Source organism: Odocoileus virginianus, chromosome 17 (assembly GCF_023699985.2).
Source record: "Odocoileus virginianus isolate 20LAN1187 ecotype Illinois chromosome 17, Ovbor_1.2, whole genome shotgun sequence".
Taxonomy (NCBI): domain Eukaryota; kingdom Metazoa; phylum Chordata; class Mammalia; order Artiodactyla; family Cervidae; genus Odocoileus; species Odocoileus virginianus.
The window spans coordinates 27,982,805-28,125,569 of NC_069690.1; the positions used below are offsets into that span (position 1 = coordinate 27,982,805).

Here is a 142,765-nt window from a genome sequence, read left to right on the forward strand (position 1 = left end):
GCAGGTGTGAGAGGTCCAGTTCCTCCACCTCTTGGTTAACACTTGGATTTTTTAGCCATTGTAATAGGGGTATCGGTGATATCTCATTATGTTTTAATTATTATTTTCCTGATGACTGATGATGTTGGGCATTTTTCATGTGCCTGTCTGCTGTCTGTATATTTTCTTTAGTGAAATGTTTGTCTCATTTTGGTTCCTTAAAAATTGGGTCATTTGTTTTCTTTTTAGTGAAGATAGATTTCTGTATGTATCCTGGACACAAGTCCTTTATCAGGAATCTGATTTTCAGATACTTTTTCTCAGTTGGTGGCTTTCTTTTCATTCTCCTTGATAGTTTTTCAAGGTGCAGAAACTTTGGTGAAGTCCAGTTTACCATTTTTTTCTTTCATGGCTTGTGTTTTTGTGTTGGCATCTAAGAAATCTTTGTGTAAACCAAGGTCGCAAAGATTTACTCTTACGTTTACTTTTCAAAGTTTTTATGATTCTACTTTTGGTTCCTTCTTTGATCCAAAATTTTATTTAGGAGAATATTTAGAAACGTTTCTTGTTTTAAACTGTTGTATTAATTTTAGGCATTTACGAAATTGTGGCCTGTTCATTTTGTACTGTAAAGGAGTGGGCTGATAGGGTTGGGAGGCAGGGGAGAGTGGATGGTAGAAGATGGAGAGGGACAGGCATACATAGGTACAATTTTTGTCTAGATTGCATTTTTGTTTGATTTCCTCCTTATTTTCTAGAGACTAAACACCTCATGTTTATCCTGGACTAAATCTTGTCTTCAGTTCAGTTCAGTAGCTCAGTCGTGTCCGACTCTTTGCAACCCCATGGACTGCAGCATGCCAGGCTTCCCTGTCCATCACTAACTCCCAGAGCTTACTCAAACTCATGTCCATCGAGTCAGTGATGCCATCCAACCATCTCATCCTCTGTTGTCCCCTTCTCCTGCTGCCTTCAATCTTTCCCAGCATCAGGGTCTTTTCTAAGGAGTCAGTTCTTCGCATCAGGTGGCCAAAGTATTGGAGTTTCTGCTTTCTTTCCAATGAATATTCAGGACTGATTTCCTTTAGGATGGACTGGTTGGATCTCCTTGCAGTCCAAGGGACTCTCAAGAGTCTTCTCCAACACCACAGTTCAAAAGCATCAATTCTTTGGTGCTCAGCTTTCTTTATATAGTCTAACTCTCACATCCATACATGACTGCTGGAAAAACCATAGCCTTGACTACACGGACCTTTGTTGGCAAAGTAATGAATATTCTTCCTTTATTCAGAAGTTCTCTTTCGTTCTCTCTGACCCACTCATCTATCCAATCTGTCAGAAAATCCTATGTACACTACACAGTACATCTAGAATCCATGTGCTTCACATCATCTCCTGGTGCTATCTTTCTAGTCTGAGCCACTGTCATTTTTCAATGTTTTATTTTGCAGTGGACTCCTAATTAGCCTCCAGAGTTTCTACCTCTGCCCGCTTCAGTCTACTCTCAACACAGCAGTCAGAGCGATTCTTTCACAGGCATGTTAATGCCTCTGCTCAAAACACTCCAAAAATTTCCCATCTCGCTCTGAGTAAAGACACACGTCCCCGGGGGGCCCTCAGGCCCTGCGTGATCTCTGGGCTCCCAGGTTTCCTCTCTTACGCGGTACCCGTCTTGCTGGTTCTCCTCTAGCCCTGCTGGCCACCTTCCTGTCCCAGGGACCTGCCAAACCGCCTCTGCTTCATACCTTCGCATATTCTTCTGTTCCTCTGCCTGGAATGCTCTTGATTCCTTAGGTCTCTGCTCAAATGTGTTCTCATTAAAGAGGCCTTCCCTCACCTCCTCTTTACAAAACACTGACTGCCTCCCTCTTATTTTTTTTATTTCTCATCAGCACTTCTCTGACACATTACGTAGCTTCCTGTTTGTTCACCGCCTTTCTCTCCCTATAGAATATAAGCTCCTAGAGGGCGAGAACTATGCTCTGTGCATGGCAGTTACCATAGAACTGAGAGCAGTGCCCCGCACACAGTAGATGTGTGGAGTGGGTGCACGATTGGGTCTTGTCTGAAGGGGTAACCTCAGGGAGTGTTTTACATAGCGATTTGTAACAATCTTGAGAGATTTAATAGAACCAAGTCCTGCAAAAGATAAGTGTGTGTGTGTGTGTGTGTGTGTGTGTGGTGGAGGTGGAGATGGGAAAGGGGATATGCTGGGTCGTGAGAAAGGTACAAACACTGAATGTTCTGCAAAGCCATATATACTGTTTAAAAGATAACAGCTAGGTGAGAACTGTGTTTGAGAATAAGTAGTTCTGGAAATAAAAAAAATGACAGTCTGGTTCAATGCATCAGTTCACTATGGCTTTTATTTATTCAACATTAAGAGAATAAACGTCACAAAGCAAGTGACCCAAAGTAGCACATTTTGTGCATTTCTTCAGGCCCTTGGCAGCAGCGGGCAGGTGTGTTCACTCTGCACTGACTTTTGTGTGAATCTCCCGGCTCTTCACCCGCAGCTTGTTGACCTGAGACTCGGCAATGTCAGCCCGTTCCTCGGCCTCCTCCAGCTCGTGTTGGAGTTTGCGGAGTTTGGCGAGATTAGTGTTGGATTGTTCCTCCTAAGAATGAAGTTGTGAGAATTAGACTTCATGGTTCTTACTGCACTTGTCACGAAACAGGATTATTTCCTCAACTCAGATACTTCTTTCCTATGGTCTGTTTGTCATATTTGACTTCAAATCCAGACCAAACTTGTAGCTTCAATTACTTTTTTTTCTCTAAAGAATGAAACAAGGAAAGGTTTTGAAATGGAAGAGACAGGCTCATTACACCCAACCCATGTATATGTGAAATCAGTTTACCATGTATGGGTTGTGTGGAAAGGAGGAAGAGACCTGTCTATGGTCACAGAGGTTAGAAAGTAAATGTCAGATCAAACTATAACTTTGGGAAAATTCCACTTAAATTTTTTTTTTTTTTGCCATATGTTTTGACTCTGGTATACAGAGATGGGAGAAAAATTGGGCTAGGAAGAAAGTAATGCCCTCTGTTGGTTGGACTTACTTCCGTTCTGTCACTCCCTTTTGTGTTCACTTTTCTTATCTCCTACCTACTACGTTGTGTCTGGAAGAATGGGGAACAACCAGGAAAGATGAAGCTGGAGAACCTTCCAACACAGCCCAATTTGCTATAGCAAGTGTGCAGGGATAAGCCTCTGCTGATGACACTGGTTAGTGAATGAAGGAGTCAGTTGGGGTAAAAGATTTCTATTTGGCTTTTGGGAATACTTGATTTTGCCCATTTCTAGAGGGAGAGGAATATTTATCATGGTGTTAGATTTTCTACTGGAGATTCTTTGCAGCTATCAAGAAAGGTGGGTTATTTGGAATTTTCTTTTTTTCCCCCAACCTCTACAAATTGCTTAATAATAAAAATATCTCCTCTTGAAATCTTATTCCATAATTAGTATTTGGGAGTAAATTCAAATTTATATCATCTCTTAAGAATGATATATTCTTACTTGTCTCTTTTTTTTGTCATAATCCTGTTTTTTTTAAAAAAAATTAATTTATTTTAATTGGAGACTAATTACTTTACAATATTGTGGTGGTTTTGCCATACATTCACATGAATCAGCCATGGGTGTACATGTGCTCCCCATCCTGAACCCCCTTCCCACCTCCCTCCCCATCCCATCCCTCTGGCTCGTCCCAGTGCTCCAGCCCTGAGCACCCTGTCTCATGCATTGAACCTGGATTGGCGATCTATTTCACATATGATTATATACATGTTTCAATGCTATTCTCTCAAATCATCCCACCCTCTTCTCCCACAGAGTCCAAAAGTCTGTTCTTTACATCAGTGTCTCTTTCTAATTAACACATTATCTTAATACGTTTTCTGTTCCCAGAGAAGTTTTATTCTTCCCTCAAGGGCTTAAAGATACTTACAGCCTCCTCAGCTTGTCTCTTGTATGATTTCACTTTCGCTTGTAATTTATCTACCAGGTCCTGCAACCTGAGTACATTCTTGCGGTCTTCCTCAGTCTGGAAGTTTAAAAAAAAAAAAGGTCTGCATTCAATCCAATAAAATAAACATACTATAGGTGGTGACATAAATCACTTTGATATGATGGCAGGTGGGCCTGGGGTAAATGTGGTTGACTCTGAGGCTTCCTTCATAGTATTAACAGTAGCCACTCTTGATAAGTGTCTACTATGCACAGGCACTATGTTAGAGAGTTATACAATTCTTTAATCCTTACCTCCCTGCTCTGGTGAGTAGAATTTACAGGTGATTAGTGTTAGGTAACCTATCAGAGTTTAAAAGGTAAGAGAGGCCAATACCAGTTGACCTGGAGTTAAAACCTATATTCTTTCCTCACGCTATTTTTAAATGTATTCCTGATTTTTGTGGCTTAGGAGAGTGCCTGTGATAGGTGATTGTGTGATTTGTCCCTTATATATATATATATATCAAGCTAATGTGTAGCTATTTTTGAGTATCACACAGTCAGTAGGTTTTCTTTGGGCAGGAAGTCTGGATATTCCCCTTACCTGGTAGGTAAGCTCCTTTACTCTTCTCTCATGTTTCCGTAAACCTTTAATAGCCTCAGCATTACGTTTCTGCTCACTTTCAACCTCTCCTTCAAGTTCACGTACCTACAATCAAGAAAGATACTTATATAGTCAGTCTTGGGGGATATTAATTGACTCATGACCTACTGATGATATTGGGTGGATGTCCTCAGCCCCAGGGTAAGGACTGGAATCAATATACAAGAAGAGAGAAGGGTAGGGGAGAGACTTTTTCCCTTCCCAGATTCAGAGATTGAGAGACCCACCCTGGCCTCCAGCTTCTGGATCTGCTTCTTCCCGCCCTTCAGGGCCAGCTGCTCAGCCTCGTCCAGGCGGTGCTGCAGGTCCTTCACCGTCTGCTCCAGGTTCTTCTTCATCCGCTCCAGGTGGGCACTGGTGTCCTGCTCCTTCTTCAGCTCCTCGGCCATCATGGCTGCCTGATTAGTAAATAAACCAATACAATAGTCCTGGTAATAGCAGGTAACACACAGCATCATTAAATAAATGCTCATTTGCTCACATCAGTGATGGCCTTCTTGGCCTTCTCTTCTGCATTGCGTGATTCTTGAATTACTTCTTCCATTTCACTCTGGAGTTGTGAAACATCATTCTCCAGTTTCTTCTTTGTGTTGATCAGGCTGGTGTTCTGTTAAAAGTAGTGGAAATTTGTAAGACTAGTAGTTTGAACACTTGGGGTTTTATTAATCTTACTTGTTGGCGCAAGCAGGGGACCTAATAGCAAGATTTCACTAAACTAAATATTTGTTCCGTGCAAAATGTTAATCCTTTGCAACGTTTGCCCTGTCTCCCTGATTGCCCATCTGATTTGTGTGTGAGGATATGTGAGGTTCAAAAATGCCTATATTAATTAATTGCTCTTTCAATTATATGTCAAACAGACATCACTAGTATTCTATCCTTGAAACATTCAAAAAGAATTGCTTCTTTTTGTGAGAACCTGGCACTGAGAGTTCTTCTATTAGAAGGAACCTATTTTCTGTTAACTTGAATGTTTTGCTCCCTTTGGGAATATTGAATAGTAATTCAGAAGAGTACTTCTGAAAACATTTTCTTAAAATTTTGCCTGGTGGTTCTCTAAGGGAAGTAATACCACCTCAGTGGGTATTTAGAAACTTTTAGGGGTGGATATTTTTGGTTGTCAAAATGACTAGGGTATTTAATGCTCGGGCAGGTCAGCGATGCTGAATGTTGTGCAAGGCAAAGGGACTGTAAGCACCACAGTGCTGAATGCTGATGTGCTTCTGATGAGAAACATTAAATGGAGCATTTTCAGATTGTGTAGTCAGTGGATCAGAGAAGGCAATGGCAACCCACTCCAGTACTCTTGCCTGGAAAATCCCATGGACAGAGGAACCTGGTAGGCTACAGTCCATGGGGTCACAAAGAGTTGGACATGGCTTAGTGACTAAACGGAAGCAACAGCATCACAGTATATAGTATTTGTTTGATATGAGGGTGTCACCTGGGTGTGCAGGAGCTGGACACGCTCACTGGCATCCAGGAGCTCCTGCTCTGCGATCTTCCTGCTCCTCTCCGTCTGCTCCAGGGTGGCCCGCAGCTCCTCGATCTCAGCCTGCAGCAGGTTGGCTCTGCGCTCCACGATCGCCAGCTGTTCCTTTAGGTCCTCCTGGCCCCTCAGAGCATCATCCAGGTGGAGCTGGGTATCCTTTTAGGTTAATAAAAAGGCCTTAGACACTCTAAAGAAGGTGTGAACATCCTAGGAGATGAACTGGAAGAATGGGCTGGTACCAGGAACAGGAAATGACAGGCCTGTCATTTGAATGAGCATGAAAGTGGTGATGTCACCAGCTAGGGGTTCTTGTTGTTTGTTATGCCATCAACTGGTTATTTTTCACATGCTAGGGTCATTTATGGCACATTTTCTATTTGCTCTACCCATCACTTGACATCTCTTCTCACTTGATCCTCAAAAGTAACCCTACGAGGTGGTAGTTTCATTCTTATTTTGTGGAAGAAACAGAAGTTCTGAAAGGTTAAATAACAACTTGCCTAAAATCAGGCAGTTAGTAAGTGACAAAACTAAGACTCAACCCCAGACCTATTGGTGACAAACTCTTCTAATTTCTCTCATATCATATCTCTGGGCTTCTGGGTTTTTTTCTTTTTTACATAGTATTTCTTTAAAAATATATTTTACATGTACTTAATTTAGCTCCCTCATACTATGAATTGCTATAATTTGTTAAAGGGAAAAAAATGGATGGTTTAACAAGCTGTTGTGATGAATGGGAGACAGGTCACATCCCTCACTCATCTGGGCTGTACAGTGGGCCCACCTACCTTCAGGATCCCTTGGGTGTTCCTATAGTTCCTCAAGCTCTCTGCAGCCAAGCGATTGGCATGGTTCAGCTGGATCTCCATTTCATTGAGGTCTCCCTCCATCTTCTTCTTGACTCTCAGGGCATCATTCCTGCTCCTAATCTCAGCATCCAGTGTGCTCTGCATGGTCTCCACAACTCTAATGTGGTTCCTCTTGAGCTGTTCTATTTCCTCATCTTTTTCAGCAATTTTCCTGTCCACTTCAGACTTGACCTGGTTCAACTCCAGCTGGATACGCAGGATCTTTCCCTCTTCATGTTCAAGAGATGCCTTAGCGAAACAATGATCAATTAATAATGGAAAATGACTATTCAGAGGATATTCCGTTGTGAGCCAAACCCTTACTAATATCAGTTTGTCTAATTTTACAAAGTACAATACAACAGCTCTAGGACTCTGCTAGGTAAATCATCCTTTTGTTTACTTAGTCGTGGATTTTAGAGGGAAGCTCTGTAATAAGGGTGCTTTGTAAAGTATAAAGTGCTATACTAATTCCTATTGTAGAAATTCTCAGTTTTAAAACATATATATATATGTATTTCTGATTATAAAATATATGTTCACTGCATCATGTGGGTGTAATTTATAAAAAAAGAGAGAACCTTCCTATTGTACCTCCACTCAGAGGCACAATTTTAATGTGGTGCATTTTCTTCTAGTTTTTTTTTTCCTGTATATATACATATTTCAGTTCATTTCAGTCACTCAGTTGTGTCCAACTCTTTGAGACCCCATGAACCGTAGCACGCCAGGCCTCCCTGTCCATCACCAACTCCCAGAGTCCACCCAAACCCATGTCCATTTATACATGATAAAATTGTATATGCTGATATATGTCTTGCTTTAAAAATTATCCTCTACCATAAATATTTCCCTATATTAATTACATTTGAAGGTTGTAGAAAATTTCATCATATGAATGTTCCATAGCTTGCATCACTTTATTTTTGGATTGAATATCTTGTGTTGAAACTTTGCCTCCATTTAGGATAGTCTTAGGGGATAGATTCTTCGAGATAGAACTGACAGGTCATAGTATTCAATTTTTAAGACTTTTGATAACTGTCATCAAATTGCTCTTCATCAATGTTATATGAGTTCAAATTTTCACCAGCCCTGTAATAATGGATCCCTTTCATAGTACCATTGCCCAACATCATAATATGTACCTCTGCTTCCTCTAAAGCAGCCTGGATCTCACATTTCTCTTGTTCCACTTGCTTCTTTATTTTTTCCAGTTCATGGATTTGCTTCCCTCCCTCAGCAATCTGCTCAGTGAGGTCAGAAATCTCCTCTGTGGGTGAACAGAAGGGAGAAGGGGTCAGAAGATGGAGAGGTCCTGCCAAGGCCACATCGGATAGAGAATTTCAAGTACACTCACGCTGCAAGTTCTTGTTTTCTCTCTTTAGGGTTTCAAGTTGGTCCAGGGACTCTTCATAGGCATTCTTGACTTTGAACAGCTCAGTGCTGAGAGAGCGGGACTCCTTCTGGGAGGCCTCAAGTTCAGCCTGAGTTTCCTCATACTTCTGTTTCCATTCTGATAGGACCTGAAAAGCAGTAAATTGTCAGCTGATGGAGAAAGGGAGACTAAGTATTAACAGAACATGGGTGGAGTTTGTATAGGCTGAGCCACCTTGTCAAAGTTCCTCTGCTTCTTATCGAGAGCCGCGCAGGCAGCATTGGACCTCTCCACGTCGAGCATGAGGTCCTCAACCTCATTCTGGAGCCGCTGCTTGGTCTTCTCAAGGGAGGCACATTTGGCATTCACCGCTTCTACGTGTTCCTCGGCTTCCTGCAGACGCTGGGCCAGCTTCTTCCTAAGAAGTTAGCCAGGCGGTAAAGGGGAGAGGTCAGGAACAGGGGCAAGTGCTGCTCAGTCCCCTTTCATAATCCTAATTCTGAATTATGAAATAGACGTCAAGTAGCATGGCTTTCAAAACTGTGGTAGCCAGAACTGCTTTCTAGATGGATAAGCTATGAAAAGGTCCAAAGTGGTGAACACTTGAACTCAAGTGTTTTGTTTTTGAATTCTTAGAGGCCATTGTTGGAGCTGGTGTTGTATGTATCTCACGGCATACGGTTTGAGGACTTGCAGGCTTCTGATTGAGTGTGGAAGGGAGAATGATTAGCCAGGGTGATACTATTGATTGATGTATATCTCACCTCATTCCAAAAAGGATTTGAGACTAACTGTTGGGCACAGATATACTGAGCATATTCTTTTGCTTCTCAGACTTTCCATTTTATTTTATGTACTTTTTTCCTAGAAAAATAGCCAGTTTCTTTTAATCATGTATATTTGGAGAGTCTCACCAGGAAAAGAAATGAATAAATCAGGACAATTCATGCAGTCTAAGCAAAGGCAGGGTTTTACCCCTGCCCCCACTTCTGAACTGTCTACATTCTTGCTTTATTCCCAATTGTTTGCCAAATATACATGCCTAATGTATGCAAAAACCCTTATCCCTGATTCTCTAGATTTACTGAAGGTCTCCTTTAGTCTGTGCACAGACTAAGGCTTTACTTTATTCAGACTAACCCTGGACATTATGCACAGTTTGGGTGGCCCCCATTGTGAGTTTTAAGAGATCTGTCTTTGTGCCTCAGTACTTAAGAAGGTGGTCTCTGGCATCAGAATGTCTGATTCTAATCCCAGCTGTACTATTTATTAATCATATGCTCTTGTGTTAGTTGGTTAACTCTCACAGTCTCAATTTCCTCATCTGTAAAATAGGGATACAGATAACAATGTGATGTAATACTGCTATCAAAGCATTTAAATGTTAATGTGTAATATATGTTAGTATTGGAGACATGGTATACACTCAGTAAATGTTAGCCTGTGCTATTATGTTATTATCATCATCACAGATCTTTCTGGGAGTTGCTCAGCCAGGAAACCAGTCATTTTCCTCTTGCAGAGTTCACAGTACACACTTGGCCTCCTCCAGCTCCTCCGTGCGCTGGATGGCGTCCGTCTCGTACTTGGTCCTCCACTGGGCCACCTCGCTGTTGGCCTTGGACAGCGCCCTCTGCAGCTCGGCCTTGCCCTCCTGCTCCTCCTCGTACTGTTCCCGCAGCAGGTCACAGTCGTGGCGGGAGGACTGCAGGGCGTGGGCCAGGGCGTTCTTGGCCTGCGGAAATATGAGTTCACTGACTTGAATTCATTTCTTCAGTGATATTTAATTTATACACTTAAAGTAGAACCTAACTGAACATGTTTAGATTTGATTAGCCAAGATCTTTGGTGAAACTTACTTTAGTTTCTTCCTCTAGCTGACGTTTCAGTTCCTCAATCTGCTGAGTAGATGCTTGCTTGGTCCTTGAAAGCTGAGAGACCAAAGCATCTTTCTCATCCAGTTGTCGGGAATATTCACCTAAGAATTATAGAAGTAAAGGAATTTGCTAATGGCATAAAAAATAAGCCTAAAGGTTTGTATATATATTATACATATAATTGACAGGTATATACTTTAAATATTGTTACAGAATTGGCTAGAAGTAGAGATTAAAAAGCAGCATTGCTACTGGAGTGTAACAAATAAACTAGTCTGCTGATTATTTCTTGCTTTTTTTTCCCCCTGACATTGTTGGCAAATTCTGGTAGTTTGTTTACCCCACTGTAATATGGGAGTATTGCTATTAATTCAGAAGCCCTAGAACTGCTTTTGTCTAGGACAGAGTTGTGGGACTGAGGGAAATCTCTACCGGCTTCCGTCTGCAGACGCGCTCTCTGAGCTGTCAGGTCGTTGATCAGCCGCTGCTGCTCCTCCTCTTTTGTCTTAAGTTCACTCACTTGATCTTCTAGAGTGCGGCACATCTTTTCAAGGTTTCCCTACAGGACACGTAGCCACGAAAGATGAGATACTGAATGCAGTAAAAAAGGCAAGGGTGGGATGTTTCAAAACAGCATCGAAACATGTATATTATCTAGGGTGAAACAGATCACCAGCCCAGGTTGGATGCATGAGACAAGTGCTCGGACCTGGTGCACTGGGAAGACCCAGAGGGATCGGGTGGAGAGGGAGGTGGGAGGGGGCATCAGGATGGGGAATACATGTAAATCCATGGCTAATTCATGTCAATGTATGACAAAAACCACTGCAATGTTGTAAAGTAATTAGCCTCCAACTAATAAAAATAAATGGAGAAAAAAAAAAAAACGAGATAGAATGGAACGTATCAGAATAGAAAATTTTAGATCAGTGCCATAAACAATGTTTAATGCTAGAGAACAGTGAGGGTTCTTACTGATTATCATTAATAATCACCCTCATTTAAAGATAGTTTTGGGAAAATAAAAATGAAGGGACTATCAGGTACCTTGGCTTTGGCAACGGTCTCTGCGTTACTGCTGAGGTCGTCGATCTCCATCTTCATCTCGCTCTTCTCCTTCTCCAGCTTCTGCTTGACCCTCTGCAGGTTGTCGATCTGCTCCCCCAGCTCGGCCACACTGTCCGCGTGCTTCTTGCGAAGAGCGGCCGCCGTGGCCTCATGCTGCAGCGTGGCCTCCTCCAGGTCCCGGCGCATCTTCTGGAACTCAGCCTCCCGCTTCTTGTTCATCTCAATCTGGGCGGAAGTGGCCCCGCCGGCTTCTTCCAGCCGCTCGCTGATCTCCTCCAGTTCCCGGGAGAGGTCTGAGCGCTGCTTCTCTGCTTTGGCGCGGGAGGCGCGCTCGGCCTCGATCTCCTCCTCCAGCTCCTCGATGCGGGCCTGGCGGTGACACAGCACATTAACGTGATCTCATCTCAATTTCAGGTTTTTTGGGTGAAGAAACAAACGGAGGTGAGATGACTCACCTGCAACTCTTTGATCTTCTTCTGTAGTTGAATTTCTACTGCCTGCTCATCTTCAATTTTGCTTAGCAGATTGCTGATTTCAAATTCTTTCCTTTAGACAGAAGAACAAGACATATTAGTACTCCTATGAATTGAAAGATGGTGTCACATAGAATTTTTTTCGGGAGTTCCTACTTTTTAAGTTTCTCATCAAGTTGCTGTTTGTCGTTTTCTATATCTACTATGGATTCTTGGGCCAATTTCAGGTCACCCTCCAGTTTCCTCTTGGCTCTTTCTAGATCCATTCGAAGTTTCTTTTCTTGTTCCAGAGACCCTTCAAGCTAATGTGAAAGTAAATTTCATTAACAATTAAAGGAAATTTAAAAAACTTCCAAATGGATATTAAAAACACACTTACATCGTCCACTTGCTGCTCTAGCTTGGCTTTAGCTTTGTTCAGGGTGTTGACTTTGTCCTCTTCTGCTTGCAGGTCATCCAGGGTCTGCTGATGGGCCTCCTGGAGGGCCTTCTTCTCCTTGGTCAGCTTAGCTATGACTTCGTCCAGGCCGGCCATCTCTTCTGTGAGGTTTTTAACCTAGAAGAGTTAAAAGAGAAGTGACCTATGCAGTGGAGCAGCTTAGATGGATGGCAGTCTCTGCATGGTATAGGGCAATGTGATTCATACCTTGTTCTCTGTGGCGTGTTTCTCCTTCTCAACCTTGGCCAGTGTCAGCTCAAGGTCATCTATGTCTTTCTTTAGTTCTGAACATTCATCCTCCAGTTTCCTCTTCTTGGCCGTCAGCTCAGCATTCATCTCTTCCTCATCCTCGGCTCTCTCAGTCACCTCCTTGATCTTAGCCTCCAGCTGGATTTTGTTCTTAATCAGTTGCTCACACCTTTCCTCTGCATCAGCCAAGGCATCAGCTTCCTGAGGAGAGATTCATTGAACTAATTAGAGAATTTGTTACTTATTTTGAACTTGTTCTTTGCATGAAATAGAAGTGTTTACTGAATGCTAATGAATTTTTCAGTATAAGTTAATTGAACATTATTCCATTGTTTGGAGAAATGTAGCCAATTAGATCTGGGACTATAGATTTAGAAACAAATTAGTCTGAAAAATGGCTGAATTGAAGCAATTGACTGTTTTAAAAAGTAGTGTATAGAAGAGTGGGAGGACCAAAGCCTGAGTTCTTGTCTCAAATTTGCCTTATTCCTCTTATACTCAGTTATCTCATGTAATTAAGAGGGTTGGAATAGATGATTGTTAAGAGCATTTCAGCTATAAGATTCAAAGATTTCAACTTAGTCAAATTGGTTCATTTTGGCTTTGGTCATTCCCTAGTTACTAGATTGAATTTAAAAAAGAAAAAGAACATAATTTTTATGCCTATGAATATATTTCCACGAAGCATTTTTATACACTTAAAACCTCCCTGATAGGCCATAACAGTTCTATAATTGTCCAAGGTTTCCTTTTCCATTTTAAGCATTAGTCTCAGAAGGAATTTTAGAGTATATAAGAACTTGTAATTTTGAGAAACTATATAACTCAATAAGGTTTTTATAAATGACTAAAGGACTCATAAAAATCAGTTCAGCCACCAACTTATTAGATTACCCTGATCTGGGGAATTTCTTTAACTTCTCAGTGTTTGTTTATATCTTAAGTTTTTAAAATGCTTGAATGAATGATAATGGGGACTTTTCAGGGTTCCTTTGCTTTTAAGTGATACACTCAGTAAATATGATAATACCTATGAAGAGAAGTTAAGATGAAGAGGCTGTGATACTGTGGTTTAAGGAAAATGTAACTCTCATATAAGTTAATTTGTCAATAGGAAAAGTTGAAAATAGCTTAAAACTTTTAAGAAAGCTATCCTTTTTATGGATTTTTTCATGACATTGTTGGGCTTGCTTGACTTGGACTAAGGAAATGGGAGATTGGAATTGGCTAGAGTGTTGATGCCAAGCCTGTCCCACTTTGATTTCAGCTTCTTCTTGAATCAATAAACAGAGGAGAGACCTTAAGAACTCAGGATCTGTATCAAAGAAAGAAGCACAGGGTTCACTAGCTCTGCCTTTTACCCTGGTAGTTCAGTTCAAATAACTGCAAGTCAATTTGTTGGGCTAAATCCTGGGGGTTGGGAAAAAGAGATACAGAGAGAAATAAGAATGACTGTCTCTTGTGAGTTTAAATGCAATCTTATACATGTGTATTCAGAAAATAGGGCTCCACATTTAAGGCTGGGTTGAAGCAGTTAAAGCAGTCATTTTCTCAGAAAAATGACTGAGATTTGAGGGCTTGCCTTTAAGCCGCTTCCTTCATGGCTGTTAAATTTGTGACATTGTTAAATAAATTCAATTTCCCATTTGCAGTTTGGAAGAAGTTTGTGCCTTCTTCATAGGAATGTTGAAAGTTAAGTGAAATACTGAAAAAAGCAATTGGAAATATTCTTTTTCAAGAAAAGGCCATTTGTAAATCCAAAGTGTTTGTGAAGTCAAGAAAATGGTACAATTGAAGTCAATGACGTGGTGCATTCAGCACAGGGGTACTCACAGATTGAACCTGGAGCTGTAGGTCATTTTTCTCTTTCAACAGAGTCACCATTTTTTCCTCCAGTTCCTTCCTTTTGGCCTCTGATTTGGCCAGTTCATCCTTAGTTTTCTGAAACTCTTCCTTCATAGTGGCCATCTCCTTTTCTGTCTCTGCACTCTTGAGGAGGGGCTTGATCTTAAAAAAGAGTTTCATCCAAGGCCAGTGCTTGACGTTCATGAAAGCTCGTACATTATACTGGATGCAGAAAAGGGCTTCTCTGAAATGACAGGAAAGGATCTGTGTAGGTTATTCCATTAGAGACAACATTGTTGTTATTTTTTTTAACATATAAACTCCCCTTTTAATGACCGCCCCACATATAAATGATATGCCAAATTCTGTATATTTTATATGCAGGGGACATAAACACACACTCCCACCGATTCCCACTCAGAGTGGTCCTCAGTATGACCACTTGGCTAATGTGCACTGCTCATACTTAACAATTCTGTGTTCCCAAGACCCTGTCACACTAGCAAAGAAGCTGACTTTAGAGGAGAGATACTTTGGAGATATGAGCAGCATGCACCATTTTAAGAACATCCGAGAAATCACAATGTTAGTGATTTGGGAGTGGGCATGGCAGCTGTAAGCTGATCATGCAGCTTGGCTGTGGGCACACTGATAAGAAATGTGAAAGGGCATGGTTGCTTTTTGAATTGCTCCACCTACATTGAGCTTATGATTTATCATGTATTCCATGAAGCCTTTCCTCTTATTTAATCACCCCTGAATTATCTGCTCTGTGAACTTCTTTTGTTAGCTTTTTCACTTGATATACTGGCTTTTCTCAAATCCTTTCAAATGCCTCATTCTTACCTGCTCAACTGGATTGTTAATGTCTACAGGGCATTTAGCTTGTATTGAGCTCCAAAATTTGTTTTATTTAAATAACATTTTAAAAATAGTAATAAAAGATATCCTTTCTGCATACTGGAGCAGTAGACTGGCAAAATTTGATTGCCTTTGAACAGTATGTTTGCCTCTTCAAGCTTGTTAAAATGGAAATTCTATTTCTACAGGTCCAATTTATAAGAACCATAACCAAGAAGGCATAAACCATAATGTTGACATATGGAAAGACTTGGAAAAACTTATAATACAGAAATAAATAAGTGTGCATGAGCAGACTGAATGCAAAACGTGTGTGTAAGGACAGGGAACACAGTATGCTAGGTCAGTGGAGTTGGATGAGGTTAATTAGGGGAAGAGGAAACGGAAGTTGTGAGCTAGTAAATGAATAAATTAGGTCAAGAGGAGAGGGCTTGTGCAAACATGAGAATATAAACGACAAGCTAACTGTTTAGGCTTGCTGGAAAAGACAATTCAGTTGGAGAGATAGATGAGGTGGGGAATAGAAAGGGCCTTGACAGACACAGAGGCAACTTGGATTTGACAGGGGAGACCATGGGGAACTGCAACTGAGATATGGCTTGATGAGAACAGTGCTTACCGCACACGATTCCTGCAGTTGTGTGTGAGAGGAATAGAAGGGAGAAAATGAGGGAGGAGAGAGTTTTGATGGGAGTCCAAATGTGAGGGCTTGGGCAAAGTCTGATGTGTTGTAGGAGTAGGTTCTGAACTGGGTGAGAAGTGCATGTGAACTGAAAATTGGAAGAGTTAATGAATGAGCAAGACTGATGTAATAAAGTCCCTGGGGGACCTTACAGTCCAGATACTCTGTATAGTTGTTACCTCCTTTGCAGCATTTTCTGATATTCTACCCTCATTAGGAATCCCCTACAGACAGCTTGAGTTCTTGTTATAATCTGGGCCAACTTCTCATCTCTCATTTCTTCCAGAAGACCCAGCAGGCCAGCTTTGAAGAAAACCTGGAGAGAGGGAAAGTCACAGATCATGCCCAGACTACAGGAGAGACAGACACAGCAGATGGTGCTTGGATCAGCTGTAAGTAAATAGTGGCTGTACCTTTGTGTGTCCAAACTTGTACTGGGTGTGATCAATATCAATGGAGGCAAGAAGTTTCTCAGAAGCCTTCTTGCTGTCAATGAACTGTCCATCTGGAATAGCACTTGCATTTAAAACTTTGTATCTGTTCCATTGAAGAAAGAATGAATCATTAGGAAGGTGTGAACATATATGAAAATCAAATGACGCCAAAAAGAAACATCAGTAAAAAGAGAGAAAGCAAAATAGGAAATCCAATTGTCCATATTGGTGAATCCAATATGATTTTTCCACAAGCTAATGCGTGCTTCCTTCCTATTTGTAAGAAATGCCACCTCCTCTAGCCTGTATTCTGTTCTACCACCACAAGACTGTATTATTTGACTTACTTCATAATATCCACTAAACAGCGTACATAGAACTCAGTGAACAGACGACAACAGTAAAAATGATTCAACAAGCACAGCATTTAGTGAAATACAACAAAGAGTGACTGGCCTTTGTTTAAAGTCCCCATAGAGGATTCTGCTGGGGAAGCCCTTCCTGCAGATGCGAATGCCCTCCAGCACCCCGTTACAGCGCAGCTGGTGCAGGACCAGCTCATGCTCCATGGCACCTAGAAAGAGATCAGAGTGCATACTGCCGGGCAGTTCAGCTGTCACCCTTGCGTCTATTTGATTATTTTGTGCTCTTAGATCTTACCAGGAGTTTTGGTTTCATTGGGAATGATACACCGTACGAAGTGGGGGTGTGTGCTCCTCAGATTGGTCATCAGTTTATTTAAATTTTCCTAGAAAACCAGGGAGAAGGGACTTGATGAGAAAGTTCTATTTCAGGTTGCTTTTTTTGGCAATTAAATGAACCTAGGCACTCTCTTAACTATTAAGTCTATGGGGCTTCAGTTGCTCTGTGTTTTAAGGGTCTCAAGAGTTGTAGCCTGCCAAATAACTGAAAGGCCAGAGTGCTAGGGAGAAATATAGTTCTCTGTGGTATTCATTTATAACACCTAGGATCTTTCCTGTAAACAAATTGCCAATTCAAGTAGCACTGAGGCACATGAAGTGTTCTTGAGCGAGAATCAGAAAATAAAAGACTACCGTCTTGCCTTGTCACTAACGAGCTGCTTAAAATCCCTTTTGTCTCTCTGGGTCTCATCTGAAAGTGGTTGAGATTACCTCTAAGGTCTCTTTTGCCTCTCTCAGTGCTAATAATTTTCACAGTACTAGTTTACAGTGGTAACCTCAGTCACTGTCCCAATGCTTGACATTCCTTTCTTGAGTTTATTATTCCCTGGGACCTGTAACCTTTTGGGTTTTTTGAAGAGTCTAAAACCATGAGACTATATGACCTTCTGTAGGTGGATCTAGGATACCTGAGGATGATCCACAGTCTGAAGTATATGGGGTAGTTATTCCAGAAACAGAATAACTGATTATGATAGACAGTGGTGATTTACTCAACTGTAGAAAACCAGCATGTAGATATTTTTCAGTATTTCTTAGGTATATTCTTTGAGAAGGCAGAGTTGCTTTATTTTTTATATATCAGTTAACTATTAGAATATAAAATAAGTAATGTGACTTTCTAATCCTAAAAATATGTGTAAGAGTGTGCTTGGTGAGATAGTGCAAATTGGTAGTGAGAAAAGAACACGGCCATTTTCTTGTTTAGGTTATATGTTGTATTTGCATTTTAGTTTTAAAAGGAATAAGACTTAGCTATAGAAATTTATAGAAATCCTGACAAAGCAGCCATTAGATCAGATGCTCCATATGTCCCCTTTTAGATGAGCCAGTTTTTAAGCCATCCAAGAGAATCACATTATTTGAGGTAATGTTGTTATTACTGTTATTTAATTCTTAACAGGTATTTTTCTATCTTAATCATCCATCTAAATCACTAGGTTTGGCTTTAGGTAATTTTCAGCTATCACAAAAAATTAAATCCACCTCAAAAGACAAAGATGCATTTTGGTGGAAGGATGTCCTAAAGGATGTGTCTCAGGCTTATTCTCAAAGAGGAACTCAGGAACGTTCTCAAAGGGCAATATTAGTGGAATAAAGATACAGCTTTCCGCAGGGAGACCTTTGAAGTTCAGCTGTGCTTCCTCAAAATTCAGCCTTATTATAGAACTGGAAAACTTATAAAGGCATTTGTGGAATTCCTGAATACATGAGATGAGCATAATAAGGAGTAGTGGGTAAAACATTTGGCCCTACAGAAATATTGCTTTTGCTGTACCTTGAACAAGAGGAAATATTTGAAGTAATTCCTATTAACATTCCATTCCCTCCTAATTTATTCTAAATCCTATAATTATGATAAGCCATAGAGCCTGCATAGAATTTTTGAATTAAATTTGTACTTTACCCTGAAAAGGGCTGACACAGTCTGGAAAGAAGAGCCCTTCTTCTTAGCACCTTTCTTTGCACCGCTGTCTAAGATAAAAAGAAAACCCATTAATGAACGTATCCCAGAGGTTGGAATGGTATGTGAACTTTCTGTGGGGATAGGTTAAATTAGGGGCACAGAAAGTACCAGCTTCAGCACTAGCATATGTGGAAAAGAGACTGGCCAGAGTCTTCATTGAGGACTTCTGGTACAGCCCAACCACTGTATCATTCAGGGGGTCCTTGTTCTTGTCCAGCCAGCCGGCAATGTTGTAGTCCACGGTGCCTGCATAGTGGATCAGGGAGAAGTGGGCCTCGGCTTTGCCCTTGACCACCTTGGGCTTCTGGAAGTTGGCAGACTTGCCCAGGTGCTGGTCATACAGCTTGTTCTTGAAGGAGGTGTCTGTGGCCTTGGGGAACATGCATTCCTCTTCCAGGATGGAGAAGATGCCCAGTGGCTGGATTCAGAAAAGCAGATGTTGGTGTCAGTCTATCTTGTCTCAGAAAGTATAGTGGCTGTCATTTGATTGAATTATGAGCACTCTTAATTAAATATAAAGTAAACCAGGATCAAGTTCACAGTCCTTTTGTTATCACTAGAATGACTTTCCACCATTCCTTCTCACATTCGATCCATAGCATTATTTCCAAGTAAAAGAAGAACTAGCTACAAACTCCAGATGTCAGCACAGCATGTGGGGTGACATTAAAATATCTGTATTTATCACAATTATCACATTAACTCACCTACTTGGTGAATTAATGTATTGTCAAAGTTTTATTTTCCTATGAAAAGGACTTAGTGACTTAGAATGATGTTTACTTTATATGCAATAGTATAAATAACCCAAACTTTTATAGGACAGTTTGTGTACTTAATCTCCTTAAAGATAGATTATGAACAAACATAAGCAATTTGACTTCTTGACTTCCAAACAGATTATCTTTCAAATAAGCTCTAGCTATGTTACCTCTGCTTTAATTTTGACTTAGAAAATAGTTATTTCTATTGCTGACGTCTTGGATCATAATGGAGATTTAAAACAAATGAGGTAGTTTCTCTGGTGAAGTAGACCATCTCAATAGAGATGCTGCTTTCAAATTGGATTTGAGTCACTGTTAGAACAAAACTGCTCAGGACAAAATGAAACTAAACTCTTTGGTCCTTATGTAAAAGCTGAAAAGTGGAAGTAATTTCTAAAGTAATTCTCTAACTTGTTCTGATATCAGTCTATTTAAGATTACTGTAATACTTTCTGAAGTGGCTTAAGACACTTGGGAAAGTTATCCTTCAGTTCAGATTTCCTTCAGAAGTCAAACAGACCTTCTCGATGAGCTCGATGCAGGCGGCCAGGTCCATCCCGAAGTCAATGAACTCCCACTCGATGCCTTCCTTCTTGTACTCCTCCTGCTCCAGCACAAACATGTGGTGGTTGAAAAACTGTTGCAGTTTCTCATTGGTGAAGTTGATGCACAGCTGCTCCAGGCTGTTGAACTGCACAAAAGCAAATTTCCAACATTAAATGGATTTTTAAAATGGTAGAATTCATTACTGAAAAATCTTTTATTGAAAATATGTGGAATACAGTAATGAAATAAAATTTGAACTAATTATTGTTTATTCAGAAATCCCAGGAAAGAAAGGATCATTTTTGACATGAACCCTTTCTGTGATTTCTGGGCATTGTTTAAAGCTGTCAGCCACACAGCAAGAGTTCTGGTAGAATCAACCTCCTTCCCCTTTTAAGATTGTCTGGGCAATAATGTGCATTGAAAGTACGACAAAAGTACAATCCAGTGAGTAATGGTTCAGTTTAAGGGTGAAAGTAATTTATTGTGAAGCCTCACCTTTTTACCACCCCCACTCTCTAATTCAAGATGAAGTTCACATTTTCACTTTGGCTGTCACTTTATTAAGGAAAGCTTTTCTTAAGACCTTTAGTTGATGTACAAAGTGAAATAATAGGTTAATTTCTCTTCATATCAAACATTTGGTAAATTCTCATTGTCAGATCTGTGAAAGTAGGGACCTCGTGTGGTCTAGCATTGAAGATCTGATTAAGTCTTTATAGTAATCTTCATTACTTTATAGACACCTTCATTTTTATAGATGATGAAGCTAATGACCCAGAGGGGAAATGGTGGGTGTCAGATGAACCTGGAAGAGGAAAGACTGTCACTGTGCTTCTCCTTTGAGCTCCTTTTTCCTCCATGGAAAGGAAGGAGCCTTGTGTGTGGACCAAACACTGCAGATCCAGGTTCCTATCTTGGCTTTGCCTTACATGACTGGAGGATCTTTAGCGAGTGTGCTGATTTTTTTTGCATCTGTTCCTCCACATTTAATTAGAAGTATGTTAGTTACTCCTTCTTGGGTTATTGTGAAGATTAAATGAGGTAGCAATTTGAAGTACTTAGTAGAGTGCCAGGAATACAGACTTCTCGATAAAGTTTGGCCATTGTTACTACTACTGTTATCCTGTTACCTCCTAGATATTTTGTCCTAGGTACCATATTGGAGAAAGCAATGTAGACACTAAAAATGTAAGTGAATACCCAGCATGCTGCTGCTGCTCAGTCACTTCACTCATGTCCAGCTCTTTGTGACCTCATGGACCATAACCCGCCAGACTCCTATCTGCATGGGATTTTCCAATCAAGAATACTGGAGTGGGTTGCCATGCCCTCCTCCAGGGGATCTTCCTGACCCATGGACTGAACCCACATCTCCTGCATTTCAGGTGAATTCTTTGTCGCTGAGCCACTGGGGAATACCCAATATATCAAAACCCAGATTGTCTTTCTCCCACTTTTTATTAATCTGAAGATGACTCACATCAAAGATCTCAAAGCCAGCGATGTCCAAGACCCCGATGAAGTACTGCCTGGGCTGTTTGGTGTCTAGCTGCTGGTTGATGCGGGTGACCATCCACAGGAACATCTTCTCATAGACGGCTTTGGCCAGAGCACCCACTGCATTATACACCTTCATGGACAAAGGAATGTTCGTTGGCACTATTAAAGGCCTGGGAAGTGTGTGACTCATTCAGGTTGTGCACTTACCTGCTGCACAGTCTGGCCTTTGGTGACATACTCATTGCCGACCTTGACTCTGGGGTAGCAGAGAGCTTTAAGCAGGTCAGCAGAGTTCAGACTCTGGAGGTAGGCGGCCTTGTCAGCCACTGCAGAGACACGATTCAAAAAATGTGGTTTAATGGCAGATGTTTCTTTAAGATAGTCTTTCCATTTTCCTCCAATCCATTTTCATTATTATTTCAATAAAAAACTTTAAATAATTCTATAGAAGGTCAGGCAAGGCTTTCTGTACATTAGAGCATGTATTGGCTAATAAATGATCAATCAGTTACACTGGCCTTTGGTGATTGGTTGCAAGCAGCTTTTGAGTCATTTAGCAACATCAAACTTAAGTCCGATATTTATGGAAATACAAAAGCCAGAGTCCCTGCTCTTAGGTATGATTGAAAGGTGACATGAATACATCTTATCTCAATTTTGCTTTTCCCAACTTACCATCATTGACCAGTTTCTTTATCTGAAAATGTGGGAACTAAATTTCAGTGCATCATTCCTACCTTGTCCCCTTCTGAAATGTTGCCAGTGACTATGATGTAAATGAGAGAGAGAGAATGTCAAACTGGGATGGTCAGGAAAGGCTTCAAAGGAGCAGATAACTGTAGCTTCCATGGTGGTTTCTGTAATTTCCGTATTCCTTCCATAGAATATGTGACTTTTCTTTCTCAGTTTCTTTTTATCTTACTTGATGCCTAGATTGTCTGCAGGTTTACATGTAGACAACATACACACACACACACACACACACACACACACACACACACACACACAGATGTCTAGGGATATCCTCCACACCCAGTTCTGTGTTTGTGCAGACATTGGATCCCCTTGCTCGGTTTACCTAGTTGGTGTTGAAACACAGTGATATGCCAAGTTATCCTGTATACCTTCTTGTCATTTCTAAGGCAAAGTAAACATATGGTTCTGTCTTATTCTCTCTCTGATCTGGCCCCAGGTTGTGCTTTTTAAATACATACTTATAAGTGGCTGTTAGGGTTCATTTTAACTTTTTGATGTGTGTAGAAATGATGGAGACATGGAGATGCTAAGAGGAAAGGGGGTGAGGACAGAGTGCAATATGTGTAATGTGTGTATGCCCTTCAGAAATTCAGTTGCAAAGGAGATGTGAGTTTAGAAGAGCTTTTTATTTTTTCCTGTCATAGTTTCTGTCTTAAACCCAGTTGGGGGTTCATTTGGTACCTTCAGTGCCATCTGGCTCTGCTTGCTCCTCACGCTGCTTCTGCTTGAATTTCATGTTCCCATAATGCATTACTGCCCCCGTGAGCTTGTAGATGGACACTTTCTCCTCAGAAGTAAAGCCCAGGATGTCTATGGCGCTCTGTCAGAAGAAATGACAAGACAAAGGGCAGGGCAGAAGATATTAACATATTTTGGTGAACTTACACTATATTCTAAGGTAACCACCCTTACAGTATGGTTGCTATTATCATTCCCATGCATAATAGATTTTTTAAAAGTGAGTATATATCTTACATCAGTGGCCATCAGCTCTTCTTGGTCATCAATGCTAGGGACTGTGATCTCCCCTTGACTGACAAAGGCATAATCATATGGGTTGGTGGTGATCAGGAGCATTTCTAGGTACATAGAGTTCAGGGTGTATGTTTCACATTGAAAGTTGTTAACAAAAATATTACCTTTTGTCTGTGAATTTAGATTCATTCTTACCAATCAGATCTGGCTTCTTATTGGAAGTGATCTGATAAAAAATATGGTAGCTTCTTTCTGCCTTCAACTGGAAAGTAACTCTAGACTTTTCTAGAAGATCTGGAAAGAGGGGGAAATAGACATCAAATTAGAAAAAAAAAATCAATGCTCCTGAGATATTAAATGAACCACAATGTCTTTGGCTAAAATTGGGGGTATTACAATAGGCTTCATTGAGAGTTCAGCTTAATGGTTGATCCTGTTGGTACTGTATGTAAGAATTCCAAATACATATGGCAATTACCCAAGGTTCTCCCCATTTAAAAGGAAAGAGTGAAGTATGCATGCTCGAGTAACAAATCGACTTTTCATATGGATGACTTGTGACCTTTGTCTTATAATTGATCTTTAATATCCCCTCCATCCTCAGCTCACCTTAGATTCTTTGGTGAGGGATTACCTTGGAAACATCTGCCAAAGCTCAGATCAAGAGCAAATCACAGAATGCCTGTCAAGCTGGCTCCATCAGTCCTGCATGACCAAGTGATAGCTGACAGGCTCTGATACCCTGGCTCTCTGCTACCTCTCACCCTCCATCTGCCAAGCGATGGGCCCTTTTCTGAGAATTTGACTACCTGTGCAAATGTGACCAGGTAGTGTGAAATGCATGTTTAGCAAATGTTAGATACTCGATTTGAACCAATAAATGTGAATCATTCTGCAAAAAAAAAAAAGCAAATCACAGAAATGTACCGTAAACCTGTAGATAACATACAGGAACCCATGAATAGTCCTACTGTTTGTCCTGGAAAAAATGCCGTAGTTGCTTCTGAGACTGGAATTCCAGAATGTGCTGCAGAGCCGTCAGTCTGAAACTGCGGTAAGCAGAGCACACAGAGATTGTGGAGAATTACGGCATTAGCTCCCGAGCAGCACTGGCGGCAGGCTCCGTGCTCACCACGTGTTGAAAATATCCCTGCAAATGACATCCCTGGTTTATCTGTTTGAGTTTCAATGCTTGTGTTACTCACATGTTTCAATATCAGCAGAAGCCAGTTTCCCTGTGGTCCCAAAATGGATCCTGATGAATTTACCCTTGCAAGTGAAAAAGACGATGTTACATACAAAATAGCACATGAGTAAGAAGAGACTGAAATAACGACTGAGACGTGCCTTTGTGGGCCTTTAAGGCCTGAGAAAACCCTTCTGTGACCCAGAGACTCACAAAGCGAGAGGAATTGTCATTCCTCACGGTCTTGGCGTTGCCAAAGGCCTCCAGCAGGGGATTGGCACTGATGATCTGATCCTCCAGAGTCCCCTGCAGAGAAACACAAGAGCAGAAACAGAAGGAAGTCCCGAGCTTCCTGAGAGCCCTGCCCATCATGATTCTCACATGCCCATCAGACCCACCTGCATTTTGCCAGGTTCCTCCTTCTTCTTCTCCCCAGTGACTGCAATTGTTGCAAAGTACTGGATGACACGCTTCGTGTTCACAGTCTTTCCTGCCCCGGATTCTCCGCTGTCAAATAAAAACCGAGAAGAGATCAGAACTACAGCTCACATTGTCAACGTCTAAGACAATCACTACCAATCAGAGAAGAAGGAAAAATCACATACGTGATCAGGATGGACTGGTTCTCACGATCTGTGAAAGAGAAATCAAGACCATTGTTTTTAAAAATAGTGCACATTCACTATGAAGATTATTGACTCTGTTCAGATTAAATACAGTTTATTCTTTTTAACATTTTGAAGATATTGCCTGTGATTTGGGCTTTGTGTGTAGCTCCCAGACAGTACTTGCCTCTTGGAGTAAAATTTGTGAAAATGAGAGGCAAAGAATCATCTGTTTCTTCTGGTATTTTATTAATTTAAAAACTCATGGGAAATTTCAAACCTATACAAAGGTAGAGACAATACTGTTAAAAGCTCCTATGTAGCTATGTATACAGTGTTTCAATAGTTACTATGTGGCCAATTTTATATAATTTATATTCCCATCCCAAGCTTGGTTATTTTAAAGAAAATTCCAGGCATCACATACTTTCATCTGTAGCTATTTCAGTAAGAATCAGAATTCTGAAGTTTCATTTAGCAGATAAAGAAAAGAGCCCAGGGAGGAATGAGTGATTTTTCTGATAGTTACATTGCTTGTTAAGATATTTTGGTCTTCTTGACTTCTGGTTTATATATTTTTCTGCTGTCTGGCCTCCTCCCAGGTCTTGATATTAACTTGACTGCTGGTAATACTAAAAAGGGAAGAGATCTGGAATTGTATTAATAACTGTTGGTGTTCATTTCCTTTTATTTCTCTCTTTTATACACATTTCTAAGTAATGCAAAAGTTGTCACTCTGTATGCCTGATATGTTGGATTTATACCAATTTTCTGATTTGTTAAATTTTTAATTCTGTACGGATAGATTATAGAGCATTCTCAAATCTAAAAAATCCTATTCAGAGAAATAGATACAAGACGGATGCTATTTAGATGTGCATATAGACTTCAGAGAACTTTAAAACTCTGTTTAGGGAAGTAGAGACAGATTTTGAAACATATTCAGATTGATTTCTTTTTCCAATAGAAGAAAAATCATGAAAGATCATGTCACAGCTAGTGGGAACATAGATAAGAAAACAATGTTTTAGTCTCTGACCTGGTCAGATGCTGCAGTTTTGCATGGTTTTATATCAGAATCCTATTTGGAGATAAGTAATCTTGAATTTGGAGCAGCCCCCAAACCTGGGGGAGTGGGGACCTTGGTAGAGGTGGTGGTATACATACCAGTGTAAATGCAACTGCTGCGTGTTAAAACCTCTGGAATGAGTCTGAATTTAGATAATTTCTGGAAGGTAGCTAGGTTCTGTTGACAACCAAAGAACCGTTTACTAGCATGAAATCCTTGTAGAATTGCTGGCCAGTTTGTAATGCAAGATTCATATTTTATCCCTTTCTCTTCTCCTTTAAAAGACAATTTAAAAACAGTGCAACAAAACAAACATAAAAGAAACCAAAATGGAACAAAATCTTCTCCAGTTTCTAATATCTCATGGAACAACAGGAAACTCAGGAATTTAGAATATTTCCAAAGGCAATACATTTGGTGTACGCTGATAAAAAGTTTTAATGCTATATTTGGGCCTGCAATTTGATCAAAGCTGTTTGTTTATGTTTTGATAAGACAGGAGCAACAGATTTTGATATAAATTTTTAAAAAATGTTTTCAAAGAAAGATGGATTTCTATATTCTAGTAGGAAAATGCTTCAAAATCTTTGGGAGGGAAATCACAGTTCTTTCTTTACTCATGTCCTATCTCAAACGCTGCAGTGTTAGCTGTATCTATTAAAGATAAAGGAATTCACAACGCTTTCTAGCTATGGCTGGTAAGTATTTTCTTTGATTGTTGTGGATGTGAATATTCTAAAAATATATTTGAACTTTTCCCCTCTCCAAATCAGAAAGTAAAAAATATGGAAAAGCAACATATATGTTTATAGAGGTCTGCTAATTGTTTCAACTAGGCTTCCAGTTACTAGCTGGGTTAGCTTGGGCAGGTCAGTGAACTCAGTAAGTAGCTTCATTTTGCTCATCTGTAAAGTGGCTGTGGGGAAGATTATGTGACGTTACAGCACTGAAAGTTTCTTGAAAACAGTGAAGCCCTGTGTGGCTGCAATGTATTATTGTAATCAAAGCCCAAAGTCTACTTGTTCATTCAAGATTCTGTTTCCACATTTCTGTAAATAGATGTATCACTCACTCACCAGTCAGCATGAACTGATAGGCGTTGTCAGAGATAGAGAAGATGTGGGGCGGGGCCTCCTGGCGCTTTTTGCCTCGGTAAGCCGTCACCACCTCGGGGTTGTACACCGGCAGCCACTTGTAGGGGTTGACGGTGACACAGAAGAGGCCTGAGTAGGTCTGAGAAAATCAGAACACTCAACATGTGGGATTTGATTCTACTTGGAGAGATAGATGGAAAAAAGAGAGGTTGAAGGGTGCTCACGTAGATCATCCAGGCTGCATAACGCTCTTTGAGGTTGTACAGCACTCCAGGCTCATGCAGGTGGGTCATCATGGCCATGTCCTCGATCTTGTCATATTTGGGAGGGTTCATGGGGTAGACTTGGTCTTCTCTGACAGTGAGAGTCTGGCAAGTAAAGTGAGAGTCAAGTTTGTATTAATGGTTGGAGGTAGGATTTATGTGTATCTGCTTTGATTATAAGACTATGATTGTGGGCACTTTCCATTATATTATTCAGTGTCCTTTAAATAAAAGCACAAAAATGTATTCATCTTAGAGTTTGATGGTAAAAAAAAAAATCTGTTTCCTGTGATGAGCTAGAATACATCCTACTCTTTAAAATATACTTCTTTCCTCCCACATTTTCATGTCCCAGGTTTATTTATCAGTTTGTATCATTTTACTTCAATGGGTTTAATTTTTTATTTCTCCTTAACATTTATTATAAGAAACTTCAATTTGGGAGGAAGTAATGGGAAGATTAATACATTATTTACCTAAGTAGATAATAATTCTTTTGATAGAAACTAGTTTTATTTCTCCCAAGTTTGGAGATTTAGACTGGGAAGTGAGTAATTGAAGGGAAATGCTGGAGGCTGACTAGTGGCTTAAAGTTCTTTTGGTGGTTGGGAAAGGGAGAAGTGAGAATTTCTTTTACCCTCTAAATCTGATGTCTGTTAATGGACTGGAAGGGTGTCTGGATTGGCAATAGACTTGTAAATTGTGAGCAAGGAAGCCTTCAACTTCAAGTGAGGAGATGAGGAAATAAAATGGGAAGGATTTTCTCCTTATGTTGCTACTTACTGCTCCACGTTCTGTCTTTACAGTTACTTTCCCCCCTTCCTTGCTTTGTATGATGCTCTTCACATAGGATTCCTTGGGCTCTGCCACAAAGACTGATGTTTTAGCATCAAAGGGCTTGTTTTGGGCTTCAATCCGCTCCTTTTCTGATTTTCGAAGGTAGGGAGCGGCTTCACCAAAAACAGCCATCTCAGCGTCTGAGCTTGCACTCATGGTTGCAATTTATTTAGAGAGAATTCTGCCTTGGGGAAAGAATGGGAGAGAGGAAAAAGGGAAACCAGAAGTTACATACATGTGAGAAAAACATTTGAAATGAGAGAAATATTGAGGTTCCATCCCCAGTCTGGACTGTAATTGTTCTTCCGACCTGTGTTGACCAGCGTTCTGTTAAGTATTAATAACACTAGCACAGGGCTGGTTTGGAATGAGACTGCAATTTGAAGCTTCGTTTTTAGGGCTTTGAAAATTTCCTTCCCAGATGGCATGTCTTGATCCTCAGGGCTAGGGCACCTACAGCTGAGTGAGAATGGAATCCTTGCCTGTTTTAATCTCTAAACTCTAATAATATCTATAGCTAAGACAGTTGTTGATGGATTGTTTTATAGCAACTGTCATTCTTTAGTCCTCAGATGCATAATATTTGCATCTGCCATTTGCTGGGACGATTACAGAGTTAAGAGGGAAAGTTTGTCTTGTGCAAATGAAAGTTGATATCTTCCAAGCTACCCAAAACATTTTTGCCTTTTAGATGGCCTTTTTTTTTTCCTCTTGTAAGCCAAATAATTCTTTTTAATATCCACTTTATGTTAAACATCTCTTGGTGGGTCATTAACCTCATAAGAAATCGTTATCACTCTAGGGTGTTTTTTTTTTAATATATCGTTTGGCTTGTTACCAAGAGACTTAGCATTGCCTTAATTTCAAAATCTCTTTTAACATTCTCCTTTTGGCATGAAGGATTTGAACTGTCAGTTAACAGATCTAAGCTCAGGGGAATGAATGAGAGCTTCAGCATGAAGAAGGTGTTTCATCCTGCATAAATTCCACAGGCTTCTTTTCTCTTCATCCAGAAAAAGAAAAGACAAAAATGTAAAAATGTAAGAGTTTATCACATGCATATAAGCCATTGTCCTCTGTTGATAGATATGTGTCTCAGCATTGGCTCATTACTTTGGGTCTTGTCTTTACTCCCAGACAGTGATTACTTGGGGGAAGGGCCAGAATCTCTCCTTCTAATTTAGAGTGTGATAGATAGCACCCTGTGGGTGTAATTCTTGTAATTTTTTTAAAACAAACAGTAACAAATCTTTCTAAAAACTACAGTGAATCATGAAAAAGTAGCTAAAATACTATGGTTTTAAGAAGATGTTCATTTCTGTTTATATGTTTTAGATTAAGAATTTTTGCAGATATTTAAAAAATACTAGTAAAACACCCAAGTATTCAACACTTGTCAGTAGAAGGAGGTTGGCATGGAGTAGTCCATTGCCCCTGACAGTTGTTAAGTGCAGCTGAGAACTCACTGTCAAAATTCTTATTCTTTCCCAAATGATCCTTTAATCCTGGAACTCAGATGAGGGTGGTCTCTGAGAATAAGACATTTGGAAGAAGTGATTTCCCAGCATTTATAAGCAAACATTTGGAAGCACAACATATTTGCATAACTGCAAAATATAAGGAAATGGTGTACAATGAAGAGCTGTCCCCAGTTTTGTTAGGCTACATCCCTTCTGTCTTCAATAAATGAATAAAGCGGAGTCTTACCTCTGGATTCCAGATGAAGATGCAGGTTCAGGAGCATCTAAAACTGTAAAGCAATGAGTTTCTTTTTAGTGAAGCTCTGAAGTTCCAGTAAGATAGTTACAGAATTAAAACTTGTCTGGTCTAAAGCATGGCTTTATGAAACTAGAAGTCAGAGCTGGGAAGGACGATTTCATGCTCAGAGATGGGCTGTGAGGTATGCTGTTTCTGTCCCCCGGAGCCCTGCAGGTCCCCAGGCCCCCATTCACTTACCTCTGGGTCCTTGGTGGAGATGTAGCAGGAGGGCTCATCATGCTTATATAGGAGCTGGTGTGCTGATCCTGCAGCTTGCTCCTCTTTGTTAGGGCAAGACATTTGGCAGCGTGAACCCTCAGAATAATTTGTTCTGACATTTGTCATGTTTGGATATAATTAGAAGTATTCATATCATTTTGAGTATGTGAACCAATCTCCTATAAATAATGTGACAGGGACCAATCTGCCGGCAGAGAATGCTTTCTAGTGTGCTGGGAAGGTAATCTTTGACAGTGCCTGGTGGGGCCTCAAAGTAAGTTCCTAAGAGCTATATTTGATTTGGCAAACTCTCACACATGCCTGTGGTAACCCAATGATCACAGCATCAGTGAACATTGCTTTCAGGGCCCTAACCACGTTTTCCTTCTTTGTTACCATAGGAACCCCCACCTCCTTCACTACCTTGGGTCACTGCCAAGGCTCACCCTTGGAGTCTGGGCTTGGATAGCAAGGCCAAGGTGAGAGAAGATTCTATACTGAGTCCCTACCATTAAGTCAGTGCTCATCCACCCAACATTGAAAAAAATGTTATTTATTAGAAAATAATATGTATTCTTTGTAGTAAAAACACAGATAAGCAAAGAGAAAAAAATGTCTGTAATCTCATTATGCAGTGGTAAGATAAGATATAGACATATAAATCTGATCATACTGTATACACAAATATAGCACATATTTGCTTTACAACCTACTTAAAAAATTATAGATAATTTTCATACACCAATGAAATTTACACTCTTATTCTTTAAACAAATTATATTATCATTCTTTTAAAATTAGAATCTTATTTTTTTAATGGTTAGGGATATTGAAGTATACTTTATATACAGAAAATTTACTCTTTCTAAGTGACAGTTATGGGGTTTTTTTGCTACTATTTTTAAAAAATTTTAAACTTTACAATAAAATTCACTTCTTTTGTTCTATGAGTTTTTCATGTGCACTGTTTCTTATAACCACTACCATAGACAGGATGCAGTTTCTACTTCTTTTTTCCCAGTTGGAAGATTTATACTTTCCTAGAAAATTGCCCATTCCATGTGAGTTTTTATAGATTTTTTTGGACATATTTTTTGTGCATGTATTTTTATAGTTAAAAAAACTCTTGTGCAGTCATCGATTCCTTTTTATTTTTTAACATATTTTGATTTTGTTCTTTTTATTTTAAATCATATTTGCCAAAGTTTTGTCTTTGTGTTTGCCCTTTTTAATTTAGATTTACCAAAAAAGTTTTCTTCTATTTTATTATTTTCTGCTTTTAATCTTCTTCATTCTTTTAGTTATTATAGGTTTATTTTATTGGTGTGTATCTAGCATCTTGAACTGAAAGCTTACTTCATTTATTTTCATTCTTTCTTATGATCTTGCATGTTATTTATGGTTATAAAATTTTCTTTGGTTACTACTTTAGCTGAATCCCAGGGGTTGATATGAATTATAGTACCCTTGTATGATTGTCATTTTAAAGTTTCTATTTCCATTTCAGCTCTCAATTTATCTTAAGTGTGATTTTCTTTTTTTAAATTTCCAGATGTATAAATTTGGGCTTTGTGGGGGAGGATTCTCTTTTAGCTGCTGGTTCTTTCTCTTGTGTGTGTGTACGCATGCAGTTGACTTCTTAGCAGGTCCAGTAGGAATGAGGGACCTCGTGTGTCTGTATTTGTGTTTGTGTGTATACATAATAAAACAGTTCAGGTAGCATCCAGATCAGAACTCCTAGGCAAAAACTGATATGCTTTCTGTCTCTATAGTCTTGCCTTTTCTAGAAACCTCATACAAATGGAATCCTCTAGTGTGTAGCCTTTCATGTCTAGCTTCTTTTCCTTAGCATGCTTTTTGAGTTCCTCCATGCTGTTGCATATATCAACAGTTTATTCATTTTTGTTGCTAAGTAGCAGTCTATGATATAATGCCACATTTTGTTTATTCATTCAAACTGATGGATATTTGAATTGTTTCTAGTTTTGGCTGTTATGCAAAGTGCTGTTGATAATATTCCATACAAGTCATCATGTGGGCATTTGTTTTAATTTCTCTTGGGTAAATAACTAGGAGTTGAGTTGCTAGATTGTATAGGGCTAACTTCTTAAGAAATTGCCAAATTCTTTCTGGCAGTGGCTATGCCATTTTACATTTCCACCAATAAGATGAGGCTTCCAGTTTTTTACACTCTTACCTACACTTGTATTGTCCTTTTTTGTTAAAGCTATACTAGCGAATAAAGAATCTGCCTGCAATGTGGGAAACCGGGATTCGATCCCTGAGTCGGGAAGGTCCCTTGGAGAAGGGAATGTTTACCTATTCTAGTATTTTTGCATGGAGGATTCCATGGACAGAGGAGCCTGACAGGTTATAGTCCTGGGGTTGCAAAGAGTCGGACATGACTGAGCAACCAGCCCTTGCTCTATATCCTAGTTAAGTGTAGAGTGGTATCTTAATGTGGTTTTAATTTGTATTTCCTTAATGAATTAATGATTTTGGTTACTTTTCATGTGCTTATTTGCCATTTATATGTTTTATCTAGGTGAAGAGTCTATCCAATTGTTTAGTTCATTTAAAAAATTGGATAATTTTTGTATAATTTGTTAGAGGTCTTTATACCCACATACATAGATATAGATACATGTTTTGATATAAGTCCTTTATCAGATATACGATCAACAAATATTTTCTTGCAGTCTTTGGCTTGTCTTTTCATTTTCTTCATGGTGCCTATTGAAAAGCAAACGTTTTAAATTTTGATGCAGTCAAGTTTATCAGTATTTTATAGATCATGTTTTTACGATTTCTCTTGTTTTAAAATTGAGACTATAATAGTGTGAGAAAGTAATTGAGTTTCCCTCCATTACAGAGTCAACAACAGTTATCAGATTCCCGTGTGTCCTTAAGAGGTATTTTATGTATGTATAAGCAAATTTAGATATATTCTTTTCCCCCCATATGACTCAGTTTTTAAGAAGTTTTTAGAACAGTGTTTAACTTTTTCAATAATTTGCCCACTGAAGAAAGACATTAATCAAATTAAATTAATTAAGTTTAATTTCTCTTTAAGAAATGAATACTCAGCATAAGATTTTAATTAAATGGATTTAAATTTAAACTTAAGTTAATTTCTCCATAACAAAAGAGATTAAGCAATACGGTTCTTTCAGATAGGGCTGAGCTTTTTTTTTTTTTTCTGGGGAACATAGGGAGGCACAAACTATTATAATGCCTAAGATCTCCTAAGAACTAATTTTTACTTCTTAAGGACTGATATCACTTCCATTGAAAATGTATGTGTTAGATGTTTGAAAAGCATTTATGTTCTCTCATTGTTGGCTACAAAATTTTTTAAAATTTTATCATTCAGCTTGTTATTTGTGTTTTTCAAATCATCTGTTTTTAGTTTTGTCTACTTGATATGTGATTTTTCTAATAGGTGTAAGTTAAAAGAGTCCACTCGGGTTATTCTCAGATTGTTCAGATTTTTGTTTGTGTAATTCAAAGATAGTTGCAAAAAAACCAAAAACAAAGATAGTTGCTCACTCTATAGAAATTTATGATAGTTTTATCTTTCTGGTAGATTGTATCTTTTTAAAATGAAATATGAACTATCCCTGCTGCTTTTAGTAGTTTTGCTTTGAGTTCTGTTTTTGCTAATATTTTGCTATTCTGTGTTGCTTTTACTTTTGGGTAGCATGTATATGGACTATCTTTTTCCCATATCTTTATTTTCATACTTTCTGAGTATTTTATTTTATATCTAGCTTAAAAAATCAAGTAGCTACTTTAAAAATTCATTATATGGACTTCTTTTAATAGGTAAGTTTTAGAGGCAGCAAACTGTCTGGCGTGTATTTTATGGTGTACACAGTGTGAGGGCTTCCCTTGTGGCTCAGCTGGTAAAGAATCTACCTTCAATGTGGGAGAACTGGGTTTAATCCCTGGGTTGGGAAGGTCCTCTGGAGAAGGAACAGCTACCCACTCCAGTATTCTGGCCTGGAGAACTCCATAGATTGTAATGTCCATGGGGTCACAAAGAGTCGGACATGACTGAGCAACTTTCACTCATACACTCACTCAGTGTCTTAAATATCCATGTAACTAGCCAGATGTTATTTCGTACTTTAGGCAAGTCACCTAACATCTGTAGGCTTCAGTTTGTTCATCTGTTAAAGGACAATTATAATAATTTTCCACCACCTCACAGGATTAATGAGAAATATAATTAATCCTCACAGGATCAGTGAGAAATATGTGTAAAGCAGCTACCATAGTAACTGGCAGTGTAGAAAATATTTGATAAATACTGGCTATTATCACTCTGTTGAAAACCATGTTAAAGATAGAACTTTATTACCATAGGTCACAGGATATCACTGGAGTCTTTTAAACAAGTAACTGATGTTTTAAGATTTGCATTTTAAACACAATTATGGTAGCATCATGGAAGATGGATTGGAGAAGTGTAACAGAGATAACCTACTTAAGCAGTTGTTGTGCTATTTTAGGGAAGAGTTGAGAACCTAAACTAAGCCAGTAGCTCTTGGAAAAGAAAAGAGGCGGGGGTGTGGGTGTGGGGAGGAGGGGATTGTAGACTTGACTGTGCTTGCTGCTGGTGAAATATAAATAACTGTAGATGTTTCAGTTCAGTTCAGTTCAGTTGCTCAGTCGTGTCCGACTCTTTGCGACCCCATGAACCACAGCATGCCAGGCCTCCCTGTCCATCACCAACTCCTGGAGTTTACCCAAACTCATGTCCCTTGAGTCCGTGATGCCGTCTAACCATCTCATCCTCTGTCGTCCCCTTCTCCTCCTGCCTTCAATCTTTCTCAACATCAGAGTCTTTTCAAATGAGTCAGCTCTTCACATCAGGTGGCCAAAATATTGGAGTTTCAGCTTCAACATCAGTCCTTCCAATGAACACCCAGAACTGATTTCCTTTAGGATGGACTGGTTGGATCTCCTTGCAGTCCAAGGGACTCTCAAGAGTCTTCTCCAACACCACAGTTCAAGAGCATCAATTCTTCTGCGCTCTGCTTTCTTTATAGTCCAACTCTCACATCCATACATGACTACTGGAAAAACCATATCCTTGACTAGACAGACCTTTGTTGACAAAGTAATGTCTCTGCTTTTTAATATGCTGTCTAGGTTAGTCATAACTTTCCTTCCAAGGAGCAAGCGTCTTTTAATTTCATGGCTGCAATCACCATCTGCAGTGATTTTGGAGCCCAGAAAAATAAAGTCAGCCATTGTTTCCACCATTTCCCCATCTATTTGCCATGAAGTGATGGGACCGGATGCCATGATCTTAGTTTTCTGAATGTTGAGCTTTAAACCAACTTTTCACTCTCCTCTTTCACTTTCATCAAGAGGCTCTATAGTTCTTCTTCACTTTCTGCCATATGAAACTAAGCCATGCTGTATGGGGCCACCCAAGATGGAGGGGTCATGGTGGAGAGGTCTGACAGAATGTGGTCCACTGGAGAAGGGAATGGCAAACCACTTCATTATTCTTGCCTTGAGAACCCATGAACAGTAGATGTTTAGGAATCACTTAATTTATTCTACCCCAAGACAATGAAAATGAAATTTCCTGAGATTACAGTGATGTTTCTCCATGGAAAGGGAACAGATTTGGAAGTAACAGACAAAGGATAGAGCTGTAATTCAACAGCAAATTGCAATATTAGTTTGTAGTAAAAGAATGCAAGTTTCCAGGAATAATAAACTTTTACTGACAGCAAAGTAACAAGCCCACTCTTGAGTTCAGTTCAGTCACTCAGTTGTGTCCAACTCTTTGCGACCCCGTGGACTGCAGCATGCCAGGCTTCCCTGTCCATCACCAACTCCTGGAGCTTGCTCAAACTCATGTCCATTGAGCCAGTGATGTCATTCAACCATCTCATCCTCTGTTGTCCCCTTCTCTTCCTGCCTTCAACCTTTCCCAGTGTTGGAGTCTTTTCTAATAAGTCAGTTCTTTGCATCAGGTGGCCAAAGTATTGGAGCTTCATCATCTGTCCTTCCAATGAATATTCAGGGCTGATTTCCTTTAGGACTAACAGGTTTGATCTTGCTGTCCAAGGGACTCTCAAGAGTCTTCTCCAACACCACAGTTCAAAAGCATCAATTCTTCAGCATTCAGCTTTCTTTATGGTCCAGTTCTCACATCCTACATGACTACTGAGAAAACCATAACTTTGAATATACCAACCTTTGTCAGCAAAGTGATGTCTCTGCTTTTTAATATGCTATGTGTAGGTCAAACCCACCCTACCTGACATCAAACATATTTTAGAAATGTAGTGATGGAAATAGTGTGAAGTTAGTGTAGGTGAAGATGAGTAGATTGGTAGAACTACTATTAGTAGTCCAGAAATGAGTTCTGGCATGTTCAGAAATTTAGTGTATCGAAAGATAGCACTTCAGATCACTTGGAGGAGGGGAGAGAAAGGACAATTAGGTCCTTGCCTGACACCATTTATAAAAATAAATGCTAGATGAATTGAAATCTTAAGCATTAAAGCAAAACTGTAAAAAAAAAAAAACAAGAAATGGAGATACGAGTAAATAGAAAAAGTAGCCAAAAGATACAGACAGACAGTTAATGGAAGAGGCAATACAAGTGGCCAATAAACTTGAAAATACTCAAAGTTCAGAATATTCAAAACCAAATAACAACTGGTATATTTCACCCATCAGGTTGAACAAAACCAAATCCAAAAACTGAACTAAAATTTCAAAAATGGAGACTCGATTGGAATAAAGAGGCATTTATTTGGGCTTTATTCTTTATTAGGACAAGAAGCACTTGACTTGTGTTCCACTAGGCTACAAAATGGGAAAGATTTATATAGGCAAAACCCCACAAGTTTGCATAAACTGGCAGGAAGTAGGATAGGAACAGGTAAAAAGTGAAGGTGCTTGTTAAGCAAGGATTTGTTGGGTCTGTAATGATTATATGGGGGGGAGAGTACTTTAAAACTAAGTTTGTAGAGTTATAATGTTTTGAAAATGGTTGTTGGTGTCCTTGAGTTTGATACATTTCAGAGAAAATTCAAGTTTTGATGTAGGAACATGTCTTGAACCACATGTAAAATGTCCATCTGGCTCCATTTTGGATGCCAGAACCATAGTTACTCCATTTTGATTTTTTAAATGATCATAAATATGTCATCAAAATTGATAGTAGCAAATGATGATGTGGAGGAGTGTATGCTGTCATATGCTGTGGGTAAGGGTGTAAAATTCCATCTTTTGACATTTAAAATTGCAATAATTGCCATCTTACTCTTTTCCTATAGAATGGGGTGGGGGTGGGAGGGACAAGAGGTATGCCAAGGCTGTGCATCTAATGTTTCTTCTAATAGCAAAACTTTGGAAACAAATGTCCCTTCAGTTACTTTGTCTGTGATTAATTAAGTGGCCACCTGTTAAGCAGTGATGCTCTGATTATGTGGTGAGTGGTTGAAACCTTATACTCACTTTAATCTGAGATAGGGATCAACATAATGCATTTTCCACTTGTTTTCTTTGAGATGCAACCCTGGAAATGGAAAACATTATTTAAAATGACAGTAAACAAGCATGTCAAGAGTTTTGATGGCAATGCATAATAAAACTAGGCTGTGAGCTGAATTTTGCTAAAACTTATTTATTGTTGTATTCCAACCCTTCTCCAATGCAGATATCTCTTACACAATTCTTGTGTGACAACTCATTTCTTTTAACTTGGAGCAAAAGTTCTTCCAAGGTCTGGCTTATATCCATTGTCCTTGCTCTTCTCACTGGTATCTGCTTATAATTAAGCCTGGAGCCAGCATTAAGTTACTGTATCTAATGGTCCTTTTACTCTGATCCTTTCCAAGAATTAGCTTACAATTCCTAAGGTTCTCTTTGCCCTAAGGATTTTTCTACTTTTTCTCTTGATTGAAGAGAAGCAGAGGAATTACAGCCACTTGAGGCACTTTTATCTTTTCTAGTTATCTTATCTTCAAGAAAACGAAGTAACTACTGTCTTTTCATGACTCGTGCCAAAGAGGAATGTTGTTTAGATTCATCTATGCTCTTTCATTTCTTTTTATTGGTGAATAGTAGTCTGTTGTGAGGATATACCATGTTTTTTTAATCCATTCTCTTGCCAAACCATATTCTTTCCTTTTTTGGGCATATCTTTTATTTCTTTTGTAAAATCTAAGGAGTAGAATAGCTATATCAAAAGGTGTAAAGGTATGTACTTAATTTATAAGAAATGGCCAGACAGTTAAAAAAGAATTGAACCATTTTACATCCTTACTGGTATACATGAAAAATGTAGTTGTCCAGCATCCTTGTCAATACTTGTCATTGTCAGTCTTTATAATTTTAGCCATTCTTATGGATGTACAGTAGAAGCTTCTTGTGATTTTAATCAGTATCCTCTACACCAGTGGTATTGAACATCTTTAAATCTGATTATTGGACCTTTACATATCTTCGTTTTGGAAGTGTATGGTAAGTTTTATGTGTACATTTCATGTTTGCATTTCAGTTCCTGTATGCACTGCAATGTGCTCATCACCAGAAGTTTAGTTTCTACCCAGTCACCATATAGTTGACCCCCCCTTTACCCATTTTTCCTTTCCCCAGTCCCCTTCTCCTCTGGTAACCACTGTTCTGTTTTGTTCTCTATCTATGTGTTTTCTTTTGTTTGTTTGTTTATCCCACATATGAGTGAAATCATACAGAATTTGTCTTTTTCCATCTGATTTATTTCATTTAGCATAATACCCTCAAGGTCTATCCATGTTGTTGTTTATGACAAGAATTCACCTTTTTATGGTGAAGTAGTATTCTTTTCTGTATACATCTTCTTTATCCATTCATCCATCAGTGGGTACTTAGGTTGTTTTTTTATCTTTACTGTTGTAATAATGCTGAGAATGAACATAGGAGCGCATATATCTTTTTAATGTTTTCGTACTCTCTGAATAAATATCCAGAAGTGGGACAGTTGGATCAAATGGGAGTTCTAGTCTTAATTTTCTGAGGAATCTCTGTACTGTTTTCCACAGAGGCTATAACCAATTTACATGCCCATTAGCAGTTCATGATGGGTCTCTTTTCTTCACATCTTTGTCAACACTCGTTATTTCTTTTTCTTTTTGATAAAGCCATTCTAACAGGCTTGAGGTGATGTCTCATTGTGGTTTTGATTTGCATTTTCCTGTAATCAGTGATATTGAACATCTTTTCATGTGCCTCTTGGCCATCTATATATCTTCTTTGGAAAAATGTCTAATTAACTCCTCTGCCTATTTTTTAATCAGGTTGTTGTTTTTTGTTTTGTTTTTGGTTATTGATTAAATGGTATGTCTGACTGCTTCCAAGATATTTTTCTTTGCCTTTAGGATTCAGACATTTATGATAGAACCTGCTGTGGATTTGAGTTTATCCTACTTGAATAAACTCCTTATTGAATCTGTTGGTTATGTCTCTTGACAAATTTAGAACTTTTCAGCTGTTATTTCTTTGAGTACTTTTTCACTCTGTTCCTTCTCTTCATTCAGGACTCTGATAACATACATGTTAGGTGTGTTTGTTATGGAGCCATGGAACCCTTAGGCTCTGTACATTTTCCTGTTCATTTTCTTTCACTTGTTCAGGTTGGGTCATTTCTGTTCCATATTCCAGTTCACTGAGTCTCTCCTCTGTCCCCTCCATTTTTCCATCGAGCCTGCTCATTGCATTTTTAAAATTTGTTATTGTATTTTTCACTTCTAAAATTTCCATTTTAGATTTTTAGATCTTCCGTTTCTTTGCGGAGGCTTTATATTTTTACATTTGTTTCAAGCATGTTCATAATTGCTCTTTGAGGCATTTTTATTGTAGATGCTTTAAAATCTTTGTCAGTCTAGGGTGAAACAGATCACCGGCCCAGGTTGGGTGCATGAGACAAGTGCTCGGGCCTGGTGGACTGGGAAGACCCAGAGGGATCGGGTGGAGAGGGAGGTGGGAGGGGGGACTGGGATGGGGAATACATGTAAATCCATGGCTAATTCATTTCAATGTATGACAAAAACTACTGTAATGATGTAATTAGCCTCCAACTAATAAAAATAAATGGAAAAAAAAAATCTTTGTCAGGTAATTGTAACATCTCATATCATCTTGATTTTGACTTTTTCTAGTCATTTATCCTTTTTTTTTATTCAGTATGAGATCTTCTTGAATGATGAGTGATTTTCAGCTGAAGCCTAGACATTTTTGTATTATGTTCTGTAATTCTGGATCTTATTTAAAGCTTTCACCTAACTTTCTGGGACATTGTTCTGTTAAGTTAAGGGGGTGGTACTACTTTGTTACTGCCAGGTGGAGGTACGAATCCAGGTTTCTTTCTGTTAACACTTGAGAGGGAAGTCTCCTTATTAATCCTGGGTGCAGATGGATGTCTTCCAAGTGGTTGTCTCTGCCTCCACAGTTAGGGGCCAGTAGCCCCATTACCACTGTGCAGTTGTGAAAATGCTGACTTCCCATTAGCCCTCCTTTGACAGTGAGAAGGACAGGAGTTACTTGGTGGCTGAGAGTCAAGGATCCCATCTATTGACCACATTTGTGGGGTCCCATTACTGGCTAGCAAGCATGAAAGTCTTATCTTCCTATTTGGACTCTCCTGACACCACCCTAGTGGTGGTGGTGGGGCACCTCATTATGGCCTCATGGGGGTGGAAGAATAGATTTTCTCCTTGACTTTTGCTGGTGGTGGGATAGAGCCATAGTTTTTTGTTTGTTTGTTTTGTTTTTTGGTTGGATTGGATCAGTTACCTAAAAGTTTTTCTGTTGCTAGGCTGCCCATTACTTTGTACTTGGGTTAGAGAGAAAATATTCTTGTTGGGGCTTTCTTGGTCTGCACCAATTTGTGTTTCTGTGTTGTCTGCTTCTTCAATTTCAAGTCTGGGGCATATTAGGCAAAAAGAAAACCTGGAGAACTTACCTAGCTGGTCTATCTTCTTCTCTCCACTTTCAGAATTTCTTAGGTTAGTTTTATGTCAAATGTCCAGGGAGTTTTAGCTGTTATTAGTGGGAGGAACAGGGGGAAGCAAGTCTTACCTCATCTTCTGGAGACAGAAGTATCCTTACTGATTTTTTTGTTTAAGTTCTATTGAATACTGAGAAAGTGGAATTAAAATATCATCTGGTTTGAGATTTATTTTGGGATAATGCATGTAAAATCCCTAACACTGTGCATGGCACACATTAAATTATTACTGGATTATTATTCATCCCACAAATATTTCTTGAGTACTTGTTACATGCCAGGCAGTGTTCAAGTCATCAGACATTCAACAGTGAACAAAACAAAGTCCTGCCCTGTGGAGCTTTTATTTTAGCTGAGGGAGAGAGATATTAACAAGTAAGTTAAAAATCAAGGGGTGATTTATTCCGAAGTATTTTATTATTTTCATTGCAATGGTGAATGGAATCATTTCCTTAATTTCTCTTTCCGTTTCCTCATTGTTAGTGTATAGGAATGCAAGGGATTTCTGTGTATTAATTTTATATGCTGCAACTTTACTATATTCATTGATTAACTCTAGTAATTTTCTGGTGCTGTCTTTAGGGTTTTCTTTGTAGAGAATCATGTCAACTGCAAACAGTGAGAGTTTTACTTCTGCTTTTCCAGTCTGGATTTCTTTTATTTCTTTTTCTTCTCTGATTGGTGTAGCCAAAACTTCCAAAACTATGTTGAATAGTAGTGGTGAGAGTGGGCACCCTTGTCTTGTTCCTGACTTTAGGGGAAGTGCTTTCAATATTTTACCATTGAGGATGATGTTTGCTATGGGTTTATCATATATGGCTTTTATTATGTTGAGGTATGTTCCTTCTATGCCTGCTTTCTGGAGGGTTTTTATTATAAATGGATGTTGAATTTTGTCAAAGGCTATCTCTGCATCTATTGAGATAATCATATGGTTTTTATCTTTCAATTTGTTAATGTGGTGTATCACTTTGATTGATTTGTGAATATTGAAGAATCCTTGCATCCCTGGGATAAAGCCCACTTGATCATGATGTATGATCTTTTTAATATGTTGTTAGATTCTGTTTGCTAAAATTTTGTTAAGGATTTTTGCATCTATGTTCATCAGTGATATTGACCTGTAGTTTTATTTTTTTGTGGCATCTTTGTCTGGTTCTGGTATTAGGGTGATGTTGGCCTCATAGAATGAGTTTGGCAGTTTACCTCCCTCTGCAATTTTCTGGAAGAGTTTGAGTAGGATAGGTGTTAGCTCTTCTCTAAATTTTTTGTAGAATTCACCTGTAAAGAAACAAAAGACCTATATATAGAAAACTATAAAACACTGATGAAGGAAATCAAAGATGACACAAATAGATGGAGAAATATACCATGTTCATGGATCAGAAGAATCAATATAGTGAAAATGAGTATACTACATAAAGCAATCTATAGATTCAATGCAATCCTTATTAAGCTACCAACAGTATTTTTCACAGAACTAGAACAAATAATTTCACAATTTATATGGAAATACAAAAAACCTAGAATAGCCAAGGAAATCTTGAGAAAGAAGAATGGAACTGGAGGAATCAACCTGTCTGATTTCAGACTATACTACAAAGCTGTAGTCATCAAGACAGTATGGTACTGGTGCAAAGACAGAATTATAGATCAATGGAACAAAATAGAAAGTGCAGAGATAAATCCACACACCTATGGACACCTTATCTTTGACAAAGGAGGCAAGGATATACAATGGAGAAAAAACAATCTCTTTAACAAGTGGTGCTGGGAAAACTGGTCAATTACCTGTAAAAGAATGAAACTAGAACACTTTCTAACATCATACACAAAAAACTCAAAATGGATTAAAGATCTAAATGTAAGACCAGAAACTATAAAACTCCTAGAGGAGAACATAGGCAAAACACTCTCCAACATAAATCACAGCAAGATCCTCTATGACCCACCTCCCAGAGTAATGGAAATAAAAACAAAAATAAACAAATGGGACCTAATTAAACTTAAAAGCTTTTGTACAATGAAGGAAACTAAGCAAGGTGAAAAGACAGCCTTCAGAATGGGAGAAAATAATAGCAATTGAAGCAACTGACAAAGAATTAATGTCAAAAATATACAAGCAGCTCATGCAGTTCAATACCAGAAAAATAAATGACCCAGTAAAAAAATGGGCCAAAAAACTAAACAGACATTTCTCCAAAGAACACATACAGATGGCTAACAAACACATGAAAAGATAAAACATCACTCACTATCAGAGAAATGCAAATTAAAACCACAATGAGGTACCATCTCATGCTGGTCAGAATGGCTGCTATCAAAAAGTCTACAAACAATCAATGCTGGAGAGGGTGTGGAGAAAAGGGAACTCTCTTACATTGTTGGTGGGAATGCAAACTAGCATAGCCACTATGGAGAACATTGTGGAGATTCCTTTAAAAACTGGAAATAGAACTGCTATACAACCCAGCAATCCCACTGCTGGGCATATACACTGAGGAAACCAGAATTGAAAGAGACACATGTACCCCAATGTTCATCGCAGCACTGTTTACAATAGCTAGGACATGGAAGCAACCTAGATGTCCACCAGCAGATGAATGGATAAGAAAGCTGTGGTACATATATACATTGAAATATTACTCAGCTATTAAAAAAGATTCATTTGAATCAGTTCTAATAAGGTGGGTGAAACTGGAGCCTATTATACAGATTGAAGTAAGTCAGAAAGAAAAACACCAATATAGTATATTAACGCATATATATGGAATTTGGAAAGATAGTAACATGGCCCTATATGTGAGACAACGAAGGAGACACAGATATAAAGATCAGACTTTTGGACTCTGTGGGAGAAGGCGAGGGAGAGATGATTTGAGAGAATAGCATTGAAACATGTATATTAACACATGTGAAATAGATCACCAGTCCAAGTTTGATGTGTGAAACAGGGCACTCAAAGACAGTGCACTGGGACAATCCTGAAGGATGGGATGGGGAGGGAGGTGGGAGAGGGTTCAGGACGGGAGGGCACACGTACACCCGTGGCTGGTTCATGTCAATGTATGGCAAAAACCACTACAATGTTGTAAAGAAATTAGCCTCCATTTAAATTAAGTAAATAAATTTAAAAAAATTAAGGGGTGATTCGGTGCATGGAGACATTTGAAGCGAATCCAAGGAGTTAGAAGTATAATTGGTAGGACAGAGAGCAGGGGTTGTCTTTTGATACTGAGTGGCTGGGGAAGGCCTCTCTAAGAAGGTGTAATAGACTTGAATCCTGCAGCTATGAAGGTGTGAGCTATATGAATGTCCAGGTGAAGAGCACTCACCCTTCCTTTCCTCTTATGAAATGCAGATTACTGACCTTGTTTCTAGGGGAAGGTTGTCATCAGCACCTCTCACTGGTCAGGCTAGGCTGGGTTCCTCAGTTCTTCCAGGATTGTTATTAAGATACAGGTCTAGGTCTCACTCTATTATCTGTTAATTATGCAAATATGGCAAATCATTGTCCTCTTTGTATCTCAGTTTCCAAAAGGATTCTGTCTGTCTCATATCATTGTGAATGTTTAGTGACTGATAAATTGTAAGTGAAAATGTTTTGCAGATAAGAGTCTACAGATGTAAGATATTATAATTATTTCATATAATTATAATGACAGTGCTTTCCAACATGAACTCAAAGGCATTTACATGGTATTTTAGTGATTATTTTAGCTCAGCCTTTTCATTTCATAGATGAAGAAACTGAGGCCCAGAGAGGTTGGGCTGAATTGATAGGTATATGTGGAGCAGTAGTACATCGTATGTAATTTCTTTGTGAAATATTTGGTCATAATTTAGAGCCATGGTTTTCAGAATGTAATCACTGAACTAGCAGCAGCATTAACATCACTTGGGGCATTGTTAAAAATACAAATTCTTGGGTCCCAACATAGACCCACTGAATTAGGAACTCTGGAAGCGAGACCCAAAAACCTGCATTTTAACAAGACCTCTAGATGACTCTGATGCATGCTACATTTGAGCAGCACTAAAAAAGAGGTTCAAGTAATCTCTTGGCTCTTGAGGAAGGATGCTGGCAGTCTTAATGCTCCGAGGCAGCCTTCAGCAAAATCGTTAGTAAATGGCCTCTGTGGATACATTTTCTTATCTCTGTCTTTCCCTGTCTCCAGCTTGCCTTCCTTCAGGCACATCTCAAGAGACCTCTTTCTATGCTTTTTTAGTTGGTTAGCCAATAATTCTAGCTAGAGTATTAGTTGAGATTAGTATATTCTCAATTTAATTAGAGATTATAGTGAACATTGTCAAAGAAGCCAAGGGTTCAACCTCTAAGAGTAGGATATGTAGAGAGAAGATTGAGAGAAGGGAAAGTACTGTTTTGGAGTAGAGGGATCTTGAGACTTCTTCTGATTTTGGTGTCTGTTGCTTATGTGAAGACTTAAGAATTGAGGGGAAAACATTCAGGATATTTTCAAGTATCAGTATGTTAATGGTCCCAGATTTCGCCTTCAGTTGTCATGGTCCTAAGAACATAGAGAGGTAAAGAAACTGGCCTTTGTACAAATTTTTAGGAGATGTTTTAGTATAATGGCGCCTGGCTAGATACAAAAGCACTTCCCATTTATTTTTATTAGTTGGAGGCTAATTACTTTACAATATTGTAGTGGTTTTTGCCATACATTGACATGAATAAGCCATGGATTTACATGTGTTCCCCATCCTGATCCCCACTCCCACCTCCCTCTCCATCCCATCCCTCTGGGTCTTCCCAGTGCACCAGCCCTGAGCACTTGTCTCATGCATCCAACCTGGGCTGATCTGTCTCACCCTTGGTAGTATACTTGTTTCAATGCTGTTCTCTCAGAACATCCCATCCTCGCCTTCTCCCACAGAGTCTAAAAGCCTGTTCTGTACATCTGTGTCTTTTTCTGTTTTGCATATAGGGTTATCATTACCATCTTTTAAAATTCTATATTTATGCATTAGTATACTGTATTGGTATTTATCTTTCTGGCTTACTTCACTCTGTATAATGGGCTCCAGTTTCATCCATCTCATTAGAACTGATTCAAATGAATTCTTTTTAATGGCTGAGTAATATTCCATAGTGTATATGTACCACAGCTTCCTCATCCATTCGTCTGCTGATGGGCATCTAGGTTGCTTCCATGTCCTGGCTATTATAAACAGTGCTACGATGAACATTGGGGTACATGTGTCTCTTTCATATCTGGTTTCCTCGGTGTGTATGCCCAGGAGTGGGATTGTTGGGTCATATGACAGTTCTATTTCCAGTTTTTTAAGGAATCTCCACACTGTTCTCCATAGTGGCTGTATTAGTTTGCATTCCTACCAACAGTTTAAAAGAGTTCCCTTTTCTCCACGCCCTCTCCAGCATTTATTGCTTGTAGACTTTTGGATAGCAGCCATTCTGACTGGTGTGTAATGGTACCTCATTGAGGTTTTGATTTGCATTTCTCTGATAATGAGTGATGTTGAGCATCTTTTCATGTGTTTGTTAGCCATCTGTATGTCTTCTCTGGAGAAATGTCTGTTTAGATCTTTGGCCCATTTTTTTATTGGGTCATTTATTTTTCTGGAATTGAGCTGCAGGAGTTGCTTGTATATTTTTGAAATTAATCCTTTGTCTGTTTCTTCATTTGCTATTATTTTCTCCCATTCTGAAGGCTGTCTTTTCACCTTGCTTATAGTTTCCTTTGTTGTGCAAAAGCTTTTAAGTTTCATTAGGTCCCATTTGTTTATTTTTGCTTTTATTTCTAATATTCTGGGAGGTGGGTCATAGAGGATCTTGCTGTGATTTATGTCAGAGAGTGTTTTGCCTATGTTCTCCTCTAGGAGTTTTATAGTTTCTGGTCTTACATTTAGATCTTTAATCCATTTTGAGTTTATTTTTGTGTATGGTGTTAGAAAGTGTTCTAGTTTCATTCTTTTACAAGTGGTTGACCAGTTTTTCCAGCACCACTTGTTAAAAGGGTTATCTTTTTTCCATTGTATATCCTTGCCTCCTTTGTCGAAGATAAGGTGTCCATATGTTCGTGGATTTATCTCTGGGCTTTCTATTCTGTTCCATTGATCTATATTTCTGTCTTTGTGCCAGTACCATACTGTCTTGATGACTGTGGCTTTGAAGTATAGTCTGATGTCAGGCAGGTTGATTCCTCCAGTTCCATTCTTCTTTCTCAAGATTGCTTTGGCTATTCGAGGTTCTTTGTATTTCCATATAAATTGTGAAATTATTTGTTCCCATGAAGAATATCATTGGTAGCTTGATAGGGATTGCATTGAATCTATAGATTGCTTTGAGTAGTATACTCATTTTCACAATATTGATTCTTCCAATCCTTGAACATGGTATATTTCTCCATCTATTTTTGTACTCTTTGATTTCTTTCATCAGTGTTTTATAGTTTTCTATGTATAGGTCTTTTGTTTCTTTAGGTAGATATCCTCCTAAGCATTTTATTCTTTTTGTTGCAATGATGAATGATATTGTTTCCCTAATTTCTCTTTCTGTTTTCTCGTTGTTAGTGTATAGGAATGCAAGGGATTTCTGTGTGTTAATTTTATATCCTGAAACTTTACTATATTTCATTGATTAGCTCTAGTAATTTTCTGGTAGAGTCTTTAGGATTTTCTATGTAGAGGGTTGTGTCATCTGCAAAAAGTGAGAGTTTCACTTCTTCTTTTCCTATCTGGATTCCTTTTATTTCTTTTTCTGCTCTGATTGCTGTGGCCGAAACTTCCAAAATTATGTTGAATAGTAGTGGTGACAGTGAGTACCCTTGTCTTGTTCCTGATTTTAGGGGAAATGCTTTCAATTTTTCACCATTGAGGATAATGTTTGCTGTGGGTTTGTCATATATAGCTTTTATTATGTTGAGGTATGTTCCTTCTATGCCTGTTTTCTGGAGAGTTTTTATCATAAATGGATGTTGAATTTTGTCAAAGGATTTTTCTGCATCTATTGAGATAATCATATGGTTTTTAATCTTTCAATTTGTTAATGTGGTATATTACATTGATTGATTTGTGGATATTAAAGAATCCTTGCATTCCTGGGATAAAGCCCACTTGGTCATGATTTATGATCTTTTTAATATGTTGTTGGATTCTGTTTGCTGGAATTTTGTTAAGGATTTTTCATCTATGTTCATCAGTGATATTGACCTGTAGTTTTATTTTTTTGTGGCATCTTTGTCTGGTTTTGGTATTAGGGTGATGGTGGCCTCATAGAATGAGTTTGGAAATTCACCTTCTTCTGCAATTTTCTGGAAGAGTTTGAGTAAGATAGGTGTTAGCTCTTCTCTAAATTTTTGGTAGAATTCAGCTGTGAAGCCATCTGGTCCTGGACTTTTGTTTGCTGGAAGATTTCTGATTACAGTTTCAATTTCCGTGCTTGTGATGGGTCTGTTAAGATCTTCTATTTCTTCCTGGTTCAGTTTTGTAAAGTTATGCTTTTCTAAGAATTTGTCCATTTCTTCCAAATTGTCCATTTTATTGGCATAGAGCTGCTGGTAGTAATCTCTTATGATCCTTTGTATTTCAGTGTTGATTCATCTGTAAGTTAGAGAAAAAGGTCCCTTGCCCTTTGTAACATTTCACAGTCTTCTTCTGGTCTCAGATTCTTCCCATCCTAGTAAGTCTAAGCAATACTTATCAGGAAGGAATTAGACTTAAACTGCCTCCATTTTTCCTGATTTAACATTAATCATGGAGACAGCCTTGTGCTTTCTCCTTGCTAGCATCCTGTTTAGATTCTTGTATCTGGTATCAGTAATTTAGAAACAGTTCCCAAATCTCCATGATCCCTCATATCAGTTAAAGAAAATACAAAGAGCATTGTAAGCATTTATATATGATCATGTGTGGTTTTATTGTAAGACAAAAGGATATAATCTATAAATCACTTAATCTATGAAGAAGATGAAGAAGAATATTAACTAGCATAGCTGTGACTCTAAATCCTTGCTGCTTTATTTAATCAAGGACCCCAGAGTAATTGACCACTAGATAATGAAATCCACTCTCAACTCTCTACATAAGCAATTATTTAAATAGTTAGGAGACAGGATAATAAAGTAATTGCCCAGTGCTTTTGAGGTCAATAGGTTAACTCTACAGAGTTTAATTAAAATTTGATAATAAATGCCTACTCCAGGCAGAATATTTCATTAGTCTTCATCATGACCTAGGTAAAATATTCCTTATAATTATGTTCTACTGCTTTTAAATTCTCTTCTCATGAAGCAGGTTCCTTATTGCTAATTAGGATTCCCACACTGGGAAAAGGAGGCTTCCCACAGTAGCTTCCTCATGAGAGAGAGATGCACTGTAAAAGAGTAAATTGGGGTTCTACTAGCTTGTTTTTAAATGTCTACAGAGTGAAACCAAATTGTAAGCTTTAAAAAGTATTTTATAAAAGCACTCTGGCAATGGCTGTGATAAAATTTCAGTCACATTCTTTTGATATTAAGAAATTATTTTTTCTAGTTCCTGTTTGAAATATGTATGGTACTGAGAAAATTTAGGTTTCTTGGTAAGCAGAAGTGTGTGTAGAAATTAGGTCAAAAGGAAGATTTATCTTAAAAGTTCTGTCCTTTTTCTTGGAGAGATAGGTGGTTCCGAGGAAAAGCTTTTCCCTCTGAAGGAAATAAAATCTGTAACTACAAAGTAACTGTGAGGTTTGAGTGGTATGAAACTGTCTAACTTTCTCATGCTCTCCCAGGCCTTTCTTTATAGCAGTGTTGGAATCCTGCTTTCATTCTGCATTCGTGTTCATTTCTGTCACTGTCATCTGCAGTCTGTCTCATGTAAACAGCTCCACAGTCTTTCCAGGCACTGTTCTTTTCTATCCTCCTCCATCCTCCATGCTACTACCAGAATTACATCAACTCTCCTCCACATGAAATGTGACTAGGTAGATGCTTGTCCTAATTCCTCAGGCCTGTGTGTGGGACCGTGCCCCTCACATCAGGTCTCAGCATCTGTCTCTGGCCTTCTCAGATGCCCTTTGTTCATGGAGCCTCTACTTAAACTATTCTGAAATCTCATGCTGTTTTCTCTTCTTAGAATGCTCATTTCCTTTTCTCTTTCACATGATAGCTATCTACTCATCTGTTAGGAGCTAACTCCATCTCCTCTGAGATGCCTTCCTGGATTCCCCAGGTTTGCATCTCATTCTCTGTTGTTACCACACTTTATTTTCATGCTTCCCTTAGAGTATGCATACTGTACCAGAATCTGATACAGATTCTGTATCAGCAAGCCAGATTGCTGGCTTGAGGTCTTCAAGAGCAGGGACACAGTGGTCATATCCATGGTGCCCATTTCTGTACAGACACGTTCTTGGTACTCAGTAAAAATGGTTGAATGGAATTGAGGGTCCATTAAACACCTTTGCTTCATTCATTTGCCTTCTATTAAAGTTGGTTCACTGACCACATTCATTTTTTGTCATCATCTGTGATTGCACACAGTAGGAGCATAACAAATGTTGAACGAATGACTTAGTTCTAATAGCACTGTTGAGCTTGTAATTAAGAGGCACATGTATTTTTAGATTGAAAAATTCTCTGCAGATTTATTTCCTTGATATTAAAATTACATTTGACAGTGACAAAGAATTTCACATTTTGTGCATTTCTTTGGTCACCTTTTTGCCTTAGAATGAATTACTCTTCACTTATGACTTTTGTGTGAACCTCCCGGCTCTTCAGCCGCAGCTTGTTGACCTGGGACTCGGCAATGTCAGCCCGTTCCTCAGCCTCCTCCAGCTCGTGCTGGAGTTTGCGGAATTTGGCAAGATTGACATTGGATTGTTCCTCCTGAGAAAAGAAATGCATTTGAGAGAACAAGAAAATGTGACATTTCCTGATTCTTACTGCCTTTGTTACTAGGAGCAGCTACAGGATTTGCTTCGTAAGTGAGAAGCAGAAGGTTCTGTTCTTTGGTGATATACCTGTTTGGGACAGGGCATCCCACACATTCGCCTCTGTGTTGTTTGGGCTTACAACTCCCTGTTCAATTATCTCTCATTTAACTCTCTTCTTGGCAAACTCAAGATGCTACAGTGACAACAGGGAGATCAAAGTAGCAGGAATTTGAATCAACCTTGTTTCTGTAAAACAAACTCTTAAAAGTAGGTACCGTGGTAGTGCTGGGTGCAGAGAACCTTAAGGAAGGATTTTAGGATTAACAGTATGAGAAAGCACGCATAAGTGCTCAGATGCTAAGTTGTGTCCGACTCTTTGTGACCCCATGGACTGTAGCCCACCAGGCTCCTCGGTCCATGGGATTTCCGAGGCAAGAATACTGGAGTAAGTTGCCATGTCCTTTTCTAGGGTATCTTTCTGACCCAGGGATTGAACCAGAGTCTCCTGCATTGGCAGGAGGTTTCTTTACTACTGAGCCACCTGGGAAGCCCATGAGAAAGAACTGCAACCAAATGAAAAAGAAATGTTCAGAGGTGGATTCATCATAAACTTAAATAAGGCTTAGATTCAGAGCCCTCATTTGCACACCTCTGTGAGTTCTCATTGTTGCTGAGTGTTCTAGATAGGGAGGAAAGTGAGTTATAACCAAGAAACATTTCTATACTACCATGTCTGGCAAAGTGCTTAAAGAGATCTCAGAAGAAATGAACCTGAATCTCCAAGGCTCCGGTAATTAGTGTTATGGTTCCTTTCCTTCTAAATATTCATTTTTCAAACCCAATTTCATATTCCCAATTCTGTGTTCTTTGCCTTAAAAAGGGCATCTTAAATTCTTTGACCTTTTGTCTCCACAAAACCTGGCCCTGCTCCTGACCCCTTCTCTCTTGCTTAGAGGTACTCACAGCTTCTTCAGCTTGTCTCTTGTAGGCTTTAACTTTGCTTTGTAATTTGTCCACCAAGTCCTGCAGCCTGAGAACATTCTTGCGGTCCTCCTCAGTCTGGAATAAAAGAGGTAGCAAATAGATGGTGTCATAATTTGAAAACAATTTATTTTTATTTTCTTGAAAGCAGTAGGCCTGAGTTACATGGAAAGGCTTGTCACCTGATAAGTGAGTTCCTTTACTCTTCTCTCATGTTTCCGAAGACCCTTGACAGCCTCAGCATTGCGCTTCTGTTCATTTTCAACCTCATTTTCAAGCTCCCTCACCTGCAAGAGTACAAAGATGGTTAGCCACTTGGCTGTAACTAGCAGCATGAACAGGCTGGGTGTTGAACAGGTTGGGAGACCCACCCTGGCCTCTAGTTTCTGGATCTGCTTCTTCCCACCCTTCAGGGCCAGCTGCTCAGCCTCATCCAGGCGGTGCTGCAGGTCCTTCACCGTCTGCTCCAGGTTCTTCTTCATCCGCTCCAGGTGGGCGCTGGTGTCCTGCTCCTTCTTCAGCTCCTCGGCCATCATGGCTGCCTAATTGGCAGTAAAACAAAACTAGTTGAGAAAGGTGAGACAGCCCATCAAGATTCTAGCTTGACGACCGGGCATGGCCCTCTGCTCACATCAGTGATGGCCTTCTTGGCCTTCTCTTCAGCGTTGCGAGCTTCCTGGACAATGTCCTCCATCTCTCCCTGGATTTGAGTGATGTCTGTCTCTAGCTTCTTCTTGGTGTTGATCAGGCTAGTGTTCTGTTTCAAATTAGTAAAAAAGAAGACAAGGTCATTTAATTGTATTATACCTATTTACATTGCTATTTTTACTAGGCATTAACATTACTGATCATAAATATTCAGAATAAAAACCAAATCAAAGGCAGACTCTGTTTCACTTCTCTTCTTTCTACCTACCTACATCTGTTAATAAAAATTCTTTTAGATTCTTCCAGATGAAAATTAATTTTGGATACCAAGCATATTCAACTGCTATCAGTGGCTGCTGTAAGTATAAAGCATGACCACTGCCCCAGGAAAAAATGTGAAGTGCTGCAGGTAGCATCACATAGCTCATGATGAATGGATTATTAATTTTTAGTTGTTTATTCACATTTGTTGGCTCTATATGGATAAATAGCATCCATTATTGGTACAAAAATGAACCAAGGATCTCTTACATTTTTAGAAAGTTGACAGTATTTGAAATATGCAGTCAATTCAAGGATACTAAAGACGAGTAACAAAAATGCTGCATTTTAACTTGATTTTAAAATTATTTTGTAGTATGTGATTTTAACTTTTCATGATGGCTATTTCCATATATTGCAACTTTAAAAAAGTATACAATAATATATGTTTATTGTAAAAAAAAAATAGTTGACATACAAATTAGCAAAGAAGAGACAAAGAATAATTACTATATTCTTACTACCCAGAGATAACTGTTGATAAAACCTTTGCTTACACTTCTGGATATTTTCTGTGTATTTTTAAAAGAAAAGATAATGCTTTTTATATGATTAAATTGCTTTTTTAACTTATTATATTGTGAATATATTTCCATAACATTTATTACATGAATATTAAGTGCTGCCTATTAGCCTTTGTGAGGATATAGCCACCACTGATTTAACAAATCCATTATAAGCAACAAATGCTGACTAGAGGGACTGTGGCCTTCCTGCATTTGATTTATCTCTTTGCAGCTTAGAGTTACAAGATAAGATATGTTACCGATGTTGTAAATATGATTGTTAGTAGGGGGTCTTTTGTGCTTTTTTTAAACAGAAGTTTCTAGAACAGTAAATTATTTCAAATCAACATGATTAAGCCAGCCTATAAATGTATTTGTGAATCTGCTGGACCCCAGTGCGTATTTACTGCTGTATGTTTTCCTGAACTCCTGGGAGGGACCCTTGCCAAGGTTCCTCCTTACTGTTGAACAAGCTTATCCTCTGCAATGGTCTTCAGCTTCAGGGAGTGCATTTGCTCAACCATAGTCCCAGACCTTACCTGTGTGTGCAGGAGCTGCACACGCTCACTGGCGTCCAAAAGCTCTTGCTCTGCCATTCGCCTGCTCCTCTCTGTCTGTTCCAGTGATGCCCTCAGCTCTTCAGTCTCAGCCTGCATCAGGTTGGCTCTGCGTTCAACCATGGCCAGCTGCTCCTTAAGGTCATCCTGGCCCCTGATGGCATCATCCAAGTGGAGCTGAGTGTCCTGCGCAGATGGAGCAAAGCGCTGTTACTCATGCTCCAGTTAAAGCGAGTACAACTTTAGGGTCATGGACACACATTGATCTTGACAACTGAGTGCTTGATTGGACAGGAAAAATCCTCAAGTCTCTTTAAAGACAAATTCTTTGTAGCTTGGGTGGCAGTTCTACCCAAGAATGTGATGTTATATTATTTTAGATCCTGAGTCATTAAAGAAAATGCCACAAATAAAGCTATACAATTTTGGATTAGGAAAGTAGCCTTAGAGATGAGCTAATAAAATGGTCTTGTTTTATAAGTGTTAAATAAATAGAGATATACATATTATGTTTCTATTTATACATTAAACACATGCAGTCTACATAAGTGAAGTGATTTGTGCAGTGGTATGTAGCTAAAATCGTTCATCACTACCTCTGTGTTGTCACCCCTCATCACTTTGTCTTCTTTTCAAATGACAAAGTAAATTCTGCCCTGGGCTTTTAAGAATTAAGCTGTTTTTCAACTGTGTGCAGCAAAACTTCAACTAATTACTGTACTATTCAGATAACTTATGGCATATAGTCCTCCTGAAATATTAAAATTTGAGTCACATAATTACTCCCAGACTGTATGACACCATGTTTGTTTATCCTAATGTACCTTCAGTACTCCTTGTGTGTTTCTAAGATTCTTTATTGCCTCAGTAGCCTGGCGATTGGCATGGTTCAGCTGGATTTCCATTTCATTGAGGTCTCCCTCCATCTTCTTCTTGATCCTCAGGGCATCATTCCTGCTCCTGATCTCAGCATCTAGGGTGCTCTGCATGGACTCCACAACTCTGAGATGGTTCCTCTTTAGCTGATCAATTTCTTCATCTTTTTCAGCAATTTTCCGGTCGATCTCTGATTTCACCTGATTTAACTCAAGTTGGATGCGAAGGATTTTGCCTTCTTCATGCTCGAGAGATGCCTTTAGAAAAAGAAACATTTAAATTATCTAAGGAGTGCTTTGGGAGGCACATTATGATGATTTCTTCAAATACAGCTTAGTTTAGCCTTTTATTCTATATTCCTAAGGTACAATTCAATATTTCTTACTGAATAACATGAGTTATCCCCTGAAAGTTTGCAACGTGATAGATCTCAGTGGCTATTAATTTTTCAATTTATGTATAATGCATAGGTGAGCAAACAAAACATGTACCTCTGCTTCCTCTAGAGCAGCCTGTAGTTCACCCTTATCTTGTTCTGTTTGTTTCTTTACTTTCTCCAGTTCATGGATATGCTTTCCTCCCTCTGCAATTTGCTCGGTCAGGTCAGAAATCTCCTCTGTAGTTTAATAATAAAATACAAAGTTCAGTTGAGAAAGATGAAAAATTGAAAAGATACCTGTGTACCATTTTTGAAATAGAAAGGTTACAAAGACTCACGCTGTAAGTTCTTGTTTTCTCTCTTTAGGGTTTCAAGTTGGTCCAGGGACTCCTCATAGGCATTCTTGACTTTGAACAGCTCAGTGCTGAGAGAGCGGGACTCCTTCTGGGAGGCCTCAAGCTCAGCCTGAGTTTCCTCATACTTCTGTTTCCATTCTGATAGGACCTGAAAAACAATAAATTGTCAGTTGATGGAGAAAGGGAGACTAAATATTAATAAAACATGGGTGGAGTTTGTATAGGCTGAGCCACCTTGTCAAAGTTCCTCTGCTTCTTATCGAGAGCTGCGCAAGCAGCATTGGACCTCTCCACGTCGAGCATGAGGTCCTCAACCTCATTCTGAAGCCGCTGCTTGGTCTTCTCAAGGGAGGCACATTTGGCATTCACCGCTTCTACATGTTCCTCAGCATCCTGCAGACGCTGGGCCAACTTCTTCCTGAGAAGTTGGTCAGTGTGAGTGACCAAGTGCAGAGTCAGTTACCACCATGAACTTTATAAAGCTGCTGGCTAGCATATTTTCCCCAAGACTTTTTGCTCCTTTGCCCATAAGTTGTTACAGTTTTCTAAAATACCTTCTTAGCACCTGTTTTATCTCTCCTGCGATTCTGTTTTCCCTAGTGAATTCTTTTTTACCTTGGAGATATTCAACAATGTATGAGGTCATTTTGGTGTGTTTGCTGGTGGTAATGGTTGAGGGGGTATGGAGATTCTGAGTAAGCACTTTAGTGGAGCAAGCAATATGAAGATGTGAGGGTGAGGAAAAGGGGACAGCCATGAACAGGAAGCCTGGCATTAAAGACTTTTAACTTTGAATAGGATCCTCAACCATTTTCTAGTATTGTCTTCTTTACAAAGGAGGAAACTGTGCCCCAGAGTGACACTGTCAATATCATACAATTAATCAATAGTTTTCTGGGTTGGTCCCTTGAGAGAATAATATTATTCCCTTATTACACTCTCCAAAGCCTTATTGCTCCCTTTCAGCCCACACTCATAACCAGGATGTTTCCTCTACAAAAGCTCATCAAACTCTCTCATTCTGTTTAATTCTAACAACTGCTGAGATAAGCCAAACTTTAGAAAACTTCCTTCACTAGAATATAATGATTATTTTCCTTCCATGTGTACCTCCCATGAGTTTTATTTCACAGCATGTGTAATTAGTAAGTTCATTGGTACTGGTTGTTAGTTAAATGATGGGAAAGTATGATAGTCTTATTCTGAACTAATAATACTCCAGGTAAGGATAAATGGATTGCTATTAATTATAATATTCATAATAACGTACTAGGTAGTCTCAGTACCTCTGTTTTTCCTTATATTAAAGAAAATGAATTATTCGTAATTCATAAAGGATATGCTGATAGTTATTAATTCATTTTGGTGGAAAGAAATTTAAGTTGCTTTTGTAACAGACCAGAATAGGGTGAGGGCTCTGGTCTTGGCCCTTTCTCTAGTGGACATACACTGGGCTGACAGAAGGAGAATATGGTGGAGTCTACCACTCTACATAAATAGGCTGAAATCCTTCCCGTATCTCCATGGAATAGTCTCTTTCTTTTTTCTTCACTATTTTAAAGCTTCTACTTCTTTCCACCCGCCTTGCTCAGAGCTCATACTTGGCCTCCTCCAGCTCCTCCGTGCGCTGGATGGCGTCCGTCTCGTACTTGGTCCTCCACTGGGCCACCTCGCTGTTGGCCTTGGACAGCGCCCTCTGCAGCTCGGCCTTGCCCTCCTGCTCCTCCTCGTACTGTTCCCGCAGCAGGTCACAGTCGTGGCGGGCTGACTGCAGGGCGTGGGCCAGGGCACTCTTGGCCTGGACCAACAGAAAGTGTGCACTGTAAGTTTATGTCCTGATCACTGATATTCTCAGTGTGGAGTTGGATAGTGTGACATGTTGCAGAGTTCAAGTGACTGAAGGTATCAGCTGGAGAATTCTCACCTTAGTCTCCTCTTCTAGCTGCCTCTTTAATTCCTCAATTTGTTGAGTAAATGCTTGTTTGCCTCGGGATAGCTGAGATACCAGAGCATCTTTCTCATCTAGCTGTCGTGAAAATTCACCTGTGAGACAGAATGTGGTGATTTAGTTCTGTTGTCTAGGTGAAGAATAACTTAATGAATGAAATAACACCAGAACTCTGTTATTTCATATGACAAGGAGAGTAACTCAAGAGCTTCGATGCTGTTGAGAAGTTTATTTCTTGCTCTTTTCTTCAAAAAGTGTGGGAGTTTTCTTTGGTATTTTAAGGTTGAGAGGGGTGGTTTGAGTAATGCTGAGGCAAAAATATATCTCTTCAGCCCATTGAGATTAAATTTTTTTCTGATTATAGCTTGTAATCATCCTACTGTCTCACAGTAAAAAGACGGAGGAATAACCTATCAATGATAAAGGGGTGTACATGGCCAAAGAAATGATTCCGTTTTGATAGGTGTACCCTGCACTCCAGCCCCTCCGCGTTCACTGACCTGACTCTGCGTGTAGACGTGCCTTCTGGGCTGACAGTTCACTGATTAGGCGCTGCTGCTCCTCTTCCTTAGTTTTCACTTCACTCAGTTGGTCCTCTAGTGTACGGCACATTTTCTCAAGGTTTCCCTGTGGTGGGAAGTATAAAACGGGGAAAGATAACATGCTTCCCTTTGCAAGTCTGGGGAGACTTACTTCTCTTTGTAAGTCTGTAAGTCTTTGCACAAAGGGGCTGAGTTTTCTTTACCCTCCTTTCTACTGCAAAGCCCTGCACAGTGCCTTGGATGCAAAGTCAGAGGCACCTGATTTTGGCTAAATGAATAAATGAGCTATTTAAAAGTTAGATTATTGTCTTTTGGAAAACTAGAACGTCATTTAAATTCTGCATCATGGAGAATATGGTTTTTATGTAAGGTTTTTTTTTCTGTATTTTCATTGTTTCGTGGTAATAGTGACAAAGTTTAAAGTGATTTTTCTACAAAGGAGATAGGAAGATTGAAATGATTCATTTCAATATAGTAATACCTATTAATAATAATTTTAAAGTTTGAGATAACATCTAAGGCTTGTACAGTTTAGATCATATAGAAACTCAATCATTTTGAGTCACGGTAAATAAGATGAAATGGGACAGGTTAGTACATACCTTGGCTTTGGAGACAGTCTCCATGTTGCTGGCCAGGTCGTCGATCTCCATCTTCAGCTCGCTCTTCTCCTTCTCCAGCTTCTGCTTGACCCTCTGCAGGTTGTCGATCTGCTCCCCCAGCTCAGCCACACTGTCCGCGTGCTTCTTGCGAAGAGCGGCCGCCGTGGCCTCATGCTGCAGCGTGGCCTCCTCCAGGTCCCGGCGCATCTTCTGGAACTCGGCCTCGCGCTTCTTGTTCATCTCAATCTGGGCGGAAGTGGCCCCGCCGGCTTCTTCCAGCCGCTCGCTGATCTCCTCCAGTTCCCGGGAGAGGTCTGAGCGCTGCTTCTCTGCTTTGGCGCGGGAGGCGCGCTCGGCCTCGATCTCCTCCTCCAGCTCCTCGATGCGGGCCTGGCGGTGGCGAGAAGCTCATCATGAGCTCATTTGAGCTAATTGGTAATTTTGTCATGTTGCATGAGACTGATGGAAACCATGGACTTACCTGTAACTCCTTGATCTTCTTCTGCAACTGCATCCCGAGGGCCTGTTCATCTTCAATCTTGCTTTGCAGATTGCTCATTTCAAACTCCTTCCTGTTAGGAGAGCAGCATGTTAGCTCATGCCGTGTCCTCTTGCCAGTCTTTTTTATGTGTAACTGAACATTTTTATATGGCTGGTGTTGAGGAAATCCTAAGTACATGTTTTATAAGTCAGTAATGTAACATTTTCATTAAGTACAAAAGTCAAAGATGTCATTATTTGTATTTTTTTTTTTCTGTGTGCCATGAAATAATATTTTTGAGATCCAGATAGTGAGCCGCTTACAAATGTATTCTTTCAGACTCACTTTTTAAGTTTCTCATCCAGTTGCTGCTTATCATTTTCTATATCCATTGTGGATTCTTGGGCCAATTTTAGGTCACCCTCCAGTTTCCTCTTGGCTCTCTCTAAGTCCATGCGCAGTTTCTTCTCTTGTTCCAGAGATCCTTCAAGCTAAGTTTATAATGCATTTTATTTGTTTCAGTTCTTAAGCACTGAACGTAGCTTTCAAAGACACAGGAGTATTTTAAAAGATACAGCAAATAGCATGAAAGCTTTAATTATTATTTCCAAATCAGCAATTAAAGGCTTATGAGCATCCCTGATGGTTGTGTGTCACAATTGTTTATTTCACCTTAAGAGGGAACACTGTGTTTTTCACACTTACGTCATCCACTTGCTGTTCTAGCTTGGTTTTAGATTTGGTCAGGGTGTTGACTTTGTCTTCTTCTGCCTGCAAGTCATCCAGGGTCTGCTGGTGGGCCTCCTGAAGGGCCTTCTTCTCCTTGGTCAGTTTTGCAATGTTTTCATCAAGGCCTGCCATCTCTTCTGTGAGGTTTTTCACCTTTAGAGTTAAACAAATTACAGGAATGTTTATGACATCCTGTTGCCTTGATGAGAAACATGGTAATAGTTTAGAATAATATCAACCTGAGATGAGGAATGGAAACTAGAAGTTAACCCAGGAATATGTAACTGAAAAATATGGGAGATAAAGGTCAAGGTAAATGGATAAAGATGATGAAGACTAAAGAGATGACATAATTATAACAGTATTATCTTTTCATATTCAATAATTTCAGGATTAAACATGCAGTTAAAATACATCAGTAACAAGTTCGCACTTGTAAACACTTTAAAATGGGTCACGATTTGTACCTTGTTCTCTGTGGCGTGTTTCTCCTTCTCAACCTTGGCCAGTGTCAGCTCAAGGTCATCTATGTCTTTCTTTAGTTCCGAACATTCGTCCTCCAGTTTCCTCTTCTTGGCCGTCAGCTCAGCATTGATCTCCTCCTCATCCTCGGCTCTCTCAGTTAGCTCTTTGATTTTTGCCTCAAGTTGGATTTTGGTTTTAATCAGCTGGTCACACCTTTCCTCTGCATCAGCCAAGCCATCTGCTTCCTAGAGGGGGAAAGGAAACATATTCATTTGTTTAAGCTGTATCTGCAAATACACAACAATGTATTAAAAGGAGTAAACTTCCATGACTCAGTGAGAACGGTCAACACATATGCCAACTAACCTGTCAACTTAATCAAATGGACAAAATGTTAGTAATTGCAGTCTACTGATTAAATAAATATAATAGTGAATTTCCTCCAAATATCCATGTGTGGAAGGTCAAATCAGTAAAATTAGCCTTTTGGCAAAATCTGCTCCTTGGCTACTTTGGAAAAGTTACTTATTCATTCTAGGGATCAGTTTTCTCACATTTGAAGGGGGATTAATTTAGCCTTTTTTCTGTCCTGGTAAAAACAACATAACTTCCATTTTATGCAGAAAGACATTTATTAAGAGGAGAACATTATAATGCAAGGGAAGGTTCTAGAAAGAAAGGAAAATGTTTATGGATTTTTTTGTGTGTGACTTTGCTCACCGATGACCGAACTATGCATGAATGTGCATTGAACGTAAAAGGCATAATTTGTGACTGCGTCTACTCTTCTTTAAGTCTGAGTTTTAGAATTTTTGAAGGGTAAACAATTACAACAAATGTTTCAGTGGAAACCATTTATTTATAAACCTTCAGTTTAAAAAAGCCTCATATCCAGTCAGTGATTGGATGATATGTAGCTGAACTGTGCAATGTCTCATACTCACAGATTGAACTTGGAGTTGTAAGTCGTTTTTCTCTTGCATTAGAGTCACCATTTTCTCTTCAAGTTCTTTCCTTTTTGCCTCCGACTTAGCCAGCTCTTCTTTGGTCTTCTCAAATTCTTCCTTCATGTTGGCCATCTCCTTCTCTGTCTCTGCACTCTTGAGGAGGGGCTTGATCTTGAAATACAGCTTCATCCAGGGCCAGTGCTTGACGTTCATGAAAGCACGGACATTGTACTGGATGCAGAAGATAGATTCTCTGTTGGAAGAAAAGACGCAAGTGAAGAAGAATGTGGAAAGTTAGCATCTCTCAACAAAAATAATGACTGGGTTAAGCTATGAAAATGTGGAGAAGTAAGACTTGTACTTGTTTGCTCACCTTCTCTCCATCATCTTCTTGAATTCCACTCTCATCAGGAACCCTCTACAAATGGCCTGAGTGCGTGTGATGAGCTGAGCCAGCTTTTCATCTCGCATCTCCTCTAGAATTCCCAGCAGGCCAGCCTTAAAGAAAACCTTGCCAAAGAACAAGTTAAATATGTTACTTCTGCTCATAAGAAAGCCCAGAGAGGGTGAATTATGATAGAAATTAGGTTTGCTGGTACCTTGGTGTGACCGAATTTGTACTGGGTGTGGTCAATGTCAATAGACCCTAAAAGTTTCTCAGAAGCCTTCTTGCTGTCTATGAACTGACCCTCTGGGATAGCACTTGCATTTAGAACCTTATATCTGTCAGAATAAAAAGAATAAAAATGTGGGTTTTCACTGAAAAAAAATGAAACTCTTGGTAGCCACCATTGAAAAAATTAATTTGAGTTTTGGAGAAAAAAAATCCATTAAAACCATCAATGCCTTTTGTAAAACTTGAGAAGATAGGATGAAAAACTTAATGACTATATAAACCAAGGCTTCTTTCTTTTACAATCACCTTTAAAATGGCTGAAGCTCATTTTTGAAGAAAAAGTCTTACAAATGAACTATGTGGCAATTTTTATATAGACTAACACACTAAAAGGGAAAAATAAAGAGACACAAACCTCTGTTTGAAGTCTGCATACAGGATTCTGCTGGGGAAGCCCTTCCTGCAGATGCGGATGCCCTCCAGCACCCCGTTACATCTTAGCTGGTGCAGGACCAGCTCGTGCTCCATGGCCCCTAAAAAAAAGACACGTTCTCCATATAATAGTCTCCTGAGAAGTCACACTGGAGCTTGTCTGGGTATCAGAAGTGCCTTACCAGGAGTTTTAGTTTCATTGGGGATGATGCAGCGTACAAAGTGGGGGTGAGTGCTCCTCAGGTTGGTCATCAGCTTATTCAGATTCTCCTGTGGACCCATGTTAAAAGTTTCAAAATAATTTCTAGTTGCATTAATAGGAATGAGAGTTCTTATTAATGATCCTTAGTGAATTTGCCCCCATTTCATATTTTAATGAGCTGTCTCAATGAAGAACAAGTCATGATGACCAGAGAAATCATATGTATGCAGTGTAGAGAGGGAATTATCGATTACAAAAAATCAGCCAACTTCAGTTTATTTTCCTCAAGCACTGCCAATCAGAGAAAATTTGTATTGAGACTTCAGTCATATGAAGTAGATGTAACTGACTACATCTGCTTCAAAGAGGATTGGATTTCATGTGAAATTTGTTTACTACCAGAGCTTTTAGGTATAGGGCTTAAGGGGTAAATGATTAATTTATCCTAAAAGTTGATGTGAAGAAGAGACACACCATGGGTCTTTTTGCTGAATTTTTCCTTAAGGAATTTTCCAGTTTTTTTTTTTTTAAGTATGTCACTACCTCAGTCTCACCATATATTTCTTTAAAATAATTTTTTAAAGTTATGGTAATATTATTTTTTAAAAGTAATCCTTTGGAATTCAAGAATATACTGTACCCTGAAAAGAGCTGACACAGTCTGGAAAGAAGAACCCTTCTTGCCACCTTTCTTTCCACCGCCACCCTCTGAAATATGAAATGGAAAAGTTAAAATTATTTACAATGATCCATAGACATCAGGGCTGCCAAAATTCCCTTGAGAATTTAAATTTGCACGCATTCACTTGTGTCATTCCTATTCTTTCCATGCCTTTCCCCCTGCAACTTTAGATTAAGAAAATAGGTGTTGGTTCATGTAACAGACATTTAGAACAACAGCAACAAAAACAAAGAAAATTGTGGGTGAAAAGAATATATGTGGGGAAGGGATGGGACACAGCTACTCCAAACTGGCCAAGTCTGTTCCCTGAAGGAAGTGCCCAGGAGACAGAGTAGTAATGTCTCCTTAGTGCACACAATTCCTGGAGGGAAGGCAAAGTTGCATGCTTGGTCCCAGGTGGGTGAACCTCTGGTAACCTGCAAGGAAGTCTTATTTCCTATTTGCCTGTACCTTTGTCCTGTTACTTGCACATTTGGGGTTTAGGAGAATAGAACTTCAATTTCTTAAGCACTGGTGGGCTGACGAAAGATGTCCTCGTTTCTAGCTTAGCTGAATCCTTGAAAAACCCAATATTGTTAAAATGCTATAAATGAGCTCTATGATCTGAGTAAGTCCCTTAAGCTCTTGGAGTCTCTGTTTCCTCATTGGTGAAATGAGGCTATAGGCAAAGGATCCATAGTGTCAACTGTAGCTTTGAAAGTCTGTGATCTTAGAATGATACCATGCTTATTAAATATACCTCTTTCTATTAGCTCCACATTGGCCAATATTTTCAATGGTAGATTTTGCTATATCTGTCTCTGATAAGCAAGGTTTTTCTGTTTTGAGACTCACAAGGATATATAATTGATCTTAAAAATACCTTCAGCACTTGGACCTCCAGCAAAGAGGAAAGCCAGAGTCTTCATTGCGGACTTCTGGTACAGCCCGACCACCGTCTCGTTCAGGGGGTCCTTGTTCTTGTCCAGCCAGCCGGCAATGTTGTAGTCCACGGTGCCCGCATAGTGCACCAGGGAGAAGTGGGCCTCAGCCTTGCCCTTGGCAGGTTTGGGCTTCTGGAAGTTGTTGGACTTTCCAAGATGCTGTTCATAAAGCTTGTTCTTGAAGGAGGTGTCTGTGGCCTTGGGGAACATGCACTCCTCTTCCAGGATAGAGAAGATGCCCATAGGCTGAGAGAATGAAAAGAAACATGCCACTTGAATTGTCTGCCTGCAGAAATAATGGGTAGCATTCTGATCTGACTTGAGTAAATACATCGTATCATTCTTTACAGTTAGTGAAAACTCATTTCTTCGGTCAGAAGTTGTTAAATGGCAAGTTTTAATTGGGTGCCTATCAACACCCAGGTGTGTGCTGGGCTCTGGGATATGATGGGGAGTAGGATGAACAAGGAAGGACCTCTGGTGGAGTTTGTGTCTTTGCCCGAAAGCCTTGGAGCACTGTTTCTCCAAGTGTGACTTGCAAATGGGTTGTGTCAGAAACACCTGGTAAAAATGCAGATTCCGAGGCTCTACCCCCCCCTTACCCAAAACTATTTCTAGGAGTGAGCTTAGGGGAATGTGCAGGTTTACTCAGTACTTGCAGGGTCTTTGGCAACTGAGAGCCCCTGCTTTAAAGTACTAGGAACTCCACCTTCAAATACCAGCAGTGATGACTCCAAAACTGACAAAGAAATAAGTGAATCATGCTCTCCTCAGAGCTCTTTAATAAGGAAAGATGGTTTAAGAATCAAACTCGTCATCAGACTATGAGGAAGGGTAGAGTTCTGGACTCTAGGAAAGACTGAGTCTCCTTTCATCAGATCATCTCCCTCAGAGTTGGCCAAAGGACCTTCCCTGATCTTAGTTACCAATAGAAACCTTTTACCAGAGTGTGCAGTGAGATTTGTGATTTTCTTTTAAATCCGGGTCAGCAGGGTGACCTGTGGTCTGAGAAAGGAAAGCGAACCTTCTCGATGAGCTCGATGCAGGCGGCCAAGTCCATCCCGAAGTCGATGAACTCCCACTCGATGCCTTCCTTCTTGTACTCCTCCTGCTCCAGCACGAACATGTGGTGGTTGAAAAACTGTTGCAGTTTCTCATTGGTGAAGTTGATGCACAGCTGCTCCAGGCTGTTGAACTAAATAAGTAGAAAATACAAATGAACATTCTTCTCGTGATAACAGCTTCTCCTCAAAAGGACCCTTCTTACACAGTTAGCCTAACTGCTCCCTGCATGAAAACACAACCTGACTCAGAGCGATGTCCCCATACACAGAAGCCAAAGAGGTTCTGAGACACGGGTGAACCTTGCAAATACTAGGCTGAGTGAAGGAAGCCAGGTTCAAAGGACCACATAGTGTGTGATGCCATTTACATGAAATGTCCAGAATAGGCACATCCATACAGGCAGGAAGCAGATTTCCAGGGGATGGGGTAAGAAGGAAATGGGAACTGCTTAGTGGGGAGTGGTTGCCCACTCTGGGGATGAAAATGTCCTAAAATCTATTGCACACATCTGTAAATATATGAGAATCCATTGAATTCAGTACTTTAACAGGGTGTACTGCATGAGATGTGAATTATATCTCAGTAAAAAAACTGTTATTGAAAACTCTCAAAGAGGTTGCCAGTTTACACTGTCCTTAGCTCTCATTTGAAAACATGTGGATTACTCTTTGTATTGTTGCTTGGAACAAGATTATTCCTCTCTTCCCGTGTTGGGTTGAGGATTTCTGGAAATGCTTTTGTTCCTAAACCCAGAAAATCTCATCCAGTGTCCATGCGTGTACTCAGAGAAAGGTGTGGAAAGAGACCTCTGGATCAGACACACCTGAGACACTGCTGTTGGGAAGGAGACTTGAGTAAACTGTATGGGAGGTATTCTGTCTTAGGCAGATGAATTTGAGTTTCTTTACCATGCCATGTCCATCCCCTCTACTGGCCATGGAGGGCACGTGGGAATCTCAGAATTGGTTTTTGAATTTGTCCTTGTCTCCCACACAGCCATCTCTGCTAACTATGAAAGTGCTAACTATGTTCTGGGGGATGGTGCTTAGGTCTTTTTTTTTTAGGTTTTCACTATTTATTTATAACAAATATTCCATGTCCAGATCCTCTTCAGTTAAAAATATGGAACGCTTCACGAATTTGCGTGTCATCCTTGCACAGGGCCCATGTTAATCTTCTCTGTATCATTCCAATTTTAGTATATGTGCTGCCGAAGCGAGCACAGTGCTTAGGTCTTTAAATCCAGAAATCTTGTAATGGCAAAAGATTCACAGAAGTAGATCTGTTATCTGGGGTGCTATGTGCTTTCTATACAAGTTTTAGTTGAATTTACCCTGTTTGGGGTCAATACCATTTCCATTATCCAAGTTCACAGGTAGGAAATGACATTGGTGGAGTTTGAACACAAAGTTGATGCCCTTTCATGGACTTTTTGATTGTCTTCCATGTGTCAATTTAAGGTGTTATAGTGTTAACTGTCTTTTTATATACCCTTTCAAGTAATGACTGCAGCAGCAAGATTGGTAAAGTTTTCTCCTGCAAAATTTCTGCTTACTCACATCAAAGATCTCAAAACCAGCGATGTCCAAAACCCCAATGAAGTACTGCCTGGGCTGCTTGGTGTCCAGCTGCTGGTTGATGCGGGTGACCATCCACAGGAACATCTTCTCATAGACGGCTTTGGCCAGAGCACCCACTGCATTATGTACCTTCATGGACAGAGTAATGATTGTTGCTCTTATTAAAGATATGACCTGAAGGCCTGGAAAAAGTGTGACTCACAGAGGTTGTGCACTTACCTGCTGCACAGTCTGGCCTTTGGTGACAAACTCATTGCCGACCTTGACTCTGGGGTAGCAGAGGGCTTTGAGCAGATCAGCAGAGTTCAGACTCTGGAGGTAGGCAGCCTTGTCAGCAACTGCAGAGACACAATTCAGACATCCAGCATGGCCTACTGTGGCCCCACAACACCTAGGGGCAGAGTAAGGAGGGAATCACTGCTATGTGGGGTTTGGTTTGTGTGTCCATCAGATGCTCAGGTGTAAAGGAGACAGCTTGGAGTCGGCTTACTTGCTTATTTTCTCTCATTTAACCCAGTTGGGGGTTCATTTGGTACCTTCAGTGCCATCTGGTTCTGCTTGCTCCTCACGCTGCTTTTGCTTGAATTTCAGGTTCCCATAATGCATTACTGCCCCTGTGAGCTTGTAGATGGACACCCTTTCATCAGAAGTGAAGCCCAGGATTTCAATGGCACTCTGCCAGGAGAGATGAGAGGACAGAATTAGGACACGAACTTATTTAGGAGACTTTATACTGTGTCCTGAATCGCACCTACAGCAGGGTTGTCACTGTCGTTCCCATATATAACAACTCATTTTATTTTATTTTTTTAATTTATTTTTTTTTTTTCTGCCTGACCCCCAACCCCCTATTACCGCCATACACGCACAGTTTATTAACCAGCGGTTTGGGCAAAGTTTATGCTCATATTTGGAGTTCATTCCTTCTGAAATAACAACTCATTTTAAAAACTGCATGTGAAACTTACATCTGTGGCTATCAGCTCTTCTTGGTCATCGATGCTAGGGACTGTGATCTCCCCTTGACTCACAAAGGCGTAGTCATATGGGTTGGTGGTGATGAGGAGCATTTCTGGGTACACAGAATTCAGGGTGTATGTTTTGCATTAGAAGGGACTAATAAAGATGTTAGCTTTTAACTTAATACATTTAAGTTCTTGCATACCAATTAGCTCTGGCTTCTTGTTAGACATGATCTGATAAAAAATATGGTAGCTTCTTTCTGCCTTCAGCTGGAAAGTGACTCTAGACTTTCCAGAAGATCTGCAATGGCAAGTGGACATGGGAATTAGATGGAAAACTGATAAAGTTCTTGGAGTGACTTTGGATCTTGGGGTCAGTAACTAAAAATTTCATTGGCCCCTTATGATTTCAGCTGATGGTCCGATGAGGTACCACATAATATTGCCTTTACCACTGTGGTACTCTTACCCTTCTTGAAGGAAACTAAAGTTGTCTGTCTTAGACATATTCATTTCTCATACATAGGATCCTTGACAATTGATTCTTGATAACCTGTTCCTCCTCAGGGCCTCTGCTCACTTAATAATAGAGTAGTTACTAAGAGCAACATTTATCAAGCTCACACTATGGAGGGAATTTCATACACTAAACCCAACTAATGCACCCCTAGTCTTAGTTTTTTCTTAGAAAAATTTGAAATGTCTTGTGAGGCTGGAATCCTTCTGATAAGCCCAGCAATTCCTGGCGGTTTCTATAGCAGAGTTAGCTCCTGACTGAACTGGGTGAAGCACACCTGCGGGTCTGGTTAGACTGGCATTTCCCAAGGGCGTGTTTGGTGTTGCACAGGCTCCTAGGCCCAGCAGGAGCTGGAAGATGTTCCTCCAGTCCATCACTGTCACTCTAGATTCCGTTTAGGACGTCCTGTTACTCACATGTTTCAATATCAGCAGAAGCCAGTTTCCCTGTGGTACCGAAGTGGATCCTGATGAATTTACCCTTGCAAGTGAAAAAGACGATGTTGCATACAAACCAGCACATGAGTAAAAGATTGAAATAACAACTGAGGCGTGCCTTTGTGGGCATTTAAGACCTGGCAAAACCCTTTTGTGACCCAGAGACTCACAAAGCGAGAGGAATTGTCATTCCTCACGGTCTTGGCGTTGCCAAAGGCCTCCAGCAGGGGATTGGCACTGATGATCTGATCCTCCAGAGTCCCCTGCCAGGGCAAAAGCAGTGCTCACATCTGGGGCTTGGGCGTTTCTCACCTGACAGCCCACACGCTGACCTGGCAACCTGACCCACCTGCATTTTGCCTGAAGTTGGTTCCTCCTTCTTCTTCTCCCCAGTGACTGCAATTGTTGCAAAGTACTGGATGACACGCTTCGTGTTCACAGTCTTTCCTGCCCCGGATTCTCCGCTGTCAAATAAAAACCAAGTCAGTAGAGTTCCTAAAACCAGCAGTCCTGAAAACAAAGCATCACGTCTACTTACGTGATCAGGATTGACTGGTTCTCTCGGTCTATAAAAGAGAAATTATAGGCAGTCAATACCATTTTTTAATATATTTGTAAATGGTAAATTAATAAAATGGCATGAACCTAGTATTTTTCAGCAATCCTGAGGGCTTGGTGGTCCCCAGGCCCAGCACCTTTTCCAGCTCCCCTCTCTCCTGCTCCCTGAGGCTCCCCCCCATCACATCGGCTTACAGACCACTGCGGTAACGGGACACTGCAAGGAAGCAGCAGACTATCTCTTTTTATTCTCTACACTAAATGCATACCAAGTGGACTGGAGTTTTCAGATGGATTTAATTGACAAATTAGCATGTTTATTGTAGATACAAGAAGTAATGATATAAGGCATTAGAGATATTTTTAGCATGGGAGAAGGAGTCAGTATAGTAAAGGTGGTAGCTTTGGAAGTAATCATGGCCTTAGTCGTATTTTCAGGGAAAACTAAAGGCTCATTTCGATGTTCCACTCTCTCTGAAGAGGAAATCTCTCAGTCCTTTTCCCAAGGTGCCATTGTGCCTTAGAATGGTCTAGCTTAGACAGCATTCTAGAAAGAAGATTCACAGTATGATCACTTTAATTCCAGATACACCTTAAAATTTGGAGTGTGTTTTGGTTGGTTCTGGGCAAAGGGCGATGGCATTTAGGGGACCACCTTGAAGAGTGTGTTGAGATGAGCAGAGTCTCTTTCTCCTATGGTTAGTCTTTCTCTCCTAGAGTCTCATCTCCTAAAAAGATGCACATGGAAAACATCCAACTCACCAGTCAGCATGAACTGATAGGCGTTGTCAGAGATGGAGAAGATGTGGGGCGGGGCCTCCTGGCGCTTTTTGCCTCGGTAGGCCGTCACCACCTCTGCATTGTACACCGGCAGCCACTTGTAGGGGTTGACGGTGACACAGAAGAGACCTGAATATGTCTGCACCATAAAAAAAAGGAATATAATTGTTTCATGAGCACACTAATACTGGTTTTCAGCATGTTAAGCGCCTGCCTGAACAGGGGCCATGAGAACAGACTCACATAGATCATCCAGGCCGCATAACGCTCTTTGAGGTTGTAGAGCACGGCGGGCTCATGCAGGTGGGTCATCATGGCCATGTCCTCGATCTTGTCATATTTGGGAGGGTTCATGGGGAAGACTTGGTCTTCTTTCACAGTTACTGTCTGTCAAGTCAAACAAGAGAAGCCAGGTCAATAAATAAGTGTCAGCTCCCCTAACTGGCAGTGGGGCCCCGTCTCATCCCCCCCAGATGCTCTACTCACCGCTCCAGCTTCGGTCTTGGCTGTCACCTTCCCCCCTTCTCTGCTCTGCACCGTTGCTTTCACAAAGGACTCCTTAGGGTCCACCACAAAGACCGAGGTCTTGGCATCAAAAGGCTTATTCTGGGCCTCAATGCGCTCCTTTTCAGACTTTCGGAGGTAAGGAGCAGCCTCGCCAAAAATGGCCATCTCAGCGTCGGAACTCATGGCTGCAGGTTACTGGTGGCAGCAGGTCAGCAGATACCTAGATGGAGAGCCAGCTGGACGGTGAACCAGGGTGCAGGCGGACCTCTTCCCATTGCTTTTCGGTCAGTATACTTCAGTGGCTGTGCCTATTCCTCACTCTGACTTGAGGACTTACTTCTGTGGACTATGCCAGTGTGCTGGTAGAGCAGATCACTGATTTGAAAGTCTTATCTTGGCAGCTTAGTATTTGTGATATTTAAGCCTCTATCCTATCCTCTATATTATTAGCCATCCTTGACAAATGTGGAGTAATTGACATTTCAACTGGCAGCATCTCCGATCTGTTCAGAATTTTTTCTTCTCCTTGCTTTTTTTTTGTTTCCTTTTCCAAACCCCCTGCCTTTTTTTTTTTGACATTGTGACCATAAAATAAATGGAAAATAACTATTTCTAATGGCTTTACCATCTAAATGAACCTATTTTAAAAACTCAACTACTCAGGCAAATTTTCCTCCTGTCTCAAATTATTAAAATTGGATTTATTAATTGAATGTGAAAATTATTCAAATTGGATGTATCAAAAGGTAAACCTGTTTTTTGAACAAAATTCCATGTTGAAAACAGCTGATAAACACAAATTTACTCCTCATTAATTCAAAGGTATTAAGTAAGTAAAAGGATAAGTACAGTGAAAGCTGAAAATGCAACAAATGATTTTGTCCTAAGTCATATAAAAGTCTTTTTCTATAATCTGTTCTTAAAATTTGTGGAAGTCAGTGGTTTATCTAAACAGAAGATAACTTTAAAAGACTCTTGAATTAAAACATCTGAATTCTTAGTAAAATTTCATAGTGATTGTATATCTTTGGTCTATGATTTTTTTCAGCTAGATTTCAGCGTACTAGTTGCTTTTATCTGATTCCTATTATTTTAGGTACATATTTATATCTGTATCTTCCCCTTTCGCTTTCTTTTAAAAAACAGACCAGTCCTCTAAATCTCTCTTCTGAAATGGGTAGCCACTATAAAGTTTCAAGCCAAAGTGAACTTTTTTCTCACTCACAAATTAATTATGAGAAAATAAGCCCTCTAGCCCAGATGAGTGACCAGAGTTAAAGAAGGTGGAAAGCCATGTGTTGGTTGCCAACAGCAATGACAGCAACAGCCTCAACATTTTGTAGGCATTCCAGAAGTCTTGGTCCTTAATCATCAGGATTAAACTTCCCTTGACTTACAAGGTTTGGGTGTTTGCCATGTACCGTATCTCTGAAATCTATCTAATTTGTACCTCTAATAGTCTCTTGACAATACTGAAATTTAGACATATTTTCAGATACTGAAACACTTAATGTTAGGGCTTTCTCTTGCAAGGAGAAAAGCTTTTTTTTGTTTCTGTGTTTGTTTTCACACCAGGCAGTTTTGAATTAACAACATCCTACTTTGCAGAGATTACTACGGTGCAGTATATCCACAGAACTCAGAAAGGATGCTTCTTCTCATTTCAGTCTGAGATAAATCATTTCCCAACGTGAGGGTCACAAACCCCCAAGGATCCCCAAGTTCCTTGAATCCACCTGCACAGTGAAAATGGTCTCAAGTTTGAACAAGCAACATTCCCAAACTATGTTTTCTCTTCTTTTAATGAATATATCTAATATAGCTGCTATATTAAATATAAACTCATTCAAAATAGTTATTAAAAATAGTAGGTTTTTATCATTATGTATATTTCTAGTGTAATAGTAAAAGTACACATTCCAATACATGGAGTGAGGGAGATCCGTTAAATGTTTCAGTTCCATGGAGAAGTCCTTGGAACCATTGACTTAGATCATAGTTTACAAGAGCTGGAGGCACCTGAGTAGTCATGTAGGATTCAGCTTCCTTATTTTACTGGTAAGGAAACTGAGGCCCAGAAAATTGAAGAGTCATGCAGCGTTCCAAATGTGTGAGTGGTGGTGTTAGGATATGAGCTCCATTGTCTTAAGTCCAGGTTCAGTGCTAATTCCACCGCAACATGCTGTATTTTAAGATACACAAAGCCAAGTGGCTTGACCCAGGCAACTAGAGTTGGTGCAAAGCCTGGATTAGCACCTGGAAATTTTGACTTCTATAGCTGCACGTTGTTGATTTTATCCCTCCTGATAATATCCTCAGTGGTTAAGTTGCAGTAATAGTTCATATTAAATATTAGATGTGATCTTTGCATTCTTTCTGAAGTTCTCACATGTCAAAGAGAAGAGTCATAGATTTTGTGTGGGTAAGTGGTCTGAAAAGCCAAAATTTTATGAGAAGCCGGTTTTAAAGAAGAACTGCTTCTTGTATCCTATTCCCAATACTAAACTAGGAAATAAACTGGTAGCTCTTTAAGACATAGCAATATAGAAATCTCTTTATTCTTTAGAGTGTAATAATAAATTACTCTTACCTCTTGTGTTATCAGATGCAGAAGGTGGCAGGCTCAAAGCAGAAACTACTGTTGAAAAACAAGAGAATGCAGATTCTTTCATTTCTTCCCCACTTAATCACAAAATATTAGTAACTATATTGTGTACGATGTCATCTTAGGAGTGTTGGACAGAGAAATTAATTTGGGAAATAGTAGCCATCTCCCTTAAGTGAATAATCATTTTCATCAGGAGTGTAAGACTAGCCAAGTGTTCTTCCACGTATACATACCTTAAAGACTTTTGCAGAAGGACAGGACGGAGGCACCCCAACTCCACTTTTATAGAGACTGTTCTGCAAACACAGCAGCCACCTCAGCTGTCCCATCTGGGAACCTACTTGGCAAAACCTTTTTTGGCAATCTCTTTGCACAATATTCACTGACTGTGGCTGTGAATGGATATAATTAGAAATATTTCTTGACACCTATAAATAATTTGACAGAGGATGATCTAGGGTTCTTTATAGGCATTTGATAGGGATGGGGATTCAGTGCTTCTAAGGCTATTTCTCCAGCTTTGCTGTTGCATCATTCATCACAGCATTCATAGCCAGGTTCCCACTATTCTATAAAATTGGTCCAACAGAATGAGCTTGACATGAGGAGTTTAGAACTAATGGATTTGTTAGCCCTTAGCACCATTAAGGAGCTGGGATGAATTTTAGATCCGACAGTATGATTGCAAGCAGTGAGTGATGGATATTGAAGCAGAAAATTTCTAGCCCAGGTCCGGATCTTAGAAACACTAGTGATGGATTCTTTTCAAGTCTGAGCGCCTAAACATGAAGGAGAAAGTTTAGGCAGATTCTCAGATTAGGCAGTAGTGACAGACCAGTGGTGGAGTCATATAGGATTTAGAGTGGATATAAACACTTCTGTTCCTTTCTGGAGGACATGGCTGTCTTCAGTTCACGTGTTTTCACTGAGGAAACAAGATGCCATGTGATATTCCATGTATGTTTCCACTGAATAATGGAAGGAGACATAAATATACATTCCTAGTTAACAGGCAAATCCTCATGACTATTTGTTGCTCAAATGAGGTGGGTAATACACATTTTTATTGAAGGTGGGAGGAAAGCTATGGTATCCGTAAGACTCTCTCTCTCTGAATTGAGAACATGAGTGGGCTGTCACATATGTCCATAGTATATGTAAACTGGGTTTTGGTGGTTTTGCCACAGACAGCTGCTGCTGAACATGACAGGAAACCTATCTACTCTGTGTGACTGAGATCTGATATGATATTTTTGGCTATCATCTGCTAGCTTAAATGACCGATGAGTGTGACTACTGTTTTCAAATATCCTATTAACTTAGAATTTCTCTTTCATACATTTGCAGATTGAATCTTTTACATGTTTTATTTCTTTGATAACTACTGTGGAAGAGTTGGTCAGTCTGTTCCCCGCCTCCCCTCCCCGTCTCCATGGAAACGATTCACAGAAGTCTGGTGACTTACCCAAAATGTTAGTCTTGAAGCCAGAAAGAAGAGACGTCTTTTTATTTTTTCTCAAATTTAAGATTTTCACAACTCATTTATTTTTACTTCTTCTAGAACTTAATATCTAAATGATAGACATAAATGTTATTAAACACATGCACTAGTTTTGGAACTGAAAGATGAAAGAAGAAACTATGGATGAGAGCAAGACATATAGACTGAGTAATACAGGTAGAGCTATTGGGGATTCTCTACCTAAAAGCTACAGCTTTGCCCAGTTGTAGATAGATTGATCATGTAGTTCTTAAAAAGTCTAAAGCAAGGAGTAGGTGGAAGGTGAGGAAGTAGAGTCAGTTTGTATATATAACACTTTTGAGAATCTGTGTAAAGGAAGCAGAGAAGTGACTCAATAGCTGGAGAAAAAAAAAAATAGGGCCAAAGGAGAGTTTAAGAAAGGATATAGTAGAGTGGGAGAGATTGGAAATAAAACTGAAAGAAAAGGATAATCCATTGTAGAAATATTCTAAGTAGGGGGAAGGGATGAGACTCACAGCCAGGCAGAGGAGGGGGCCCTGAATTAGTGGAGAGACCTCCACATCAGAAGGATAAAACTGGTTTTGCAGTAAAAATGGGTGGCCTTTTTTCATCTGATGACATCCAGTTTATTTTTTCTTTTAAGCAGGATGTGAGATCATTTTTTCAGGCAAAGAGGGAAATGGAAATTTGGGGAGAGTGAAGTAGAAAGGGGAGATTTGAAGTAGAAAGAAAGAGTGAGAAAGCTAACTGTGTAACTCCAGCACTGAAGGGTCACTGGGGTTAGTGATTGGGAGTTTCTCTGAAGTGTGGAGTAATGAGTTGTTTGATTCATTAGTGTATTTGCTCTCAAGTGTGACAGGGGATAGGAGATGGCAAGGACGTTTAGGACTCTGTCAATAGAACAGACAAAAAGCCAAATTATGAATTTTTGCTTAGTTGGGGAAGAAATAAAGATGAAATTGGGGCGGATGGATATGGAAGAAACAAAAGGTCGAAATACTGGAAATGTCAATGGAGTTGAAGAATTGTTATGTTGAGAATAGTCCAACAAACAAGCTAGAAAATCAGGAGAGAGATGCTTGACTTGGTGACTTAGAAGTTTAGGCATTTTCTAGAGTGAGGCTGTGGAAGAGATGGAATGGAGGTAGGAGACAGTGTATTGGATGAACCATCCATGTGGGCACTGAAGTCTACCAGGAATGTAGTGTGAATTGCATGGAGAGAGGAGAGGTGCCAAAATCTTCAATGAATGAGAAGTCATTAGGTGTCACCAATAGATATTTTGAATAGCAGAACAGCATGATTCTCAAACAAGAGCTTTCTGTAAGAGGATCAATAGCAGTGGGGGTCAAGGGGGTTATCATTTCTAGCTTAGGACTAAGGCATTCTTAAAGTATTAGAGAATAATGGTCAGCTCTTACAAGTGCTTCCAGAGAAGCACTGATCTTGGTGGGTGGCAGATTTTAGTTCAAGCCAAGAGGTGGAGCATGTTCCAGGAGGCATGAGGAATCTCATGTTTTCCAGGAGAGTCAGTATTCAGTGAGGTCCCACTAAGACTGGCTGCCATTATCAGAGTCTACCTTTCTTTCCTGTTTCTTTGCTTAACATTTGTCCATTTTCCTATTCATTTTTCTCATTAAGTCAGTAGCCAAAGAAATGGCAATGTGAGATTGGAATATTAGATTTTAACCACTGGCAGAGAATTTAATAATATATTAAGGACTGTTAAAAGCTGCTTTATAAAGTATTTTAAAGTGCAACTCGAGGTGTAGCATTACACAGTTGTCTCTAATGATTGATAGAAAGCAGATGGAGGTGTGTAATACCCCAGAGGGAATTGTCCCCAGGAGCTGAGGTCCAGAGGGTACAGTTGGATAACTTAACTTACTAGATAATGTAATTAATAACACTTAATTTTGTATTGTTCCTTTTAAATAGGTGTGTAATGTTCTTGTAAGACCTTTGTTGTATGTATTCCTAATAGACAAGATAATGCTCTTTAACCTGCTCCCTGCCTGTGAAAAATAAGGGGAAGGCCCATGCTGGCCTCAGCACATGTAAATCTATAGTAGTAATACCAATTAGAGTAATGATAGTAATTGCCATACACTGTAGAGAGGCACAGTGTAGGAACCAAAAGATCAAATAATGACAGTAGGGAACCGACTTTTGGGAAATATAAATTGACCTTCTGTTGCTAGTAGAAGTACTAGGAGAAAGCCTTATAAAAAGTACAGAAATTTCCAAAGAGACAGAACTACTGAAAATATATTCATCCTTAGCAATTGAGAAGACTCAGTAAAACAAACAGCAGAACATCTGTAGGTAGCAAAAAAACTAACAATTCCAGAAAATCTATAGAACGTATTTCCCTCTCAAGGGGTCCTAGTCCCAACTTAGTGGATATAGTTTGCATTTTAAGTACTTTTGCATGTCTATTCCAATTTTTTTCAACTTTTTCTTTTCTTTTATGTAGGTAATTGGTGTTTTATTTGTTCTCAGTCTTAGGATCAAGGACTTCCTACCGTTTTATGAAGAAGGTCAGTAAACTCACTAAGAGAAATTGTTTTTTCCTGATAACTAGCTGATGCTTTGCCAGGTGCGATTTACACTTGGCTCTGCATACTCTTGTTTTGGATGTCTAAGATCTGCCTCTAGGCTTCACCTGCTCTTCCCACAGGGCCATGTGGTGTTTAAGGGCTCTTCCTAACAGGGACTGGCTTGGCTGCTTGTTCCATGTTTTATTTTTGGTGACTAAATACTTCTCCATAAGTTATAAGTAATATGTTTGTTTCTTGTGGCACCAAAAGATAAACTGACACGGTATAAAAAAGAGACTCACAAGGTCTTTGCAGATAAATTTTTTATCTGCAAAAATCATAAGTACAAAACAGAGTGACAAAGATTTTCACATTTTGTGCATTTCTTTGGTCACTTTTTAGCATTTGGATGAGTTACTCTTCACTGATGATTTTTGTGTGAACCTCCCGGCTCTTCACCCGCAGCTTGTTGACCTGGGACTCAGCAATGTCAGCCCGTTCCTCGGCCTCTTCCAGCTCGTGCTGGAGCTTACGGAATTTGGAGAGGTTGACATTGGATTGTTCCTCCTGAGAATAAATGGAAATGCATTTAAGAGGGGGGAAAAGTTCAAAATTTCTAGTTTCTTAGATCAGTGGGTCTTGAATTTATTACTTAAAAATGGTTCACTCTAGTATACCTTTTTTTAGCCTAGAGAAATGCTCATGAATTAAAAAAAAAAATTAACTTCTCTCATGCTTCTGAAGTCATGGGTAGCAAGGAAGGACAGGTGACATTTGTCTCCAAGTTGTTCTAACTAGAAGTTCTCTTTTTATAACATCTAAACATCTTAGGTGATGGTGGTGGTTTAATCGCTAAGTCATGTCCAACTCTTGTGATCCCATAGACTGTAGCCTTTCAGGCTCCTCAGTCCATGGGATTCTCCAGGCAAGAATACTAGAGTGGGTTGCCATTTCCTTCTCCAGGGGATCTTCCCAACCCAGGAATCAAACCCAGGTCTCCTGCATTGCAGGCAGATGATTTACCAACTGAGCTATGAGGGAAGCCCAAACTACTGCTAAATATGCCAGCTTTCCAGCCTCTTTTTCTTTCCCCTTACCTCCAGAATTCTGAGAATGGAACCAGACCTCTTAAAAATGCATGTATACAATTTGTATTATACCAAGCTAGCACCCTTGACTATAAATTATTGTCATGCTAAGTCGCTTCAGTTGAGTCCGACTCTGTGACCCTGTGGACTGTAGCCTGCCAGGCTCCTCTGTCCATGGGATTCTCCAGACAAGAATACTAGAGTGGGTTGCCATGCCCTCTCTCCAGGAGATCTTCCTGATCCAGGGATCAAACCTTCATCTCCTGTGACTCCTGCATTGCAGGTGGATTCTTTACCCCTGAGCCACCAGGGAAGCCCTGTAAATTATTATTGTTACTTGAGTATAAATTATTGCCACTTAATGCAGTTTAAAAATTAAACAGGAAGTTGTTTGCCAAGACAGTCTATGTGTTCCCTGATTATATGAATATTTGAACACATAGCAGTAAATTTGAGAAGGCCAGTTCTAGTTTAGTCTCTAGTAGTCATTCTTTTTTTTAAAGGCTCATTAAGAACTGTCCAAAGTAAGGCTTTCCAATTTAGAATGTTTAGAAAACTTTGAGTCACTTAAAAATAGAGCTTGAGAAAACCCCCAGATGGTCCTCTTATAAATGAAAGAGTAGGAGCCAGAGAAATGTTCTCTCTCTCTCTCAGACCTTAGATCAGGGGAAAAACAAAACCAGAGATGGTCAGAGGAACTAATTTGTGATATTTAGGTATGTATCTATTCATACTTTTATACCTGGGAAATTCATATTTTTCTTATTAGTTCAGATAATTCACAGGCTGAGGAAATGAGATGAGGTGGAATGCTGAGGATCTAGTGGTTGCAATATAACCAAGACCTTCTGAGACTTGATATTTAAAGGTTTGCTTGACACCTTCACTTGTGTATGTATAATGGTATCTCAAAGAATGTTTCCAAAACAGAATTCCTGTTTCCTTCTTGGCCTACATGTGTTCCTTCCTTAGTTCCTCATTTTAGTAAATTTATGTCATGCACCTAGTTACTCAAATCACAAATCTGATTAATTATCCTTGTTTTTCTTTCTCTGTCTTTCCAAGAAAAACCTATTAGTATATCTTCTAGTTTTGACCTCCAAAATATATCTTGAATCTCTCTACTTCTGTTTTCTCCACAAGCCACTGGACCACTTGAAAACCCTCCTGAAAGGTCTTCTTGTACCTAACAGTGTTGTCTTACTATCCATTCTCCAATAGTAGTCAGAATTCTTTTTTTAAAAATATAAATCAGGTCATGACCAACCCAGCTTAAATCCTGCTGTGGCTTCCCCAGTGTTCCACTGTACCTCGAATAAAAGCCAGACTTCTTATCATTGCCTAGAAGACCCCATGACCCACCCCCTGCCCAGGGCGGGGGATCTCTATTGCTGTTCCCCTATTCTTTGCACCTCTCAGACCAGGCTCTTTCCTACTCAATAGATTGGCATTGCTGTTCCTCCTTCCTAGAACATTCTCCCCTATCTCGTCAGGTGGTTGGTTTCTGTTCATTTGTCACATCTTCATTGAATCATCTTTCATTGATCCTTCCTTATTTTACCCTTATTTCTTTTACCCCTTGAACTAAATTGGCTTGAATATATCTGAGAACAGGAGGCAGCCCCATCACCCCGAGGGGGTCTGAACTCACCGCTTCCTCAGCTTGTCTCTTGTAAGATTTCACCTTTGCTTGCAGTTTATCCACCAAATCCTGGAGCCTGAGAATGTTCTTGCGGTCCTCCTCAGTCTGAAATATTTTCAAGAGTGAGTTTCTTGAAAGCACAGATACCATCCCATTTTGTTGTTTATTTGGTTTTTGATCCCTTGTAGCCAAGGGGAAAACAGAGACAGGGTATTTTCCTTACCTGGTAACTGAGCTCCTTCACTCTTCTCTCATGTTTGCGCAGACCCTTGACAGTTTCAACATTGCGTTTCTGTTCACTCTCAACTTCTGCTTCCAATTCACGTACCTGCAAGAAGATGAATATTTTAGAGATGTTCACTGTGGTCCATTCACTCAGTGGATTTCTTCTTCAGATGAAGCATAATGCTGCTTCTACTATGCTTTATATGTAGTATACGATGCCCTAGTCTAGTCACCCCCTTTATAAGCTCTTACAAAGAATATCTCTTCTGAATCTTTGTATGCCCCACAGCATCTAACAGTGTGAGGTTCTAAAAAAAAAATCATGCATTAGATTAGAATGAGATGGGAATAGGCTGATCAGAAGACCCACCCTGGCTTCCAGCTTCTGGATCTGCTTCTTCCCGCCCTTCAGGGCCAGCTGCTCAGCCTCATCCAGGCGGTGCTGCAGGTCCTTCACCGTCTGCTCCAGGTTCTTCTTCATCCGCTCCAGGTGGGCGCTGGTGTCCTGCTCCTTCTTCAGCTCCTCGGCCATCATGGCTGCCTGATTAAAAGTAACACAAAACCAGTTGAGAGAGCTGACAGGCCATCAAGATTCTAGCTTGACGACCCGGCATGGCCCTCTGCTCACATCAGTGATGGCCTTCTTGGCTTTCTCTTCAGCGTTGCGAGCTTCCTGGATAATGTCCTCCATCTCTCCCTGGATTTGAGTGATGTCTGTCTCTAGCTTCTTCTTGGTGTTGATCAGGCTGGTGTTCTGGTTAAAATGCCAAATTTAGAAATATTAATACATGAGAGCAAAATCAGGGTGTCCAATGTTCTAATGAACCCACAAGCTAATTAACTAAGGTAACTAATTAGTATTCCTTCTTGTTCCATATATTTTTACAAGACAGTCAACTCTGAATGTCATAGTTCATATTAATAAAAGTATTTGTTAATTCAAAAACATTACATATTTTAAACTTTAACCCCCCATATAACACTGTGAATTTTTAAATAATATGGAGATTAGAGCAAGATTTCCATTTCCAGTATCTTTTGCTGTTCTGTTATGCCCACCTGGGTGTGCAGGAGCTGGACGCGCTCACTGGCATCCAGGAGCTCTTGCTCCGCCATCTTCCTGCTCCTCTCTGTCTGCTCCAGGGTGGCCCGCAGCTCCTCGATCTCAGCCTGCAGCAGGTTGGCTCTGCGCTCCACCATGGCCAGCTGCTCCTTCAGGTCCTCCTGGCCCCGCAGAGCGTCATCCAGGTGGAGCTGGGTATCCTGTGGAATGACCGATCATTGAGACACCTTGTTCTCAGGGCTGCGGTCACCCACCTGCGCTGGACCATCTCCGGAGCCCACTTACCTTGAGGATGGCTTGGGTGTTCCTGTAATTCTTCAGGGCCTCAGCAGCCATGCGGTTGGCGTGGTTCAGCTGGATCTCCATTTCATTGAGGTCTCCTTCCATCTTCTTCTTGAGCCTGATGGCGTCATTCCTGCTCCTGATCTCAGCATCCAACGTGCTCTGCATGGACTCCACCACTCTAATGTGGTTCCTCTTGAGCTGGTCAATTTCCTCATCCTTTTCAGCAATTTTCCTGTCAATTTCAGACTTGACCTGGTTCAGCTCCAGCTGGATACGCAGGATCTTTCCCTCTTCATGTTCAAGAGATGCCTTAACAACAGCAAGGGGGTGACGTTAGCAGGGAATGGAAGTGTTTAGTATTCTGGAGATAGGAACTAGCTCCTACCTTTGTGCTACCATAATGCATATTTATTCTCTGCAATGTGGAGTTGTTGGTTTTATATAATTCTATCTTCCCAGATAGCTCATGCCCTGGAGTTCAGGGCTCTGACCTCATCTTTGTTTTCTCAGTCTCTAGCGCAGAGTTCCTGATGTCCAGTTATGCTTGTTGTAAGCATGGTCAATTTTCTATCCTCATATTTATTATTACAGAGTAGAAATTATTTTTCTTTTCTCTTGATTCACCTGTTCTTGCATGTATTTGATCTCAGTTGCTCTCAAAATGGTTTTAGAGTCTACAGTAAAATGTGTACCTCTGCCTCCTCTAAAGCAGCCTGAATTTCAGATTTCTCTTGCTCCACTTGCTTCTTTACTTTCTCCAGTTCATGGATACGTTTCCCTCCTTCTGCGATCTGTTCCGTGAGGTCAGAGATCTCCTCTGTTGGTGAAAAAAATTTAAAAATTCATTCAGTGAGGAAAACATTCTTTCAAGTTCTTTGTTGAAGAAGAGGTAAGGTGCACTCACGTTGCAAGTTCTTATTTTCCCGCTTCAAGGTTTCCAGTTGGTCTAAGGACTCCTCATAGGCATTCTTGATCTTGAACAGCTCTGTGCTAAGGGAGCGAGACTCCTTCTGGGAGGCTTCAAGTTCAGCATGAGTTTCTTCATACTTCTGTTTCCATTCTGATAGGATCTGAGGGGCAAGGAATGGTCAAGAAATTTGGTGGAGAAGGTTGGATGGGATGAAACCATTTTTTTCTGGCAGCTTTCAAACAGAGTTGAGATGGTCGGGGACTGAAAAATAATTATGAATGAGAAGAATAGAAACCACAGGAGTCCTCCCTCCTCCCCGCCTACTTCTGGCAGGAGCTGCTAAGCACAGCCCTTGGATGGTTTGAATAGGCACACGGAAGGTGACCAGCTGCCCTCAGTCACACGTGAATGCTGAGACAAAAACTGGTGCAGAAGTTACCTTGTCGAAGTTCCTTTGCTTTTTGTCCAGGGCTGCACAGGCAGCGTTTGTCCTCTCCACGTCAACCATGAGGTCCTCAACCTCATTCTGGAGCCTCTGCTTGGTCTTCTCAAGGGAGGCGCATTTGGCGTTCACCGCTTCTACGTGTTCCTCGGCATCCTGCAGACGCTGGGCCAGCTTCTTCCTAAAATGTGAAATAAATGCTCACACACATACTCTTCTAAAATGTTATCATTCCTGTCTGGCTGTATATTATTCACAGAATAAGTGACTAGATCTCTGCTTAAGTTTTTTCTTGAATAAGCAGGTCCCTTCCTTAAACTTTTTGTAGAATAAGATTCTCCCTGTTAAGGTCAGTCTTGAACTTTTGATTGCATTTACATCTTTATATAAAAATGTTTTCTTTCTTATTGCAGAATTTAATGTCTCCTTTTTAATCTTTAACAATAGATTTCTTTTTCCCTCTACAAGTAGCTATACTTTTACATCTCAAAAGGAGGAGCTGTGGTTTAAAGCCAGATGTTTTTTTCTCTTACATACCTATCACTTTGGATCAATTTTTCCATTAGTGACTAAGAAGGAGGAAAAGCTCAGGACCGTATAATTGACTATTACTCTATATACACTTGTGTAGGAATGATGACATCAAAAGTTTCCTTTTTAAAAAATAATCATTCAGCTTCCTGTTGCCCATGTCCTTCTTCCTTCTACCCTCTAGCTTAATTTCTTTTCCTAGATAACCCAGAGTATTTGTTTTACTTGCTTAAGTTTATATCATGCATGATCTATTCCTAAGTTTTTGTTTGGGGAGCAATGGGCATTTGTTCATGTGGTACTTAATATCAGGTGCACTTTGACTGTTATCTCTATTTCCATTTTAAGTAAGTCTAGAACATACTTGGCTTCCTCCAGCTCCTCCGTGCGCTGGATGGCGTCCGTCTCGTACTTGGTCCTCCACTGGGCCACCTCGCTGTTGGCCTTGGACATCGCCCTCTGCAGCTCGGCCTTACCCTCCTGCTCCTCCTCATACTGTTCCCGCAGCAGGTCACAGTCATGACGGGCTGACTGCAGGGCGTGGGCCAGGGCACTCTTGGCCTGAGAACATAGCAATTGGTGACTTAATTTTATTATCTTTAAAGTGATGTTTAGTGAGACAGGTGCTCAGGGCTGATGCACTGGGATGACCCAGAGGGATGGGATGGGGAGGGAGGTGGGAGGGGGGTTCAGGATGGGGAACATATGTAAATCCATGGCTGATTCATGTCAATGTATGGCAAAAACCACTACAATATTGTAAAGTAATTAGCCTCCAACTAATAAAAATAAATGAAAAAAATAAATAAAACAGCACAGATGCTCTGGTAAAAATAAATAAATAAATAAAGTGATGTTTAGTCCCTAAGCTCCTGTAGGCCACCAGAAGAAAATCTGTAGAAGTAAGCAGAAAACAACCTTAAAAGCAAGTGTAATGACAGAAACAACAACAGTAATAAGTAGGGCTGACCTTTATCTCCTCTTCCAACTGCCTTTTCAGTTCTTCAATCTGTTGTGTGAATGCTTGTTTGCCCCTCGAGAGCTGAGAAACTAGTGCATCCTTCTCATCTAGCTGGCGTGAGAATTCACCTATAAAGACCAAGAACCAGAAAACTCAACCTTACTTTGGAAATTAAAACTCTTAAGTTACAAACTGGAGTAGGGGAAAGGGAGCTGGGGTTGAAACATGATGCAGAGTGCAGATTACAGCAAACCACTAATTTCTACTTCAATCCTGGTGAGCACATCCATGTGAAAATGAAAAGTAGGGAAGACTTTAAGGCAGATTACACTCTTCTGAGCAACATAAAAGATTTCAGGATATATTTAAAATTGTTTGATCACAGTAGAAATTGATGAAGAAATATGTGAAAAGAAATATAAATCAGACTAACAAAAAGCATTCCAGTGTTTTTTGTCTACGGCAATGGTGTTGTACTAGTTTACCTTCCATTGAAACTTGACTGAAACAGAGTTTATTCTGTGGGATGTAGGAGACTTTGAGCAGCACCCTTTGAACTGATGTTCAAAGAAAAATCCTAGAAGAATTTTTATATTGAGACAATCAAGTGTCCTTCCACCCCAAGAATGAGTTGGTTTGTGGATAACAAATCAGCTCCTAAACTGTCATTTAAGTTTGTCTCCCATTCTTTAAGCATCATAATTTGAAAATATGCCAAACAGTTGACCCTTGAACAGCCAAGGGATTTCAACCCTTTGAGCAGTTAAAAATCCATTAATAACTTTACAGTCAGCCTTCTCTGTCCACACCCATGGACTCAACCAACTGTGGATCATCTAGTATTATAGTACATTTTTATTGAAAATAATTCACGTATAAGTGGACCCACACTCTTCAAACCCATGTTGTTCAAGGGTCAAATGTATTATGTTAAAAAGAGGGAAAACACTTTCAGCACCATTTTTGAACTGATAACCTGGAAGCCTTAGCTCTTTAACATTTAATAAGAAGCACAACTTCCAATTTTTTTCATACCACTAGATTACCAGGAGCAAACATGTAATGAAGAAAAGAAACTACAAGGGGCATTTTGATTCTTTGAGAAGACAATTTTTTCTTTTCATGAAATGTATTTACCACCTGTATAACAGTAATAAAATCCTTACTTGAGTTTTGTTCTAGAAAGAACAATATTTGAATGAATATGAAAGAGTAAAAGTGGTTCTCCAACAATTTGATCTACCCATTGCTTTACTGGTTCAAATGACCCATAAAGCAATTTCCATCTTGTTACCTCTCACTTGGGGAGGCAGAACTTCGGTAGAAAGTTGGACAAGTTGGTATGTACTGGGAGGAGTAAATGCAGAGACTCTCCAGTTTGGATAATCAGAACTCTTTGAACCTCACTTGCACGCTCCTGGTTAGATTGTGGTCCTGAATAGTTCCCTACTTAACTGTGGTGTTACCAGAAATTGTCAAGACTTCAGGGAAAAGACTGGAGTAAGCATTCTTGGACAGGTCATTTCTCTGCTATTGTAATCTGACATCATTAAAATGGGGATAACATTACACAGACTAATAAGGGTAAAAAAGTAATGTGTGGAGGCATTTTGAAACGTGAAAGTAAATACTGTTGTTGTGGTTCAGTTGCTCAGTCATGTCTGACTGTTTGTGACCCCGTGGATTGCAGCATGCCAGGCCTCCCTGTTCCTCACAATCTCCCAAAGTTTGTCCAAGTTCATGTCCATTGCATTGGTGAATACATGTCCAAGCCAGTGGTAGCTAAGGTGTTCATATTAGCAGCACCTCCCATGACCTCAAGTAACTCAGTGCAGGGTTTATCAGCCAGTTGAGAATCCAAGGTAAACTGGTCATTCAAAGTCAGGACTGGTAGATGCCCACCTGATTCTGTCTGTAGACGCGCTCTCTGAGTCGTCAGGTCATTGATCAGCCGCTGCTGCTCATCCTCCTTTGTCTTAAGTTCACTCAGTTGATCCTCTAGAGTGCGGCACATCTTTTCGAGGTTTCCCTGCATTCAAAAAGTGGTAGATGGCATCATTTCAAGTATTTGGATCATGGAAATCTGCAGTAATCCAAGGATTCCATAGGAGCTGCTGTACTCATTTCCTTTGAGAATAAGTTATCTTTACAGACAAAACCAACTGAGGCCTTAGACTGTGGTGGAAAGAGTCATAAGGTAACAGTCTAAACCTACTGCCATGAAATTGTCTTGTAACTCAAAACCTTTACTCAACTGGCTTATCTGTGATATGAGAATAGTGATAGTCAATGATTCAGTTCATGAAATTTTTTTTGAGAAATTATGTATTTGTGCTTAAGAGGAAAACAAAGAGCCTACTCAAGGTGAGGTGTTTTTAAAATTTCAAAGTATACCATTGAATTGTATTTTTTATTGGAAGGAACTTGAGTTTTCAGGATGCACAGTCTTGGGATACAGCTAGTCTCGTGTAAGAGGGAACATTCGGTCCCATCACACTGGGGTTACCCCTTCCTGCCACTAGCCTCTGGTCATAGTCTCATCCTGCCAGTTGCTAGTGATTCCTGAAAGGCTCGCTCTCACCTGTCCCACGGAAATCTCTTTTAAGACTTAAATCATGATTGTACCTTGGCTTTGGAGACAGTCTCCATGTTGCTGGCCAGGTCGTCGATCTCCATCTTCATCTCGCTCTTCTCCTTCTCCAGCTTCTGCTTGACCCTCTGCAGGTTGTCTATCTGCTCCCCCAGCTCGGCCACACTGTCCGCGTGCTTCTTGCGAAGAGCGGCCGCCGTGGCCTCATGCTGCAGTGTGGCCTCCTCCAGGTCCCGGCGCATCTTCTGGAACTCGGCCTCGCGCTTCTTGTTCATCTCAATCTGGGCAGAAGTGGCCCCGCCGGCTTCTTCCAGCCGCTCGCTGATCTCCTCCAGTTCCCGGGAGAGGTCTGAGCGCTGCTTCTCTGCTTTGGCGCGGGAGGCGCGCTCGGCCTCGATCTCCTCCTCCAGCTCCTCGATGCGGGCCTGGAGGTGGGGAGAAGCTCATCGTGAGCTCCTTTGAGCTAATTGGTAATTTTGTCATGTTGCATGAGACTGATGGAAACCGTGGACTTACCTGTAACTCCTTGATCTTCTTCTGCAACTGCATCCCGAGGGCCTGTTCATCTTCAATCTTGCTTTGCAGATTGCTCATTTCGAACTCCTTCCTGTTAGGAGAGCAGCATGTTAGCTCATGCCGTGTCCTCTTGCCAGTCTTCTTTTCTATGTGTAACTGAACATTTTTGTGTGGCGGGTGATGAGGAAGTGCTAAGTGGGTGTTTTACAAGTCAGAAATGTACCATTTTCATTAAATCAAAAGTCAGAGATGTTATTTTTGTGTGTGTGTGTGCCATGAAGTAATATTTTTGAGATCCAGACAATGAACAGGTTACAATCGTATTCTCTCATACTCACTTTTTGAGTTTCTCATCCAGTTGCTGCTTATCATTTTCTATATCCATTGTGGATTCTTGGGCCAGTTTTAAATCACCTTCCAGCTTCCTCTTGGCTCTCTCTAGGTCCATGCGAAGTTTCTTTTCTTGCTCCAAGGACCCCTCAAGCTGAATGTAAATAATGTTGAGTCAAAGAATTGCTTAGCTACTTTCAAAGAAAATTTCCTTGACAGTCCTAGACTTACATCATCCACTTGCTGCTCTAGCTTAGTCTTAGCTTTGGTCAGGGTGTTGACTTTGTCCTCTTCTGCCTGCAGGTCATCCAGGGTCTGCTGGTGGGCCTCCTGGAGGGCCTTCTTCTCCTTGGTCAGCTTGGCGATGTTTTCATCAAGGCCTGCCATCTCTTCTGTGAGGTTTTTCACCTAGAAAGGTTAAGAAAGAGATGATCTCTGCCGTAAAGCAGCCTAATTAGATGGCGGAGTCTCTATATGCTGTAGAGAAGTGTATTTCATACCTTGTTCTCTGTGGCATGTTTCTCTTTCTCAACCTTGGCCAGTGTCAGTTCAAGGTCATCTATGTCTTTCTTCAGTTCCGAACATTCGTCCTCCAGTTTCCTTTTCTTGGCCGTCAGCTCAGCATTGATCTCCTCCTCATCCTCGGCTCTCTCAGTCACCTCCTTGATCTTAGCCTCCAGCTGGATTTTGGTTTTAATCAGCTGGTCACATCTTTCCTCTGCATCAGCCAAGGCATCAGCTTCCTGAGAAGGGATGGTAGACACTTTTAGGTCTTGTTCTGTGGACCTTTTCAGATTTTATTAAGAATTGAAACCAAATAAGTAAATTGTACTTTAAAGCTTTAGGTTAATTTTTATTAGTTTTCCATCATTTAGGAAATATTTATTGGGTATGTAAGGCACTGGAGATTTTTTAAAAGGAATTTAAGTTACAATTCCTGGTGAAATTATAATAAAATAAACTTACTAATGATGAGTTTCAGAATACACTACCCAAAATATGGTACCTTGGCACAATGAATATCTTAAGCTAAAGGAGTTTGAGAAAAGAGCAGAAACAGGAAGACCACTCTGAACTATTCCTCTTGCTCCTTTTCCCTGAAACAAGTCATTAACCTTCTACATGGAAGGTCCCCTCTCTGTACTGGGAGGGAAGAAGGCATTCTTATTACAAGAGATGGGGAATTTAGGGCTGAGAAGGCTGTATCAACAAATTTTGTTAAACCAACTCTTATCTTTCTGTTTCTTCATCACTTACTACCCCAGTCCAGGCCCCCTTGTCTTGTCAGTTCTTCACATGTTTATCATTTCTTTGTCTCAAAGGTGTAAAAGCTTCATGTTCTGGTCACTTCTTTGGGTCTTCATTCTCTTGTGAAGGCTTACATATATACATAAAAATAAAGTTTGTATGTTTTTCTCCTATCAATCTATCTTTGTCAGTTTAATTTTCAGACCTAGCCAAGGAACCCTAAGAGGGTCAATGAAATTTTTTCACTCCCCTACATGATAACCCATGTTTGCAGTCAGATTCTTTACCATCTGAGCCACAAGGGAAGCCCAAACCTGATTCCCATAATTTCAGTTAGCTGTCTTTATTTAGTATTGTTTTCCAGAAAGGTTTAGTAAATGAAAAAAAAGAAATGGTTGGAGCATATTATACTGGGAGGAGTTAATTCCCATGTAGTTATCCCTTGATTTTTGAAGGTATGATAAATTTATCCTCAGTTTGAAAAACCTTGGACTCATAAACCACAAGGGAAGTCACAGTGCCAACACAAGTATTTATAACTCACTTTTATTTTTTCTAGTTATGTGTCTAAAACCTGTGCACTCCCTAGAAGCAATGTAGATTCCCTTCTGAATTCAGAGAACTAGAGAGTAACTTTTAACATTTCTGTTGTTGATTTCATTGGTGGCAGCTGAAATTGTCTTGTCATTTGGGTCACAGAAATGGGATAGACAGTGGTGTTCATCAAATATCTCTTCTCAAGCCTCTGGAGATTTCTTAGGACATCAGAACAAGAGCATTAGCTCATGCTTTGCCTAATTGACACTATTTATAGAAAGTACTGCCATTATCTTGGCAATGATCTTATTTTTTCAGGTACTGGAGGATTCCTAAAGAGATAGTTGAGAGGGAAGTTGCCAGGGGGCCATAGATTTAAAAATTCACAATATTGGTTTCCAGTTGGTACATTTTCATCATAAAGTCTCCACCCTCTTCACTGTCTATATTGTTCTTTCTTCACTGTTCTTATTTGTATTTTTCAGTGGGGAGAATCTTAGGGAACAAAGATCACTTTATTTCCTGCCCATATTCTGCTAGGAAAAACACCAGGGGCAAAGGAAAATTACTTTTATTAATCTCAACAGCATGGAATCCTCTGACAGAGCTGTTCATAGTACTGCATATGAAATTTTATGGAACACTTTGAGGGGTGGGAATTAGGAAAGACTGGTGGTCAGTCCCTCAATAAGGTGCCATCTAGACTCTCCCCTAGCAGCTGCTGAATTGGAATTTTAGCATCAGATAGTAGACAGTGGATTCTGATACTCACAGACTGAACCTGGAGCTGCAGGTCATTTTTCTCTTGTGTCAGAGTCACCATTTTCTCTTCAAGTTCTTTCCTTTTTGCTTCTGACTTAGCCAGCTCTTCTTTGGTCTTCTCAAATTCTTCCTTCATGTTGGCCATTTCCTTCTCTGTCTCTGCACTCTTGAGGAGGGGCTTGATCTTGAAATACAGCTTCATCCAGGGCCAGTGCTTGACGTTCATGAAAGCACGGACATTGTACTGGATGCAGAAGATGGATTCTCTGTGATAGGAGCAGAAATGTTCAAAGTCAGGTATATCAGGAAACAGAATTACAGGTCATCGGCTGATAGGGTTAGAAAGTTTCCCATATAGTACCTCCTCTCCACCATCTTCTGGTACTCCACTCTTGCCAAGAACCCTCTGCACCTGGCCTGGGTTCGGGTCATCAGCTGGGCCAGCTTTTCATCTCGCATCTCCTCTAGGAGCCCCAGAAGACCAGCTTTGAAAAAGACCTGTGCATGGCCAGAGTTGCAGATCAGAAACTTTATACAGATTCCAGAGGGACAGGCATAGTGCCAGGTGGGCCTTAGAGACTATTACCTTGGTGTGACCAAATTTATACTGGGTGTGATCAACGTCAATGGACCCAAGGAGCTTCTCAGAAGCCTTCTTGCTGTCGATGAATTGTCCTTCAGGGATCGCACTTGCATTTAATACCTTGTATCTGTTTGAGCCAAACAAATAAGTGATATAGCTGTTGCCACCAACAAGAACTCTTTCGGCCTTACTAGAGAAACAGTTGAACTGCTGGGTGGTCTAACACACATAACCAAGTAATCATATCTACCCCTTTATCTATTCTTTGTATATTCAAAGGGTGTCAAACTTTTGGTTTATCAATATGGAATTTGTTAAATTTGTTGCTTTTTCCAGTTGTAATAGAAGCTATAAAGGATAAGCTTATTTCACTGAAAAATTCAATAACAAGAACCTTGTAAAATAATTCACAGTGAGAAAATCTGACCTCTGTTTGAAGTCTGCATAGAGGATTCTGCTGGGGAAGCCCTTCCTGCAGATGCGGATGCCCTCCAGCACCCCGTTACAGCGCAGCTGGTGCAGGACCAGCTCGTGCTCCATGGCCCCTAAAAAAAGACATATTCTCCATAGAATAGTCTCCTGAGAAGTCACACTGGAGCTTGTCTGGGTATCAGAAGTGCCTTACCAGGAGTTTTAGTTTCATTGGGGATGATGCAGCGTACAAAGTGGGGGTGAGTGCTCCTCAGGTTGGTCATCAGCTTATTCAGATTCTCCTGTGGACCCATATGCATATCTGGTTAAAAATGCACCATTTTTATACATTCATATTTATAGACATAATTATCACCATCCGTGACATTTGTTTAATTCCAGTGAATAGTATCTAGATTGAATTTGCCACGGGTTGTCTCTGAAAATAGCTCTACTTGCCCTATCTTTGTGCATAAACTTGCTGTTGAAGTGGTGGTTCATTCCTGTTGAATTTTCTAGTATATGTTGTAAATTTATGGCATTTTAACATATGGAAGTACTCCACCCATTATGTTTTACCGAGATATGGAATCTGATTTACAAATTCAGAGTCTTCCTCCAACTCACCCCTTTCTTTCTTTTCCCAACTTTTCAATTGTATCTGCTTCTCTAGCACACGTTTATTCTTTATAATTACATAGCTGATCCCTCCTGCTGGTTTCATAGAAAGGGGTCTTACAAAGCCTGCTTCTGGGAATTGGCAGAAAATGGACAGTCATATTACCAAGTGTGAGAGATCATTCACCCTATGGAAATCCTGAGCTTTCAGAATACCTGGAACTTCAGTTATTAAAGATAGAATTCTGAAAAGATAAATAAATTTTCCTTAAGAGGTGTTTCTTAGCACACCTTTTCTGATTTCTTATTTTCTTCTTTTAGAACAGCCTCCAAATCCTACCACTATTTCTCTATCCTCACCTTTCAAAATCCACTCATTTTAGTTCTGTGCCAAGATACACCTAAGCCTCTACCTCAGTTAGACGCCCCCAGAAACTCAAGAAAATCTCCTGATTTGCTTTTCTAAGAAGAACCTTTTAAGTATCGAATGACTATATTTCCCAGCCCCAATATTAAATTTTACTATCTTATACTGAGTCTGACCTTCTGGCACCTGTGTTTCCTATCTGCTGACTATCTCTTCCAAGTTACCCCAAACCTTCCTGAGAGACTCGGTGCTACTCCCTCTGCTGCCCTGTCTTCTTGAGTTACATTCAGTTCTAGAATACTTGCAAGACTACTTCCCCTTCCCCACACAGTAAATTAGTATTTAATTTCCGGAATCTAATTAGAGAAAATGGAGTCCGTACCCTGAAAAGAGCAGACACGGTCTGGAAAGAAGAACCCTTCTTCTTGCCACCTTTCTTTCCACCGCCCTCTGAGGGGAAGAGAAACCACAGGCACTCATAGTATAGGCTTTCTTTGTCTCAGTTTTATACCTTAAATAAAGATGAATTCTGTTGGTAATTACCTGCTTCAGCAGATGTTGCGCCAGAGAACAGGAAAGCCAGAGTCTTCACTGAAGACTTCTGGTACAGCCCAACCACCGTCTCATTCAGGGGGTCCTTGTTCTTGTCCAGCCAGCCAGTGATGTTGTAGTCCACTGTTCCCGCATAGTGAATGAGGGAGAAGTGGGCCTCAGTCTTGCCCTTGGCAGGTTTAGGCTTCTGGAAGTTGTTGGACTTTCCAAGATGCTGTTCATAAAGCTTGTTCTTGAAGGAGGTGTCTGTGGCCTTGGGGAACATGCACTCCTCTTCCAGGATGGAGAAGATGCCCATAGGCTGAGAGAATGAAAAGAAACATGCCACTTGAATTGTCTGCCTGCAGAAATAATGGGTAGCATTCTGATCTGACTTGAGTAAATACATCATATCATTCTTTACAGTTAGTGAAAACTCATTTCTTCGGTCAGAAATTGTTAAATGGCAAGTATTAATTGGGTGCCTATCAACACCCAGGTGTGTGCTGGGCTCTGGGATATGACGGGGAGTAGGATGAACAAGGAAGGACCTCTGGTGGAGTTTGTGTCTTTGCCCCAAAGCCTTGGAGCAATGTTTCTCCAAGTGTGACTTGCAAATGGGTTGTGTCAGAAACACCTGGTAAAAATGCAGATTGCGAGGCTCTACCCCACCCTTACCCAAAACTATTTCTAGGAATGAGCTTAGGGGAATGTGCAGGTTTACTCAGTACTTGCAGGGTCTTTGGCAACTGAGAGCCCCTGCTTTAAAGTACTAGGAACTCCACCTTCAAATACCAGCAGTGATGACTCCAAAACTGACAAAGAAATAAGTGAATCATGCTCTCCTCAGAGCTCTTTAATAAGGAAAGATGGTTTAAGAATCAGACTTGTCATCAGACTATGAGGAAGGGTAGAGTTCTGGACTCTAGGAAAGACTGAGTCTCCTTTCATCAGATCATCTCCCTCAGAGTTGGCCAAAGGACCTTCCCTGATCTTAGTTACCAATAGAAACCTTTTACCAGAGTGTGCAGTGAGATTTGTGATTTTCTTTTAAATCCGGGTCAGCAGGGTGACCTGTGGTCTGAGAAAGGAAAGCGAACCTTCTCGATGAGCTCGATGCAGGCGGCCAGGTCCATCCCGAAGTCGATGAACTCCCACTCGATGCCTTCCTTCTTGTACTCCTCCTGCTCCAGCACGAACATGTGGTGGTTGAAAAACTGTTGCAGTTTCTCATTGGTGAAGTTGATGCACAGCTGCTCCAGGCTGTTGAACTAAATAAGTAGAAAATACAAATGAACATTCTTCTCGTGATAACAGCTTCTCCTCAAAAGGACCCTTCTTACATTGTTAGCCTAACTGCTCCCTGCATGAAAAGACAACCTGACTCAGAGCGATGTCCCCATACACAGAAGCCAAAGAGGTTCTGAGACACGGGTGAACCTTGCAAATACTAGGCTGAGTGAAGGAAGCCAGGTTCAAAGGACCACATAGTGTGTGATGCCATTTACATGAAATGTCCAGATTAAGCATATCCTTACAGACAGGAAACAGATTTCTAGGGGGTGAAGTAAGAGGGAAATGGGAAAGAGGTTGCAAGTTTGTACTGTCCTTAGCACTCTTATTTGAAAACTTGTGGATTACTCTTCATATTGTTGCTTGGCACCAGATTATTCCTCTCTTCCCATGTTGGGTTGAAGATTTCTGGAAATGCTTTTGTTCTTAAACCCAGAAAATCTCATCCAGTGTCCATGAGTGCACTCAGAGAAAGGTGTGGAGATGGGACTTCTGGATCAGACACACCTGAGACACTGCTGTTGGGGAGGAGACTTGGATAAACTGCGTGGGAGGTATTCTGTCTTAGGCAGATGAATTTGAGTTTCTTTTTTTTTTTTCCATTTATTTTTATTAGTTGGAGGCTAATTACTTTACAAAATTTGAGTTTCTTTACCATGCCATTTCCGTCCCCTAGACTGGCCATATTGGAGAAGGAAATGGCCACCCACTCCAGTGTTCTTGCCTGGAGAATCCTAGGGACGGCGGAGCCTGGTGGGCTGCCGTCTATGGGGTCGCACAGAGTCGAACACGACTGAAGCGACTTAGCAGCAGCAGCAGCAGACTGGCCATGGAGGGCAGGTGAGAATCTCTGAGTTGTGCTTTGAATTTGTCATTATCTTCCCCATGGCCATCTTTTCTGACATTGTCACCCTCATCACCTTCTTTATCATTTACTAAATGCTAAACTATGTGCTGGGGGACAGTGCTTAGGTCTTTAAATCCAGAAACCTTGTAATGGCAAAAGATTTACAGAAGTAAGTGTGTTATCTGAAGCTTTCTGTACAGGTCCTAGGTGAATTTACCCTGTTTGGAGTCAATACCATTTTCATTATCTAAGTTCACAAAGGTGCAGTTTGAGCCCACATGTGTCTTATCCCAAAGCTGATGTCCTTTCATGGACTTTTGATCTCCTTTCATGTGTCAGTTCAGTTTGTAGTGTACTATTTTCATGAATTTTTTAAAACATTTACTGTGGCAGCAAGATTTGTAAGTTTTCCTCCTGCAAAGTTTCTGCTTACTCACATCAAAGATCTCAAAGCCAGCGATGTCCAAGACCCCGATGAAGTACTGCCTGGGCTGCTTGGTGTCCAACTGCTGGTTGATGCGGGTGACCATCCACAGGAACATCTTATCATAGACGGCTTTGGCCAGAGCACCCACTGCATTATATACCTTCATGGACAAAGTAATGATCATTGCCATTAATAAAGGCATGAAGTGAAGGCCTGGGAAGGATGTGACTCACAGAGGTTGTGCACCTACCTGCTGCACAGTCTGGCCTTTGGTGACAAACTCATTGCCGACCTTGACTCTGGGGTAGCAGAGAGCTTTGAGCAGGTCAGCAGAGTTCAGACCCTGGAGGTAGGCGGCCTTGTCAGCAACTGCAGAGACACAATTCAGACATCCAGCATGGCCTACTGTGGCCCCACAACACCTAGGGGTGGAGTAAGGAGGGAATCACTGCTATGTGGGGTTTGGTTTGTGTGTCCATCAGATGCTCAGGTGTAAAGGAGACAGCTTGGAGTTGGCTTACTTGCTTATTTTCTCTCATTTAACCCAGTTGGGGGTTCATTTGGTACCTTCAGTGCCATCTGGTTCTGCTTGCTCCTCACGCTGCTTTTGCTTGAATTTCAGGTTCCCATAATGCATTACTGCCCCCGTGAGCTTGTAGATGGACACCCTTTCATCAGAAGTGAAGCCCAGGATTTCAATGGCACTCTGCCAGGAGAGATGAGAGGACAGAATTAGGACACGAACTTACTCAGGAGACTTTATACTGTGTCCTGAATCACACCTACAGCAGGGTTGTCACTGTCGTTCCCATATATAACAACTCATTTTAAAAACTGTAAGTGAAACTTACATCTGTGGCTATCAGCTCTTCTTGGTCATCGATGCTAGGGACTGAGATCTCCCCTTGACTCACAAAGGCGTAGTCATATGGGTTGGTGGTGATGAGGAGCATTTCTGGGTACATAGAATTCAGGGTATATGTTTTACATTAGAAGGGACTAATAAAGATGTTAGCTTTTAACTCAATACATTTAAGCTCTTTCGTACCAATTAGCTCTGGCTTCTTGTTAGACATGATCTGATAAAAAATATGGTAGCTTCTTTCTGCCTTCAGCTGGAAAGTGACTCTAGACTTCTCCAGAAGATCTGCAATGGCAAGTGGACATGGGATTAGATGGAAAACTGATAAAGTTCTTGGAGTGACTTTGGATCATGGGGTCAGTAACTAAAAATTTCATTGGCCTCTTGTGATTTTAGCTGAATGGTCCCATGAGGTACCACGTAATTTTGTCTCTACCACTGTGGTTACTCTTACCACCTCTTGAAGGAAACTCATGTTCTCTGGCTCAAGACATATTCACCTCTCATGCAGAGGATCCTTGCCATTTTGGGTGTAATTGATTCTTGATAACCTGTTCCTTCTCAGGGTCTCTGCTCCCTTTATAACAGGGGGGTTATTACTAAGAGCAACATTTATCAAGTTCACACTAAGGAAGAAATCTCATACACTAAACCCAACTAATGCACCCCTAATCTTAGTCCTTTGTTAGAAAAATTTGAAATGTCTTGTGAGGCTGGAATCCTTCTGACAAGCCCAGCAACTCCTGGCAGTTTCTGCAGCCCCTGACTGAAGCGGGTGAAACACACTGTTCACTCTAGTTAGACTGGCATTTCCCAGGGGCGTGTTTGGCAGTGAGAGTGGTGTTGCACAGGCTCCAGGCCCAGCAGGAGTTGTAAGATGTTCCTCCAATCAATCACTGTCACTCTGGATTCTGTTTAGGAGGTCCTGTTACTCACATGTTTCAATATCAGCAGAAGCCAGTTTCCCTGTGGTACCGAAGTGGATCCTGATGAATTTACCCTTGCAAGTGAAAAAGACGATGTTATATATAAAACTGGAAGCACACAGTAAAAGAGACTGAAATAATAACACAGACAGCCCTCTCTGGCATCTAAAACAACACCCTTCTGTGACCAGAGACTTACAAAGCGAGAGGAATTGTCATTCCTCACGGTCTTGGCGTTGCCAAAGGCCTCCAGCAGGGGATTGGCACTGATGATCTGATCCTCCAGAGTCCCCTGCCAGGGCAAAAGCAGTGCTCACATCTGGGGCTTGGGCGTTTCTCACCTGACAGCCCACACGCTGACCTGGCAACCAGACCCACCTGCATTTTGCCTGAAGTTGGTTCCTCCTTCTTCTTCTCCCCAGTGACTGCAATTGTTGCAAAGTACTGGATGACACGCTTCGTGTTCACAGTCTTCCCAGCCCCGGATTCTCCGCTGTCAAACAGTTATCAAATACATGTGAGAATTTAAGCTCAATGACAAGTGAAACTGCTTCCTTCATCACCCTTAACTATCCAATGTGCCTGTCTTTATATGTCTTTGTCAGAGCCCCCTAGGTTTTTCTCTTCAGCCTGTGTTTAGCTCATATTATTTCTGTTGCTTTACATTGATGAAAAGCTGAGACGTTCAATCATTAATCATGCAGCACGGGTTTCTTGAGCACTTAAAATGTGTCAGACTCTCTTCTATGTGCCGAGGAGGGCTTGAGGAGTCCAAGAAGCAGCTACTCAACCATTATGTAGAAAATGAAATGATCAGTAAAAACTCTTTGAAGCAATGCATGCGTTCTTTTGCTTCCTTAGACTAAAGAAACTCCCAAGTTAGGTCTTTGAAGGAATAGACATTCCTCCAGTAAGGCTTGAAAATGAACCACTGGTAATATTCACAAAGTGTCCAACCTTTAGAAGGTGTATATGCTTGCTGTCCAGTACTGGGTTCTGGCCATGTGTGGACATAGCGTTCTACATCTAATCCCTGGAAAGCTCTGGGACTTTTAAGGTTGGTCTAGCAAATGATGTAATTTGGGACATTGCTATTTTACATTCGGATGCAATCCGAACCCTATAATAAATAATAACGATATTTAGTTCTGGCTGATTTGCCATTGCTTTAGTATGGGGGCATGAACTAATTATTCCTTTGATTAGTAATTTTCCCAGTGAAAATAAAATTGGAGTGTCAGAATAATAATACATACGTGATCAAGATAGACTGATTCTCCCGATCTAGAAGAAAAACAGTGGACAATCAGCTTATCTACCAGTTACTTACACAGAACATCCTACAGGGAAGCACTGAGGGCATTGAGTATAAGTGTCATATTCAGGAGAATTTTTCAGTATATTATTATAAAGGTACCTGTGATGTTGTTATATTTCTCAAGTTGGGGAAGAGAAACGTTAAAATGTTGTCACATTTTAAACTCCTTGAACTCCACAGAAAGTGTGTCCTTCTGGTTTAAAGGAAAGAGCAATTCTTTCCAGAGGCACAGTTGTTATCCCTAGGCTCCAGTGGCCTGCTCTTCATGGACAAATGCATATAACTGAGAAATGCACAGTACACTAAGGATTCAGACTGTATTTCATAGTTCCAAGTAGTGTTAATTAGGCCAAGATTGAGTTTAGTTTCTAAAAGGATCAGTCTCACACAGACACATAAACACACATACACACATCTGTCTGTCTCAAGATCCCAAACTGCAACCCTAACTCTGATCAGGCTTCCCAGAGTAGGCCACTGGGTCAAAGACAGATCAGAGAGGATGCCTTAATCAGAATAAAGTCCTTTGGAGAGGGGCCAGTAGCAGCTTCCATTTGAATGCTGTAGTCCCCCAATACCATTTCATTCAGAGAGAGGCTGCTATCTCTGAAATGGTTTCTGATAACTTTAAAGACATAACAACACTTCTTAAACCATCTAATTCAAAATCAACAAGAAACTTGGGTACTAAACTGATTGAGCATATATTTTTCATTTCTGTTCAGACAGTGCTATTCAGCTCTAACTTAACCTTTTTTGTTACTTGAATATATAAAATGAAGCATGCATTTCTCAGCAGGGAGACTGTAAACAAATTAAACTTAATTGGGTTGGAGCAGCAGCATGGTCTGGTAAAGTCGTGGAGGTGGAATCAGGAGAACCGAGGTTTTTTTTCCCACTTGACAGTGTATGCATGTCTGTTCTTTCCTCACTTTTGGTGTGCAACTAAGGGGCTTGGATTTGGATTTGGTTATTTCTAAGGGTCTTTTTATGTTTTAGCTTCACCGTTTTGTGATTATAGATGGTGAAATAATTTGTATGAAAAATAGTCAAGGCTCGTACCAGTCAGCATGAACTGATAGGCGTTGTCAGAGATGGAGAAGATGTGGGGCGGGGCCTCCTGGCGCTTTTTGCCTCGGTAGGCCGTCACCACCTCTGCATTGTACACCGGCAGCCACTTGTAGGGGTTGACAGTGACACAGAAGAGGCCTGAGTAAGTCTGCACCATAAAAAAAAGGAATATAATTGTTTCATGAGGACACTAATACTGGTTTTCAGCATGTTAAGCGCCTGCCTGAACAGGGGCCATGAGAACAGACTCACATAGATCATCCAGGCCGCATAACGCTCTTTGAGGTTATAGAGCACAGCGGGCTCATGCAGGTGGGTCATCATGGCCATGTCCTCGATCTTGTCGAACTTGGGAGGGTTCATGGGGAAGACTTGGTCTTCTTTCACAGTTACTGTCTGTCAAGTCAAACAAGAGAAGCCAGGTCAATAAATAAGTGTCAGCTCCCCTAACTGGCAGTGGGGCCCCGTCTCATCCCCCCCAGATGCTCTACTCACCGCTCCAGCTTCGGTCTTGGCTGTCACCTTCCCCCCTTCTCTGCTCTGCACGGTTGCTTTCACAAAGGACTCCTTAGGGTCCGCCACAAAGACCGAGGTCTTGGCATCAAAAGGCTTATTCTGGGCCTCAATGCGCTCCTTTTCAGACTTTCGGAGGTAAGGAGCAGCCTCCCCAAAAATAGCCATTTCCTGGTCTGAACTCATGGCTGCAGTTTATTGATGGCAGCCCAGTCAAAGACCCTGCCTGGCAGAGGAAGAAAACATATTACAGAAATTCAGAAACTGGATCATTAGATTCATGTTTAAAAAAAAAAAAAAAGAAACCCAACCTTACTCCTTGACAAGTTGAGCACTAGCCTCTTGTTGGGTATGACTACCTCCCTGGCTTGGCTGGAGGTGAAATGTCAGTCTCTGTGTTCTGTACCATTGCTGACAGATACTATTTGGCAAGAGACTGTTGGTTCTGGCTCATCTTCTACATGATATTGTAACTCCTTTCTCTGTTTCTTTTGCATAAAAGAAAATTGCCTATCATCAGCTTATACAGAACATAATGCTAAGATGACAGCAGGATTTCTCAAGCTCTTTCACCTGTCTTCCAATCAGATTACAGGGACCTTGCAGACTGGGAGTATGTTCCTTCTATAGCATCCTTCACACCTCTTAGAACACATGCTGGGTGTGGGTAAGGACCAGAGTTGGCTTTATATATTAAAAGATCAATACAACTATGTTGCTAAAGTTATAGGAACTATTTAGTGCATGGTGAAAACTTTTTCATTATAGATTTGGAATTTACAAGGACCACCTAATAATAAAGGAAAGCATAAATGTGAGGAGCTTTGTTTTGCATTGTTCAGTTAAAAATATCCTGTTTTTATATCCACTACTCTTGTTCCTGTGCCATAATTTTGAGAAACTCAGCTTCTTCACCTGTCTTTAGTATTTCTCAAGACATTAGTTAGTACTTAAGTTTTCTAGCTTTATTACTAGTATTCTCATAAAAATTTCAGGAAACTTTTTCTTTTCAAAATCTGTCTCTTGTCACTTTAACATTCATTACTCCTGTCAATAAGAATCATATATAACCTATTTTATAATTTTTAAAAAGATATTTTATTGAAAAAAACTCAAAGCACTTGAGTAGTCTTCTCAATATTTTTCTATTCAACTACAGTGGTTTGGATAGCACAATTAAAATCCTTTGTCTAGACTTTCCTGGCAGTGCAGTGGTTGGGACTTCACTGTCCAGTGCAGGGAATGCAGGTTCGATACCTGGTCAGGGAACTAAGATGCTAAATGCCTCGGTGCCAAAAACCCAAAGCATGAAACTGAAGCAATATTGTAACAAATTCAGTAAGACTTTAAAAATGGTCCACAGTAAAAAATATTTTTAAAAAATCTTTTGTCCTACTAAAAATGCTCACAATCATTTTTCGTATCATATATTTTTTTAAATGTTTGTTATACAGAGTGTGAAACAGCATGCAGATTTCAACCACTTTTCCAAGTCAAAGATTCACTTCATTTTATTAGTCCAGTAACACCGCATCTCAAGGGTTTTTATATTATATACAGTGGTAAAAGCTATAGTATAGGACATTTACATTTTCTCTGTAAATGAGCAATAATGGTGTGAAATGCTGTGTTGCATATTGTAATTGAATTATTTAAAAGATAATCTGCAATGCTGGAAATAGAAAAAACAATGTATCTAAAAACTCCTGAAGTATTTTATTTATTGAAAAAGATACTGATTAAGGAGAACCAGTTTCTAAATCTCCCTCTGAGTTTTTCAGGGAAGCATGAACAGACATGAAATTGAAATGCTTTTATTTTGTAGCCCTTCTCCTCAACCACTCTCCAAACCACTGCAGAAGGTTTCCTACACCTTGCAAGGAATGAGAAAAACAAGGCAGTGCCTTACCTTGGAGATGCAACCTTGAAGTGGGTCAGAACTGTAAGAAAAAGAGCAAATGTCCTCTGATTAAATGCGAACAGTTCCCAATAGTAGCAAGAATGATTCTGAATTGAGAAGCAGGAAGTGACTGGGAACACCAAAACATCTAATTAAAATTGCTGCGGAGTAAGTTGGTGCTTTGCTGGAATGGCTCCCAGGGGCAGCAGGAGCCAGGATGTGTGGCATGCATGCGGGCAGCCAGGCATCACTGCTGGCCCTTCAGACAGAGCCCTGTCCTCACACACACTTACCTTGAAGCTTTATGAGGAAAGACAAGTCATACTCATCCCCAGGGTACTTTTATAGGGTCAAGTATGGAAAACACGTTGCCTCCTCCTCTTTCTTAAATCATATTTGGCAAAACGTGTTTTTGGCAATGAAGGTCTCCAAGCATAATTCCCTTCATATTAAAGATGTTTGGATATAATTAGAAATATTTCCTCTCACATTGGGTTAAGTGTATAAATCAATCTCCTATAAATAAGCTGAGATGTTGGCAACTTGAAAGTGGCTGCCTTTGGAATAATGTAAGGTGTTGTTTCAGAGACAGCTATGAGCTGTGTTCCCTGGACTTTGTTGCCTGCTGCTGTTGTATTTCACTGAATCGCCTATGGGAGTCTTTTCAACTGCCTGCACAATTGCAGATATTATACTAGGGAGGAAAGTTTCTGCTCTTGACCAGAGCATCAGAAAAAGATAGTTTCTCCCAAGAAGCCATGGTTTTCTTCTCCCAATTTATTGTATTTTTTTCAAGGATGCTTGAAAATTCAATTTTAAAACTTTCTTCATGAAGAGCAACCAAAGATAGACAGCTTTTTTTGTTTCCTTTGGTTAGTCACTTCTGATTCATTGTCAAATCATTTTTGCCAAGCCGGCAAAATCATTTTCCTTCACTTTTATTTTTTAAATGCAAGTTGCTTGTGACATCTGTTTTCCTCTATGAAACTTACCATAGAAAACACTAGAAAACAGGGCATTTCTCTGTCTAAATATGTAACATCTGTGACTTCTCTATCAGTTATCTCTGGCATATATTTCACATTTTGCTTACAAACAATGCCGGTACATTATTTTCTATTTTGATTTTTAATTTTGAAAATGTTGGCTTATCGTCTCTGTGGTCTTGCATCTCTTTATGTCAGCATTGTTTATCTGGGACTGAGACAAAATTTGCTTAATATACCCTGTTTGGTAACCATCCCTGTATTATTGTACTGATATTTCAGTTGATTCAGCACAAAGAGGCTGCCTTATGAAAGCAGATATCTGGAGATACTGTTTGTAACAGTCACATGACTTTATTGCTGTACTGGACTATCTAACCCCTATTCCTTACTTCACTAATAATGTAACGGAGATTCCAAGAACAGAAGGGAGTTCACAAATGACACAGCAGTGTAGGCACGGGGCACCTGATTGGCAGTCCAGTGTGCTTGCTGGTAACTGAGTTTGGTTAAAGCCTTCAGGAAGGGTCCTTGGAGACATGAGTCTGAGAGGGGCTTCCCTAGCCTACCCTTCACCTGCTTTGTAACCACAGGTGCATCATTTGGCTTTTTTACACACTTTATCAGGAAAATGTTGCATTTTCTGGAAGAGAGAACATTTTAATAATGCTCTCAATAGAGTTCTGTGGGAATTTTAAGACAGCCTTTGGACTCCTCTGGATAGAGTTTCCAATAAGTAGAAAATAGACGTTGGTTTTGGTCATGACTGCCAAGTTCTGAGGCACACAAGTATTTACAGGTGGTGTGGGAACACAGTGACAGTGGCCAGGGCAGCGAGAAGTGATTCCATACCCTTCCTGACAGTCTGAATCCAAATTACCTGTGCGACTACTTCCACACATATGATTAAGTCAGTTCTCTCGCAGGGCCATTTAGACTGATGTGCTTTCTATTCAGATGGGAAATCATCATTTAGTCTTTCCTTTACTTTATGCTGTCCAAGAAGGTTATATTTTTGGGTATGCACTGCAATTAAATCCAGCTTAAAAAAAATCTTGATTCTCTTGGGAAACTCCTCTAAATAATTCAGGTTGCTACTATAGCTTTTGCACCAAATTCTTATCATTCTGTGGGTTTAATATACATTTGAATAATTTATTTGGGATCATTGTATTGATACTTGTAATAATTTATTTTGACTCTTTACATAATTATAGGGGGTCATAAAGTCTGGAAACATAGGCTAATAAATAGCCTATTGATATTACATAATATATAGAACAATATTTTGTCTCCAGACTTTATGGCTTTCATAGAGAGAAGTCACATCTCAGTTTCATGTGGTTATCTATTACCCAGCACATATACTATGAATATATTGTGCACTGGTATTAATGATGAAAGTCTTTCTGTCCTGGTAATACCCATACTTGGAATTCATATTAGCTCTGAATTCAAGGAGAATTAGCAAGGAGAATTCATGATATACTTCAGGAGGCACCCCTGTGTGAGAATATAACTAGGGCCACTCCTTGCATAAACCTGGAAAATAGATTCACGTCAGGGGAAGTAGGAGCTTTCTGAGTTCCTACTAGACCCCAGTATCAGGGAAAGACTAGGAAGAAATAAAAGTAATTTCCATATTTCTGTTCATCAGAACAGGCTTCCCTGATTAGTGACAACATTATGGTCTTAAAGTATGACTATTCCCCCTAAGTTGCTTCAGTCATGTCTGACTCTTTGTGACCCCATGGAATGTAGCCTGCCAGGCTCCTCTGTCCATGGGATCCTCCAGGCATGAATACTGGAGTGGGTTGCCATTTCCTTCTCCAGGGGATCTTCCCAACTCAGGGATCGAACCCACATCTCCTGCATGGCAGGCAGATTCTTTACTGCTGAGCCACCAGGGAAGCCCCACAGTATGACTATAGATCTAAAATAAAATCAAGTGCATAATTACTTCTTAGTGGCAGATCAAATGGGATTGTTTATAGCCTATGGTTATTTCAGTTTTGACTTTGCTTCAGTAGAAAAAGAAAGGAACAGACCAGTCTAAGGGTATTGCTTATACAGTGCCCTATGCTCTTTATTTCCTTTGCAGTAGGGTAGGATAGATGATAATTACAGAGAGAAATGACCAAAGACTTCACATTTTGTGCCTCTCTTCAGTCATTCCATAGCATCAGGACATGATCACTCTTCACTGATGATTTTTGTGTGAACCTCCCGGCTCTTCACCCGCAGCTTGTTGACCTGGGACTCAGCAATGTCAGCCCTTTCCTCGGCTTCCTCCAGCTCGTGCTGGAGCTTGCGGAATTTAGATAGATTTGTATTGGATTGTTCCTCCTGAGAATAAAAATGGAATTGTAAGGAATGCATACTGAGCATCTCGTAGATTCTGTAGGCCTAAGGAAAGAAAGGACTTGGCATCTACGAAGAAGTTAGAATATTCAACAGGAGACATTATTATCCTACCACCTCCTGGATTTTGCTTATCATTGAAATTAACTTTAAGATTTACTGGGGCTTTGTGTTTCATAAAGAATTGCAGCTCTACTTTTACAACCAAAACAGGATAATAAATAATGTACCATGAGTAACCAAAACATGGTAACAAATATGTACCACAAGTAAAGCAAGAAATAATATAAGAGCAGGAAAGAAGGCAAGGATAAAATCATGCTTGTTAATGCTTGCTGGAAGATGATGACTGTTCGTTTAAGTTAGATATTCTTCGTCATTAAGGATGCATTTCTTAATAGCTTCTTTAAGTAGAAATAAATGTTGGATTTTATCATATATTATTTTGGCACATTTCAAAACAATCACTTTTCCCCTCCTACTTCATAGTAATGATTCTGTTGACAGACTCCTTAATATTAAGTAATCCTTACTTTGTAGGAATTAAATCTATTTAATCACTGATGGACAATTTCCTTAATAAAGTATGGGTTTCAGTAACTTAGTAATTTATCTTCACTACAACTATACTTATGAATAAAACTGCCTTTAGTGTCTTTCCCCACCCCTGTTCTCTTTTGGACAGGTTTTGGTATGAGTGTTATGCGAGCTTCTTAAAATGATTTGGAAAGCTTTTCATCTTTTCCCATGCTCTGAAGTAGCTTACATAGCTCAGGGATTATCTGTTCCTTCAAATTTTGAAAGACCTATCTGGACTGAGTTCATTTTCAGAAGTAATTCTGAAATAACTTATTCAGCCAATTTAATAATTTATATTCTCTTATTTAATATTTCAACCACCTTGATAGATATGTATTTTACATTTAAAAATAATCTTCCTGATATGGTTTGTCCCCTTTCTCATTTGTAATGTTGTGAGTTTTTACTTTCACTTTTTCTTTGATTATATAAGTATATTTATTTTTTATCAATTCCCAAGACACTACTGAGATTAGATGTTGAAAATAGGATATACTAATTCATTCATTTCTATATTACCTTTAACAGTACCTCTTCATTATTTTACTATTATTTTTAACTTCTTTATTGGACTGTCAGTTTCTTCATTTATTTTTATTTTTGATTCATAATGAAAGCTTACAAAGAAATGAATTGTCCTTGAAGGACAGCTCAGACTACATTATAGGTTTATAAAAGTCTTATCTTCCTTGAAATTTTATTTACAGTTAAAAATTATTCAGTAATTGTGTTTTTATTTCAAGTTAATCCAAAAATTTTTTAGGAAAGTCAGTTTTTTAACATTTAAATGCTTTGAAATTTTTGTTTATATTTTCTCATCACTTTACAACTTTATCACACTAGGGCTAGAAAATGTAGCTTGTATTACTTCTGCTTTGAGATTTTTTGAGGTTTCTTCGTGGATAGAAAGTTAACTTTAAAAATTAAAAAAATGTGCAAACATTTTTAAGAAGTACTCAGTCTTCTATAATGCAGACAGCTTATTTACTACTAGTAAATAGTAAATCTAATTATTTATGAGTTTTTCTTAATAGAGGACTTTCTTCTCTTTGTCTTAAGAATACTTACAGCCTCCTCAGCTTGTCTCTTGTAAGATTTCACTTTCGCCTGAAGTTTATCTACCAAGTCCTGAAGTCTGAGAATATTTTTCCGATCTTCTTCCGTCTGAAAGATGATAAAAGCCACAGGGTCATAGTTCAAAAGCACACGACTGTTGTATCATTACCTGGGAGCATTTCCCATATATGCAAGGAGTGCTGAGCTGATAGAAACTGTTGCTGTACCTGGTAGGTGAGCTCCTTCACTCTCCTCTCATGTTTGCGCAGGCCCTTGACAGCTTCTGCATTGCGCTTCTGCTCACTCTCAACCTCTCCTTCCAGCTCACGCACCTGCAAAGGAGTAGGTGCTTAAGAACTTTGATCCACTAAGGCATTAGGAATAAATGGAAATAGGTAGATACTGGGAGACCCACCCTGGCCTCCAGCTTCTGGATCTGCTTCTTCCCACCCTTCAGGGCCAGCTGCTCAGCCTCGTCCAGGCGGTGCTGCAGGTCCTTCACCGTCTGCTCCATGTTCTTCTTCATCCGCTCCAGGTGGGCGCTGGTGTCCTGCTCCTTCTTCAGCTCCTCAGCCATCATGGCTGCCTAATTAGCAGTAAAACAGAACCAGCTGAGAAAGGTGAGCCAGCCCATCAAGATTCTAGCTTGACCACCCGGTGTGGCCCTCTGCTCACATCAGTGATGGCCTTCTTGGCCTTCTCTTCTGCGTTGCGAGCTTCCTGGAGAATGTCTTCCATCTCTCCCTGGATTTGAGTGATGTCTGCCTCTAGCTTCTTCTTGGTGTTGATCAGGCTGGTGTTCTGTTTGAAAGTAAGTTATATGCTTTTTTAATCATCTTACCAAAGTACTTAGTGGTAGCCACTGTTTGAAAAAAATTTCAGATAAAAATTTGGAAGTCAAATGCCCTTGAATATTATTCTGTTATGTAGTACAATTAATTAAAATAGAAATGTTAAGGAATATTTATCATCTTCAAGTATATTTCTTATAATTAGACCAAATAGCTCTATAATTTTATAACTGCCATTTACTAGTGAGACCACTCACAAGGATAAAATTATAACATGTTCAAGTATTTCTTTTTCCACAATAAAAATGTCAATATTGATAGCCAGGGTCATTAAAGATACTAATACAAAAGAATATGGCAAGTCTTAGAATGAATATTTTAAGAAGTTAATCACTAATAATATGTGCAAGATGAAATAGTGAAAGATTTCTCAATAACGCAGTGAAAATTTAGTAGAAGTATAAAACCTGACTGTTATATAAAAAAATCCAAGTTTATCTTTTCTGAGACATAGGCATTGACTGAAGGTGAATTCTTTGTGCTGAATCCCACCTGGGTGTGCAGGAGCTGGACGCGCTCACTGGCATCCAGGAGCTCCTGCTCCGCCATCTTCCTGCTCCTCTCCGTCTGCTCCAGGGTGGCCCGCAGCTCCTCGATCTCAGCCTGCAGCAGGTTGGCTCTGCGCTCCACCATGGCCAGCTGCTCCTTCAGGTCCTCCTGGCCCCGCAGAGCGTCATCCAGGTGGATCTGGGTATCCTGTGGAATGACCGATCATTGAGACACCTTGTTCTCAGGGCTGCGGTCACCCACCTGCGCTGGACCATCTCCGGAGCCCACTTACCTTGAGGATGGCTTGGGTGTTCCTGTAATTCTTCAGGGCCTCAGCAGCCATGCGGTTGGCGTGGTTCAGCTGGATCTCCATTTCATTAAGGTCTCCTTCCATCTTCTTCTTGAGCCTGATGGCGTCATTCCTGCTCCTGATCTCAGCATCCAGCATGGTCTGCATGGACTCCACGACTCTAATGTGGTTCCTCTTGAGCTGGTCAATTTCCTCATCCTTTTCAGCAATTTTCCTGTCAATTTCAGACTTGACCTGGTTCAGCTCCAGCTGGATACGCAGGATCTTTCCCTCTTCGTGTTCAAGAGATGCCTTAACAACAGCGAGGGATGACATTAGTAGGGAATGGACACATCTGGCAGCTTTTCTGCACACTTTTCCTTGTGCTAATTTTGTGCCATTTATTCTTCTGTTCAGTGTATGTGGCTAGTTCTAATTCTTTTCTGAATTTGTTTACAGTGTACATTTTTGACTCATACCTCTGCCTCCTCTAAAGCAGCCTGAATTTCAGACTTCTCTTGTTCCACTTGCTTCTTTATTTTCTCCAGTTCATGCATACGTTTCCCTCCTTCTGCGATCTGCTCCGTGAGGTCAGAGATCTCCTCTGTTTGGGTGAAAGACGGGAAGAGACTTGATCAGACAGAAAACACAAGAGAAAGGTTCCTCCAAGGCATAAAAACTATTCACAGTGAAAGGGACTCACGCTGCAAGTTTTTGTTCTCTCGTTTCAAAGTTTCTAGCTGATCCAAGGACTCCTCGTAGGCATTCTTCATCTTGAACAGCTCAGTGCCCAGAGAGCGGGCCTCCTTCTGAGCCGCCTCGAGCTCGGCGTGGGTTTCCTCATACTTCTGTTTCCATTCTGCCAGGATCTGAAACACGCACCAAAAGAGCTTACCTGGCTGGAAAGGATGGAGGACAGTGGTGGAGGCCAGAGGCTGCTGCAGAAGTTACCTTGTCGAAGTTCCTTTGCTTTTTGTCCAGGGCTGCGCAGGCAGCATTGGTCCTCTCCACGTCGAGCATGAGGTCCTCAACCTCATTCTGGAGCCTCTGCTTGGTCTTCTCAAGGGAGGCGCATTTGGCGTTCACAGCTTCTACGTGTTCTTCAGCAGCCTGCAGACGCTGGGCCAGTTTCTTCCTTGAAGATTACACGTGGTTGTAGAGAGAAGGAAACCAAACTGAGAATTATGAACTGTTACCATGCTGAAAAGTGTGGGGAACTTCATATTAAAAATCTCCATCCATTCAAAAAAATATCGATGAGCTCCTTTTATGAATCAGATGCTGAGTACACAGCAGCGAATAGGACAGAAAAGGTCCCTGCCTTGTGAAGCTTCCAAGCAAGTGGCAGAGATAAACAATAAACAAGTCAGAAAATGCATAACAACCTATTGCAGATGTAAAGTGCAGTGAAGGAAGATAAAATGGAGTAAGGGGTGGGCAGCTATTCTTAGATATTCAGGGAAGTCTTTTCCAAGGAGCTAATGTTTGAGTCAAGATCTAAAAGAAGTCAGAGAGAGCCAGAGGGAGATCTGGGATGGGGAGACTGTTCCAGACACAAGAGGGGCTATCAAATTCCTGAAGCATCAGTGAGCTTGGTGTGCTTGACAGCCAGCAATAAGGCTGATTATCTGTGTGAGTGCTTGTTATTCTTTGTTTTTTAACTAGATTTTAGGCTCAGAGGTCAGTGATGGTGTGTGCTTTATTCATGTCCTGTTCTCAGGGGCTGATCATGCCTGGCAGATCGGAGCTAATTAATGAACGTTTGTGAGCTAATTCACTGAATCTTCAAAGGTTGTGTTTCTGTGATTCAATGTTCAACATTGTCTGCACACTCTCTCATATCTGCACACGTACTTGGCCTCCTCCAGCTCCTCCGTGCGCTGGATGGCGTCCGTCTCGTACTTGGTCCTCCACTGGGCCACCTCGCTGTTGGCCTTGGACAGCGCCCTCTGCAGCTCGGCCTTGGATTCCTGCTCCTCCTCGTACTGTTCCCGCAGCAGGTCACAGTCGTGGCGGGCTGACTGCAGGGCGTGGGCCAGGGCGTTCTTGGCCTGAGAAGAGAGTTATATGTTCATTTTATTGAATACTTAGTGTTTAATTCTTAAGTTTCAAAACCCTTTAAATGTTGGTATAATGGACTCCAATTAGGGTCAGGTGAGTGGGAAATGAGTCCTATCTAGTTACCTTTATCTCTTCTTCAAGTTGCCTCTTTAATTCCTCAATCTGTTGAGTAAATGCTTGTTTGCCCCTTGATAACTGAGACACCAGAGCTTCTTTCTCATCTAGCTGACGTGAAAATTCACCTGAGAGGCAAATGATATGGCACCACTTGTTAAAGTGAAGAAAAGGTTTTGCAAGCTCAGATGAAAATCTCAACACCCCCTTTTCAGTTGAGTGCTCAGGTGGTTGGATTCTCTATTGACATCGTCATGCTTGATGTCAAATTTCTGATTTTTATGGTGAAAATAACCTAAATGAATAAATACAGCTTAACTTCTCTTTGTCCTCTCCATAACTGATTCTTTCAGGGTTACATTATTGTGCAAAACCTGTTAATAACTGTCAAAGAAGGGAGTTAAACTTTTTAATTCCACATTGGCCCTGTTTCATAAGACTTTTGAGAGACTGGGTTATCCATTGCTGAATGCAGGAATTTGGTTCATTCTGGTTTAGCTAAAAAGAAGCACGATCTAAAACAGCAGCCCTGGACCCATGATGGAAAGACCCTTGACCCCAAGCATCCCCTCCATGCGGCCAAATCCTCAGGGCCTTTGTGGAGCAGAGCTTGACCCAGTCCCATGGAAGTCTTCACCTCAGCGTCGTCCCTAAGTGACCTTGCACGTGGGGCGGAGTCTGAACTGTGCGGTGAATCACATGTTCTCAGCTGCTTTTAATAGGCTCTCACATATCAGTTGTTTTAGACCACATCATCTCCACTTTTAGGCCTCATGGAGGAGGAGAGAGTTACCAGATTCAGTCTGCAAGCGTCCCCTCTGGGCCGTCAGGTCATTGATCAGCCGCTGCTGCTCCTCCTCCTTGGATTTCAGCTCGCTTAGTTGGTCCTCCAGAGTTCGGCACATCTTCTCTAGGTTTCCCTGTGAGAGGAAAAGTGGAAGAAGCAAGTGCAGACATTTTAGTAACATTTCCCTACAGCTACCATTTCTTCTAAAATAGAAAAAGATTTATTTTGACATAGAAAATAAATTCTCTTGTATGTACTATGTAGGAATTTTTTTCTTTATCTTTTATAATATGATTGCTGTCCTAAGGTGAAGACACACATTGGGAGTTTTAAAAAGCTAATTGTGAAGCTTCGTTCATTATTCCAGGCATTCCTTGTATTATTGCTCTTCACAGATATCACTTTTTTTTTTTTTAAACAAATTTAGGGTTTGGGCAACCCTGTATCCAATAAGTCTATCAGCACTATTTTTCCAATAGCATTTGCCCAGCTCATGTCTCTGTGTCACATTTTGGTAATTCTCACAATATTCAAGCTTTTCTTCATTATTATATTTGTTTTAGTGATCTGTGATCTTTGATGTTGGTACTGTGACTCACTGATGGTTCAGATGATGGTTACCATTTTTTTTTAGCAAGAAAGCATTTTTAAGTGAAGGGATGCCTTTTTTTTAGGCATAATGCTGTTGCACACTTAATACACTAGAGTATAGTATAAATATCATTTTTATATGCATTGGGAAACCAGGGAATTTGAGTGACTTGCTTTATTTTGATATTTGCTTCATTGTGGTAGTCTGGAACCAAACCTGCAATATCTCTGAGGTCTGCCTGTGATAAAAAATTAAAGATCATGTACTAAAGATTTTGTGAAAAATGTAGTGACATATTTTAAAAAAACATTTATAAATATTTCACTGCCTACTTATGTACAGTGAAATTGTTGGATGCATGTTGGATAGTTGAGAATTTTGGAGACCTGTGTTCCCCAGTTTGAGTGCTACAGAACATGGACAGCTTGGTTGGCTGCAGATGTTGTCATGTGTTAATAGTGTGGTGTGGCTAATATGCTCAGCTTCTTTGAATTTTAGTTTCTTCTTATGATTGAGTGGAAATAATATAAGTACTGGTATCTTTCTTGCTTACCATAAAGAACAAATGACCTATGTGTAAAGGCCCTATGCAGACTGAGACTGTGCACATAATGGGTCATTGCTATTAATAACAGTTTCTCAGACTCTGCGGTACCTTGGCTTTAGAGATCGTTTCCACATTGCTAGCAAGGTCATCAATCTCCATCTTCATCTCGCTCTTCTCCTTCTCCAGCTTCTGCTTGACCCTCTGCAGGTTGTCGATCTGCTCCCCCAGCTCGGCCACACTGTCCGCGTGCTTCTTGCGAAGAGCGGCCGCCGTGGCCTCATGCTGCAGCGTGGCCTCCTCCAGGTCCCGGCGCATCTTCTGGAACTCAGCCTCCCGCTTCTTGTTCATCTCAATCTGGGCGGAAGTGGCCCCACCGGCTTCTTCCAGCCGCTCGCTGATCTCCTCCAGTTCCCGGGAGAGGTCTGCGCGCTGCTTCTCTGCTTTGGCGCGGGAGGCGCGCTCGGCCTCGATCTCCTCCTCCAGCTCCTCGATGCGGGCCTGGCGGTGGCGAGAAGCTCAATGTTAGCTTCTTTATGCTCATAACTATGGCTCTTTGAGCCAGACTGATAGAAATATGAACTTACTTGCAACTCTTTGATCTTCTTCTGCAGTTGAATGCCAAGTGCTTGTTCATCTTCAATCTTGCTTTGCAAATTGCTCATTTCAAACTCTTTCCTTTTTGAGAAGTAGTAAAGGATAACAGTTGAGTCCATAGTCAACATTGGAAGTGAGTCCATAAACAATTCTCTCATACTTACTTTTTGAGCTTTTCATCAAGCTGTTGTTTTTCATTTTCAATGTCCATTATGGACTCTTGGGCCAACTTGAGATCACCTTCAAGTTTCCTCTTGGCTCTCTCTAGGTCCATGCGAAGTTTCTTTTCTTGCTCCAAGGACCCCTCAAGCTAAATACAAATAATGCTGAGTCAAAAGAATTGCTCAGCTTCCTTTCAAAGAAAATTTCCTTGACAGTCCTAGACTTACATCGTCCACTTGCTGCTCTAGCTTGGTTTTAGCTTTGGTCAGGGTGTTGACTTTGTCCTCTTCTGCCTGCAGGTCATCCAGGGTCTGCTGGTGGGCCTCCTGGAGGGCCTTCTTCTCCTTGGTCAGCTTGGCGATGGTTTCATCCAGACCTGCCATCTCTTCTGTGAGATTTTTCACCTTAGGAAGTAAAAACACTTTGCATTACATGTTACATGGTGGCTTCAGTTTTTTACTTGGATTGCCTAGTAATAATAAAAACGTAAGCTTTCCTTGTATATTTCATACCTTGTTCTCTGTGGCGTGTTTCTCCTTCTCAACCTTGGCCAGTGTCAGCTCAAGGTCATCTATGTCTTTCTTCAGTTCCGAACATTCGTCCTCCAGTTTCCTCTTCTTGGCCGTCAGCTCAGCGTTGATCTCTTCTTCATCCTCAGCTCTCTCAGTCACCTCCTTGATCTTAGCCTCCAGTTGGATTTTGGTTTTGATCAGCTGGTCACATCTTTCCTCTGCATCAGCCAAGCCTTCAGCTTCCTTGAGTTGGAAGCAAAATCAAAATTGGGAAGTAAGAATGAAGTATTATACAGTGATAACAGTATAAATCTCCCCCATTGGTTCTTTGGATTAAACTTTTATGAACCACCTGCCATGTGTGATTGCCAGATGCTCCATATTTTGGGAAAAACAAAATGTATCAGGTATTGTCCTGTTCATTTACAAGAGTATATTCTACAGTAGGTTAGAAAGCTTAACCCCAACAAGCTACCATTAATTCGGAAAGCAATTAGTGACATAAAAGATCAGAGAAGTTGTTTCAGATATGATTTAATGAATGAAGTGGCATTTGAGTTGGGCTTTGAGAGATGGGTAGGACTTAGTCCTGTAGGAATGAACTTATTGGGGGAAGGATCAGGAGAAGGGAAAGCATTCCAGCAGGAGAAGTTTCCAGATGTAGCCACTACTAGGAAATTATTTCCCTTTGTAGTCTTGGAGGGTGATCCTGGTTATGATGCTTTAAATTCTAATTGAGGCATTAAGTAATCAAATTCCTAGCAACCTATGTTCCTACTTAAGAGGGTTGGGGGTGGATGGAAATGAGAGAGAAATTGATAGATGCATTCATCAGTGAGCCTCCATATCAGTCTTTGGATACATAAAAGAATAAAATGTGCTGCACATAGACGGGTAGTGAGCATGGTAATGTAGGACAGTGTCTAAGTGATTCTCTAGGGACAAGAGAAGAGAATTCAGGATAGCTTTGAAGAGAATGGGGACAGAAAAATGGCTCTTTTCCTTTCTGTAATCTAAAGGAAGGAGTTATTACACCACCCCAACTTGACAGAAGAGACCAATCTTAATCAGCAGGAAAAAATATATGATTTTGTGATGAGTAAATTATAGCAAACCAATTCAGTTCACTTCAAATGAAAGACAGTCTCATAAATTACATTTCAGAGTTGATGAAAGCAGTTGTAAAATGATTGGTTCAGGCATAGCAATGAGAAGGCTGGATGGAGGGAGAGAATTAGGGGCAGGTAGAGCAAGTTAGGCGCTGATGCAGCAACCCAAATGTTATATGATGCGGCACTGACTATGGAGATGGATTGGAAAGAGGAAGTCTCAGTTTTAGAGATCAATAGCAAACAATAATTCAGTAAAAACTGATGTAGAATACTGTCCTTTGTCAGCTGTACACACTGTGATTTAAGATCCATAAACATCTAGAAGTTCAAGGAAGTTTCAGAGAAAACAAATCGCTTTCTCCATGCTGTTCTCCCCTTTTGTATTTCGGCTAGTTTCATGGTAAAATCCCTTTCAAGGACTGTCTTCAAAGGGAAAAGAAGTCATTAAAGCTGTAGTTTGATGAAACTGTACAGAATAGAATACAGTGGTCAGTTCTAGCTCATTGCCTTGGCTCTGGTTTGGGGGCATTTCCTGGGTGATGAAGGAATATGGACTTTATTAACACCATCAGAGCATTTTAACCTTCTCCTGGCAGTGCATGTCTCTCATGCTGACTACCCAGCTCACTGCTACTAGTGACTAGAGTTTTACATTTGCATCCTGATTAGCAGCAGTACATAGGATGATACCACTACTTACAGCCTGAACTTGGAGCTGCAGGTCATTTTTTTCTTTCAATAATGACACCATCTTTTCTTCCAGTTCCTTCCTTTTTGCCTCTGACTTGGCAAGTTCATCTTTAGTTTTCTGGAACTCTTCCTTCATGGTGGCCATCTCCTTCTCCGTCTCTGCACTCTTCAGCAGGGGCTTGATCTTGAAGAACAGTTTCATCCAGGGCCAGTGCTTGACGTTCATGAAGGCTCGGATGTTGTACTGGATGCAGAAGATGGACTCCCTGAAATTTTAACCAATGCAGATTAGATGCTGTGTGGATGATGGAATGAGATGAAATCTTGGCAATGAGAGTTGGAGGTTCTGCCCTCCACCATGTTCCTCACCACTTTCAAAAACACAAACGAAAGAAATTGTATTTAGGGATGGTGGTCAAGGACTCATCAGTCATTCATTTCTCTACATTGGTGCTTCTCAAACTTGGGTGTGCATAAGAATCAGCTAAGGTCGTGTTAAAATACTGATTCCTGGGCTATTTCCCTAGAGATTCAGATTCAGCAGATATGAGATGAGGCCAAAAATGTGCATTTTTAACAAGTTTGTAAGTGATGCTGATGATACAGGCCCAAGGACCACCCTTTGAAAAGTACTGCTCTGCTTCAGTGCTTTGCACACTTTCCTACGTGACCACCACTGAGAGCAGTGAAGGGGGATCCAGAACCCCGCCGGGTGTGAGACACAGGATAAAGAGAAAACTCAGTTCCTTTGAAAAATCTCTGGTTTTATATTTTAATGTATGATTTTTGCATTCTATTCTTTAATATCATCACATTTGTTTTAATATAAATTATTTTTAAAAAATTGCCTTCATACATAGGCAATTGCCCAAATATGTGTGTGTGTGTGTGTGTGTGTGTGTGTGTGTGTGTATAGGGTTTATGACCAAACTTATTTTTAATGAAATAGAATATAGTAGAAAATATTAGCAGAACTACGGGTGATAGAAAATCTGTTTCACGTAAATTATGTATTTACACACACAGGTATGCATGCATATACAATTTTCAGTGTAAAATATTCTCCCTGTGGATCCCATTCATATGTGTCCTACAGTTTGAGACACCTGATCTGTAGCCTTAGAGCTCTGTCACTGCATCAGATTAGATCACTAAAAAGTGAGATACCTTGGTGAAATTGTATTAACTTATTGAAAAAGTTCTTTCACCTATTTGCCCTGAATACTTTAAATTATAATAATTCAATAATATAAATGGTCAGACAAAGAAGTTGTTTCTGCACTTTATGTAAAACTGCTGTTGAAAATAAATGTGTGCTCTGCAGTTCAACATCTTATTTAATTATCTACCCAGTAAATTCATATTAGAACCAAATGCTAGGGCAACATTTTGCCTCTGCTTGCTCAATGATATGTTTTCTCATTAGATGAGACTTACACATCTCTCTCTGTCTTTTTTATCATGCTTCTCTCTCTTTTTAATTTTTTTACCTGCGCATGCAGTTTATTCCATGGTGACTGCTACCTTAAGTGCTTTGGTATATGTATATCTCCAGTTCAGCATCAGACTCTTATTCATCCCTCTTGCTCTAGTGGACTTATGATATCTGAGTCTTAATTGGAAGCCACCTCAAATGTGTTTCTGAAGAAGGAAAGTATGACTAAACAAGCAATATGTTTGTATACCTTCTTTCCACCATCTTCTGGTACTCCACTCTTGCCAAGAACCCTCTGCACCTGGCCTGGGTTCGGGTCATCAGCTGGGCCAGCTTTTCATCTCGCATCTCCTCTAGGAGCCCCAGAAGACCAGCTTTGAAAAAGACCTGTGCATGGACAGAGTTGCAGATTATCAACCTTAAATAAACTCCAAAGGCACAGGCAAGTGTCAGGTGGGCCTCAGAGACAATTACCTTGGTGTGGCCAAATTTATACTGGGTGTGGTCGATGTCAATGGACCCAAGGAGCTTCTCAGAAGCCTTCTTGCTGTCGATGTATTGTCCTTCAGGGATCGCACTTGCATTTAATACCTTGTATCTGGTAAAATAAATACCGTTTTCTAAAACTTGGTTTATTGATGAGACTAAAAGTAGCGAACACTAAACGATTGATTTTAAAAAGTCAGAGCTTTAAAACAATTATTTTCTTCACAAGAAGGACATTGTATACATAGATGGCCAATCTAGGATCTGCTGGCTCTTTTTATTCCATTTTACCTTTCCGCACAGTTGCAACTTTCTTTTCTGCCTCATCAGACCCTCTTCTCAGGAAAGGATTCTGTAATCTGGTTCACATGAATGTGTAGATGACCAATAAATGCATTTGCTATTGATAGTGCTTAATCTCTACTGTTTTTGGAAGGATTAAATGAAATAACCCAAATATATTAAGCACTCAGAAATGATGTTCCCTAATTATTGAAATTATGGTAGACATCTGTGAGCTAAGCTTGGAGCATGGTAAATCCAGTGAAAAGCCCACAGAGTACCCACCATGTGGTATATCTGTATTTTAAAGGTGCTTTGAGGCTTATAAATTTTGACACTTTTGGTGGCAAATTAAAGATAACAAATAGAGGCAATGTTTTTTTTACTAAATTGCTTTGCTTGCACTAAGTATATACATACTGAACTCCAGGACACCCCATAATTCGGGCAGGCTGACCTCTGTTTGAAGTCTGCATACAGGATTCTGCTGGGGAAGCCCTTCCTGCAGATGCGGATGCCCTCCAGCACGCCGTTACAGCGCAGCTGGTGCAGGACCAGCTCGTGCTCCATGGCCCCTACAAACAAATGCTCATGTCATCGCAGGGTTTCGTTAAAGGGAGTGTGGCCGTCATGCTTTGCTCTTCATCTCTGGAACGTCTTACCAGGGGTCTTCGTTTCATTGGGGATGATGCACCGCACAAAGTGAGGATGGGTACTCCTGAGGTTGGTCATCAGTTTGTTCAGATTCTCCTGTAAAATCAGGAAACCCTGTTATCTAAGTTTTAGACATGCTTGTGAACACTTGGCAATGTCTGTAGAATCAGTGTCCATGACTGAGTTGAATGACTCTTGTGAACCATTTTCACTTAAGGTAGCACCTTGGTAAGCTTCTCCTGAGAGGCAGTTTCCTCCTTACTACCACTTGTTCCACTCGAGTTGGCAGGAGTTACACATATAAAGCAGTCTTGAGAGCTGAATCTTTTCAGTATCCAAGCACTATCGTCCTCTTAGCCCTGGCCCCTGGCCACCCACAAACCTTCACAAAGCCATTGGCTGCCCATCCTGGACGGTCACCCTTTCTTCTGCTAAACTCTATGGTTCTCCGTAAGGAAACATGCCTTCACTGCATTTGGACTAATTCTCATAAATATAGCTTCCCCTTTTCAACTCTGTCAGCTTTTGGAGCATAAAGATTATCTGTAAGGAGAAACTACCAGTTACAATTGAGAATTGACTAGATTAAGAGCAAGGATACCATATTAGTTTCCTTAAAGACTAGCTGTCAGATTTTCATTAGAGCTACAGAGGACTTAGTCTTTTTGAGTATGTACCATTGCTTATTTCCACAACTCAATTAGATTATGAATAGCAGAGCATTACATTTTATAACATATAAAATATTTTTTAATATTTGGCATAGCATAAAAGATGACCTAATAATTTCCAAGTAATTTAAATTTCTTCTCTCCAAAACTCATTAACAGAAGTCATTAGCTAAGGTCAGTCCTTTCCTAAATGACTTGTGCTGTTAAAAACAAATTCACAAAGTAACAAGAGAGTGTCAAAAACAATTCCTCCTTACCCTGAAAAGGGCAGACACAGTCTGGAAAGAAGAGCCCTTCTTCTTACCACCTTTCTTAGTTCCACCACTAGCCTCTGGAGAAAAAAAATCAGAAAAGATGTCATTCAAATATAATTTTTAAATTGATAGGGTGATATGTTGCCCATTTGTTGATTTCTGTGTTCAGATGGATTTCTTTCAACGCAGTTGGCTTCTCTGTTTGAGCCTGAATGAATCTTATATGTCAATTAAGTTCATATCCATTTTTCAGTGATATTCAATAAGCAGCAGATATGGAGGAAGAAGCAGGAGAGAATGATAGAAGCCAAGCCTTTTCATTGCTTAAGATGTTGAAAGTTCCTTTCTGGCTCTTGGCAGCAGGGCCTTCATCAGGGCTGGAGTGAATGTCATGGTGCAGCCTGCTTCCAGAGCTTGGAGGCACAATGGATTTGACCATAACACATCAGCCTGGGCTGGGATATCACTAGCTTCAATCTAACACCACGTTTTGTAATATCAGGAGAAAACATTGGGATTTTTTTGAGCTTTACCTGAGTCAGCAGTTGGAGTCCCAGAGAAAAGGAAAGCTAGAGTTTTCACCGAAGACTTCTGGTACAGCCCAACCACAGTATCGTTCAGGGGGTCCTTGTTCTTCTCCAGCCAGCCAGTAATGTTGTAGTCCACGACGCCCGCGTAGTGGATCAGGGAGAAGTGGGCCTCGGCTTTGCCCTTGACCACCTTGGGCTTCTGGAAGTTGGCAGACTTGCCCAGGTGCTGGTCATACAGCTTGTTCTTGAAGGAGGTGTCTGTGGCCTTTGGGAACATGCACTCCTCTTCGAGGATGGAGAAGATGCCCATAGGCTGGAAGCAGCCCGTGACACAATGTTACAAGTCTATGTAAGCATTTTTCTCTGTCTATAGGCTTAAACAAGATGTATGAATAATTTAGTCATCACAAAACATAGTTTCTAAAACTTAAAACAAACCTTCTCAATGAGCTCGATGCAGGCAGCCAGGTCCATTCCGAAGTCAATGAACGTCCACTCGATGCCTTCTCTTTTGTACTCTTCCTGCTCCAGCACGAACATGTGGTGGTTGAAAAACTGTTGCAGTTTCTCATTGGTGAAGTTGATGCACAGCTGCTCCAGGCTGTTGAACTAAATAAACATATGGGTTTACTTTTCTCTCAGCATATTGGGCATTTTAAAATATAGGACTTTTTAATTTAAAAATGTATACCGAATAGACTTTAGAGTACAGATATCAAAATCCTTGGGGACCTATGAAATCTATTGTTTCTCTGCTGTCATTTTATCCAAAATCTTAAATCATTAGTAATTATTTTTTCTTGTACTTGCTTAAATTGACTCATGTGTTTTTCTGAGTTCCTGCTTAATCATTCTGTACTTATTTCCTTTATCTTTTGCATTTTCTATTGACTCACTTAGCAACTAATTTGCAACCTATTAGAAGCTGACTGGAAGTTTCTCTCTGTTGTGTGGAAGCAATCATAGTCAGCATTATGAGGGAGCAATAATCACCACCTTTATTCTTTAATATGATATGAAAAAAATCAAGTATCTAATATTATGTATAGTATGTTAACACTCATATTTTTTGGAAAAGAAAAGCCAAAATGTTGACATTAAGTAGATATGTATAGTGGAATCCCTGGTAGCTCAGCTGGTAAAGAATCGGCCTACAATGTGGGAGTCCTGGGTTCGATCTCTGGGTTGGGAAGATCCCCTGGAGAAGGGAAAGGCTAACCACTCCACTATTCTGGACTGGAGAATTCCATGGACTATAGTCCATGAGGTCGCAAAGAGTCGGACATGACTGAGTGACTTTCACATATAGTGGAATCAGTGTGGAATTCTTTTCTTTGATTTTCAATGATTTCTGCCATGCCTAAGTTTTGTGTCTATAATTAGAAGAAGATAAGCTTCTTTAAAATTATAAGGAAGAAAAAATGTATTTTATAATCAAACACAAATTTTTATCCCATATTATATTGAGAATTAAGAGTTCCTTGCACTGAGTTTATTAATGCTGGCTCTAAATTACTGACCCTTTCTCAGCTCTTATCATCTGCCTATATGTTTCTGGTGGTTTCTCTACCATATATTGAGAGCATATTATACATTGCACAGGTTTATTTTGATGTTTTTATACTAACTTCACTTTGCATTGTGGAATTTTTAGAACTCTCATTATACCAACCTAATTCCTGACTCCCTTTAGATCATGTAGTGAGTTAAAGCTTCCTCATTAAGTAGGTTATTTCTCATAGTAGTGGAATTGCCACTACAATAAATAATTAGTAGTTGCCCAGTCACTCTCTTTTAAATTTTAGCATAACTTTTTGACAGTGGCAATAAAAGGTTGTAATATTCACAAATTTCTTCTTACTGATATTCCATTGCTTTACTGTAAAAACCCCTTATGAACTGATTACCAACTCACATCAAAGATCTCGAAGCCAGCGATGTCCAAGACCCCGATGAAGTACTGCCTGGGCTGCTTGGTGTCCAGCTGCTGGTTGATGCGGGTGACCATCCACAGGAACATCTTATCATAGACGGCTTTGGCCAGAGCACCCACTGCATTGACTACCTTGAAAGAGAAAGGAGTATTTCTTGAGGTTAATAGAGGACTGTAAATTGCCTGCATCCCTGGTGGTGAATTTGAATTATGTGCCTACCTGCTCTACAGTCTGGCCTTTGGTGACATATTCATTGCCAACTTTGACCCTGGGGTAGCAAAGGGCTTTGAGTAGGTCAGCAGAGTTCAGACCCTGGAGGTAGGCTGCTTTGTCAGCCACTGAAAGGAAGAAAGGATAGGATGATGTTATTGCTCAAAGCAGCCCACTTCCTTAAAAAAAAACAAAAAAGTAAGCTACAGGCATTTTGTGCAGTGTTTTCAGAATATCTTTTGAGTATTCTTACCTTCCCTCCCCCCACTAAGTTCAAGACCTTGATTATGGGTAGTGTTCCCTAAAGAACTTAGAAATTGTAGCAACATGTGTCTAATACTCTTGCCACATATATCTTATCTAGGCATACTTTCAAATGCAATTCTTGAAAATGAATTTGTCTTCTCAGGAGAGCTCAAGGGTAACAAGTTAAGAATGTGATTTTCAAGCAGACATGAAGTCAGGTGGGTGATTCAGTCGATACCTTCAGTGCCATCTGGTTCTGCTTGCTCCTCACGCTGCTTTTGCTTGAATTTCAGGTTTCCATAATGCATCACAGCCCCCGTGAGCTTGTAGATGGAGACCTTCTCTTCATTAGTAAAGCCCAAAATATCAATAGCACTCTGCCAATACAACCAGTAGAATAACTGTTAAGTTAGGATCCACATGTTTACTATCAGTACTTCACATTTGGATTCCTGATTTGTTGGTCAAACTGAGGAAACTGCCAGTACTGATGCAGAGCAAGGAACTCCTTAGATTCGGTGTCTAGGGAGCTGGTCCCAGGCCAGCACAGAGCATGGGAATCACAGGTGCATACCTTCTGAAGATGCCAAAAGTAAATTTAAAATAGAGAACACGGATATTTATTTAACTTGTTGTTTTGGGAGGTGGGATAGATTCTTGTAAGATAACATGAAGTGATCGAAATGATTGTTTCTAAATTCTTAGAGTAAGTGGAAATATAGAAGGAGAGAATAATGACTCTGCATTTAACTTATTTTCTGGATTTAAAGGAAAATTGTTTAACTTGAATCAAATTGCCAGTTTCAAAATGACTGATAGACAAGAAAAGGAAAAATAAGCCATCATAGCAGGGCACTGAAGTGGTGGGGGGAATCATCCAATAAAAGAGCACTTATTAACTGTTACGAGCTTCTCAAGTAGCTCAGCAATAGAGAATCCACCTGCCAATGAGGACCCATAGGTTTCATCGCTGGGTTGGGAAGATCCCCTGGAGGAGGAAATGGCAACCTGCTCCAGTATTCTTGCCAGGATAATCCCCTGGAGAGAGGAACCTGGCAGGCTACAGTCTGTGGGGTTGCAAAAGTGTTGGAACGACTGAGCAACTGAGCACCCACGCAGATTTTAAAAAATGGTTTAGGGAAATTCAGAAAGGATAGATCATTAAGACTATTAAGGGAAAGTGAGATGTTGTAGGAGCACACGCTAGTCTTTTCAGTTGACTCCAGGTCATGCCCATCTTTGAAGCTTCTTTTGCAATTTCTACTAGAAACTGAATGTTTATCTAGAGGGACCATCACTCCATCCAAAGTAATCATTCTAATTTTCTTGTGTTTTACTTACATCTGTGGCTATCAGTTCTTCCTGATCATCAATACTGGCCACACTGATCTCCCCTTGACTGATGAATGGGTAGTCATATGGGTTGGTGGTAATCAGAAGCATCTCTAAGTAAATGGAAGAAAGCAAAAGTAAGCAGAAATATCCTCTTCATTAAAATGAGAGATTACGAGACAAATTCTAAGGCACTAGAATGGAAAAAGCCATGATATATTATTCCTCAGTAAAAAAGATAGATGATGGAAGAGCATGTAACTCTGATTCTAGTTATTGTATGTATGTATATATTTAAAGATATATGTACAGAAAATGACTAGGATTATATTCATCCAAGTGTTCATAGTGGTTATTTCATAGTTTTAAGATTTGGAGGTGTTTTCAGTTTTCCTTTTGAATTTTTATGAAGAGCACACATAAATTTTTACCAAACGTATAAAGCGATTTTCAAAATAAAGATAATGTATACAGTTAACAAAATTCCATCATGGAATACCAAGTTGACCAGGCATTGATAGGTGTAGGTGAGATAAATTTTGTAAAGAAATGATGACATTTCTTACCAATTAGTTCTGGTTTCCTGTTTGATGTGATCTGGTAAAAAATATGATAGCTCCTTTCAGCCTTAAGCTGGAAAGTAACTCTAGACTTCTCTAACAGATCTGAAAAGAAATTAATAACAAACAAGAAAAATTCATATGAAATGCAAATTTTATTTCTGTTCAGTGTTGTAGGTCATAAGAAATAGAAATGATGGTAAAGATTATCCAGGCACTTACATGTTTCAATATCAGCAGAGGCCAGTTTTCCTGTAGTGCCAAAGTGGATTCTAATGAATTTACCCTTGAAAGAAAAGTTAATATTGCTACTTTGTTCTTGAATCATATCAAATCTTTGAGAAACTCAAAATACTAACATTAGCACTAAGTGCTAATGTTTTAATAGTAAATCAATTCAGACACTATTGGTATCTGGTTTAAAATAAAAGGTCTATCTCCTATTTTGTAGATAAAATAATTTTAACTTAAAAATCTGTGAATAATTGTAGGTAATGAAAGATAAGAACTCAGATATAGGGTCACATTTCTTTTTAGACAGGACTTGGATCTAAGTTATTACATGCTCAGAGGAAAAGGAAAGAACCCTGGTATAATGGGAATGAAAAAGACTCAGAGAATGTATTCACAAACATCCCATAAATCTTGACCAGTGAGTAGTGTCCGTGGTAGTGTCCAAGAGACTTACAAAGCGAGAGGAGTTGTCGTTCCTCACGGTCTTGGCGTTGCCAAAGGCCTCCAGCAGGGGATTGGCACTGATGATCTGATCCTCCAGAGTCCCCTGCAGAGAAACACAAGAGCAGAAACACAAGGAAGTCCAGGGCTTCCTGAGCGCCCTGCCCATCATGATTCTCACATGCCCATCAGACCCACCTGCATTTTGCCTGAAGTTGGTTCCTCCTTCTTCTTCTCCCCAGTGACTGCAATTGTTGCAAAGTACTGGATGACACGCTTCGTGTTCACAGTCTTCCCAGCCCCGGATTCTCCGCTGTCAAATAAAAACCAAGTCAGTAGAGTTCCTAAAACCAGCAGTCCTGAAAACAAAGCATCACGTCTACTTACGTGATCAGGATTGACTGGTTCTCTCGGTCTATAAAGGAGAAATTATAGGCAGTCAATACCATTTTTTAATATAGTTGTAAATGGTAAATTAATAAAATGGCATGAAACTAGTATTTTTCAGGAATCCTGAGGGCTTGGTGGTCCCCAGGCCCAGCACCTTTTCCAGCTCCCCTCTCTCCTGCTCCCTGAGGCTCCCCCCATCACATCAGCTTACAGACCACCGCTGAAACAGAATGCTGCAAGGAAGCAGCAGACTTTCTCTGTTTATACTCCACACTAAATGCACAGGTGGACTGGAGTTTTCAGATGGATTTAGATGACAAGTTAGCAGCATGTTTATTGTAAGTACAAGAAGTAATGAAAAGAAAAAGTCATTAGAGATATTTTTAGCATGGGAGAAGGAGTCAATATAGTAAAGGTGGTAGCTTTGGAAGTAATCATGGCCTTAGTTGTATTTTCAGGGAAAACTAAAGGCTCATTTTGATGTTCTGCTCTCTCTGAAGAGGAAATCTCTCAGTCCTTTTCCCAAGGTGCCATTGTGCCTTAGAATGGTCTAGCTGAGACAGCATTCCAGGAAGAAGATTCATAGTATGACCGCTCTAATTCCAGATATACCTTATAATCTAGAGTATGGTTTGGTTGGTTCTGGGCAAAGTGCAATGGTATTTAGGGGACCACCTCAAAGAGTGTGTTGAGATGAGTAGAGTCTCCTTCTCCTATGGTTAGTCTCTCTCTCCTAGAGTCTCATCTCCTAAAAAGATGCACATGGAAAACATCCAACTCACCAGTCAGCATGAACTGATAGGCGTTGTCAGAGATGGAGAAGATGTGGGGCGGGGCCTCCTGGCGCTTTTTGCCTCGGTAGGCCGTCACCACCTCGGGGTTGTACACCGGCAGCCACTTGTAGGGGTTGACGGTGACACAGAAGAGGCCCGAGTAGGTCTATGCAAGCGAATAAGAAAGAATAACTAAACACACACCTTTCCTGTTATTTGCGCAGCTCAGTTATTAAATGAATTTTAACATAAAAAGAACACTCTTAAGTAAGTGGTCTACATATCTTCAAGGCATCAGCATGGAAACTAGTTGAAAGGTTCAACAAGATAGCGAAATCTTGAGGGTGAGGAATACAGTTTAGATTCTTATTCCACTTGGGATTTGTCACAGTGATTTTCACATAGTAGGAGCTCCAAAATTGTGGGTTTGTTTTTTTATACATTTTTACTGTAGTTTAAAAAATAGGAGTATATTTCTTTTAAGATAGTTCAAATTCATGAAAACATAAATTTGGTACCTAAGTACTCAACAGTAGTAAATAGATGAACTATGGAAAATCTTCTGAAAATAGTATGATCCAGACATTTAAAAAGGCAAACATGAAGGTAAGCAACAATACTGGGGAAATATTTGTAAATTACTACTGAGTTGTGAAGAAACAGAACATAGAATGATGGGAATACATTATGATTACAATAGCTGGATTTCCAATATTTTTGATGTCTGGTCTAGGATAACTGCCAACCAAACAGAGTGGATTCTGATGCTAACCACAGGTACACTTGTATAAGTGTTGTCCAGCTGAATAGCAGCAGAGACTACACTATTCAGAAATGATGAGAATTCCCTGATGGTCCCTTGGTTAGGTCTTTGAACTCCTAATGCAGGGGGCACGAGTTCAATCCCTGCTCGGGGAACTAAGGTCCTGTAAGCTGTGTGGTGGGGCCAAAGCAGCAACCACAAAACTGTACAGAAATGTCAACCTAACATAGTAAATTCAACCAGAAAGTATACTGAGTTTGTGTTATGTGAAAAGTCTCTGCAAGGCCCTAAGAATGAAATATAAATGTTATTTTTCTTTGAACAAATGATACTATTCCTTGAGGAATTCCCAGTCTATGTAGGAGATGGACATGTAAATGATTCATGCTGAAAAAACATTGTCAGCATTATTGCAGGGCAGAAACAACAGGACACAATGTTGAACTCTGCCTGGGGAAGTTGGCAAGATTTCATCAAGGAAGTGTTCCACACAAAAGGGACCAGAACACAGAGATATAAATTGCTGTTATTTTAGAGGACTGAAAATTGGTCTTTAAAAACATTACTTTTAAGTGTTGTAACATGAGTTTATATTTTTCCTCTGGATGATTCTGCAGCAGGAATGGGGATGAGGGGAGATGCAGGCATGTGGTTGAGATGTAAACAGTAGCTGCTACCATGTTTGTTCAGGGGATCTGTGGCAAACCCAGTCCATGTGGACGGTGGCTTTGCCTGGCTTTGGATGGGAAGACAGAGGATTATGCGCCATCTGTTGGGTTGGGCCTTACAGTAGCGATCGTGGACCTCTTAATTAATTATACTGCTAGTGAAAGTGCAGTGAATCACTATCTGTGACCCATTTGTAGTAGAGTGAGCTGACAGGGTCCAGTGATCAAAACCACTTTGGGGTTTGGGGAGCACTCACGTAGATCATCCAGGCCGCATAACGCTCTTTGAGGTTGTACAGCACAGCGGGCTCGTGAAGGTGGGTCATCATGGCCATGTCCTCGATCTTGTCGAATTTGGGAGGGTTCATGGGGAAGACTTGATCCTCTTTCACTGTCAGAGTCTGGTAAACAGGAAGGATAACTGTTTATGTCAACCAAGTGGCCAAACAAAATAATCAGTAGCATGTGGTCAGCCCCTGGGACTACTCACCGCTCCTCCTTCGGTCTTCACCGTCACTTTCCCACCTTCTCTGCTCTGGATAGTCCCTTTGACAAAAGATTCCTTGGGCTCGGCCACAAAGACAGATGTCTTGGCATCAAAAGGCTTATTCTGGGCTTCAATGCGCTCCTTTTCAGACTTTCGGAGGTAAGGAGCGGCCTCCCCAAAGATGGCCATTTCCTGGTCTGAACTCATGGCTGCTGAACTCAGAGGTCCTAAAGGTAATGAAGCATTTCTTACTAGAGACTCTGAATTGTCATCTATGCCCATAAATCTCTACCTTGATGATATTTCATGGGCCCAGTTGGAAATTTCACCAGGCAGATGCACTGTACTCCATGTTGTAGTTATTGAAGCAAACATAATCACAAGAAATCACAAAGACTCAAAGGCATCTGGGGTCACTGTGTACCCAGCAGTGGACTCGGGGCTACCTTCTTTCATCCTTCAAAACTGATGTTCTAATAAGAGAGCTGAGGGGTAGCCTCACAAGCTGCTAAAGAGCTTGTGACCTTGGGTTGCACTTGATCCTCTGTGCCTCAGCATCTCCATCTTTAGGGATCACAATATTGCCTTTTGTAATCCACAGCCCATGAGACAGAGTCAAGACAGTTTGAGAAAAAAGTTAAAATTTGGGTAAGAAAGCATTTTGAACAAGTTCAGGCTATGACAAAGATAGAAAATGTAATTCATTATAATGTAAGAGAATTCCATTTCTTGCCATATAATATGAGAACTTTATTTCCTCCTTTAGGTGTTCAGCCGGAAGTGCTCATGTTCAGTTGGTTTGGCACGAGGTCAAATTATAATTTTATCTTTTTTTTAGTTAGGTACTTAGTAGAATTTCTCTGGCATAATTTCTTTGCATATTAAATCCAGTTAATCAGCTTAACCCAGTTAAACTAATTGAGGATAAAAGCCACAGCAAATATTATCCTCATTCTTCCACACTGAAGGCTCACTTTCCTGTGCCACATTTCCTTCTGAAGGACACAGGATCAGGCTGCTTCATTCAGTGTTGTCTGCAGATCACCAGCGGCATCAGTAGAATGAAAGGCTTGGCAGATGATGTTACTTCAGTCATTACGTGATCGAGTTACTTGAAACTCACTTTAATCATCTACCCACCAGTCTCTCTCTTTAGAAATGCAGTGTGCAGTAGTGGGCAGACTAATACTTTCATTATTTATGTAACAAAAATTTCAGTGTTCTGGTTATATAACACTTAGCATTGGGTAAGGTAACTTTTTTAAAGTCTTCACAGAAGTAAAAGCAGCCTGCTTTCCCAGGTTCTTCTTTTCCTACTTGTTAGATATCATGTTTGCTAAATGAATTCTAAAAGCAGGACACATGTTTACAAATTTGAGATTTTTAACCAGGGAGTCTTAATGCAGATTTTTTTCCCCCTACAGAAACAATATCCTTTTGATAAACTTTTCCTTGCTAAAATGTCATCCCATCAGTGCCAGAGTCCTAAGACTGTGTGTGTTGTTCTAAAAGGCAAGTCCTCCATCGCCTTCTCCCTCTCCTGCATCTTTCCTGAAATACAGTTGTTAGGTATTTACTGAGACAAGCACTTTCTCAAAGGTTGCTAAGTGACACACATCCATCCTAGAGGCTCTTGCCTTCTCCAGTCCAAATCTTACCTTGTTAGCAAGTGAGAAGATGCAGCCTGGAAGTGAGACGGTTCTATAAAAGAAGGAAAAGCACTTGATTAATTAACCAAAAAGAAAGCAAACCAAAAACCCCATTCGCTACATCACTGGCTATTGTACACAGAGGGCAACTAAAGCCATGGATGTAAAATGTGCAGAAGGAGCAGTACCCCAGACAGCAGCTGCAGCCGACACGGGGTGGTGCAGCTAGCGTCCCTCTTGAGAGTCTGGTCCTTGTTCCCACTTACCTTGGAGCTTTTTAAAGCAGGACGAGTCAGCCTCATTCCAAGGGCTCTTTTATATGGATAGCTATGGAAACAATGCAGCTGCCTCTTCTTTCTTAAGTCAAAAGGAATTGTTTGGCAAAAAAGTCTTGGCAATCTTGTGTCCCCGCATAATTCTCATTCATGTTAAGAATGGTTGGATATAATTAGAAATATTTTTCTTATTGAGTATGTGGATAAATCTCTTATGGATAATTTGAGAAGATGATCTGAAAGGAAGGTTCAGGCTGGTGGATAAAGGCAGTGGCCAGGCAGCCAGAATACCTGGCTTCTCTCTTAAATTCCTCCTGGCCTTGCTGGGCATGCCTTTCGGGCTTGTTGCATCACTTTTCATATTTGACAGATTAAATGGTAGAAATAAAATACAAATAGTTATTTTAATTTTGTCAGGGTTAATTTTCACCTGTTGATCCTTTCCTTCCAGCCCTGCAAAATTATGCTCCATGCCCTCCATGATTTAAAAAGAAAGTCCTCTTTTCTAGTCTTCTTGTCATTTGGGGTGTACCCTTACTCTCTCGCCATTTTGCTTTTGCCCAATCTGGTCCTTACATAGCACACTGTTTCCTGTCCACCTACTCACTTGACTTGCCTGCAAAAAAAAAAAAAGAAAAGCTGAATATTTCAAAGGGCTTTTCAGGCATACACCCCAGTGTTTTTCATGTCAGCACACTGGGGAAAAAAATAACGTTTGGGTATTGTGCTAGAAAAACGTGAGTGTGATTCAGTTATGTATTAATATATACAGGCCATGGTGAGAATATGTCTTTATACTTCTTTATGTGATACAAATAGAATAAATATACACAGCATTAAAGAATATATTAAATACTGAATGTGTCTAAAACTTCCAAATAATTTTGAAAAATCTTATAAGGAGATATTTCAACTTGATGCCATGAATCAAACTTGTTTATAGCTGACTTTGTACTTGAAGCCGTGACATGTTTCCTCATCAAAAATAGTAAATGAGAGCGTGGAGTATGTGCATTCCTGATAATTAGCATTGTAGGGTAACTTTGCCCATGAAGGCTATGCTAACATAAAACTGTGTGTGTGTGTGTGTGTGTACACACACATATATGTGTATATTTTTTAACAACTGTTGAAATTGTAAAAATTTGTAGTTCTTTTTCCTTAATTGACAAATATAATGCTGAAATTTTAAGGATAATGAGAATAAATTTTGAATCCACTTGAACTCTCTTTTATGTTAAATATTTCAAAAGGTGATGGAGCCCTAATCTTCACGTGATAGAGGACTCATTCTGTAGCAAGATGGTCATCACTGAAAGGGCACCTTGGCCGCAAATACGGAGAAGTGCCTGAAAGAGTCAAAGTCCAGAATTTGGAGCTACCAGTTGGAGCTGTCTCCACTGGAACAATCCCTTGGCCTTCCAGCACCCCTGTGTTGGCTGGCAGCTCTCTGGCTGCATGCCCTGTTCCAGGAATCCTGGAACAGCAGCCCTCCCAGAAACTCCAGGGGTCTCCTGCCTACAGCTGGCAGCATCACACTCTCAGCTGGCTCTTAAGTACATGCCCTTCTTGGTTCCACTCAGCACATGGTAAATGCCATCACTGTGCTTGCCTCCTTTGAGGGTTGTAGGGTACAATATCCAACTTTAAGTCAGCCCGGACTGCCCTCTGAGGAACCCCTGGCTAATGTCTCATAGCCAGAGACCACCTCCCAAGACTCTGGCCTCTGCCCATCAGCCATCCTGTGACTGCTGGAGTCATTATTTCATGGCACATCAGTAGCCTTTTTGATGCTGAGACTCACTGGTTGACAGCTCTGCTTTAAGGGGAACTGTGTTTCTATATCCCCATGCCAAGCAACCAACTTTTACTGCCCAAACCAGTATTTTGACATGTCTTGTTCAGTTCTTGCTGCCCATGGGCATTTTTTCCCATGCTTTATTAAATATTTCCTGTCTCATGTTCTTTACAAAGCATCCTTCACTTTTAAGTCCTGTCATGGTTATATATTCCGCTTCCTCGGTTTGTAAACTCCTTTGGCGAAGATCGTATTTACTGACTGAAGTGTCTAACATATATATTTTAGTGTAAAAAAAAAAGTGCAAAGCCTCATTTCCAGTGGATGAGAAATACTTCTAATTGTCCCCTGTGGAACTGTGTGGCTCGTGATTTGTCCCTGGTAGATGTTCTCTGAGAACTAGGGCTTAAGGAATATGTCTACTATGATAATCTGCTTTTCCAGTCTACAAACAAGGCAAAACATACATTCTCTTCTGGAATTTTTCTTGATTTCAACAATATTTTGGCCACTGCTCTAACAAGTCAGGTGCTTTTGACTTTCCATTGCTTACCCCTTGAGATATGTGTCACATTTGGATCTAGTGACAACTCAGGAATAGGGGAATTCAAGAGTAAATACTGGTCTGTGCACTTAAAGGGAATGTCAGGCACTGATTGTCTTCAGAAGTCACAATCTAGCTGGGAAACCAAAAAAAAAAAGCTTAATGAAGTGGCTTGGGTCACCTTCTGAACGATGCGATGGCAGGTTTAAAAATACAGCATACAAGTTATTTGCAGGGAAGGAGCCATATTTTAGCCACCTATTTTATTTTCATCAACACCTAGAATGGTGCAAATGTATAGAAAGTGCCCCCCAATTCCAGCTGACAAATTCCTGACATTCTAGATTTCTTTAATCATTCTTGTTCCCAATAGCAAATTGGAATCTGGATTTGCCTTGAATCCACACAAGCTGGGTATCCCTGGATAGTTACTAAGCCCCCCCAGTAGACTCTCTTTCTGATCTATAGAATGGATAAGGAAGTGATATGTCATAAAGATGTCTGAAGAATAAATAATACAATACCTAAAACCATAGAATAGTGTCTGGCAACATTATTAATTCAAAGGATATTAACAATTGTGAGTTCTCTGGCCCAACAATAACCTGTTGTTATTTCTTATTATAAACTCTCTGTTGCAGTAAAGTAGTTTTCTTTCCTGATTCATGTCTGAGACAAGACATGCTCGTCTCATTGATTATTTCCAGTAAACATTTTCAGAACATTCTTCTATAAGGCTCTTAGGTAAGCTTCCCACTGCCACTGTAGAATATCCGCCTCTCTTTTGTTATCATTCATATGTCTCATGTATATAGAAATCCAGCCTAGAACTTACCCAGACATTTCTTTCAGTTATCCTACCTGATAGAGAAAGGGTAGTTTGGCCTGCAAAGAGACAAACTGGTGTAAGAAACGAACTGTTACATTACGATAGTTGTGAAGAAATGGAAATCCAGTCTAGAGAATTGGTGGTAGAAATGAAAAGAAAGGATGTTGAAGAAACTGGTTCACTGGTACTTTCCCAGGACAATGGAGATTAACATTTGATAGCAAGGTTGAAGGGAGACTGAGGTTTCATGCTATACCTTTCATACTTTTTGAATTTTGTGCTGGGTGTGTGTTTAACTGCTTTAAAAGAAAAAAAATTGATTATTGGTTAAAAGAGGATCCCTCTAAAAAAAACATAGCAAGGGAATGAGTGTAATTGAAAGAAGTATGGCCACAGAATAAAAGAGATGAGAGACAGAAGAGTCAAGATCCTAGAAGGTTCTCAGTGGCCACTTCTCTTTTCCATAGACGAGACTCGTGGGGTTCAATGAAAACTATGTTGAAAACTATGGGTGTCGATGTCGTTTTCTAGGAATGTGCAGACTTTCTGGTTCAGATTGATCCCTTTGCACTAGCAACCCACATATATGAAGTCCCATTGTAAAAATCTGCACTTTCAAATATGTAGTCACAGAATTCCCTGAGAATTTGCTTTATAAAGAAGAAAGAAAATGGCTAGCTAGAGCCCAGTGGGAGTGCTCATAATTGAAAGTTATTCAGAGAGATGGTGAGAATCATTCAAAAGCCATTTATAATTTGGTTTTGTCATGTATTACGTGGTTCTTTTTCATAGCTGCAGACTGGGCTTTGAAATAATGCCTTCGTTAGTCCTACTTGAAAATAGGTGTGGGAGAGGGAAAGTTTGTATCTGTGAGCACTGGTGGGTAGAATGGTTCAGGAAGTTGCTGGAACTGTGCTGTGCTAAAATGCAGGAATCCAAGGGCTTGTTGTACATGACGCAGCCTGTTAAGTGCTTAGGAGAGAGGAAGATGGGCAATGTCTGGTGCCCAACACCCAACAGTCCCACCAGCACAGAGCGTGGAATCTGTGTGCGGATAAGGGAGCTTGGTGAGCATCCTTGGAGAAATTTGGGAGAAGAATAACTCCCTTAGGACCAAACCAATGTTTGTTTTCCGAATTATAAAAGTAATATAGGTATGTGGATATTCTGGAATTGGGAAAAAGAATAGCAAAAGAATGAAAGTCAAGATAATTTATTTCTCAACATTGGATGCAGAGAAAAATGCATTAACTTCTGTACATCTCCACATTCACTTACCAACTTGCATCAGGTTAACTTGATTATGCAGTTAAGAGGTATAATAAGTATGTTTTGGTCTATATTATTCTTCTGCTTATCAAATAGTAGACATCAATTCATGTTAGTTGAATGATTAAAAATAACATCATTTTGATAATGCCAACTATATACTAGCATTTTACAGCCTGTAAATATCTTGTGGGCATTATCTTACTTTCATATTCTGAAGCTCTGGGGTGTGGGTGGAGCAAATACGCTCTACCCATTTTATATTTGAATTAACCATGATTCAGAGGGAGTGTCAAACGGCTGCCTGTGCAGAAAGGAGCTCAACTAAAGAGTCTCTGCTCCATTATCCTCTGCTTATAATGCCTAATATGTGTAACTCCAATTGCTGTTCATTTCAGAATTGCTCTAACTCCTTTACATAGACTGTTAAGATGTACGTTACTCAACAGCTAGCCTTCACCAGTCATCACACAAACCTTCTGGGGAGGTAAGATGATTATGCCAATATAAATTTACCACTAGTTATTCTGGAATGCAGACAGTTTGAAGTGTGCACCCCAAGAGGAGATGCAGTGAAATAATTCTCACCCCCAACCCTTTGCTACTGTGGGCTCTCAGTCACCTCCAAGTTAGTGACTGCCTGTAACTGAACACACATGTCTCACATGCAGAGATGGGATCTAGTGACAGGAGGGAAGGCTTCATAGAAGTGACATCTGAGCTGGTCCAGGAAGGAGTAGGTAGGATTTGACAGGTGGAGTTCTAGGAAGAAAGAAATTCTGTAGGCAAGAATGGAAACAGAAAGATCAAAGCAGGAAAGAGGGGAAGCTTTAGAGTCTGCCTGAGGATGAGGGAGCTGTCTTGTCTGATGTGAGTCAAACAGATGTGTAAGGGAGACGTCTAGGGAGGCAAACTGAGACCAGTTGTGTCAGAGGCTGTTTCTGTGACTAACCCATTGAGAACAAAATGTCTTTCCTCCAAAGTGCAAGTGAGGCTGACCATAGCACCTCCGAGCTTTCTGCCTTTATCCCCAGACCACTGACCAACCCCCAACCCAGTTTCCTTAGTTTTCATCCAGTTCTGCACTGGGTTTGTTTTCCCATCCCTCTTCTCCTCACTCACCATGATAGCCTTTCACTATCGGGGCCCTATTCTGCCCTTGATCTGCTTTGAGCTCTTCCTCCGTGGACTGCCCTTTCTCACAGTCAGGACATCTGACTTTCACCCTCTCCCTTGACCATGGCGCTTCCTCACACTGATGTCTCTTGAAGCTTGAAACAATTGTGACTTCTGCTCTGCTCCTATGCTGCCCTCCCAAACCCACTCACAGCCTGTGACCGCAAGGGGCCTTGAAGGCTAGACAGAAGAGTTTGACATGAATAAAATAGATAGTTAGCCTCCCAAATATGGGATATTAACCAAAACAACAGTCCATGAATTCAGAATGCAATACCGTTGAGCTCTAAAATCTTCTCACACATAGTTTAAATTACCCAATGTTTCTCTGAGAAAATTTTATTTGACTGTGATGGGATTTTTTTTAAGTCAATTTCTAAGAATGGAAAAAGTATTCAACTAAGTCTTTCTTTGCCTTTGTACCAGTTGCAATGAAAAAAGCTCAATCAAAATAATTTTTGTTCTGTCCTACCAAGATCATTCCCCTCAGAAAAAAATCCCCCCAAAAAAGTGAATTTAGAAAAGAGTGTGAGTTTGGGATGAGAATGGAATTCTCATGGTCAAAAGAAGAAAGATTTTTGCTCTTTCTGTGAACTCGATATTTCAAGGAGAACTGGCTTCCTCAAAACTGCTGCTTTTTCTTTGCTTTTGGCTTGTCCAAGTTGAGCAACTGGTCCAGTGGACAGGTGTTGATGAAAACAAGGGTGAGCTCCAAGTCTGAGGAGTATTTTTAGGTCTTGAGGAGGCAGGTTTCTTTATTTGAAGGAAAGGATGATAATGTCATCCAAAGTACTGGTCCTGTGTAGAAGCTGGCTCTTGGCAGGACTCAGGGAGAACACTTCAGGAGAAATGTAGCCAGGGGCCAGGCATCCAGAGACCGAACGTGGTAGAGACCCAGTTGTTGTAATGGCCTGTCCAAAAAACCTGACAGCAGACTTTTTTTTTTTTTTTTTTCCTTCTTTTTTTTTTTTTTTTTAAATTTTTATTAGTTGGAGGCTAATTACTTTACATCATTACAGTAGTTTTTGTTATACATTGATATGAATTAGCCCTGGATTTACATGTATTACCCATCCCAGTCCCCCCTCCCACCTCCCTCTCCACCCGATCCCTCTGGGTCTTCCCAGTGCACCAGGCCCGAGCACTTGTCTCATGTACCCAACCTGAGCTGGTTATCCATTTCACCCTAGATAATATACATGTTTCAATGCTGTTCTCCTGAAACATCCCACCCTCTCCTTCTCCCAGAGTCCACAAGTCTGTTCCATACATCTGAGTCTCTTTTTCTGTTTTGCATATAGGGTTATCGTTACCATCTTTCTAAAGTCCATATATATGTGTTAGTATATTGTTTTGAGTGAATTTTCTCATTCTTTGTCCCTCTTACACACTGTCAGTGAACACAGGCATCGGCTGTGTTTTGATTGTCCCATGGAGGCTCGGGCCTCATGTTCTGTATTCTTTCCCCCTTGAGCAATAAGAATAACCATTGAAACCCCCAAGTCATGTCATATTGTCATGGTATGCTAGCTGGCCAATCTTGAACAGTCCTCAAAGTAAAAGTTCTGTGAAGAAACGATGGATTGAAGATGGAGGCTTGTGTGTGTACACACGTGGGTGCAATGTGAGTTTAGTGTCCCAACCTCAGACTCATCATAGGGTAGCTGGCTGTTTAGATAGGCCTCTCCCCTGAGGTCTTGTAGAGCAAAAAAGTTAGCATTCAGGGAAATCAATAATTTAGGTGAAATAAGGAAATAGGAGTCCGAGAAACTGTCTTCAACTGAACCTTATGATGTTTATTCAGCTCCTCAGGTCCCATGGGCAAAGGCTTATGAACAAAAATTCTTTATCTGTAGATTGCCTTAAATGGTCTCTTGTATTTTGGGAAAGCTTTTCCAAAGATATCAGCTTTACTCAAAATGTGTCCTCAGGACTCTTAGTCCAGCATGACTGATGATTTAGTGGCCACATAAACTTGGGACACACTGCCCTCCACATTCTTCTCCTGAAGAGTGACTGTGCACACTGGCATGATAAAGGGTCTGAGCATGAATCTGATTTCATTGCTCTAAAGGTTTTACTTATCTACTTAGCATGGGACATTTTTTTCTTTCCCACTTTGTACTTGCACCATATTGCTAAATGCAGAAAGTATTATGACACAACGTGTGTAGTGTTCAGTCACTAAGTTGTATCTGAGTCTTTGAGACCCTATGGACTGTAGCCCACCAGGCTCCTCTGTCCTTGGGATTTCTCAGGCAGGAGCACTGGAGTGGGTTGCCATTTCCTCCTCCAGGGGATCTTCTCAACCCCAGGATCGAACCCACATCTCATGTGTCTGCTACATTGGCAGGCCGATTCTTTACCACTAGCACAACGTGTAGCTGTTCCTGAACTTGATTTTTCTGTGTATGTGTCATTAATTATATCAGAGGTAATCAAAGACGGGTCTGTGTGGATGGACTGCTGTATGTGCTGTGTTTGTGTTTTCATAAGTTCGCCATAGAATTCTTGTCTATACCAAAATCTGAGAAGTCCCATTGCAACTATTCAGTCAGAACTGAGACCAACAACTACATCTTAAGGACAAACAGTCCACCAGACTTGTGGACTCTGTCCTTGGTTTTTAAGCCCCCACCCAACCCTCCACCAGTCCAGACGTAGTTGACTTTTATCCCCAACTCCGCACCCTGCCCCTGTCTCCTGTTCTTCCTCTGCCCTCATGCCCACCCAGCCTTGCTAATGCCATCTTCACCGGGTTTTGTGCCATATACCCCTCCCCAGAGTAATTGTTAAATGCATACAGTGAAACATGTAAGATTTCAAGAGAAACTTACACTAAAGTTATACTGCAATACAGTTACCAAAATATTTTAAAAGTTACATTGATTAAAAAAAAAGCCATACTTGCATTTCCTATAAGATCTAGAGGCAGACCTGTGACTGTTATAATTTCACAGAGGTAATGTCTATAAACAATATTTGAAATATCTATAGTTAACTGAAATATGATATGAAAATACCTGTAGTTTCTTTGGGTGACAAAGTCACAGGTGCTGCTACTAGTCCTGGGGTTTGTCAGCAAATGGACTCAGTTAATTTTTCATTACTGTGGACTGTGTTAGTCACTCAGTCGTGTCCGACTCTTTGTGACCCCACAGACTGTAGCCCGCCAGGCTTCTCTGTCCATGGAATTCTCCAGGCAAAAATGCTGGGGTGGATTGCCATTCCCTTCTCCAGAGGAACGTCCCAACCCAGCAATCGAACCCTGGTCTCCTGCCTTGCAGGCAGATTCTTTACCGTTTGAGCTACAGAGAAGTCTCTAATTTTTCATTAAAAATTTGCCAATTCCTGCCTGCCTATCCATATATCACTTAGTTTTCAAGACCCAGCAGCCTTTTTAACCCTCTCTAACCTCCACAGAGGATACACATTTCTGGATGGTTTGTGTAAATGTAACAATACACCCAGAAAGGCACTTCATTTATTCATAAAATTCGGCTGTGTTTTATCTCTCCTATCTCACTGTGGGTTTCTTGGAAGCAGAGACTGGACTTGTGCTTCTTTTGAAATTCCATTATCAATGGCAAACAACATGGTGATGGGCCGATGGTACTCCAGTGGTTCTTAACCCTGGACACCCATCAGAATCACTGCAGATGCTTGCGTCCTGTGCCCTAGGCCAGTGGTTGTCAAAGTGTGGTCCCCAGACCAGCAGCATTGGCATCACCTGAATCTAAATTTGTTAGAATGCAAATTGTTGAACCCTACCCTGGAATAACTGAATCAGAAACTCTGGAGGTAGAGAGGAGAGCAATCTGGTTTTGATAGGCACTGAAGTTTGTGACTGTCCTAGGGATTCTTATTCAGAAAGTATGGAGTGGAATTCAGGGAACTGTATGGAAAAAGCACCATTATTCAGTAAACTCCATAAACTGGAGGGTATGGTTCAGCTTTGCTCACCATTCTTTCTCGATTGCATGACATATGGTAGGACTCAGAATTATTTGTCAAAAAAAAGAAAACCAAAATGTGATGTTTCTGAAGCCTTCTAATTAAGTAATAAACAACTGTATGTCTCAGTGTCTGATGACTTTTATAAGAATTAGGTGAAACAAGCCTTTTGGAAGATGACTATTTCCTTCAAAGCTGCCATTTATTGCAGGGCATCAGTTATTTAATAAAGGATGTACTTGTGGCTCATCTAATAGATGTAGCTACTGATTTAGGTTGTGGGAGAATTTTGAGAAACAAGACTGGAAACCTAAAAGTTTTAACCAAGTTAAATTTTGCATTATTTTCTTCTATCAGGAGAGCTTGCCATGCTGAACTTACTACCAGACTGAACTGGGTCCAACGCCTGACATGCAACAAAGTGAGTCTATGGACCCCAGCTTGTGGAGAAGGTAAATACAGCATTTATTTGTAGAGCACTAAGCAAGGAGAATGGGAGCTCATGCTCAAAGACCTGAGCTCCCCAGTGGCTTTCAGGAAAGGGTTGTTGAAGAGAGTGCGAGGGAAAGGGTCACAGATGTGTGATCAGCTGGTGCACAGTTCTCTGATGGTTGATGACAAGGTAAGAGGGTGATGTTTTAGGAATCTCAATCAACCTTCTGTTTCCAACCTATCTGAGGTTTCTGTGCCAGTGGCCAGCAATTTTCATCTGGTAGGAGTTTGGTTTCTGTAAAAACAACCCAAGGATGTGGCTAGGGATATTATCTCTAGCCCTTGATGCACCAGGAGTCCTTTACTTTGCTTTATAGCTAAATTATTATTATTCTCTTTTACTTGACTGCTTTCCTTTGTGTTTTCATTTTCTCACTTCTCTGATTAAATTTGCTCTTTGGAACTCAGAAGGTCTGGGAGGCTGAAACTTTTCTATTGATACAAACAAGAGGCAGGGGACACAGGGTGGGGGTTTTCCCCATGAAGGCTCTATAGGGTCCTGCTCAGGTTCTAATTCTTTGGGGTTTTCTGACCTTCCTGACTATAGTGAGTATGATGTGAGCTCTTGTACCCTACAGAATGAAGGACAATCCTTCTGCATTCCACCTTCAGATACAGGTAGAATAAACTACAGCTAAAGGGGTGTAATTTCCAGAAAACCGTAATTTACATTCGAACAAAAGGTTGTCAGAGCATATACTTTGCTCTTTAAATAGTCTGTCACTGATGTATTGATTCTACTATGAGCAAATCATTGTTTAAGACCTTCAGGGAAATCTGAGAAATATTCCTACCCTCCAAGAGCTCACAACCCAGGAGGGAAGGTGAAGCAGGAATACAGCTCGAATCCCTCCTCATCCTCTTGAGTGCTCCCCAGGGCCTTAGCCAGTTGATTTCTTTACTTGTCTTTTCACTTGATTGTGGCAGAGCATTCTTTTCACAGTTGAGCACTACCGTGGTTTTCTATCTCTTGCTTTTCTTTTTCTTGTAAAAATCGTTGTTGCTACTTGTTCAGTCACTCAGTCGAGTCTGACCCTTGGTGACCCAACGGACTGCTGCATGCCAGGCTTCCCTGTCCATCACCAACTCCCAGAGCTTGCTCAAGCTCATGTCCATTGAGTTAGCGATGCCATCCACTATCTTGTGCTCTGTCATCTCCTTCTCCTCCTGCCTTCAATCTTTCCCTGCATCAGGGTCTTTTCTAATGATACTGTTCTTCACATCAAGTGGCCAAAGTATTGGAGCTTCAGCTTCAGCCTCAGTCCTTCTAATGAATATTCAGGATTGTTTTCTTTTAGGATTGACTGGTTTGATCTCCTCGCAGTACAAGGGACTCTCAAGAGTCCTCTCTAACACATTGGAAAATGCAAATCAGTAAACATTTACTAACCCTGGATCTGGGCTAAAAGAGTCTTCTTATTCCTTGAAAACTACTTCTTACTGGGGAACTGGGCCTTGGGTGGCAAAGGGAACAAAAAGTCCTGCTGGCCAGGGAGGATCTGGCTGTCACTTAGCACAAACGTCCTTCTCTTGTGACAGCCTCTCGCAGACTTGACAAGCCTGTCTCCAGGCTTGCAAAGCTCTTCTCTCAGGCCTCTTTCCTCCTGCCACTACATGCTGAAGTTAGGTGAAGTTAAGGTTTTTTGTTTGTTTGTTTGAACAATAAATAATGCGTTGCTCTATGTAGTGAAAAGCTTTTTAAAGTGAATTCTGCAGGGTAAAAGTGAACCTCCTCCTCCCCTCTCTTCCAGGTTAGCAGTTAGAGCAAGCCCTCTAGATCAGTTGGTTTGCAGCTTCAATATAAAGACATCTTTCTGTGCATTTTGCACTACATTTCCTGAATCTTTTCATGCCAGAACATATGTAAATATACCTATTCCGTAGCATGAATGTGCATCATGTAACTTCTGATGGACATTTCTTTTATTTGTTGTCTTTCTCACTCTCTCCCTTTGCTGTTACAAAGGATGCTCCACACACACACACACACACACACAGATTTCTGAAGAAAAGTTACAATCTTGTACAATTAATGAATCTTTAATGTAGCTAAGTTTTATTTTAATACATTAATGTGATATAACCATACTTTGAAAAAAATAGATATCCTTTGTTCCCAACCATCTATTTAATTGACCCTCTTGTTCCTGTTGGTCTAAGATATAAACTGTATCTTGAACTAAATTTTCATGAATACCTGCTTCTGACTCTTCCAGTGATTTGCCTTTCTATAGATTTATTTGTCTAAACCAACCAGGCTTTCCATGTCAAACAGTTAGGATAATCTTATAGGATGTTTTCAAATTTGGTGGGACAGGTCTTCAAACACTGTTCTCAAAATATTTTCTTTTTTTTTTAATTTCAATTTATTTATTTTAATTGGAGGCTAATTACTTTTCAATATTGCAGTGGTTTTTGTCATACATTGACATGAATCAGCCATGGGTTTACATGTGTTCCCCACCCTGAACCCCCCTCCCACCTCCCTCCCC

General features: G+C 40.3%; 4 protein-coding genes and 1 non-coding gene across 6 annotated transcripts; all 5 read right to left on the bottom strand.

The window, feature by feature from the left end:
* Positions 1-2,327: 2,327 nt before the first annotated feature.
* On the bottom strand, positions 2,328-28,386 carry LOC110134197 (myosin-8). The gene is made up of 38 exons (XM_020888534.2): positions 28,177-28,386; positions 27,355-27,498; positions 27,113-27,269; positions 24,968-24,995; positions 24,761-24,869; positions 24,576-24,668; positions 24,382-24,445; positions 23,372-23,470; positions 23,177-23,280; positions 22,883-23,021; positions 21,653-21,771; positions 21,426-21,575; positions 19,917-20,087; positions 18,741-19,050; positions 18,573-18,640; positions 16,905-16,992; positions 16,701-16,818; positions 16,224-16,347; positions 15,990-16,126; positions 14,256-14,511; positions 12,381-12,623; positions 12,114-12,290; positions 11,891-12,036; positions 11,717-11,807; positions 11,241-11,630; positions 10,626-10,752; positions 10,176-10,294; positions 9,855-10,051; positions 8,551-8,734; positions 8,299-8,464; positions 8,087-8,211; positions 6,879-7,187; positions 6,040-6,243; positions 5,077-5,202; positions 4,823-4,993; positions 4,536-4,640; positions 3,930-4,025; positions 2,328-2,597 (listed from the first exon to the last, which is right to left on the bottom strand). The coding sequence occupies exons 1-38, from the start codon at positions 28,384-28,386 to the stop codon at positions 2,448-2,450; spliced, it is 5,814 nt and encodes a 1,937-aa protein (XP_020744193.1). The 3' UTR covers positions 2,328-2,447.
* Positions 28,387-50,928: 22,542 nt separating this feature from the next.
* LOC110134207 (myosin-4-like) lies at positions 50,929-70,936 on the bottom strand. Its single transcript, XM_070478874.1, is given in 38 exon segments — positions 50,929-51,081; positions 52,092-52,187; positions 52,292-52,396; positions 52,481-52,651; positions 52,741-52,866; positions 54,124-54,327; positions 54,966-55,274; positions 55,509-55,633; positions 55,735-55,900; positions 55,987-56,170; positions 57,354-57,550; positions 57,677-57,795; positions 58,201-58,327; positions 58,845-59,234; positions 59,326-59,416; positions 59,671-59,816; positions 60,031-60,207; positions 60,522-60,764; positions 61,464-61,719; positions 61,840-61,976; positions 62,066-62,189; positions 62,498-62,615; positions 62,697-62,784; positions 63,357-63,424; positions 64,261-64,567; positions 65,346-65,516; positions 66,946-67,121; positions 67,182-67,304; positions 67,503-67,641; positions 67,935-68,038; positions 68,132-68,216; positions 68,848-68,925; positions 69,053-69,145; positions 69,232-69,346; positions 69,421-69,448; positions 70,203-70,359; positions 70,464-70,607; positions 70,707-70,936. Coding segments are annotated over 38 exon segments (5,844 nt in total). The 5' UTR covers positions 70,911-70,936.
* Positions 66,503-66,609, bottom strand: LOC139039244 (U6 spliceosomal RNA). The gene has a single exon (XR_011492566.1). It is a non-coding gene; the product is annotated as a U6 spliceosomal RNA (small nuclear RNA).
* Positions 70,937-77,666: 6,730 nt separating the features above from the next.
* Positions 77,667-102,509, bottom strand: LOC110134195 (myosin-1). Its single transcript, XM_070479105.1, has 40 exons — positions 102,449-102,509; positions 102,165-102,195; positions 100,238-100,481; positions 99,995-100,138; positions 99,734-99,890; positions 98,610-98,637; positions 97,732-97,846; positions 97,553-97,645; positions 97,364-97,427; positions 96,614-96,712; positions 96,417-96,520; positions 96,133-96,271; positions 95,816-95,934; positions 95,576-95,725; positions 94,099-94,269; positions 93,011-93,320; positions 92,850-92,917; positions 91,697-91,784; positions 91,499-91,616; positions 91,075-91,198; positions 90,850-90,986; positions 90,499-90,754; positions 88,442-88,684; positions 88,173-88,349; positions 87,950-88,095; positions 87,612-87,702; positions 87,131-87,520; positions 86,408-86,534; positions 84,515-84,633; positions 83,909-84,105; positions 83,011-83,194; positions 82,566-82,731; positions 82,354-82,478; positions 81,662-81,970; positions 81,373-81,576; positions 80,942-81,067; positions 80,684-80,854; positions 80,312-80,416; positions 80,098-80,193; positions 77,667-77,925 (listed from the first exon to the last, which is right to left on the bottom strand). The coding sequence occupies exons 3-40, from the start codon at positions 100,439-100,441 to the stop codon at positions 77,773-77,775; spliced, it is 5,817 nt and encodes a 1,938-aa protein (XP_070335206.1). The 5' UTR covers positions 100,442-100,481; positions 102,165-102,195; positions 102,449-102,509; the 3' UTR covers positions 77,667-77,772.
* Positions 102,510-105,200: 2,691 nt separating this feature from the next.
* LOC110134193 (myosin-2) lies at positions 105,201-130,244 on the bottom strand. Of its 2 annotated transcripts, none has more exons than XM_020888531.2 (40): positions 130,203-130,244; positions 129,946-129,988; positions 128,291-128,514; positions 128,058-128,201; positions 126,379-126,535; positions 125,594-125,621; positions 125,405-125,519; positions 125,220-125,312; positions 124,754-124,817; positions 124,538-124,636; positions 123,981-124,084; positions 122,878-123,016; positions 122,403-122,521; positions 122,165-122,314; positions 120,688-120,858; positions 120,253-120,562; positions 119,723-119,796; positions 118,803-118,890; positions 118,598-118,715; positions 117,847-117,970; positions 117,623-117,759; positions 115,948-116,203; positions 114,136-114,378; positions 113,851-114,027; positions 113,626-113,771; positions 113,452-113,542; positions 112,976-113,365; positions 111,735-111,861; positions 110,951-111,069; positions 110,621-110,817; positions 109,718-109,901; positions 109,470-109,635; positions 109,246-109,370; positions 108,770-109,078; positions 108,481-108,684; positions 107,813-107,938; positions 107,553-107,723; positions 107,365-107,469; positions 107,150-107,245; positions 105,201-105,487 (listed from the first exon to the last, which is right to left on the bottom strand). In XM_020888531.2, the coding sequence occupies exons 3-40, from the start codon at positions 128,492-128,494 to the stop codon at positions 105,335-105,337; spliced, it is 5,823 nt and encodes a 1,940-aa protein (XP_020744190.1). In that variant the 5' UTR covers positions 128,495-128,514; positions 129,946-129,988; positions 130,203-130,244; the 3' UTR covers positions 105,201-105,334. The 2 variants fall into 2 exon arrangements, with proteins under 2 accessions (XP_020744190.1, XP_070335204.1); XM_070479103.1 differs by lacking the exon at positions 130,203-130,244 and adding an exon at positions 130,125-130,180.
* Positions 130,245-142,765: the final 12,521 nt, after the last annotated feature.

What these genes read in the sequence shown, in the direction of transcription:
- LOC110134197 (XM_020888534.2), bottom strand. Translation starts at nt 28,386, where the DNA reads ATGAGTGCAAGCTCAGACGCTGAGATGGCTGTTTTTGGTGAAGCCGCT. An exon ending in ACAAGTTTGGACACACAAAG is followed by an intron (nt 16,127 to 16,223) that starts GTACAGCCACTA and finishes CCCTCTCTCCAG; the next exon opens with GTTTTCTTCAAAGCTGGCCT. An exon ending in GCGTCTGCAGACGGAAGCCG is followed by an intron (nt 10,295 to 10,625) that starts GTAGAGATTTCC and finishes TATAATTCTTAG; the next exon opens with GTGAATATTCCCGACAACTG.
- LOC110134195 (XM_070479105.1), bottom strand. Translation starts at nt 100,441, where the DNA reads ATGAGTTCAGACCAGGAAATGGCTATTTTTGGGGAGGCTGCTCCTTAC. An exon ending in CTGGCTTTGAGATCTTTGAT is followed by an intron (nt 94,270 to 95,575) that starts GTGAGTAAGCAG and finishes CTACTTATTTAG; the next exon opens with TTCAACAGCCTGGAGCAGCT. An exon ending in GCATCGAGCTCATCGAGAAG is followed by an intron (nt 93,321 to 94,098) that starts GTTCGCTTTCCT and finishes TCATTCTCTCAG; the next exon opens with CCTATGGGCATCTTCTCCAT.
- LOC110134193 (XM_020888531.2), bottom strand. Translation starts at nt 128,494, where the DNA reads ATGAGTTCAGACCAGGAAATGGCCATCTTTGGGGAGGCCGCTCCTTAC. An exon ending in AGAACCAGATGGCACTGAAG is followed by an intron (nt 122,522 to 122,877) that starts GTATCGACTGAA and finishes TCTTCCTTTCAG; the next exon opens with TGGCTGACAAAGCAGCCTAC. An exon ending in AGAGAACAAAAACTTGCAGC is followed by an intron (nt 109,371 to 109,469) that starts GTGAGTCCCTTT and finishes TCACCCAAACAG; the next exon opens with AGGAGATCTCTGACCTCACG.